Below are 144,179 nucleotides of genomic sequence, written 5' to 3'. Positions count from 1 at the left end.
CCAAGTGCAGAATAACGTTTCACACCCGGGCCATGTGTGCCACAGCAAGATCTCATCTTACACACACGGCCACAAAATCCCCCCTTTTGGGAAAAAAAGTTTTATGGGGCAACGCGGCACCTTGGAACGGCGGCTCGCGAATGAGAGTGCGTTAGCCGCGTGTCGTCTTTGCCCTGAACTTTTCCGCCGCCCCGATAATTTGCGAGCTCGTTGAACATTGCTAGCTGCCCCCACCTCACCTTGCCCGATCGCTACTAGACCCCACAGTGAGCTGTGGCGCGTATAACCAGGCGTACACATGCAAGCAGGCTCTGCTTTTGGGTTGGCTCGGTCCTGCATTATAAATGCAACTGTGCGCCGCTAATCTTGAGCATTGTCAAGAGGCACGGAGCAGTGCTGTTTGTATTGTGAGCGTTTTTCTGCGAATTTGATTTTTAAATGAGCCGATTGCTTGAACGGCATGCGGGCGGCGCAGACTATATTTGCAACAACGCGGAATGCAAAATCTTACCCTCGTGCCGTTAAGCCGGTTTCATTGGAGTGGGAATGGGTTTTTGTTAAATGTTCTTAAATATAGCGTGATGTTGAGATTAGGGGAATTGGCCTCGTGAATTCTCAGGGGTTAGCAGTGAATGCCAGAACGTGGAGGAGGGTTGTGTGTGCATTCATTGGCGATAATGTCGACAAGATCGCTGCCTTCATTGCGTTGAAGTGTACTTGCAAGACCAGAGACCCGATTTAATAAACAGAATGAGGCCAATGTAATATCCTCGGGCTAACTCTCCTTGAACTTGATAAATTAACTATCTTCTATAACACAAAAAACTCCTATTACAAATCCTTTTTTACAAATGGTTTCATGTTTTTGTACACCATAACATCGCCCTCACAATAACTTAACAATTACCATCTAAACCCTCACCCTCAACACTGCCATAATCCTCATCTGTTTTATATCATTACAATTACCACCCTTGTAACATTTTCAACTTTCTAATAACGAGTATCTTCCTAGTTTTGTGGTTTCATTATGCAGGGCCGTGATGTTTTTTTGTTAACGTGATTCAGTTGGCTACGTTTGTCTTATACACGTCTTTTCTTCTGGTGGCTTCTTGTGATGTCTGATGGTGAGAGACTGAATCCATGTAGGTTCAACAGGAGAAAGGATCCATGAGAAAATCTATAGCCATTGACAATCACAACATGTATGGCAATAAAACCGACAATGATGTAAAAAATATATGCAATTGTTGTGAAAAACTGAGGTACAGGGTGATGCGTGTGACTGCAATAACATTGTGCAGAAACAAAATTGTGTAGATTAAGATATGCATGACATCATTGTAAAAATATTCATCCTTTCAAAGGGAGGATGCATAGGCCCCTCTGGGTGAAATAAATTACGTTGATTCAGAAGTTTGGATAATGAGGGATGGTTACGTCATACAGCTGGGAGATATTGAATTTTATCATTAAAAATAATCTTTCACTTATACAACTTTTGTGGGAAGTGTGGAATGGTGTATTTTTTCCCCGTTTAGCAGTTTTTTTTCATTAAGTTCACAACATAGTTTTTTTTAATCAGCTTTCAAACCACATTTTCCGTTTTTAGGATGTCGTTATATTTTTCCACAGTGAGTTGTGTTCGTTATCTGTGTTCGTTATCTGATACCAGGCTTTGCATTTTGAAACACACCACTAAAATGCAGGTTATTACAATTTATGACCTGAATATTAAAGTATTGCAGCATCCTCAACAGACTAACAGACACTTAGAATCGTATTAAAAAATGTTACTGTACATCATACCACAAAACTCTGTACTGCATGCACAATTCACAAACAGAATATTTTCTTTGACGGAAATTATTTCCCTTATCGAGGATCAGAAAACAGATATCAATTAGAGACATTGTATCGAGTAAAGTGGACTTGGGCAGGACGCGTATACGACAAGGGTACGATGGCTGGGGGTCGAGACTAACGACAATGGCAACAACGCGAGGGAACTTGTCCGAGAGGACCTCCAACGTGAAGATGAAGGCAAGATGTCAGCTGTCGTGCCGGTACTGCTAGACTGATCGTTGCATCGTAGAATCGTGAGAGATGGCCACGACTTTGGGTGGCCTTCATCCAGTAGTACAATGACTAATACTGATGATGGTGATTCAGAAAAAGCTGGCAGTCATCCTGCAGGGAATTTTTGTCCAATACATGAGTGTATAATTCATTGTGGGGGTTGTAACTAGAGTGCGTAGAGAAAACCAATTTATAATAGCCCAAAAGTTTTACAAGTAAGTCAGCCAGCCTGCTTGGTGTGCTGCTGTATGTGACCGACAAGCCTCCTCGTGACCCCGTGTATAGATGCGTTGCGCATATGATGACCTCCACAATTCAGTTTTACCTCCCCAAAGTGCTGGATTAGACTTCTGACATCAGTGCATCACTACACCCACCACACGTGGCATATTTCACCAATGTTAGTTTGCCACCTTTAACTTAGGCAACATGTGTCAACGATGTTTTAAAATTAAAACGATAATAACCTTGGGCAATTTGCGGGTTTTTAATGTTGTAATGTACGAATGTTTCTTTTATATGCCCAGAGCCTTCATTGCCGTGCACTTTGTATTCCAGAAAACTTGCACCGATTCATAATTTTCACCTCCAACAAAATAAACCGTTTTATTTTGGGCTTTGGGCTAAGGTTGCAGTCACAAGGCTTTGGGGCTGGCCCCATGTATTGTGACAAATGTTTACGCCACGTAGTTTTGAGGGGGGGGGGGGAATTGCTTCCAAAACTGTTACACGAGTTGTTGTTGTTGGCCAATTTCACCTCCCATTTCACAGCGCATACCCAATGCGAAACCAGATTTGGATTGTAGTTGAGAAACCGCAGTGCCTTTTAATGTTTCATGTGGAATCGGGAAAAAAATATTGAGATTATACGTGTTGTACGAGGAGCTTGAAATTTATTTATTGTTTTCGCTACCAAATTTATACCAATCCTGCTATTGGCGTCTGGGTGCGAAATGTTTTACCACCTTTCCAGATTCACCTGTAGGCTTTAGATGTAATAATTTGAATTCATATATCGCCCAAATTAGGAGTAGAACAATTTACTGCGCCTCAGCAATTGGACAAATTGTCATGATTGAGGGTCACTCCTGATTCAAGAAATTATCCTGTTTTATTGCAGTGAATGGTAACTATTGCGGTGTCTGCAAAGATGATGAAACCTGCTACATACAATGCATACCAATTGAAAAGCAAGCGCGATTTGATGCTTTTATTGTGAGCTTAATTGATAACGATTGATAGATCAACCCGTCGTTCCACTCCTATTCCCTGAACGCTTTGGATAGCAAAACTGGAAAACATTAACAAATGCAAAAAAAGTTATAAGTTTATGGAATTATCCCAGAAGTGACATCAGGGGCCTTTGCCTGATATAAATCAATGATCTATCTGTCTTACACAATCATAGCACTTTCTCTCACAGGTCTGCTATTTAACATCCACTTAGCACCTGCACATGAGCTGATTTTATCGTTCCATCTCTGTGATGGGTGTTCTCTTGGGTGCATTGCCTTCCCGCCCAAGCCCACTCTTCATAATCGTTTATATGATGGATGTCTTTAACCTGTGTATTTTCTCCAAGTCGTGTGTTACCCAATGAAGATAAATATCCTGATAATTCTTTATGATTGTTTCTGAATACATGTTAACTCTTACGGGACTTGGAAATTATTCGTGGCATTTTTTTCAATTTAATTAAAAATATTTAAAGTTGTGTTATTATATTTGTCACGATCTGTAATGTCATACAGTCGCACATACAACATTTTCATCTATCTGAACAAGCACTCATTGATAAAATACCCTGATTATGAATGCTGCTCTCGTGTAATTGTTCGAAAACTGGACTTGCAATGTAGAGATCGCCGGTTATTTCTCTCAACGCGACAGTTGAAAAAGTTCTGCAACTCTCTTATAACCCCCCGCCCCCCTCTGTCCATCCAGCAATACAAATGGGTACACCACATCCAATCGATCAGGTGGTTGCTTAAGGTTTGGTAAGGTAAATAAAGCATGGGTACTGCCACTTCTTCCAAGACATCTGGCCAGCGTGGAAGAGTAGGCCAAATCTATTATTATATTGCTCCAAAGCGGAATTGTGGGCATTGTGGTTAAACCTCCTCACCCCTACCACCACTTCTGTTCTGGGACATTCTCCCTGCCTTCCATAACCCATACCGCTTCTCTAACTAGCCCAACCCCGTGTCTGGAGGAAGGGGCGGAACCTAAAGAGGAAAGGTGCAGAGCAGAGAGGAAGAGATGGGGGGGGGGGAGGGGCTTAATCAGGAAGGGGTGGGGCCTGATCAGGAAAGGGTGTGGCCTAATCAGGAAGGGTTGGGGCCTAATGAGTAATGGGGTGGGGCATTAATAGGAAAGAGGTGGGGCTTTAAAGAGGAAGGGTGTGGGGCCTACAGGTTGGCCTGCCCTGTCGATTTGAGGTAATAAAAACATATAATCAAATATATGCAGCAGGCAGCTAACTTTTAGCACTGCAGATGCAGCCACAGGCCAACTACTAACTTATAAAAGGGCTCTCTAGAGCTCCCTCTAGTGGAGGCCTTTCCAGCAGTGGCCTAAGCAATACATTTCAGGGCTGCACCTTTAGCTTCACCCTGATGCCATACATCAGTAAATAATCATGCCTGTAGGCTGGCCATTTGGATCAACCAAACTGGTGTTTGTGATGTGCAGAATCGTCCACAAAAGTCGTAATATATTTCGATGATTCCTGTGCTAACGTGCAAAGGTTTTAATGTTGGAATTCAGAACCCAAGGTTATGATGAAAAGGCTTCGAATGAATATTGGTGTTGGAGCGATTGCCTAAGCGCTGGTTGCTTGCATGAAGTAACCAGCTCGCACGGTGGAGGAACGTGAAGGGGACAAGTCACTTACGTAATGTCTATTCATAGTGCATTGGTGTGAGAAGCGTGGTGCAATTTTTGGCACTCTTTGTATAAACAGTTGGCACATGTACATTCTTTCGACTGCTGCACTCTGGAGGACAACCCTTAATTACACGCAGAAAGCAGCTTTTGATTTGTGACGTCAAAGGTTCTGTTTGGCTTTTTGCATGGATGAAAGATGAAGCACCGTTGTATAACATTGACCTTCAAAAGCTGTAACTTCCAGCCAATTGTGTCAGAACTCACAAAACTAAGCAGGGGTTTATACTGGATAGTGCTTGGATGGGTGACTACCAAGCACCGCACGCAGGTTGTTAGGGTCTGCAGTCCTACTCTTTGGTTTTTTTCGTTAAAGTCACGTAGGTAAAAAATTAAATAAATTAATTCACGACGTTTCGGAGGCAACACAATCTTCCGTCTTCAGGTGGAACAGTCACAGCAAAATTTCTGTATCAAGTGAAGAGAGCTCTAGGAGAAACGAGATTATATATAGGTTAAGAAGGGGGGCAGCAGAGCACAGTGTAGCAAAATCTGTTGTACTGTACTTCTATGCTTCTGAGTTTATGCTCCCTACTCTCAACCCACACTGAGCAAGCTTGGCTGATTTATGGTCAAAGAACCCCGATTGCATGCAAATCAAGGGCAGACTTCATACAGTAGCAAATTAACAAGGGGTTAAGGTCAAATCTAGTGTTTGGATCCAGATAGCTGGACCTCTTGTAGCCACTTGACCTTGAAGGTCGACGTTCAAGAAATCCACAGCTCCCGAGAGCAGGTGTTCACTTCAACAGAGGAAATGCGAGCTCGCACAAAGGGGGAAAATCTTCCTTTTGAAATGAATACCACACCCATTTGACAAGTAGCCCACACATAATTTCCGCAAACTAATTCCAAATAACAGCAGAGCTATAAAACACCGCAGAGCTGCAGTACATTAGGTGCCAGTTTATTAAATAGTGCAAATTAAAACTATTAATATATGAATAGCTGATACGACCCCTGACCAGGATTTTAATGCTCTGTTGTAATTACGTAACACATTTTTTTACTGCAATGATTTTTCTATATTTCTGACGATTCTTGATTTTCTTAAATGATCAACACTTATTCTTTTTACAATTTAATGACAGTGGAGTTTAGTGAATGTTTAATTATATTAACACGATTGTAGAAGCAAGACATGCGCATATGTACAGCCTTATGCATGCTGTACGAGACAAGTAAATAAGAAAATGGTATGGATAATATTTATTTGGTGTAATAAAACAATATCAATAGTAAACATTGCAGCTCTAGTTTTGATAATTAAAGGGCTGGAACATACTTTTATGCATTGTATCTGATACCCATGGTCCCAAGATTGGTTATATCTACAATAGGTATCACACTACCTCTGCAATGTGATAGGAAGTGTTATAAATACAGACAACTTGTTTGTTAAATAATTAATGCTTTGTTGGACCGATGCAATTTACTGCCACTGAGACCAGAGGGAGTTTCCAATGTTTTGACCGACTGAGCCGCCTTAAAGAAATAATGTGGTCATGTTAAAAATGTAGTTGTGATCAAATTGTTGATACAACACTAATTTGAGTAAAATAGAGGGTGGGGCACGTGGCTGAGGGTAGTCAGGTGTGTGCCTTTCATCTGATAAGATCACCCAAACTAACTACACCTGCTGACCCACCCGCACCATCATACCCCAAACAAATTACTCTTATCTTGTAGATATATGCCTAGGTTGTGTCATGTCCCGGCGGCTGTCTCACACAGATCGAAAGTTTGTAATACAAACTAGATTTAAAGTGACTTAGAGGTGCAATGCTGTGGTGCGCTTTGTGTGGCTACGGTACCTTTTAATAGATTGTCAAGGAAATTATGTCACGACCATTGCTTGCGGTGGTGCTTCTGAAAGTTACGTGTACCGTTAAAATTCTCGTAACGTATTTCCCATAAGTTTTAATATGTCAGTACAATCATGTCACGATTGTGTGCTTTTGTGGTGGGAGTGCTTGACTGACTTTCAAATATTGTTATTCACAAAGGAACCTCAATCTCATGTTGGACAGCTTGGGACACATAGCCTCGATATGTTTGTTTGTCAGTTCGTGTTTGCCCTGTAACTAAACTCGTATTCACTTTTCGAATACATTGATGACAGCTTCACTTTATATCAATGTGATGGTTTGCAGATCATAACACCTTGGGATGTCCTATGTTGCTCGAAGGTATTGCTCATGAAACACATTTGCAAAGAACAACAGTACATGTTTTGCCCTTTTAAAATAGGATGTATGCATCCCGGAGGATTATTTATATATTTCTCTCCATTTCAGTTGATGCCTTGGCATTTTAGTGATTGCTTGAATATTCTGTATTTGACTGTATTGCACATTCTCGGAAATGTATTGGTAGAGGAATTTCAATTTTAGTTTTCATCCAATTATAACTTGCATTAATCGTATTTCTGTGATTAATCAAATCTCACTATTACTTTTAAAACGATGCTGGTGCCAGTAGCGTTTTTTAAACCATACTAGGGATTGAGAAGACATCTGTAATACCTAAAAACCAAACAGGGTCTCATCACATTGTTCTAATTCTAACCCAAACATATCAGAAGAGCTACTCAAGTATCATAAAATCACACGATATTTGCTTACATGGCTATGTGAAGGAGGAAAATGAATATTTTGTGTAGTTCAGCAGTTTACTTCTGTGGATAAAAGTACCACTTTGCACAACCAGCATTTTTGCTGAGTATTCGACAATTCTTTATCTTGAGGTTGGTTGGGTTAAGGAGCTAATTCCTATGCCAGCATCCTTTGAAACATGGGTTTAAATCCTGATTGGCATTCAAGGTATAACAAAACCCACAGGTTTGCATATGTAACAAGTTCGTGGCCTCATTCCAGTAAATATGGACTGCACAAAAATAACTAAAGTATATGTGAAATTGTAATTGAGTTAGCCCGTGCCAGCTCTTGAGGCCTACATTTGAATATCTTTATTGTACTGTCAGCAACTTGGTACAGAAATAATAAATTGTATTCCAATTCAGATCTCCCGACTGATACTTGAGCCACATGACACAGAGTGGAATGACTTGAGTGACATCACCTGTTGTCCTTCAAGGGTATATATCTTTCATCCACTTTCCTACACATTATCTTCAGCTGTGTCACTTACTGAATATTGCTTATCAAGGGTGAGGGTATATAGGTAGGCACACCTACAGCCATGCAATTATCTACTTAGGCCAGTGCAGAATGAAGGATCTCTGCTTAAGCAAGCTCTAGAGGTCCTCTGTAGAGGGCATTTGACCTGCTTTTCCACACTGGCCATAGATCTTAATACCCACACTCACCACACATGCCGATCAAGTCACTGGTGCACCCATTTAGGCTGCTGGGTGGACAGAGACTTCGGGCGGCAGGGGGGGGGAAGATCTAAGAAACCTGCCTCTTGTTTAAGTTTATGTGTGGGGAGATTGAACCGGTGACCTCTTGGTTACAATTCCACTGTTATAAACATTATACCATGGTTGGGGGATAAAAACACAAATATAAATTCCTGATGACAAAAACTGAACTGCTTGCGTGTGAGAAAAGCAATCGATGTTATATATTTTTTGGTGGAATGTACCTGTGGGACTGATGCAGAAAGCATGTGGTGGTGTGGCTGATGTTTTATATTTTTTATCAAGACATCTTTACACGTGATACCAGCCCCCTGGGTTGAAATCCATTGGAGATCACTTTCAGCACCGACATGAGTCACATGTTGCAGGCAAACCCCTGCCTCAACCACTATTGTCTTGTGTTACTTGACACATGATGAAAAAAAATCGCAAGGTTTCTGCAATGGTCAACTTGAGACGTGTTTTACCACTTTCAGATTTCTCATTAGATTGTCTGAGTTCTGCTCTTTGATAATTGATCATTTCTAGCGATTGCTATGAATCTTAAATGTCTTTGTTTAGGCTGGGCACAGAGACAGCCTTTTCGTGATGTATTCTCAATTCTCGTCACAAATATGATGCCACTTGTGCACTTTCCCTTTGTCACATGCGGCGTCACATGGCATTGGGTGACGCCACTGTTGTTAGCTAAGTCAGTTTACATGAGGACAATGAAAATGATCAAAACAACATCTGAAGTTGTCTTTGACAATAGTCTTTTGTAAAATTCCAAAACATCCGTAATGACTCCAGAAAAAAATGTCAAGTTATAATAATAATAAATGACAGCTTATTTGTTAATCCACAACACGGAAGATTGTTTGTCCATATTTCACCATGCTGATCCCCAGTGTATGTTGGGGACTGGGTAACCAGTATCAGTTCACATACCACCCCAGTGGCTGGTTTACAGTGCTGTGTGTAAACCAAAGTGCCCTGTGCTCCATCCCATATACAATACATTCCATCGACGATTCTATTACTGCTCCAAGAGGGAATTTTGTCGTGGCCATGAAGCCTCCTCCTCCACTACCCCTACAGTGGCACAGGGTTTCCCTCGCTTTATGCGGTTGAAATTGCGTAGCATAGCCCGCACAATCGCCCAACCCACAATGCACCGCACGAGACAGCCGTTTGCCGAGTAGCGCATGCGGTACACAGAAACAATGTTGTCCCACGTCCGACCAGATCGCCACACGAGTGAATTCAAACCACACTTAGTAAATTTTGGGAAAGGTATAGGTTTGTCACATTCGCGAAATCGCGCAATCCGAATCCGCATAGAGCGAGGGAAAGCTGTATCTTGCCAAATGTTTTTGTGCAGTGTTTAGACATTACAACCGCCTGTCTTCTAAAGGAAAAAAAATAAGCCACGTGTTGTTTTTTGGTTCTTTCATGGTGCTAACTCTTGCAGATGGTGGATTGTAAATAGGGGTCTTTTTGAAGTCCGTGAATATTTATTTAATTCTCGCTCAGACTTAAGAACTAATCGCAAAAACATTGTGCCCACACAAATATTTTTAAAACAACAGAAAGGTCAACGAGACGATTGGGGTCAGGTAGTGCGAGGAATGTGAGCGTTTGCATAAAGATGAAACACCATCTTAGTCCCCTTTCAAGTTGGCTTGACTTAAATGAAGCAGTGTGTGGTTGTGTCCATGAGCTTTCTTTTGTGAGTCCATGTGCACCTCCCGCATGTGCCTAATCAATGTTTCAGCATCTGTACTAAGGATGTGAACTAGTCTTTTTTTAGCATTTATCAATAATCGCGTGCTGACATTTTTGAAGAGAAAAAACATGTTGTTGGTTTACCAACTTTTATTTTACTCACACTGACCAGGCGTGGCAAGATAGGCAGACGGAAGATAGAATGGCTTGATGAGATGAGACATTGGTGCCAGAAAATTGTGCACACTACTTGAGCATATTGGCACAAGACAGAGGAAAGTGGAAACAAATGACGACATGTGCAGTGGATACCTTAAGGGCTTTCTGCCCATGGATTGTGATGATGATGATCAGCGTGGTGAACTATGGTCAAGCAACCCGCGCAGCATGGCGAGTCCCTCATGCGTCACTGGACTGACATGGGCTATAGTTTTACATGGTACTGTGAGGCATGGTTATGTTTCACTAAATACGGATGCCTGCAATGAGCGATTATCCACACTGTTGATTCAAACGAATAGTTGGTTGTTTTCACTCTCATTGGATCGTCACAACAGTTTGTGTAGATTTCACGTTAATGTGGTGGGGTCCATTATTTTGTTCGCATAGTCACTGTAGAATTATCGTGAAGCCGTTCTCCTCAGGTGGTTACTCATTGTATCCAACCCGGGGGATTTATGGGCTGGGTTTTTTGACTTGGTATATATTTTGATTGTGAGCCCTGCTGTGCTATAAATACATATAGTTCGAGCATGACATTGAGGAAGAGAGTGACAAAGTGTGCACCCCTGTCAGACATTGGATGTTGGGTTTTAGGCCAAACAAGTATGACACTTTTCACTGCAGATAATCCTGAATCCTATCGTACAAGGTAATAAGCAGTTGGCTTATCTTATCTGGAATGCCATAACAAACTAGAAGTCCCCATACCCACCCTTTTGTTTCGAAGCAGATTCATGATTAAACCAATTCGAATGCTTTTTGTCAATTATGGGAAACTCATGAGACTAAAAGGTACATGCATTCTGGAAACAGTAATCATACACGCAAAAATAGATTTTTTTTAGACTGCAAAGGCAAGCTTGTGACCATAGATTCGGTCCTCCCAAAGTGCCTTGCAAGTCACTTGACTTCAATGTGCTTTCTGTAACATGCACACTGCCTTGTGAATCGTTGCCATTGTATATTACACAGCAGCAGGAGTTGGTGGTCTAAACTAGGTTTTGGGAATTATACAGGTGTCCTACTGCTGATATTTAATGCATAATATGACTGCCTATTGGCAGAATCATGGTTGATTAAAGATTATACAAAGTAAAAAAAAATCCTCCCAAAATACGGCCCTCTTATCTTTTAACTATCTAATATAGTAAAAATGTGATCACTTTAACTATTCCCTGCCCAAAACCCAGACTGGATTTATCTTAAACACTTACTGTCTGCTTGTTTATCCTATTCAGCCAAACTGGTGAAGAGCTTTTATGGAATGAGTCATACCGATAACTGCTCCTTTTTAACATGTAGGCTTTCGCGACAAATATCATCCATAATAGAGGTTTTTTGGATTAGATCGCATAAATATATAAATGTGTCATTAAAACCTGCCTCCACCCGACGCAGCTAACTAGTAAGGGTTGTCACGTAAACAGAACATGCCAATTCGTCGCTAGTACAACACACCGGTGTGTTGGAGAGCCAAGCCACAACATTTACAATCTGAGTACGACGTTTCGCCAGTAATTACAACTAGCTTCATCAGGCGAGAGCCAGATTTGTGGAGAAGTCCACCTGTTTCGTTCCTTATATAGAGGTGTAGATGTGGTGACCACACTTCTGCGCTCTTGCGCAAAGTGGGGGGGGGGGGGTGAATGAGTTAATGTACATTATGCGAGCCCTATGATCTTGTCCTTCCTGTCCATTGTGTGTATTAGAATAGTGTACCAATGGTCATCCATATTGAAGTATGGTGGCCTGTATAGGCATGCATTTAAACAATGTATTATTTGATAATTCGCTTCCACGCAGTACTAAGTCGGTAGCTATCCGAACGGTTAAAATTTTTATTTTTTCATAAAATTTCGATACATTCTCTAATTAGTCTTAGCCAGTAGTCGCTAGTTTTGCACAGAACTTCAAAATTATAAAAATCTATTGAGTGTCCTTGTTGGCACATGTGTTTCGCTACTGCTGACAGTTGTATTTGGGAGTATGTAATATTTCTCTGTTCTTTTAGTCTTGTGCTGATCATTCGTTTGCCCAACATAGCATTTGCCACAAGTGCAGTTAATCCTTGACATACCTTCTATTGATAGCTTCGGTAATACATCTTTTGTATTTTATGTACCATGATAAATCTAACTTGGATGTTTTGTTTTTCCAAACATCTGCCTAGTTTATCAGTTACTCCGGCAATGTACGGTATTTTGATCATTTTGATTACCTGGGCAGTTTCAGTACTCCTGTTATTTGATTTGGTTTTAGCATTGAATGCCCAGTTGATTTTTGCATCATTGTAACCATTCATTTGCAGCGCTTCTTTAACATGTTTAATTTCACTTCTCAGACTGTCACCATCTGACACTTTCTTAGCTCGATGAATGAGCACCTTGATAAGAGCAGATTTCTACGCGGGGTGATGGTGTGACTGCATTCAGATAGGCGTCGGTATGCGTTTTCTTTCGGTAAACACTGTGTGTTATTTTACCATTTCGACCCCGTCCGAGCAGAATATCCAGAAATGGTAGAGTTCTGTCAGCTTCCACTTCCATGGTGAACTGGATGGATGGGTTTTGCGAGTTGAGATGATTTAGAAATTCGTTAAGTGTATCTTTGCAATGTGGCCAGACCTCCAATGTGTCATCCACATATCTAAACCAAGAAGTAGGTTTTAGTGTGCTTGAAGCTATTGCTTTTGTTTAAAAATCTTCCATGTACAAATTCACTATCACTGGAGACCAAGGAGAGCCCATTGCTGCGCCTTCCTTTTGTTTATAGAAGGCACCTTTCCACAATAAATAGGTGTTTTTTAGACAGTGTTCAGCTAGTCTTGGGATATCTTTTTCTAAACCTTTGGTCATTACCAGTGTCGAATAATTGAATTGACTCATTGACTGGAACCCTCGTGAACAGAGAAGTCGCATCAAAACTTACGAGAATATCATTAGGGTTACGATTAATATCTTTAATTATGATTTGAAGCTTTCGTGACTGTAGCAATCCATACTCTTTTGTTCTTTCGGTAAAGTCACGTAGGTAGAAATAAATAAAACAAATCACGACGTTTCGATCGCAACACAAGCAATCTTTATCAGGTGGAACAACCACAGCAAGAAAATGCTGAAGTAGGCGAGAGAGCTGCCATGGCAAGAGGTTATATAGGTATATAGGTTATATAAATAACCTATATAATCACAACGTTGCGATCGAAACGTTGTGATTTGTTTTATTTTATTTAAATTCTACCTACGTGACTTTACCGAAAGAACCAAAGAGTATCTTGAATTATATTTACGGGATGTTCAGAGTTTTTGATGAACGAAGAGTTCCTACCGATGTAGGGCTGTGTTTGTTTTGTTACGTATTGTGCTAATTTGTATGTGGCAGAGCCTATTGTACTAACTATGGGTCTTAATGGGTTTGTGAATTTTTCGTCGCCTATGCTCCTTTTTGTCTGCCTCTGGTAGTGAGTTTTCCCGCAGCTTCTATGCTGTTCTTGCTCATACAGCAATGAATAATTGCCAGAAAATTAATTAATCAATCAAAATACAATGAATTCATGTGAAAAGAGTGTCGTCAATTGATTGAAAAATCTAATTTATAGCGGCTCTATAAATGAGCGGCTTTGTAAGGCATTATCTGCAGGTTTTATATTGTTGCATGGCAAGTTGTTATTGTAAGTTTACACGGAGTTTCATTGAAATAGATTTAAATTTACATTGCCACACCATGTGGAGGTTGCTTAAAAGTTGGGTTGTTTGGAAGAGCAGCATTGTGTGGGAGCTCAGGGCAAATTACTTTTGAGAAGAAAACATCAACTGCCATTACAAAACGTAATGCCTTTAAAAAAATATAACCAGAGTTGATTTTTAAGGCCAGACATGCTTGACATAGTAAGACCCGAGGTGGGAGAAGCCCGCTATTACGCCCTTCCAGAGGGCCTAAGGGAGGTTAATACGGCTCTCGTCTTGGTGGACGCAGCGCAGGTGTTAGACAGATCCTACCTTATAAGCCATCGACTAAGGATGATCTGGCATTGGTACTCTCAATGAGAGCTCATAAGGTAGCAAAGAAAGAGGCCAGAGACCTTCCCAGCCACATTCTTGTCGTTAAGGGCAGGGGCCCATGTGATATATGCCGGGAAATTCACTCGGAAAGCTCAAAGGCAGTTAAGGCTACAGCAAATAGTGCCGTGCTCAACAGGGAATATGGGGATTTGAGATTGCCCGTGGCTTTGTCACAGATGCGGGCGTTGACTTTATTAACTGGATTGGAGGAGCACTGGCTTCATCTGTGGTAACGAATAACCTTGTGGCAAAGAAAGCTAAGGGGTCGTGCAGTTGGTGGAGGAATCTTTGTCCCAGCTTCCGTTCATAAATAGGCTCCTATTCAGTAGAGCAGCAAAGGGGGCCCTGGAAGGACAGGGGAAGCATGAGAGAAAATCCTCCCAGGCCTCACCTTTCAAGCAATGAGAGGGCGAGCGTCGTGGTGGATTGTCTGTAGATGACACCAACTCCAGCACAACTCGGAGGACGCTTGGCCCTGTTTGCCCAAGAGCGGGAAAGACTCACTTGAGACAGATGGATCCTTGAGACGGTTCAACAGGGTTACAACCTGGAGCTTATTACAGGCCTCCCACCACAACCGTTACGGGAAGAATCCCGAGCCCAGCAAGGACCCAAGATTGAATTCGGCCTTGGTAACCGAAATGGCAAGGCTTTTGGAGATGGGGACTGCAGAGGTAGGACGATTGGAGGTGCTCAGGATTTTATTATGGTATCTTTACGGCGACAACGGCTTCAGGACGATTCTTGATTTCACATGAGACTGCATTTGAAGATGGAGTCCCTCGCCTTCATAAGCAGAAACGACTGGCTAGCATTCGTAGACTTGAAGGATGCTGATCTAACCCTACAGATAGTAGCAGAAGGTCACAGATTCCTCAGGTTAAAGGCCCGATCGGTGCATTGGCAGGTCTTGTGGCTCCGTTTCGTGTGTTTGGTGTCAGTGAGGGTACTGTATTTACCGAACTGGGAACAGCACGGCCTTTGGGTATTATTCACAGTCATAGACACACATTTACTTTTTTTCTTGTGATTACTAATTAAAATCCTGTCAAGAATGTACACGTTTTGGTATGTTGGTGATAATGTTCATGTCATTCCACATTAAATTCTCGTAGCGTACGTTTCCCGTAGCTTCAACTGCCACGACAGAGAAGAGTCCACTGAAATGGAAACATCCCTGCCGGAAGAGGTAGTCTATAGGGACGTGGTTACCCAGAAGCTTCTCTTTACTTCTCTCCAACAGCTGTGCATTAGCATAAAAGCATTGATCCGTGCAATATTTTTTTCTTTTTCATATATATGCCTTATTTATTTTATATATTCGATTTCAATACTTTTCGCTTGCCCAACTCATCAATATAGGCACTGCAAAATTGGAAGTATTATTTAAAATCCTCACTGAGCCCTGGTAAGAGTATTTCCATCCTGTTGTGGGTTATTCAGCCAAATTATTTTCAGGTATGTGTCGCCGCTGCCAAAAACTGACCCACACAAGGGGTTAAAACACAACTAGCACATTCAAAAACCCACTTGCTGTACTGTCTCCTTATCTTACGTACATGATGACCGCATCTCTTTGTGGTATACCAATGGCCAAAAATAACCACTCAATGTAATATTCAATTGTTTGATCTGAGAAATATTTATTGTGTAGCTTGCATTAGAGAGTGGAGTTTTTTCGTCCGGGAATCATTTTCAATTCCTATGATTCCTGTGTTTAAAAAGTCTCGATTCAATTGAAATGGGATTCAAACAGGGATTCTGCATTGGACGATTCAGGCCCTAATCTCATCGCACCTGTGCCCCCCCCTCCCCACGTTTATGCAATTCCACCAATTACAAGATCCTGTTGGGAATTGTGAAAATTTCTCAGCTCCAGCTGGCACATGTGAGCAGCACATTATGTGAAATATAATTCAAGTTGTTTACCAAGATAAATAAAAATAACATTCAAAAAAATGTTAGCAATCTTCATAACATAAGGTTGGCTGCTCAGGGAATGTGTGTTTAATTCTGGTTTTGTCCATAAAACAAGGCACAGTTGGCCCTATATAATGTGACTACTTGCCAGTCCACATGCCAAAGGCTGAAAGATGTCTGTGTTATAACATCGAGTGCATAGCAAATCCAGTGGGGGCAGAGGAGTAATCGTAAGTCGATTATAATTGGAGTTGTATTAATTGAAACTAAAAAATGCATGTTGGTTTGCAGACATGTATTGTCAACTGCATTGGTAATCTGTATAATAAGCGGTTAATCTACATGTGTACCTACAGGTAGTCCTCTATTTACGATGGAGATGCGTTACGACGACCCCATCGTAAGTCAAAAATATCGTAAGTCGAAGATGGCCTAGCCTACCCAGGAGTCTTAAAGAATGGTGATAATTTAGCAAAACAGAGCAATTTACAGTACCGTACTGTATAAACTATATACTGTATGTATTTATTAGTTACAATACTGTATAGCACAGTAAAATGTCAAGTAAAAAAAAACAAGGTATATTCTTAGCCTACCTATATGAACTGCAATTTAATAGAAAGTTTTTTCAGGAAACAATCCTATCTGCTGTAGAAACTTTGAACATGCATTGAACGTATCGTATCGTGGTAACCCTAAAATGAAATCGCTTGAGCTACGTATCATACATGCATTGAACGTATCGTAACGTATCATATTGTACTGTACTCACCAAGATTCTGTCCGTCGTATCGCTATCGCCATCGTAAGGTCGAAATATCTTAAGTCGGACCATCGTAACTCGGGGACTAATCTGTATTTGTCTGAAGAACACCTCTTGAACCACTACAACAATTAAAATTAATTGAGGTGTCAATATTAACAGCCTACGTACTGTGTGAAAGAGGTTCACATTTTGATCAAAAATATAATTTTGACTTGGCCAGTTATCCCCAAGTGCTACTTGTCCATTGTACCATTTATAACAGACCAGAGGATCAATGCCAGCCATGTTTGAAATCATACAACAGATAGGTGTGCACCTCTTGAGAGGTGTGTTTGTGTGGATGCATGCATATTACCCATGGGATTCCCACTCGTATAAACTGGTGAGTGATGAGGGTTACGTAAATGTGTGACTGGCGAGTGACAGGTGAGAGTGGCGAATGTCTGATGAGGTGTTGGTGTTTGTCATGCGAGTGCCACGTCATCCCGTTCACAGGGCAGTGTCCACCAGTTGTAGGTAGATTTTGGCGGAATCCTCGTGAAAATGAGCCATGAGGCTCTTCGAGTTCCTCCTGGGTTAAGAATTATAATTTCCCAAAATAAAGATAATATCTTAATTTTTAAATGAAAGTTATTGCAGTTTATATTTTCCAATGCATTGCATGTTCTTTAACCTGCCCTTTTGATATATATTATTTCCACGTGGATGATTTTGTACTCACCAAGCTTAATATCGTTTTTAAATACGTGGAAAAAAATCTAACCATCATGATGTGCTTTCATTGTGTGCCCTGCTTTGGTATGTAAATTTGGATATAGCTGGAGCCGGTATAATCACCCTATTAGAGTGAGGTTATATGCATTGTAATGTGAAAAATATTACAGCTGTGTGTTATACAAAAATAGTTTTTCAAAAGCGGCTTTTGGAAAAAATTAACGCAGCACAGAGAGAGGCTGTAAATTGTAATGCTTTGAATAGAATTTATCAGAATGCAGAAACATCCGACTACATTCAGCAATTACAATATGGCAATAATGTGGTTACAACTTGCCTTCCAGAAAGCATTAAGTGCAGAAATTGGTAACGGAATTGCATATTGTGGACGCATCTGTGTATATCTTATAAGTTCTTACTACAGCGCAGAATATGCAATATTTGCAGAGATGCTTTTTATACAGTGCCCATCAGGGTTGCCAAAATAAGCTCAGAAATGACATTCAGAGTGTTGTTATACACTGTACGGTAGTGGCGCATGCCTGTAATCTAGCACTGTGGAGGCCACGGTTGGCGGATCACACGGACGTTCTGAAACTCCCTTCCCTTGGGCGTCGAAGAGGGAGACATACCCAGGCTCTCTAGGAAAAAGCAGCACAGCAAGTGGAATGAATCGCCATCTGTTCCTGTGTGTAATGGGGATAGTTTCCCCCTTTGCGTGTGTGGGTTTTCTCCGGGCGCTCACACTCGTCAATCGGCTGAAAACATATTAAGAACCCAATGCAGGACCCTCCTGAAAAAGAGTCGTGTGATTCGGTGTGGCTTTCCTGGATAAATAAGTAAAGTAAATATAAATAGTTAAGTGTGCGCGCGCGCATTTCTGATGTACGTATGTTGTATGTATGTGGAACTTCTTTCGCATCGTACGTAGCCAACCGTGCTAATCTGAGGTGCTACAAGCCCTCCCTTTTGCTTCCAGTAAGAATAGCAAGGGCGCACTGAATGCTTGAATGCCTGCGGTTGTAACACGTGTTGAGACTCCAGGACTCCCATGTCCTGCTTCTTTTATGTATCCTTCCCTTGAGCCTCACTGGGTGGGTGACTGGAGATCTCCGGGTCACTGATGTACACACACATATTTCCAATTGTTGCGTTAGGCAGAAGGGACCATTATTTCCGTGGTCAATTTAATGTTTTTTCTGTCTTTTCTTCTCTCGGCCATTTGGACCGTTGCGTTGCCTTGCTTCAAAGGCACAAAAAGGACATCCAGTGGTAAAGCCCGTCGGGAAGGAATGCCCCAGCGCATAAACGCATGGCGATTGTTCAGAAAATTGTGCACGCTGCACATTTGTTCATGGCCTCTATGCAATTTTTAAGATGGTCCTTATGAGAGTATACGCATACAGCCGTATGTATCCACTGCTGGATTAGGGCCTTCCCGCGCTGTAGATATCATGGTTGTGGTTTCACAGTACCTAACCAGATGTTGGTCAGCGTCGTTTGGTGAAGGCAAGGGAGCATGTGCATCGGTGCACGGTACAGTACAAGTGTCCCTCGATTTACGAACGTTTGGTTTACGACATTTTGCGCAAATGCAATTGACAAATCACGAAATAGAATTTCTGCATAAGCGAAATTTCGCATGGGACGCACCATGAGATCATCAAACAAGAATCACCCGGGAGGCTGCATCATCCATTCGTCTCGGTATATCCCTACAGTGCAACAGTGGAGACCCTCCCCACATCACCTTGCCAGCCATTACTACAACATGTAGATCTTGAAATGAGTTCCCTGAAAAGGTTAATTATTTTAGTTTTAAATTAATTACTATTCAATCGTTTTAATATTCATGTATTTACTTATTTGTGTAAAGTGTTATAGATGTGTATTTTTAGATTAGGGAAAGAGTTGGAATGAGTTGAAAAACACATCCCTAATTTTTATATTAAATTAATGTGATAATCCATTTGGATTTACGAAATTCTGTTTAACGCGTGTTTTTGAAGAAAGCATCCCTTTTGTACATCGAGGGTTACCGGTAAAACAAATGGGTTTTGCTGTATTTGAAATGTAGCATATTGTTTTTTTCTCCAACTTCGTAATATATGAATTGAAGGCATCCATAGAATGTATTTATACCTATAACTTAACATATTCTAGATTCAATGCTTTAAGTTGTACTTTAAAACACTAAAGAAGTTAAGGATAAAGCTGCAGGATTGAAGCACGACAAGAAGTGTCACAGTGTCTTGGTGTTTAGATTAATATCAATTCTTAAGAGCATAGTGCATGCTTCCTATTGCTTGGGTAAAAAATCGTCTTTGATTTGTATATATGTTGCATGTAATTAGTTCTCTGCACCCCTGAAGCCACTAGTGGCCGCTACATATACCACAATGTAAGATAAAACATTTGATTGTTTAATCAAATTGTGACATTTCATCCTATCAGCCACTGCGGTGAATTGTTACACCACAACTAACCTTAACAAACAGACCCCCATATTGAATTATGATACCGATAACATCAACTTACCCAGGAAAGAGCTACACAGAGAATGAGTACCATTGTTTGGAAGTACACTCATGCAAGGAAGTTATTACTATACAAGTTCAATTGCCAGTGCATGCTTAAAGAATCGTGCAGCCCAGTTGGGGTGGCAAAGTGGGGCGAGTCATATAATTTCATGTCTTGAGGGAATGGTATACCCGAGCTCCAAATAAAGAATCTATTCACGATAGATGATATTCAATGGTGCAAACGAGCAGTCAAGGTCAGGATGTTATCACAGTCAATGCCATTGATGCCAAATGCTCTCACTATCGCTGCTTCTGCAAATTTTTGCAGCTGTTCCGCAGTTGACACCTGACCCACAGTCGACTCTTACACTGCACCATCAGTTGGCTTTCGGTCCTTGTCTTCCACACAGAGCCCACCCATCACAGTATTTTTTTTCTGTTTTGTTGTCACATTTTATTCCAAACTTCCTTACACCATCCTACCATATGATTGATTGTATTGTCATGCTGCTGAATCAAAATGCTAGAAGCACATTTTCTTGTCAGTTTATTTTAATCTACCTGCATTTTAGAGTAACAGACAAATTACCCTCAGTAATCAAATCCTATTTTGTTTTTTTATCATAACCACACGGCTATCTGTGGTGCTGAAGTCAAGCGATCTGTAGTCTTCTCATGTTTCCGCTGCCTCGGGCATGACGAACATTCTTTACCAATGCAGGCCTAGACCTGGTAATCTGGAACGCAAGGGTAATGGTGACATCAGAAGGGCTATGGCAAAAAGAGATTCCGGGTGCCACACACTGAATGTCTCACTCATGCCGCTGCCGTTTGAGGGCAGGATACTGTTCAGGAAGGAGACCCAAGCAGCCTTGAAACAGCATGACATAGCAGAAGTAGCAGCGAGAAACATATTTTGCCCGCAGCATTTGTGGCCAAGTTCATCATCGGATCATTGGAGACTCTCAAGCCCCAAGAGTCGAGGATCAGGAGTTCCACCAGGCTTACCTCACTTTTGGGATGCGGTTTTGTTTACCATCCACATGGGAAAAGGGGCATGCTGGATATCGCCTCTGCGGTGGCAGCTGCCACCATAGTGGGCCAGAGGGTGATCTAAATGAAAGAAAACAAGCTAAACGCCAATTCAAGGGTGGTCTAGTGGGCTCCGCCATTCGAAGGGGAGAGACTGTTTAATAAGCACCTACCAGAACGACTTAAGACGGTGGACTATGCCAAGAAGGTAGCCTCGTAAGCCCGAAGCTCACTCAGGCATTCATCCAGGAAGGCTCATCATGATGTCTGAGCATCCAAGCCATTCAATATGTGGCTACCAAACAACACGGGCTGTGCTTTTACTCCAGATTTTTCATGGTCAGCGCAATCTTCGACCTTAGGAAACTAAATATCTTCCGCATGAAGGAGCTCTTCAAGAAGGAGTCATTCCGTTCAATTTGGAACTCTCTGCAGTGGGGGAATTGGACACTGGACTTGCAGGATGTCAACCTGCACGTTCCAGTGCTCCCAGAGTTCTTCCAGTAACTGAGGTTCTATGCTCTCGGGCAACGCTCAAAGTACTGAGCGCTGTCATTTGGCCTGACCTTGGCTGCAAGAGTGTTCACCAAGAACCCCATGACCTTGGTGGTGGCGATAAGGGAAAGGAGTATTCATATCTATCCCTATCTGGATGACCTGATCAGTGTATCGTTACGTCTCATGCTTTGGCGTACACCGATGCAGTCCTTGGCTGCTCACGGACCACAGGTATGTGGTGTGTCGTCCAAGCAATTTGACCACCTTGGTGCCAACATCTGACAGTACCAGGGTAGGATGCACCTTCCGTACAAAATTCGTTGCTCGTCAGCCAGCAGACTGGAGAGCTGTAAGCTAGTCCGGTGACTTGGGCGAGGGACATTTTCGTCCTTCTAGGGAACATGGTCTCCACCATGGAGAATAGTGCCCTGGGCGAGACTACACATGAGGTCACTTATTTGGGCTTGGCTGCTTCAATGGAACCCGATTCACGGCAGTCTTGATCAGTGGGTCGAACTGACTGAAACAATCGTCTGAGAGTCTTGTATAGTAGAACCGGGGGAGTTTGTAGAAGGGTCTTCTGTTTGGCGACCCTCCGCCTGACTTTATTCTCAAGACTCGTGCGTGGAAGTGGGGAGCGCACCTTAAGGGCATACCTGCCCCCAAGTCAGGTTGGCCACAGCGCACGCAGGGGTATCAATCTCTCGGAGCTTAGGGCAGTGTACCTCGCGCTTCGTCATTTGCGGATCAGGGTCTGGTAGAAGCAGATTCTCTTTCGCTCCGACAATATAGCAACGGTGGTGATGGGGAATCGCCACGGCCTCCCCCAAGTTTTGCTCACTTATGACGGAGGCTTAGAATCTCCTGTGTTGGTTAGTCTCAACACCTATCCCCTAAAGGCTTGCCATCTGGCAGGGACAGATAATGTCGTTGTGGATGTACTAAGTCGAGGATTGCTTGATCTGGGGGAATGGGCTCTACACCCATATTCAGATGAAATTTAGGCGGTGTAATTTGACAACAGTTGAGGCCTATTTACCAGCTCAGGCTGCGGACAATGTACTTCCTTCCATGTTCTTTTGTAAAATCACAGACTCATAGGTATCACCAGATGCTACGACTGAGAGTGACAGAATACATTATAACTAGATAAGAGTGCAAGGCATATGTTTTGAAGACTGTTTTATACATGGCTGCATAGATAGGTTAAGATCATAACCTAGCCATTTGCAGAAATTGGAGTGGGAAGAATTTAAAAGAGCTGTTGTTGATACGGCAGCTGATGTGCTGGGTGAAAAAGAAGGGGAAATGGTTCAAACGGGAAAGAAATGGATTAAAGAGCATTGACAATGGCTGTGGCAGTAGCACAGCGAGAGTGATGAGATATTGCATTGATGGTATAGGAACTCCAGTGAGAAAGTGATTGTCTCATCACCAATTTATAAAGCACTTATGTGTGAAAGTACAAAAATATAAAAGTGTGGTCAGAGCTTTGTCCTCTGATACAGCTATCATGAGCTCCCACAGCCAGCTATATATGACATTGGATTTGTTTTACTGTATAATAAATTAAATGTGATTGTTTAAAATCCTCATTTGGTTGTTTTAAATGAAGTGAATGTAAATGAGCAATGGAGAAAAAATAACAATACCCTGGGGGTTTGCAAAATTCAAATTTTATTGGTGCACCATCATGAATACCTTACTTAAAATGCTTTTATTTCCCCGACTGCAAATCTAAAATCTTCATCATGTTCCATCTTAAATGGAGCGGACCTTTGTGTAATTTAAAAGTTGGAAGGGGGGTCACAGGAGTAGAGTATAAAAGATGAAAAGGACTTTTTTGTGAAATTGGCGAATGCTCCACAGCCCACTCGCTCGTTGCGGACAGACACGGCTGTGTGTTCTTATTGGTGCCGCTTAAAATTCAAGAGGCGTCGTGCTCTGTGTTGTTTTTGTGTTATGTTTAATTTAGCGGATCCCCCTACGGGGATGTCCATAATATGTATAATTATCCATCCAACTTGGCCGAGGCACTCCATTCCCTTCCAGGACCACCCAAAAGTTAGGTCATTTAAAGGTGGATTCACTCGGAGCAAGTGTCTACTTGTTGAAATGAAATATGTTATAGATGTGGCTAGGTTGTGCAGGGGAGAACATATGAATGCGTCTTAATAATGCGCTGGCACCACCTAGATCCTGATTATAAATGAATTCAGTCACCCTTGTTTACATCAAGCTTCTCGTGTAGGGAGGTGATGGTCTCAGCTGGGACACCACCAATAAGAGCACAAAAAAGTAATGGTAAATTTATATTGTCTTTGGTCTAGTGCTTTTCGCATAGCTCACGTTTTTTTAAATGTCTTTTTTTGGTCGACAATCCGTGAAACCACTCTTCACAGAAGAAAAAAGAGCACCTATCTCTTTTTTTCTGGTGAGAGTGGTGTCTTGAAGAGAACCCAGAAGTATTTCTTTGGTGTCATCTTGCCAGAGCCATTCTCTGTTGTTGTTTTTTTATTTGTCACTGACTGATGGGATTTCCAGAAGGACATGTTTTCATCTTGTGACACAGCTGCATGAGCGCAATAGAGATGCAGTTGGTAAACACATATTTTTTACATTTCATGTTGGCATGGTTTCATCCCCACCTCTGTTCCACTTTCGGCTTTCACCATATGGTTTGGCATTATGACGTTCCTGAAGAAGCGCCCACCACGTGGAGTGAAACGTTGGACGTCACGCCAAACAACGCGATACAATTTCAACAAATAAAACTGCCGCTATGCAGCACAACCAGGAAAACCTACGCGGTAGTATCATGATTCACCTGGATTTGGGACACCGCCAATCTCTCTCACTTTGACAGCAGCTGCCAAAGCGACACGGGGGCATCCCTCAATCTAATCCCACTCGTGTAACATTTCGTAAAGCTGTCTATTTGTGAAGCCCACGTGAGGCTTTCCCACTATCTATCCTTCCTGCGTGCATGGGGGGCAGGGAGGAGGGGGTGCGATGTTTTGGGTCTGGTTTTGAGTGATCGTTGGTTAATAATTCAACGCTGTACTTGGATCCCTGGTGGGGAGCGGGTGAGGGGGGAGTCGCAGTGCTATTCACGAGGAGGACCACATGCCGCGTTTCAGATACTCGCCATGGCCAGGTCTTGTCTTGTTATTGGGAGGCATCCCTTTCCAAGTGGTCTATGCACGTACCTTTGACCTATCCACTTGGCCACGTGGCCCATGAATCAAACCACCCATTGTTTCCTGAGATTTTTTTCGGGCCTCAGCTCTTTTTCAATAGTATTGAAAACAGCAGAACAGATTTGACCATGTTACGTAGAGAGTTGGATTGATCTCATCCCGGTCACCAATCCACATTCGCTCTGGCATTTTCAGTTTGTTTGCAAAAATGAATTCGGTTTAATGGCATGTGATGAACACTGTTTACATTGCTTAGACGAGCGCCACCTGGTGTTGATTGAGAGGCCTAGTTAAGTGATTTCATAACTATTTTTTTTATTCCAGAGCCAATCCTTGGTATGATGTAAAGGAAATTTCATTGGCATAACCACAGGAATAACAGAGAGATATAGTTGCTATAAAATGGTAACAAATGGCTCAATTCGTCAAGCAAGGTTATGAAATGCTTTCGAGATATCATCATCTAGTCTGGTCATGTTTGTACCATGTACATTTCAGATTAGAGGATGTACGTCATTTTATTATAGGTATAGTTATGCATGTATTCCAATGCAACTTTAACTAAATACATATTTATGGTTTTCAAATTTGACAAAAAAGTCACCAAGTTGAAAATGACATTCCATTTATTGCATGATTACATTCTATTTTCTCCCGTGTGTATTTGTTCCTAATTTAGTTCCGATTGCGCAATTGGAGCCATAAGATGAAGAATCCATTGCCGACTCGGGCAGGTCACATCCGATGCCTTCTTGTTTTAGTGAATAGCCACGGAAGCAGATCTCGCAGAATTACGGTTGAGGGGGGGTGCACGTTGCCATAACCTGTCTGGCAAGCAAAGCAATGCTTTATTTCAGTTTTGCCAAATCACATTCAAAAGAACGTTTAATGTAATAATTTTTTTTCGTGCAGTTACAAATGTTTCTGAGACCAACATCTCGCTGTACTGGGGAACCCTGGTTTTTATCATGCTTGGCTACCCAGATTTGAGCCCAGGATCTCGGCGGTAACGGCTCAGTTCTTTGACCCATTGGGCTCACTCACATTGTTCGATGATTTTTCAAATTCATGTGAGGTGTACAAATAATCTTGAGCAGGGACAAAACCAGGTGAGTGCGGATTATAAACATCTCTTCCAGCTGAGCTGGCCATTGGCAATTTACATAGGGTCTTCCAGTGTGACTAAACGTCCCCTACTGATTTAACCAAATATATCTCTCTCGATTACGCAACTCCGTTTTGGAAAGTGAATCACTCGGCAGTCTCGATGTGCCTTGAGAGCCTGCTGACCGACCGTACTGATGTACCACTGCTATTATATAAACGCTTTGTCCTGGCATTGTGATGGAATTGATCAGTTTACAGCTTCTAAGATGTGTGAGCATATGCCTTCGTGCATGCAAATGAGTTTTACAGCACTATAGAATAAACCTCATAATACTCGCAAAAGGGGGTAATCTTTCTGCATTTTACAAAAGCTACCCCACCCCACCTCCCTACATTAATACAAATAAACAACACATCGGGTTGTAATAACTTGCTTCCTCACCACCACACGATGATCTGTCACAATTTGATTCACACAGCAATACATTTATTTCCCTTGTGGATTATGCAAATATAATCAGTAATGGTATTAATTATCTATATACGCTAAACTGGTGTTATATAAATGTACTATATGTAATTAATAGATTCATTTTGAGGGTAATATTGCATGTTAATAATTGAATAAACATGTCCCTATGGGTTTTACTTTATTTAGTTGGCAAACCTTTAACACAATGGAAGATTAGGCCAAATGTGCTGTAGAGAGGGCTCCAGAACCTGCTCTAGTGGAGGCTCTTCTGACAGCTGTGGTCTGAGCAAGCAATTTCAGGGGATGCAGCTTTAGCTTTTACTCTTCTCCATCAGAAACAGGGACCATGCCTTGCAAGGTGCACCCTGCACAGGTAAATTGCCACTTCTCATGTGGAAGGGAAAGGATGGCTTTGGAGGGTGATGAGCAAACTCACCTTGCTGGTTCATCAGGATATTGGGAGTAATGCAGTGTGGGAATGAAGGGATGCAGTAACCATGCTTGGCTGGTGGTGGATATGAGACACGGTGTCGGGAAAATTGTGGTTCACAGAGTCGTGGGATTCCGAAGCCGCAGTCTCCAGCACATTCCAATTAGATCCCTTTGCGTGCGATGCATGAAAGATTAAAATGGGTAAAGCTTTAAAGTGCGTGCGTTTGGAAACGCCCCAGACTGGCGGCGCAATGCAACTCAGTCTGTCGTCTCCAGATGGCCACGAAGCACATTTTATACCGCAGACCAAAACATAAACTGTAAAGAAAATTATTGAGGAAGTGTATACGAGGCCTAAAAAATTATGAAAATGTGATCCTACTTTGTAATCATTGAAACATCGTCAGCCGTTGTCTACCCACTGCTTGGGTCAAGGCCTCCCCATGCCATCCTCTTGGATGACCGGCGTATTCTACTCTTTGCCTGCGATTCAGTCACCAGTCTCGTCCTTTTGCCATCATCCTATCTGACTATAGACCATCAATCCTTCTCCTGAGGTGTGCTGCCCAATCCCATTTACTTTTGTTTATTGTAAATATGAAGTCTGTGATTCGTCTTCTGAGCAATGTGTTCCTTGATTCTGTATCTCGGTGTAATTCACGGCGTGCGTTTTTATCATTTTTTTGCGCACTTTTATTGAAGCATGATGTTACATTTGTATGCAAGAGTATTGTATAAAACATTTACGTAAATGACTGCCAAGTATAGATTCCATTTGTAAAATGAAGTTAGTTAGCGGGGATGATACATAAATAATGTGATGGATATTCTTTTTGTTTCTGATACATTTGGAGTTACAGTTTAGTTGCCAAGAATATCCCTGTGGACTGAGCAATTAACTTAACAGAATCGGCAACGTTTTTTTTCATGTCTTATTAAAGAAACCAGTGTAGTGCACAATGTAGGCATGGCCAAAACAGAACCAGCGTGTGGTTTTTGGAGCAATTTCTGGACCTACCAGTGGTCCATGCTGGGTCCTTAATTTAAAAGCCTTTGCAGTTGTGTGTCATGCACAGTGCATGTATGACAAGCGGTGTGCTGTGTCTGACCTTACAAATAACTTGCGTATGTTACGTACGACGGTCATTTTTTTAAATCCTTTATATTAAGTTTGCTTGCTTGCTTGCTTGTGTGCTTGCGTGCTTGCTTTTGCTTGCTTACGACCGTGCAAATCTTTCGGTCGTTTTTTAACCCACTTCCCGTGATCCAATCGAGCTGACATTTTGCACACAGACTCGTTGTGCGTGACAATTAATTTTCGTGAAATTTTTTGTTCCTAAATTTTACACTGTTTAGGGAATTTTTTAAAAGTATTTAATTACCAATTGCTTAATGCTGGCAGACAATCATCTGACCCATAGGTGGCAGCCATCTCAAGCCAGAGGGCGAGAGGACTCTAGCCGCCACGCATATAAAGGATTTATAGTGAAAAACTTTGTTTTTACGGGTTCATTTTTTGGACGTTGTACAATTTTGGGCACGTTTAATGGTTTGGTGGGCCACACGCCTGTAACCCAGCGCTGCGGAGGCGAGGATTGGTGGATCGCACACATTTTTTGCGGAGATCCCTTCCTGTGGGTGTCGAGGTGCCATACCCTGTGGTCCAGCAAAGTGCGTAATAATATAATCTGTTTCTTCTGTATGGAATCGAGCGTTGCTCCCACACAGGTGTGGGTTTCATCCGCGTGCTTCGGTTTCCTCCCACGTGTATAAACTCTCATTATTTGGCTGACATCTTCATATCTAGAGGACTGCGGAGGTTGTGAAATTGTTGGCGCTGGCTTACCCACCTGGCTGCTCTCTTTCCGTTTGTGGTTCCTCGGTGATTGAGAGATGCAGTTTGCAACGGCCCTCGATTGTATATATTTTATTCAAGCGATCCTTGACAAATGTATTTTTGATTATGATTTACATTCATAACATTATGGTATGATAATTTGAGAGACATGAGCAATGTTATAGTGTAATTTGCCATCGCACTGACCAGCATTGTGAATTTTGGGCTAATAACCACCATAGCCCACAGTGCATTGACAAAACGGGTAAACATGTGCCAGGGGTTGAACATTGCATCGATTAACATTAATCCTTAACTTCAACAGTAATGGATAGCATCACAAATGGAGGAATACATTTTTTTTAATTGTTGCTATATATAAAAGGGAAATTAGTGAATATGTGTGTCTGTTCGAAATGTTTAGCATACTCCCCGACATGCAACTTCCTTGCCCTCGTCGAGGAGGCCGCTCTCCTGTCTTACAGTTACATGCTGATTTCTCACGTTAACATCACTAGCCCCGGCCACTTCTTTATGACCCTTGAGCTACACCCATTTCAAACCTTTTAAAACAGTCTGCGTTAGCAGCAGACCATGCTTTCCCACCTGATGACGGACGCTTGTGTTGTGCCCGAAACGTCGTGATTTATTTTATTTTATATACCAAAAGAACCAAAGAGTATGCAATAAACTTGAAATTTGGCATGTGGGTCGCTTCCAGACTGTACACAATGCAAAAAGTATAAAAATAGACTTTTGTATTTTGGGGGGGGGGGGGGCGCAATATATTTTGCACGCAAGTGAGCGGTGACGTCACATCTGTCACCCGCATGCGGCTGCATCACGCAGTGTGCCTTCTGACGTCACGCACCCCCCCCCCAACCCTCTGCGTAGGCCGTGTATTAATACAAGACAAGAATCCAAGTCCCGGGCGAAGCCGGGTAATTAAGCTAGTATTGTCTGTAATGTGTTCATGTCACCTGACCTGAGCAGCCACTAATGGCTGCTACTTTCCCCACAGTGTAAAAAAACTAAAATTGGATCTTGAATAGAATCATCACATTATTATACGGTAGTCACAGTTTCAACGATTGTACACATACAGCATTCATGGCAGCAATATATAAATCAACATTTGAATTCTTATGAATATAAATTTGCTCTCTTCTTCACGTTTACACATGCATTTAACCCTTAATATTCACGGGACTTTATATTCACTGTTTTGCGTATGTATGGCGAGTTTTTTGTCGTCTTTAAAAAATGTGCAGCGGTAGCGCGCTGCTACCTGACTAGAAGTGTTACCGTGCTGTAGCTTGGGAGCAGCGTGGATTGTATGCACGTATGTTGAACTTCTTTTCCACCGTGCGTAGCCAACTGTGCTAATCAGAGGTGCGGGAGGGAAGGACAACAAACTAAACGGCAAAAACAGTTTTAAAGAAATTAGTTTAAACAATCTAGATGAGTTAAAAGTGCATGGCTCCAGCGGCTTCCTTATATCGGGTAGGAAGAGCGTTCGTTCCAGACGGTCGCAGAAGGTTGTCGGAGCGTGAAAGTTGCCCCCACGCGACTCCGCTGCCCCGCTCAGTCGGCCTCCGTTTGCTGCAACGTTTACGCGCGAGTGCTCTCCTGTAACAATTGCTTGGGATTATGGACGTAACTGTGTTGCCGTTAACCATGGCCCCTTAGCGAAAAAAGGAAGTGACATCATTACAGGAACTTTAAATGCCGTGTAATAATGTATTTAGTCAGTCGCATTCACACTGCTAAATACGTTCGTGTTCAGCATTATTAAAGGCAAGTTACTTAAGGCAATAATACTACGCAATATTTGTATTCATTCATACATGCATACAGTTTATATGTTTATTTAAATGCAATGTATGTTTGTCCTCTAACCCTATTTTCCTTATAAGCTTTGAGTAATATTCGAAGATTTAATATTGGTGCCGATCTCCATGAACGTACCACTGCGTTATATACACGGGCGTTTTATTGTCATGTTTATATTGTTTTTACCCATTGCTGGATTCAACGCCGGTGTATTTATTCCCTTGTCTCCTCTGTGCACAATGTTCCCATGTGTTTTCTCCAAGGGATCACTCGGAAAACAGATTGGTTGTCTCAGTGGGAATCTCACCTGGTTATAAATAAAGTATAATGATGATGTTGATAAGGTGATTTATATATACATGTGTCTACGAAAACACTTGACACGCTTAATACCTTGGCAACACACCACATTTTATCAGACCAAGTGGAACGTGAATTGTCACGATTTGAGGTCTTAAATCTTTTCAAAATCCTTTTTTTTTTACAATGTGCTGTATTTTAGTGGTCTCTAGTGGTCTACAGGGGTTAGATGAACTGATGCAGCATCATCATCAGGCATGATCAATCCAATGCTAGATGAAGGCCTTCCCAATTTGTAATAATTTCTCATGGCTATGGGGTGTAATAATCCCCGTATGCATTGGCTGCCGCTCTGTCGTTATTTTTGGCCATTGGCCATCATCCCTTCCAACAATGTCTACTACCCAAGCCCACTTATTTGACTTAATTTTGAATGTTGCCTTTATCCTACGTGTGTTCCTGAATTCATGTGTTCCTCTTTTTAGCACTGTCAGTTTTTGTTTCGTTTTGTTAATGAACATGTTTTTCAACCAAATGCACCCCTAACAAAACATTTAATATTTGAGTGCACTACATTTTTTTTATTTCAGTGCACTACGTTCTTTAACTTTTGTTTATTAAGAATGACTCAATGAAGACATTAACGTTTTGGATTAATAGCATCTTAATATGAGAAGACTCTTTAGACTGTACACCACTTAATGCGGAAGAAACATCAAATATATAAAGTTGCCACAGTGACCGATTGCATAATTGAAACCAAAACACATCATCCGACTGGATGAATAAAATCCTACTCTACAAGGTGGAACCGATTTAACTTAAAGCCACCATCACACAACTACCTTAGTAGTCTAAAGCAAGGAGTTGAGAACACGGATATCAGGAAGAAGGGAATGCCACACTGCAAAACCTGGCTAAATTCCACAGGTTTTCATCTGCAAAGGTAAGAGACTAAAATAAATAGCTTGACTAAATTAACACCGGTTGACGTGTGTGCTTGCTTGCATGTTCGGACAGAGCGAGGAGCTGCAGGGCACGCAGGCGAGCCAGCGCGAGGGGGACCTCGCGGCTCGGAGGAACTGCAGGAGACCGTTACTGCACGGTCCCCTCGGGCCCCCGCGGAGCCCTGCGATGGGGGCCCCGGGCCCAGCGTGAACGACGTGGGGCCCCGGCGCCCGCGCCATGGGAGACGCGGCCAGCCCCAGGGGTAAAGGCGAGAGCGGGGAGGCGGCAACGTCGCTAGCGTCCTCGGGACCACCGTCGTCATCGTCACCCCTACGAGATGTCGAATGATAACTCTTGGCGGCGGACGTAATGGTTATAGAGTCTCGGGTAGGTGCTCAAAGTTAAAAGTTTCGTTGTGCATTCATTTTTTGTTATTGCCACGGCCGCAACCGCTTCCCGATGTACAGTTGTAAGAAACGTGGCCCAGGTGTGGTGGCGATTACCCGTGCCTGTAATGCAGTGCCTTCGAGGTGCGGGGTCGGTGTGTCACGTAAAGAGGGAGTGACTACGTGCATCAGACATGGGAAAGCAGCATGATAAGTCATTGACTTTAAGCGATAGTACAGCAAGTGTGGTTCGTACAGCCTATATAAATATGGGTTTTTGAGGCCTGTTGGTGATTGGGGCCCCAGGCCACTGTGGCTACCATGCATCGGCGTTGCCCTGGCCGTACCAGCTGCCACTGACGCTAGGCCCCAGTTTACTTTGTCCCACACCGTGATAAGGCGTTGCTTTGTTTTCCCTCTCATATTTCTTTTCCCATGACCCCCCACCTTCCGCCCTTCTATCCTAATGTCGTTTATTTTATTTCATTTTCACAAAGCATCTTGAGACGTGATTGCATTTAAATGCCTTGTAAATTGAAATTGTTGTTGAGGCAATATCCCGGAATGCATATATTCCCTCTGCCTTCTCAGGTTGCCTCTCACAAAAATTATGTAGAAATAAATTGTACACATCCAGTAATTCATGCCTGCTTCTCTCTATTCTATGAATTGCTGCAATTTCGGCCATGATCAGATCCAAGAAGCAATATTTGTTTTATTGTCATGAATTAGCGCCTCTAGTGGGTGCAGGATCCCGAGAACGAATGACTAGTTACATACAACATTTAATAATTGAAAATCAATAGAAATCCATTGTGTTGGGTTCTCGTATTTCAAATCCCAAACGTCCAAATGTTTCCACAGCTGCAAAAACATGAAGTTAACTGTCCCCCTATGTGACCAGTGTTACCTTGGTCTACCTTTAAAATAATGACGTTATCTCACCTGGTTAAATAAAGGACAATTATACATGTACACACGAGCAAATTACATGCGCTCATTCATACATACATTTTAAACATTAAGTACTCATATTTCCTTTTCAAGAGATAATTGTTATCTAAGTGCATTTGTGGAATAATAGTATAACACAGTCCCGGAAGGGGTGGGGGGGTTGTGGACACCACTGAGATTGTGGAATGACGCTGCCGATGATGCCCCCTAAGGCAATGGGTGTGTAAATGACTGCACAATTTCCAGGTGTGGTGGCCATGTGCTCTTGCAATTGGGCAATATTTAGGTGAGATTGGGTCGGATTGGCAGATTGCAGCGAGATTGTGTGAGTTCGAAGCAGCCACTTGGTGGTTCGTGAGGTGCCGGTAGGAATCGATAGACAATGTCTTTTGGTACATCGTAGTCTCATTTTCCTACATGAAATGTAATAATCTGTTATGTAATCATCTGTGAGCATTCTTTTCCCTTAATTTTTTGACAAGCTGTCTCTCTGTAAACTTCTTTGTTCTACCCCCCCCTACTCCCATGGATTTTCTCTGGGGTTCCTTCCACGCCAAACATAAATTCTCAATAATAACCACTCCTCAAACGTTAAAAATATGGGTCTGCTCAATTTGCGTTAATCGTCGGTGAAGATTTTTGGAATAAATGATTGTTAAATTGGAATTATTTTGAATATCCAAAACATCCATATTGTCTTACTAATATTTGGGAGCATTCCGCTCTGGATGTGCTGCGGGGGGAAATATTGTGGGAAGAAGTTGATCAACTTGTGTGGACTAGTCTCGGCTCATTTGTCTGCCAGTCGGGTGCAGTGGTTGCTATGCATAATCCAAACTGAGTAATTTGCAGGCAATTTTTCGAAATTTGGGAAATTTTTACCCTGACGCTGTCACACAATGGCCTATTTTCGTAAATTACGTCAGGATCTTTTAACATCCACAGTAATAATCGGGCAGTCGCTGAATTCGAACCATAAGCCTTTTCCGCAAGCAGTGAATGCACTATCCCCATGTAACCGCCCACATGAGAGGCAATCATTCCTTATTTATATTTCCTGGAGGGATCAGCATTCAGTTGTGAATTGAGTGCTCTGCCCTCGACTCTCCTGGCCACAGGGATGCGTGAGATTTATCAATAATTTCTTCGGTTTACTCCACGGATTGCACATTTTATTGCGTTCCCGCCTATGAATGTACGAACGAACTAACTTATGAATCCCGCCTGCTTACGTGTTGCAGAATGTCTTCAATGGAGAGTCCTCCGGAGGGCACCGAACCTCTTGAGCCAAGTGGCCCAGCGGACAGCACGGACGCACAGCTTGCCCCCGCGGTCTCCGTGGTGGAGGGGAGCGGCACGGCGCTGAGCCAGGGCGGCGAGGCAGGGGCGACCATCGACGAGCGCGTTGCGGCCACCCAGGAGACCGCTGTAGCCGGCGACGTTGGGACCGACTCGGCGACGGCCAAGGAGTCGGACGTTCTCACACAGCCAAAGGCGGCAGCGGTGCTTCCTGACGGTGCTCGGGACGTCGCTGACGAAGCGGAGTCGACCTGCGATACTACTGCACCGGCATCCTCCGCAGGTCAACTCGTTGCTGCTGCTACAGTTCTATCGGAGGACGCCAGTGCTAAGGAGGTGACGGAAGACACGCGCAGCGATGCGAGCGGAGGTGGCGAGCAGCAGTGCGACGGTACGTGGCCGCAGGGCCCTGCCAGGACTTCAGGAGGCCAAGACTCTTTGGCTGAGACGTCGAACTCCGCAGATGGAGTAGAGCGGCTACAGAGTGGTTGCATTGATTCCGAAGGCGGAAACAACGAACCGCCATCTGGAAACAATACGAGCTTGGGAGTCGGCGTTGAAGCTGGGGTCGGTGCAGTGGGGGAAGAAAGAGAGTGTGAAAGAACTAACACTGATCGCATTGAATCGGAGCAGCATGCAGGGGATGTTAACACACCAGCTGAGGTGGGAGAGATGCAAACAACTGAAGAGCTCTCTGTTGGGCAGAGGATTGTTACAGAATCCAAGGATGTTGCTGTGGAATCGATGGGCCCCACTCACGAGGATGCAACAGCGGGGAAGGCAGACAATGCGGCATGTGGTGATGGTCAAGGGGACGCTAACGATTTGGAGGTGGCTAGCGGAGCGATCGAAACTGCGCCTCACCAGTGTGGTGGCACATCCGAGTCGTCGTCTGTGCCCAGTGCGAGTGTGAGCCAGGCGAGGGGGGAGTCTGTCATCTCCTGCGCTGGGACGAGCGAGCCGGAGCAGCTGAACCCTGAGGCTGTCACCGACACATGTGAAGCCACTTCGGCAGAGGAGGTTGCCATGTCGTCATCACTTGTTACAGAAATGGTCAAAAAGGAGCAGATTGTAGCTGAAGAAGAAAACGCCAAGTCACTTGAAGCGGAGCCACGTGATGCGTCGGCTGCGTCGGAGATCGTGGCCGGATCAGTTGTTGTGACGGCTCCGTCCGTGGTTCCAGATTGTGGTGATGGATTGAAGGTTAACGGCACTGACTCTGCTGTGAAAGATACTTTGGGCGCAGATTTAAATCCACACGGGAGAACAGCGGATGCGGACGAGTCCAAAAGACCTCCACAGGATGATGATGCGCGCTGCGCTGGCGCCGGGCTCACGGCCAACGAAAACGTGCCAATCGTAGAGACCAGCCCAGCCACTGCCGTTGGAATGGAGGGCGAGGCTTCATCAGGGTTAACAGCACCTGAAAGCGCTGAAGCAACGGTTAAATCGAAGGAAGCTTGTGGCACGGCACCTGTGGGAAATGTTGCGGGAACAACGGATGCTGCTCCAGCCGCGCAGGTCGTTGCGGATGGAGAACAGGTTGGGAGCCTGACGGCGCCGGCTCCAGGCGCAAGCGAGTCGACGAACAACGTGCGTAATGAAGTGTCTGCCATTGCAAAAGCCGCGAAGGGGGGTGACGTTTTGGGGCAGAAGGTCACGTCAAGCGCGAGTGATGGCACGGGCGCGGACTCCGCCGAGGAGCACACGGAGTCTTTCCTGGAGGTGGCCTCGGAGGTGTGCATTGAAACGACGGATGAACATGGCGCGTCGGGAAGTAAAAGCGAGGTGGGCGCCTGCGATGCGTCTCTGACCGTGGGATTTTCCATTACGGGCGATGAGGCTGGGGAGTCCAGCTCTGCAAGGGAGAGTGCTTCGGAGCCACCCGTGCCCGCGATACCTGCGCACGTGGAAATGGACGCCGAGACGCCATCGCCCCGACCGCACGTGGAAGACGGATTACGGGTCGCGTCGAGCGTAGCAGAGGCCGCACTGCTCATCTCGGACACGCATGCCTACGCGATCAGGAGGGAGAACCCGCACGTGTCGAGCCAGCCACATGGCAATGCATCCACATCGCAAGAAAGATCAAAAACAGGGGAGCAGTGTTCCCGCGGTCATCGCAGCGACGAGGTGGAGAAAGCCTGCCAAAGCAACACATCCGCCAGTGAAGAACTTCATTCTGTGGAGACGATAGTCACTAGCGCAGTAATAGCATCAATAGCAGCAAGCACAGAAGGGGGGGATACTGTATTGGTGGAGGAGGGCGGCGTAGCTGTGTCTGGTGTTGATATTTCTCCAACAGCAGTAGTGCTGACGGAGGCTGCGGGTGAAGTGACACCTTTTGTGGAAGACCCGGCTGTTGGTGATGGTCCTGGTGCTAAGACGGAGACGGAAGTGGAGCACTGTACCATCAACGAATCGCCCGCTAGCCCAGAACTCGCAGGGAAGTCCAATGGCGGAGTACTCAGCAGTCCCGTGCAAGCTGTTCAAGTGAAAGTTACGGTTCCAACGGCTTCTGAGGACAATGTGCAGGCATCCTTGCAGGCGGATGTACAGGCGCAGGCTGACATGCACAAAGACACACAGACGAACGCAGAGACAAAAGCAGATGTATCGACGGACACACAGGCACAGGAAGATGCACCCGCAGACATAGAAACACAGGTGAAGTTGTCGCCGGTGAGCGTAAGCGCGCAGGTGGATTCACAGGCAAATATACAGGCAGACGCACAGGCAAATATGCAGGCAGCCACGCAAGCAAAGGTGGAAACGGCAGCACAGAACGAGCCCCAGGCAGACGTGCACACACAGCCACAGACAGAAGCGCAAGCAGACACGCAGGCAACATCACAGGAAGGAACGAAAGCGGACGCTCCAGCACCGGCAGACGTACAAGTGCAGGCAGACACGCATGTTGAAATGGTGGAGGAGAAGATGATCGCCGAGAAACACGCAAATTCACAGGCGAATGCGGAGGCACAGGCAGATGTGCAGGGGCAGACGGGCAAACAGGTGGAGAGACAGGTGCATGATGACATGCCAGTGTGCACCCAGGCACAGGTGGTTGTACAGGCCAACACGGTTGTAGAGGCAGATGAACAGGCACAGGGAGAGGGAGAGTTTGACGTACAGAAAGAGACAATGGTGCAGGATAAAACGCAAGCCGGAGTGCGTGTAGGGATAGAATCACAAGTAGACCCACAAATGGACACACAAGTTGACACGCAGGCAGACTTGCAGGCAGATAAACGGGTGGACACAAATGTGGACATACAGAACAACGAAGACATTAAGAAAGAAATACAGGTGAATACAGAGATAGACAAACAGGTTAATACACAGATAGACAAACAGACAGAATTAAAGGTTGACACACAGTCTGATGCACATCCGGTCATGATGGTGAAAACAGAGGGAGACAACACGCCCCTACCAGAGGAATCTGTTGTGGAAACGCATACACAGCCAGATAAGCAGATGCATGCAGTTGGCCAAGCCCTGGACGACACGCAGAGAGAGACCCGGTCACAAGAGAACACTCAAGTGGACAGGTTGACAAAGGAAGAGATGCATGGGCAAGCGGGTGTAGTGGAAGGTAGGGCATCGGACACACTGGTGGAAGCACAGGTGGACGTGCAAACAGAAGCACAGGCAGCCACACAGGTGAGAGCGATGGAAGACACTGCAGAGTTGAACACAAATGTGGATGAGGAAACACGCACGCAAACAGGCGCAGAGACAATTGTGCCAGTCGACCTGCAAATAGACGCGCTGGCAGATGCGTCGGCAGATGCGCCAACAGTTTCGCAGACACAAACACCGACTGACATGAAAATTGATGTGCCAACAAACACACAGGCAGACGCACCTGAAGACATGCCAACAAGTGCACAGACAGGTGCACAGGGAGCCATACCAGAGGGGGCCGTGTCAGCAGGTGGGCCTACAAACACACCAACGGATGTGCCAGCAGGTGCACAGGTAGGTGCACCAACCGTGACTAAAGCAGACATGCAAGAATGCATCCAGGCAGGCAGCCAGTCGCCTACACAAAAGGACACCCAGACGGGCACGCATGGAGAGACGCGAGTTGGCACGGAAGAGGGAGCACGGAAGAAGGCAGCGGTCGGGCAGCTCAATGTTCCGACGCTAAATGTGGCCACACGTGCCGAGTCGTCTCTGGCGGATGCCGCCCCGGCAGAGACCCGCATGAGCAGAGAGCCAAGGGTAGCCCTCTCGGACAAGCAGGTGCCGAAGCATTTGGGGGATCCGCGGATGGCCCTGCACACGGAAGTACGACTAGGAACGCAACGGATGGAAGCGCAGAGGAGCGTACGACCGGAAACGCGCAAAACGACGCGAGAAGACGCGGCGAAGTGTTTGCAGGCAAGCGCGCGGGATGACACCCAGCGAGAAACTCGCAAGAGCGCGAACCCCGGCGCGCCGCGTACCGACGCACAGCGGGCAGACACGAAGCGGACTGACGCCCAGGGTAGCTCGCAGAAGGTTACGCAGTCCGTCGTGTCAAAAGGGCAGGCTGGTACATCGAGAACGGAAAGAGCCACGCAGTCTGGAATGCATAAAACGCAGAGGGACGTGAGGGAAGGCGCGCAGAAGGTACCAAAGGACATGCAGAGAGAGGGGCAGGCAGCCAAGCAGACAGGTGCAGCAGCGTCGGCCGATCGGGACGCACAGATGGGCACCCGCGCTGGTACGCGCTCCAACATGCGGTCGGATGTAAGTGCGGACACAAAGGCAGGCATGCGGACTGGCACCCGGGCAGCTGCGCAGGCCGAGAGACGGGCTGATGAGAGACGGGCCGACTACTCGCCCGCTGGCTCTCAGGCATCAAGCGAGAAGGATGCACGTGCGGTAACGCGGGGGAGTGACGCGGCACGAACGAGTACGCGGCCCACCGCCCGGCCCGGGGCGCGGCCTGGCACTCGAGCCGGCGCTCGTGCAGACGGTCGAGCGGCTGTCCTCCAGACGGACCTGCCTGTGCCTGAGCGCAATCGTGAGAAAGCGGCGGCGGCGGCAGAAGGAGGCGCGACGACATCGGCGCCTCGGGTAGAGCGCATTGGCAGCTCGGGTGGACAGACGGAGACTCCGGCAACGGCTGGAATGGCGCTCGGCATGGAGGTGGTGGTTCTTGCCGAGCGCGCGAAGTCTGCCATGGAACGTACCAGCAAGTCGAGCGACAGAGCGTCGGAGCCGCCAGGAGCGGGCGCGACAGCCACACGCCAAGCCAAGCCCTCAGCGGAGCATGACGCTGCGAGGCTTGCGAGAGCATCCGCTTTGGGACCGGCGACGGATGGGAAGCCTGCTGCGGTGCGGCGCACCGACCCGGTGGTGGTTATTTCGGTGAAGGATTCGCAGAAGTCTGTCGCCGGAACAGCCACCGGGTCCACTGCGATGGCAAAAGCGCCTGCAAAACCGGGCGTGAGCAGAGCGGAGGTGCTGCTTCCGGGAGTCTTCGCACACAGGAAGCTGGCCGGGGCACTAGCGGGTCCAGCAAGGATGGGTGTGAAGCCGCAGGACGGTTCAGTGATTGGCCAGCGCGATGCATGCCCTCCTGGAGGAGAGGTGCTGGTGGAGGAGTCCGCTCAGAGGGACGGCATCTCGCCCGACTCGCCTGCCTCCCCCGTTCAGACAAGACAGTAAGTTGCCCATATCTACTGGCATTGTGCATGCTTTTGAACTGGGTTATTGAATGGGGTTCAGGGGGTTTGTAAAATGGTTTCTCCTAAATGTCAGCTCTTGTTTGTCTTCCATAATAATTGTATAATTTATTTGCATTCATCCATCGGCTGAGTGGTCAGACCACCTTCAGAGCAGTCGGCAGGGAAAACCAGAAATCAAAAATGAAACAAGATAAAAACGTGTTAATTGGCAGAGGCTTTGTGATCCACTTGGAAGGTGTTGGATTCAAAGTCCCAAATTAATAGTTTTAGAAGATGCATTAATTAGTAAGAGTTGTCCTCCTGCAGGTCTAGAAAGTTGCATTCAGTACAAGGTACCTGACCTGTATATGTACATGACAAAATCACCCATGATTTATCTGTTCCTGTTAGATCTTGGATGCTCATCAGGTTTTGGCCTGAAATAGGACTGAGACAGACGAACATAACGCACAAACAGGATGCAATGGGTCTCTGTGGTGTTACATGGTGGGACACTGGAGGCCAGCGCAGAAAAATCCAATGTGGTTCATACAGTGGTCAATGACACGCTCCGGCTCGATTACAAATGAACACCGTCTCTGTGGCAAGCACCCAGGTGCTTATAATAATTGTATTTAATTATTGTGTATTTATGGGGGGGCCTGCCCCCTCCCCTCTGCTGCGGAGAGGGGAGGGAACCCCCCCCGCACCCCACGGACCCCTCTGCCGCCATCTTAGTGGCGTTAAAACGTTTCCTGAGCCGATGCTTCTCAGAAAAACTAAAACATAATCCAGTCGTTTTAACTGCGATTAGTGTTCATCTAGGTAGGCCATATTTTAGCCTGGGATGTACAAAGCCACCGCGTAAGTGTCCACCATTGAATGTTCACAACCTAGCAAGGAGCAAATATATAATTTAAATGTATTTTTGAAAGAGTGAAAAAAAAAAAAATATCGCATTGAAGCTGTCGTGTATGCAAATAATTATTATTATTTGTTGTCCTTTCCCCGCACCTCCGATTAGTGCTGTTGTCTACGTACAGTTCGAAAGATGTTCAACATACATACGCACATATGTATAAATGTCACTCGGCAGACACACAGCCATTAGGCGCACCGGTGCTCAAGAAGAGTGCATGTGTGAGAGCGGTGCAGCGGGGTAAATGGCTGTGCGTGCACGCAGGTGCGAGGAGTGCGGATCGCTGATAAAACGGAGAGATTTGAATTTGTGTTTTCACTCCGTGGGGCACGGACCACAAACGCGAGGACTGCAATCGGTGCAAGTGCCCTTGCTGCACGAGATCGAAAGCAAAGATCTCACGGAGGCTCAAAATTTGGTGGCAAAAGATCATGGCCACGGCATGAGCAAGGGCCCCCCAGTGATGCCAAGGACCCAGGTATGCTACAATAAGCAAGGCGCTGGAGAAGCAGTAAGCATTCACGGAGGGCCAGTAAGAACCCGTCATGGTGCTGCCTCTGTTCGACGCGGCTCTGGTTAGGCGAATTATGCCACACAAGTCAGAGGACCTGGCCATCGTTCTCCCGGTGGCACGGGACAAGGCGGCATAGAAGAAGAGTAAGAAGCTCTATTGGGCGGTCGCGATGTCCTTGCAGGCCGGCACATGTAGCCTATTGTAGAAAACTTGCGCAGAAGCCTCTGTCCAAAGGAGAGCAGTCTGCCCCTAAAGAACACCGACTGGGGCTTGTGCCTGTACCTCTCCTTTTCCACTCGAGTGCCAGGTCCATGGCGTCCTCAGTGATGGCGAGGCCGTTCACGCTGTGGTTGAAAGGTTTTCGGGCTCTACAGTCCCTTATGGCATAACTGGGTCTGCTGCTGTTTGAGTGAAGGCTGTGTATTTTGACAAGGGGCCCCAAGCAGCTGTGGCACAATATGATAAGGAGTGAGAGAACTGTCCTTTTGTCTGCAGTTGTCTTAGCCCTTTTCATGGTGGCGGAAACGCAAAGTAAGGCAGCGACAGAGACCAGGGATCGAACCAGACACCGTTTTGAGGTTCCGGTTCATTCTGGAGGGGCAGGCAAGGGTGCGAGGGGCAGGGATTATGCCCCTTGGAGCTCCAGAGGCAACACCTCTGTTCGCTCTTCCTTCAAATAATGAAGCGCGATGGGGGGTTGGGTTTCATTTGGCCCCAACACCTCGATGGCTGGGCGGCTGCCTAACACAGTTTGCAGAACTCATAGGGGAGGATGACCCGTAACGTGTGGGTCGTTTGGGCCATTCGCCAGTGTTGCACCCTGGAATTCGTTGTACCCCTGCCCCTTAGCGGATGTATGGGTGGTCACGGCCCGTTTATGAAGAAAGCCTTAGAAACGGAGATGGAAACGTGGTAGATGCGTTTTTGGAAAGTGCCGCATGAAGCGAGGAATTACCGTTTTATGTTACGGGGAATAAATAAACGAAGCAAATTGGAATGACATTTGCAACTATAAGATAAGCCTGCAGTCATCCCATGAACAGGACATTTCATTCCGCACATATACTCAGAATTCCCACACCGCTCGGCCACGCAACTCAAGAAAGTAGATCGTCCTCGACCGCCCAGAAAGCGCGATTCAATGGGCGCGTTCGGCGTTGTGTGAAAGTGTTTGGGTTCATTTATATCCGAGCAGCAGCATCTCGATGACCGCTGTGAACAAACTGGGGTTTAGGATTCGCGTTTAACCTGCTCGTCATAGCTGGTCACCGACAGGGCGCAGCATCCGTCTTAACTCTCCCTTAAAAATGCTTTCCCTGATTGTGAAATATAAGTAAATAGTAAAAAAAAAAATTCCGTCAGGATTAGCGTCAAGTTATTTGTATTCCGTTGACCCTGTTGATCATGTTAGTCGAGTCATTGGACCCCCTTGTGTAACTCGAGGTTTGGTTTGTTTTGGTGCACTTGTTCATGATCCTCCGCCTGTGGCTTGGATGGAGTTATCGCTGCAAAATGTGTGGCGGAGGGGTAACGGGCTGCGGGACCCACACTCAGACATAATTATAAAATTATAAAATAATTATTCGTTTCTGGGTGGCCAGCACAGAGACGGGATTCATTTGTATCTGAGCCAGAGCGTGTCAGTGACCATCTATGAAAACCAGGTTTAACAGACAAACTAAAACCAAATCTAGCCTGTGCTTCTATTCGTCCATGACCAATGCCGTCAGCGTTTATCAGCGTGGTGAAGTATGGTCAAATAATCTGCATGATCTGCGCAGGTGTAGGGAGGCACTCACCCAGCAGTGGAGTGACAAAGCAGGGCTGTACGCATGTACGTGTGCATTTCTGAGCATTCGCCCCCTTGTATGTGTGGAGTTTCTCTTGAGAAATCTGGCTTCTACCCACATACCAAAATACTCAATCACTTGTGTTGCAGTCAAAACGTCGTGATAATTTTATTGTTTTCTATATATATATTTCCCTACTACGTGACTTTACTGAAAGAACCAAGAATATCTTAATATTCACTTCACACTTCATGGGTGAATATAGGATGATTTTAAAATTGTTGCATTTCATGGGGACACTTGTTGATGTGAACATCTCTGCATGTGTTTGCTGGCTGATCAGATTGACTTCAAGAGTTGGTATATAATTTAAGCACGCCTCTGTTTCAAAAGCCAGTATGTGTTCGCGCATTTCCTCCTTGTAGGAAACAGTCGTAAAACCAGTTCTTTAAAATTGCCACAGCAGCCAATATCCTTTTTTCTTGTTGGCGCTTTAAGTGCCGTTAATGACAAGTTGAATGCCAAGTAATATAAACATCCCACAAAGTATGTTTCATTGTGGACTTGGCAAATGTAATTGCATATGCCTCCTGTATTATTATTATAATTTTTTTCTGTCTGCTAGATGGCAGCTTTAAAAAAAAACGCTCATTTTGTTGGCTTTGGGGGGGTGGGGGGGATTTTTTTTTGCAGTGCCAATATCAACATCACTCCACAGCACAGCACTACGGCTGGGGTTTAGTTTCAAGGACTTTTCAGAAAGCATAGCAGTGTAGATTTACTCGAATTGCATGGTACCAGTCACCAGAGTTCAGGTGTGAATTGTCATTCAGCCAGTGTACATCTCACACGTGGGTGGGTGAAGGTGCAATGCTGCTGTTATTTTCTCACCCCCGCTTTTGGTGGAAGGTTCTTCACAACATCAAAAGTGGGTTCTTTAGCGAAGCCCCTCTATGGAGTGTTTGGCCTACTCGTCCACACTGGCCAGATGTTCTTGAAAAGAGGTCAGAGTAGCCACACTTAACTCCACCACTGGCAACCTGGCAAACCACTAACTGTGGTGCTGACAAAAACCACCACTTTTTTCAAATGTTCTTGCTGTGGTTTTCACACCTGATGATGATTGCTTGTGTTGCAATCGAAACGTCGTGAGAATTTATTATTTAATTTTTTCCCTTCTACGTGACTTTACCGAGAGAAAAAAGAATATGTGGTGTACCCATTTAGACTATTAGATAGAGGCAGGGGATTTAATCTACTTTCCTATTCTTTCAACTGCCGTGCCGGGTTGATTTAAGCGAATCGGCGACCTCTGCACGGCAAGTTCACTCTAATAACACGACTGCATCATCCTGGAATAAAATGCGAAATACTTATTTTTTATCAGCGAATATAATCACAAATATAATCATTCGGTCAGAATCCACTTGGGGTGAATAATTGTTCTTCCAGAAATTATGTAGTCAGCAGATTGTCATATGTCAGAAAATGTCCTTGGAAAAATAACAAAACTACTGCAGTCTGTAACTTTACTCCATGAGATTACGTTGAATTTGCATTTGCAAGGATCTTTTTGTATTTATATTCTTTAAACCCACTATGGAAATCAAACTTGTTGCTTTAAAGGTACAAAGGACCTTGTTGTACTCACTGAAGATTGTTATCTAAGTATATTATGCAAATATTGGCCCAAAGATTTTATGGTCAAACATTTAAGTCTAATGTCTTTATAATGGTCATCATAATGCTTACAATGATAACACAGTTGTCAATATTTCGTCACTTCTACAGGCACAGAAGCCTATATAAAAAAAACAACCGCCGTTCCTCACTACGTGGCGGAGACGTCACGGCGACGCTTGTGCCAGTTTGAGTGTACCTTAAGGCCACGTAAAGTGTCGAAGGCTCGCTGACAGGAGGTCACAGAACACTCAGGTGCCATGGGTTGCCTGACTGAGATGACTGGCAGATGTACCAACTGTGCTCCTCACTGTGCCAACTTGTTGCAATTTTAACCCCCAAGTCAACCGCTGCTCATTTGGAGGGTCACTCATTCTCTTTTGCCGTGTTCATAATCTGGAACTCGTCATCCCCTTTTAAAATCGAAGACCTTCGATTTTTCTCCTTCCTATGATCGACCGCCACTCTTGAAAAGAATATGCCCACTTTTTCTTTGTAGCGTCTCGAGGTGCAGCCCCATCTAGACGCGATATTAATTCAGGTTGTATTGTGTAGTGAGATGGTTGAATTACCTTGAGTCGCACTCGCTGCTTACTTATCAAGTGGACTTGAGTCAGACTAATGTAGAATTGCTTTCATCTTTCTCTGATCTCAGTGGAAGACTGAAGATAAAAATGAACTCCCACTTGTTACTCAGCACTTAATATTTCAATGCTATTGAACAACACAATTGACTGATCAACTTATGACTAGCAGCTGCAGAATGTCAATGAACTTCAGATTTTAAAATGTGTGTGGGTACAACAAAGAGAGTGAATGTATAATTTATTAACATGCACTTTGAGAGATCAGATCTGTTGCTAGATCTGGTGGTAACATGCTTTTATCACAAGGAAAGAGGACGTTCATTATGAAAATGCGCATTTATTTTCTTCCCAATTGAGATTATTTCACTTATAAATTTTAGTCGTTAGTCATAGCATTAGCTGCTGCTTTACTAAATAGTGATCTTAAATATCTCAGTTTACCGTTTTGACTAAACTGCTGCTGTTATGGATTGCATTTCAGTTGGTGGGTGGGGGGGACTGTGCCCCCCCCCCCACCTCTTGGGAGGTGTCGGTCTGGACTTGTGCCCAGAGTTCCTTTTGACTCCCACACGAGTTGAAATCAGCTCGTGGCGATATTGCCTGACAAGTCAGTGGGGACAATGTGGGTTGTCCCCAAGGAGTTAGTAGTGTTCCACTACTTTTTGAGCTGTGTTGGCCAAGCACGTAGGGCACTGTTTGAAGATTTTGCCGACGCTCACCATTTTAAAACATGGCCAGGTGCTCATCGTTGTGTGACGAGTGGCAGGGTTCGTCTCAGATTGAGCAACCCCATCCGTCGTCTTAATTTTGCCTCGGTTTCCACCTTAAGATGGAGTGCGTACAATGCACTGCCGTTACCTTCACGGGAAACGAGTTGACCCAGTGAAACCCCACAATCTGGGGTGATAAATCTGCGTTGGGGGGAGGGGGGTGCATCTGGCGGTACGGTAGAGCACTGGGAGTGTTGTGGTTGCCTCTTAGGGGCCACCCGGGGCATTGGCGGTTCGGCCAACTGCGCCGAGGCAGAGGTGCACCGGGGGCGGGGGGGCTCTGGATGCAGACCGAGGCGGACGTGTCGCCACGAGCATGGTAACGGTGTGCTGCCAGGGCTCGGCGAGGAACGGCGCCGCCGCGGACTGCAGCGGCGACCGCCGCTCCTCGCGGCTACTGGCAGAGGAGCTGTGCGTGGACGTTGCAGTTTGCGGGGTGTGTCGGGGGTGAGCGCCACCCACGGCGCTCGGGTGACGCTCGCCGGACGTCCGCGGAAGCTCAAAAATCCATGGAAGTTGTCGCCGACATGTGCCCCAGCAGTGCAGGGAACAGTTGGGCATTGGCCGTGCGCCTTTATCAACGTCGCCGATCGCAGCTGCAGTTGTGGAGGGACACACGCGCAGACACTACTTTGACCTCTCTTTTCCAGTAATTTGAGCGCCAGGCTTCTGGGGGAGCAGTAATTGTGGTCGAGCAGGCCCTGCAATGGGCTCAGCAAAGCATGCAGGTTGGGGTGGGGGGGGCTCCCCGATATCGCCAACAATCTCCGACACCATCCGAAGTCAGGTTCCAGGATCACCATATATGTGTGAGGGGGGTTCTAAGGCAAATGAGTGTCAATTCTCAGATAGCGTTCGCTTGGATAAGTTGGAAGAGTTAGAGACTTCCTCTATTCAACTTGTACAGACACAAATATATGCATGTTTACATTGTCGTCAGCAGTGCTCTCTCCGCAGCAGTAGCTCGTTGGGCGGTGTTGTGTTGTGTTCCGTCGATTGTTTTGTTGGGATGTTTTTCCCACCGGCAGTTGCGTTTTTATTGATGGTTTAGGTACTTGCCATTCGGAGGGTGGTGGATGCCAAAGAGAAGCGGGCCGAACGTACTCAAAGCCCTGTTTACACAATATATGAAGGATGCAAGTTCAAATCCCGGTCAGGGATTTTCTCGGCCTGACAAAAAAAAAATCTAACTTCTTTTATTTCTTCCAATCTATCCTGACTGTGCGATCGGCGCCATGTCCTGAAACAAAGTGATTCGCAGAGCAGTTCAAACCTTCACGTGAGAGGAAGGGTCCACAGAAGTAGACGCCACAGAGCTAAAATACCACATGGTGAGAAGTGAAGCGATTGTTCTATGGAGAGTCTGCCCAACAATAATTACCGGCGAAACGTCGTTATGGAATGGTAAATGATGTGCGTTTACTCTCCAACACACCGGTGTGCTGAACATGTAACGAATTGGCACATTTTGTTCACATGACAAACGTTTACCAATTGGCTGTGTCAGTTGGTGGTGGGTTTTTACGACACATATCTACTCTATGTAACCCAAAAACCTCTTGTGGATAACAATACAATTGTGCAGTTGCACTTTTACCCAAGGGCTGCCAACAGAGATGAGCACCATGAGAGGTTATTTTCATTTCAAGCATGTTGCCTTTTTTGTCAATCGATCATACCTCGGTTTACCGTTACAATATCCACGTACAAAATATACTTTCGTGGATTTTCTCACAAAATACTGCAACATTTGGGTGATGAGGTTGGATACAGTGGTGAGTGCAGGATGCGATTAAATACAGCGACCTAAGTTCGATTAGCAGCCATAACCTCAGTGGTGAGTGAAATCTGAACCAGTACTGGGGCAAGTACTTAACGAAACCGACACCAACCAACATTTTGAATGACCTTGGCCGTTGCAGAGGACTGACATTGATGATATCTTGCTATTATTTAACAATACACGTGAAAATATATCTTAATATCACGTGCTTTAATCAACGTACCAAAACACAATTTTGATTTATCCTGTAGAAATCCGATGAGTTCTGAACATTTTTTTCACAGATGTCTAGGAGGGGTGGGTCAGAAAGTTACAATTACAATAACAAATTAACTTTTAAAACCTTACATAAACTGCTTAACATAACTTAGTTATACGCTGTGCATAGTCATTAGTGTCAGTTAAATTGGCAACTGCCAATTTTCCTTTGGCAACTGTTGGAATATCTAAAATGTCTTGAATAGCATTCTATGCCTGGCACTCACAAATATATATAGAAATCTTAACCTTTGCCCAGAGCGCATTTTATCTTTATTCCTGGCACCACATTCAATCACATAACCATCTCAGCTGGTTGAGATGGGAAGAGAGATGCAGGTGAGACAGATGCAAACTATAGATTGGGTAAAGTGGTGGAGCTCTGGTTAGCGCACTATGCTGTAAGCATATAGACCTGAGTTTGATTCCTGGCCATGGCTAATCATCAGTGGCGAGCAGCAATATTTGAGCCATTCCTGAGTCCCTCTAACTGGCACTGACTAGAGCAGCGATTTATGGCCAAACAACCTCTATAACTGACACAGCTGGTAGACCTTCATCCAGCAATGGCAAAGGTTTGTACATTTTTTTAAATAATAACAATAATAACAATCCTTGGAGGTAGAATGGCCTTGTTGTTTTTGGATAGTTGAAATGTTATGTATCGCCTTGTTTTATTAACCTCCCACTCAAAAGAAGAATTAATGTCAAGTTGTTTTGAGCTTTCAACACTGTTAAGAGTTCTGATTTCCATAATGTGCTTTTCAAAAACCCAAAGTTTGTTTTCCTCGCTGTGGTTCTGTTAATGTTATGAGCGCATCAGTGCCCGTGCTGAAAGTATTTTGTTCTTTCACAGGCAACTTCCTGGTGTTTAGCTCCCTGTAGAATCATAACAATAATGATCCTATTTTTTACGTAGGAAAGCCTCAGTAAGTCTCAAGACTTATTCAGGAAGGTCTTGCACTAAAATGCTTAGCCAATACCTTGAATGATTATTTGGCATGTAGGAGGAAACTAGGTTTGCCTTAAAAACCCACCACACATACAAGAGGTTGATGCTCAACACTACCATCTCATGGCCAACTTTGCCCCCACACCTAAACACACCCTGAATAAGCAAACAATGAGGCAACACCAATCTCTGTTGGTTGCCCTGTGCCAGTGGTAGAAATGTTGAGCATCCCGACCTATCCTACAGGGATGTAACTGCTTGATGTTATGGGAGCTCCTCGTTTTCTGTCGTTATCCATCCACAGGAAACTTAAACACTCAGGTCGAGGTGGCAGATGGACCACGTGAGGCTGGAGGGCCATTAAGGCAGCTTAGAGGGAGAGGCCAGGTGCTCAGGAGACGAGGCCTCCCAGCCCTCCTTCAAACGGCGAGGGTGGACAGAGCGGCGGGGTCAGGCCACGGGTGGCATCAGTTACCGCTCGGCTGGGGGGAGGGGGCTTTGCCGAGCGCCCTTCGTAAATCTGGGAAAACCACTTGTCACAGGTGTGGTGATCCAAACGATAATTCTGGGCTATGAACTGGAGTTTGTAGGCAAGGCTTCTGGAGATGTGGGCTATACAGGAAGTCCTAAAGGGGTCAATGGGGATGAGGCTTTTTGCTCCAGGTATTTCGCGCTAACCAAGGATCTTTGAGGGGGCACGGCTTTTTTGGATCGCAGGAAGCTCGCCATCCACCTGCGGTGCAGGAGGTTCAAAATCCATGAATTGGCGTCCGTTGTAAAGGCAGTAAAGATGGGTAACTGGTTGGCCTCGGTCGACCTGAAAGGCCTTCACTTTCCAGTGAGCGAGGTCAATCGCAGCTGTCTGTGATTCGGTGTCATGGGAAGGCACCTTGAGTTTCAGGTTCTCCTATTTGGGCTCTCCACCTTGCCGAGAGATATTACCAAGATCATGGTGGTAGTGGTAGCCCACTTACGGAAAAGAGGAAATGTATATACCCTTACCTAGATGACCTCATAAGAGCAGATGTGGAGGAGACCCTGACATTGTCAGTGGCAGAAGTGGTATGGGCATTGCAAGAGCATGGGTTTGTGCAAAACAGTTGTATGCAAAATCCGTAAAGTACATACATTTTTTTCTGTAAAATATATACATTTTCATGATTGCGGAGGAAAATGAATGTCCATAATAGAGGTTTATGGATGATATTGGTCGTGAAAGCCTACGTGGCAAATGAATGTGTTTCTTGCTGTGAATGCTGAGGTTTTGCGTCGGGTGTCGAGGCCTGGTGGATGCACAATTCCCCATCTCCTTTCACCACTCGGCGTAATACCCCGGGCTGTCGGTCGTTGACAAAGAAGCGGCGAAAATAAATAAACATCACATCCCCTCAGCAATTTAGCGACGAGGAAGACAAAAATACAGGCGCGAACGCCGTTGTCACTCGGCGGGTCCTCCGCTCGCGGGGAAAACGTTCCCCCGTGATTATGGCGAAAAGTTGCCTGCCGACGAGGCTGCATGAAACACGATAACATTTTCAAAGAACGGGAGTGCGCACAGCCGCGGTCCGTTGTGCACGCTGCCCCCCCCCCCAATTCTCCCCCCACTCGCAGGCCACAACAACAGCGCCGTTGTCAAGCAAAATTGGCTTCGGAAACACACAAATACAAGCCGCCGCGCATCAAACGGGATTACTTTTTTTATCTTCTTGAAGTGTGTACTTTTCTGTTTTTCGTTGTTAAATCTGCGTCGGATGTTTTTTTTCCGGGCTGCGAGTATGCGAAAGGCTTTTGCGCGAGTGTAATTTTAGCGAAGCGTAATTGCTCACTTTGTTTTGTGTGTAATTTTATATTGCAGCATAAAATTTTCTTTTTTGCTTGTCTCAAATGCCAGGAGCCAATTTAAATCTATTAAAAAGCCAATGTAACTATTCAATTTAAGTCGTTGCTAAAACAAATGGATAAGTTTGCTAAATAATTTGCGTTGACTTGCATAAAAAAAAAGTTTTAAGTGACCTTTCTCTTTAAATTACATCCTATCCGTCCTCTGTAGTCACTGTGAAGAAGGGACATTGCCTGAAATGTCACCTCTTTTTATACTTTTCTGTTTTATAGCAGCATTCGTGATGAATGTGCTGTGTTTCATTGCATGTGCTTGTGCACCACACTACCGCCAAATAATATCCTTGAAAGAATGAGCGACTATCTTAACAGCATGACACACGCAGAGATCTGATTCAATTAATCGGTGCTCTCTACATCCATGTGGATATGCTCGGCAAAGTAGTTGGTACTCGTCATTTTCAAAACTGTAAAGGGCTCAAGAGAGACACCTGAGCAGGATTTGAACTTTCAAATTCACATCTCTGCGTGCTCTTTGCAAACTAGCCCACAAAAGCTCTGTTTCCGCTCTTGTTATTAAATTAAGGATTGGTAAATTACATCATAGTTCTCTGTTAGATGCAAAACAATACAGCGATCCGTCGATTAATAATTAATCAGTTCTTAAGCTCACGATACAAGCAGCAATTTTGTGTGCCTGTGAAAATTAATATCTGTTGATTCATGTGGGTTGCGAGTTAATGGCTTTGCGTGACCCCTGATGCCAACTAGAGGCACTGTCAACACTGTCCACCACACTACTATTTTAAATAATCTTTGCCTGGAATTTCCCCGCTGGATGCTGGCTGCGCGTCTCTCCACAACAATAATTTTGTTCGTGACTGTGGGCTATTGCGATCGAAACTAGTTGGCTAACTGTCTATTCTGTGTCACACATGAACATTGAATTGAAATGGCGGAATAAGTTCGGAAGACAATCGTTTGTGATACACAGAAGAGGTCCAAGTAGCGACTATATAAGACTGACATTGCATTTAAAATTGGTCTAACGTTTCAATTTGTTTTTCTAATAATGTAATTATTTTGCCAGAATGTTCTTTAAATCCTAGAGAATATATGGAAAAAAAACCTCAATACATATCTTATTTCTAGATTTGAAGCTTTCGTGACTGCAAGGATTCATACTCTTAGTTCTTTCGGTAAAGTCACGTAGGTAAAAAATGAAATTAAAATTAATAATTAATATTGTTTTAATTTTTTATTCATTTCAATTTCATTTTTTACCTACGTGACGTTACCGAAAGAACTAAGAGTATGAATACATATCTTCTCGGTATTGTTTAATTACTTAAAAAGTAGATTACTTTTAGTGCTCCTAGTACAGGAGGATTGTGAGAAGAGTGATAATGACAGCCGTCTCTTATTTTCTGTTGCAGAGCAACAGCAGGTTCTTTACTGGTAATGTTAAAAACAAAACAAAAAATGTTTGAATCGCATTTTAGTCCAGAATCGCAGCACCGAGGAGCGTGTGAACCATCGCATCTCTCGTGTGCGTAACAGATGTCGATTAGCATGGTTGGCTACGTACGGTGCAAAAGAAGTTCTCCATGCATTCGTGTCTCATGCTGCTACTGCTGCTGCAGGCAATACACTGGTTGTGACCGTTTACTGGCAACTGAAGGGCAGTAACAGATTTTTGTACAAAACCTATTTTTGTTTTCAAACTGCTGCTCGCCGCTTTGCCTCACAGGTGCGCCTGACCGACGCGAATGTATTTTTGGATGACATTTGGACGCAGGTCTCTTTCGCTTTAGTTTTAGTGTCAAAAGGTCGCCCGCGTAAGGCCAATGTCGTGTTTTTTGCTGGGCAGGTTTTTCTGGTCGTGAGCGACGAGGTGGTGAGATGTCTCTCGGGCATGTTGACGGCTCTGTGGAGGGGGGGGGGGGAGAAGAACGCTTTCAGGAATAATCCTCTCCTGCATTTCTACAGCTCGGATTGCTTTGTTAGGTGAAAGGTTGATTGTCAAAGTCAGGAGGCTACCGGGAGCTGTAGTGGTGGGCGGAGAGAAAGCGTTGCTTTTTTGGTTGTCCACCGAGGCTTTCTTTTTTTCACTACGGCTGCCGAGCACAGGCCAACAGGTCCCGAACCGGCAATGAGCCAGCAACCAAACGTTGCTTGTTAAAGTTGTAATGGATAAGAATTAACACGTTTCATGAATTGAGGATGGCTTGGGGGAAAGAGACGATGGGAGTGAATTGCAAAGTCGTCTAAAGCGGTGTTGTGAGAGAAAAAGCAGAAAGAGAAGTATGACCTCCAGTGTCCTCAAAATTCGGCACATGTCGCGTTTCACGCTGTGCTTGCACGCACACAAAAAAAAAATCACATCCCTACTATTGTGGAGGTGTGCGTGAATGTACCTTGTGTTATACAACCCAAAAAACACCATGGACATTTGTCAATGTGTCCGTCCTCGGACAAGTGTTGGACAATGCTTTGTTGTCTGCTTTGCCGATCCTATTAGCAAGTGGTGGAGCTTCCACATTCCCATGGTCGGGGCAAGTTCATCCATGATATGACCACTTTTGACAAACCATGATTAAATAAATAATTGGCCCTGAAAGGGATGATGTGTTGAGTCGAACAGTGCAGTATACAATTAATTATAGGACAGAGAAATATTCAAGAAAGAGAGTTGGAGGTGCAGCAAAGGAAAGGTCATAACCTCTTAGTACAAGGTACACGTTTAATGAGATGGTGCAATACTCCAGATGGATTAATAAGAAAAGAGACAAGATGTTCCTGATTCATATAAACACGAATACATGCATGTTTACATCGTTATTATCGCATCACTGATTATGTTGACACTGGCATAATGCGTCGTTTCATTGTTACTTTTATTCCTTCAATTTAACCCTGACTGCCACCCTCGGCAATAAATAACGTAATGAAACAAATCTTGCCAGAGTTAAAATCTGAAATATAGTCAAACAAACAGTCAAATTGTTGGGCAAGGCCCAGGGCTGGATTAATCTATATATTTTTAAAATAAGTTAATCTGTCTGCTAACTTGAAAATTCGAGCTGGCGAGAGCAAGTTTCCAAATGTGCGAGCCAGCTCGCTGGCGTTGGTTTAGCGGAAAGTTGTTGGTGACGTAAATTGAAATCAAATGAATCCTTTGTGTTGTGACTTCATATTGCCTAATTGACCAGCCAAAATTCGCATGAAATATTATGTAACGGAATCTATAGCAGGCATTTGCTTATGGTTGTGAACTCAGGAAAAAATGTCGTGTGCCTTCCGACATTATGGTTGTGAACTCAGGAAAAAATGTCGTGTGCCTTCCGACATTATGGTTATGAACTGAGGAAAAAATGTCGTGTGCCTTCCGACATTATGGTTATGAACTCAGGAAAAAATGTCGTGTGCCTTCCGACATTATGGTTATGAACTGAGGAAAAAATGTCGTGTGCCTTCCGACATTATGGTTATGAACTCAGGAAAAAATGTCGTGTGCCTTCCGACATTATGGTTGTGAACTCTGGAAAAAATGTCGTGTGCCTTCCGACATTATGGTTGTGAACTCTAGAAAAAATGTCGTGTGCCTTCCGACTTTTTCGGTCGAGTAGCGCGAGCAAGGTTACCGCAATTCTGCCTGACAACGGAATAACTCCACTGGTGTGAGTTGGTGCGTGTGGCTCAGATGACAGAGCGCTTGAGCCCCCAACGCTGAGATCCTCGGTTCGATTCCAGGCAGCCGCCCGTGATCAAACTGTCGGGACGTTGATGGTCTCAGTTCGGTCATCACATTCAATATGGTTCTTGCCCTTAATTTGGCTAAATTCATGCTCTGAGGATTCAAATATATATATTGGAATGACTACTTACTCTCGGTGGGCAAAACGGTTGGCAGAGTGCTGTCCACTACAACGTGAACTCATATGCCACTTGAAGTGATTTTAGAGGTAGCTCTGATATTTCATTCCATGTGCTGTTCTCTAACATGAATGGTTGTACTAATCTTTGAGAGACATTTGATATACCAATAGCACCTCTGATTAGCACGGTTGGGCTACGTATTGTGCGAAAGAAGTTCTACATTGCAATCCACCAAACCTGTCACCAAAATGCTTGAAACATCGAAGGTACATCATGTAGCAGGTTGCAAGGTGTCTTGGGAAAACCCCACGAGTACCACGTGTTCCATGATGCGTACGATAATGACTGAACATTAGTTCTTCCAGTTCCCCACAGGAGGTCGTTAATACATCTGTGTAATATCTATATCCTCATATCAGCCTAGCGCTGTGAATATGACATCAAATGGACAGCTAATGACATCTAATCATGCTTTCCGTTTAAAGGGAAATGACTGGCACAAAGGTAAATTTTACATTCTCCATGTAATGCGCCTTTCAAAATCTTGAAGAGTAAAAAAAACAGCTCGGCAGTTCAATAGACGTGATCACATGTCATGCGCTGCACATTCTGGAACGTGAGCACGTAAATCATATTATCTTCAGATTAAAACTAGGACGGAATTGTTTTGGGAAATTCTATGTGTTTCAGCTGTGGTATCGCCCATGGATCAAACTCTGGCAGGAGCCAATAAAGAGCACTCAATAATGTTTAAGTATTTTTCTCGATGTAGGCTTGACCTTATTCTGAACAAATCGGACTGGTATCACGCGTGTAGTGAAATACAAAATACGAATAATAAATCGGCCATTCATCCCAAGCGTGAACATTCTGAGAGCAGGCAACTCGTTCTGAGGCTTTGCTGGGTTTAATAAATGAAGTTTGAATGATCACCATCCACTCCCGCACTTTATCGTACCCACACCACCACACCCAGCCTGCCGATTAGCTGATCGTGGTCGTACCCAATTATACTGCACGCCACAGTGGGGGGTGAATTTGAGAAACCTTTGCATGGATTTTTTCATAAATAGTCAACAATCGATTCTACATGGTGGACAGAGATAATGGGATTGACCAAACCTGCCGCTTGCTTCAACTGTGGCTTCGGGGATCGAACCGGCGACCTCTGGATTGCAAATCTAGTGAGCAAACCCTGACACCACGGCATCGTTCCCTTGATGATTATTATCGGTTTAAACAAGACCGAGGAATTGCAGATTTGCGGTCGTGCTCAATTAGAGGGCCTTTACGGGAGGAGTAAAAAGGTCATGTATGGTGGGTATTTTTTTGCCATTTCTGTTTTACGATGAGGACTTTTGCATTTCGGAATAATGAGCAGCGGGCGTATGAATGAGATCCACGTTTCATTTATCTCGAGTGGCTTGCGGGGTGGCTGAAAAGCAGTGTGGAACACATCCCACATGTCACGTCCCTCCTTCCTCGCCTCATCCAAACCACCCTCGATCACGTCCCAGGGCTTAACGCAGAGGGCAGGTTGCTGCCGTAATCCTTTCGAGTGGTATTCAAATGCATGTTTCATACCCTTCTCTATATTCCATGTATTGAATTTCATACCGAAGAGGCATTACTTTTTTTCTCCATCTCCTGACAAGTGCTGCAGCACTAGACAGCCGCTAGGCCCGGCTGTCTAGCATCGTGTACAGCTGCAACACCGGTTTCATGTTTTTACGCCATGCTAGCATGCACCGTTCGGTGAAGACACTTGGCACCACATGGAGTATTTCTGTGCAACCAGAAATGTAATATCAGGTCATATATAATCTCATGTGTGCATTGCATACCATTGAAATGAAACTCCCATAATGCAGGCGTCCTGCATGCAAACAGTAATTTACTCCGTTTGGGAATACATTTGTGATAACTGTTTTCTTCATGCGACCGTACAACCCACGATAAGTCGATGCGATTTTGGTGGATGTCAAAAGCTAAGCAGGTATTTAGCCTGGTGTTTATGCTTGGATGACTGTACACCAGGCTTTGTAGATATGATGCTCCAAGCTGTCCAAGGAGATGGCGGGACTGAAGGTTTAACCCCCCCTCCCCCCTCGTTTGTTTGGCACAATTTCACGAAGTTCCCTGGTTTCCTCTTTTAAGTGCAACCAAACATGATTAGAATTGGTCATACATCACGATTTTAGCAGGGGCCCGTGTAACAAATGGCCTGGAGACCAAGTTAGGATCTCCCGGATAAATAATTAGCATTAAAATTAAATGACATGATCGTTATCCAGTTTTCAATACTGTATTTAAAATAGGAGCTGTTCAACCCCGTTTTCAACTTTTCATCCTTCCATTCACTTTCCTCCCACCTGACACCTAAGCTTGTGGCCATGCCTTGCCAGACTGGTATGAATGGATCTTGGGAATTTGCAGTGGCCCATTAAAACACACACAAAAAGTAATGCATTGTTCTTCTTGGTTCTTTCGGTAAAGCCTCGACAGACCTGGTTTCACCTGAGGACGGCTGCTTGCGTTGTGGCCGAAACGTCGTGAGAATTATTTTATTATGTTTTATTTTTATTATTTTATTACTTCCCTTCTACGTGACTTTACCGAAAGAACCAAGAAGGTGAATCCCTGCAGTCACGAAAGCTTTAAATCGAAAAGTAATGCATTGTTTTATACTGGGCATTTAATTATCTAATTAGCAAGCATTGATTGGGGGAGGTGGTAAGAGATGTGTGGGTATTGTGTGCGATTGTTGTCATCGCAGCTGGTTTTTGGTTGGCCACAATTGTGTGCCTTAAAATCTATTCGGCTTCATCATTTGTGTATACCAGTTGTATATATATATTTAAAAATCCATTGTCCCCATTTACCAACAAAGACTTGTATCAATTGTTACTGTTGTTGAATGGCTGAAAGCCACTGCCCAAAAATTAGCTTTCGTAGAGAGGTGTGCTGGGCTTGTATTGCTAAGATCCTGGGTTCAGATCCCTGTGACTGCCTATCATTAAATCACATTCTTGAAAGTGTAGTGGGTGGATGAACAGAGCCCAATCACCAATAACTGCACAAGAAAACCATTCACATTAAATTCAGCTCCACTTTTCATTTGGCTATAGTCCAGCTCTGAAAAGTGCATGTCTACAATATAAACATGATTTGGCTTTTAGGTTACGTTGCCCCTTAAGCAGAGTCATGTCTCTTCACTGGTAAAATGTTCTTCTGTAGAGATGATGGGAAATATAAAATATATTGATCAGAAAAAGAATGAATGTTTTTGTTGTTGTTGCTTTTTTCATTTGTATTTTATCAACGGTTGTATATAGCTGGTGCTCTCGGTATCTTATGATACAAATTATTGTCCGGAGGTCTGAAAGTTTGCAGGGCTTCCTGTTGTGTTAATAAGTTGGGACTGTACATAGCAATCATCGTATCCTATTAGCAAATTCATGCCCCAGGGTCAGTTTTGCAAATTATCCTGGTCCCTTGAGTTTTCACTAGGGCTGAGCGATTAATAGTTTTCAAATCGAAATTGCAATTTGAAACAATGCGATTGGCAAATCGCAAAGGCTGGGATTTTTTGCGATTTGGAAAGTCCTATTACTGGCTTATTGGATTTGTTTACTTTTTTATAATTGAAACTTTATTTATTTAACTTAACAATTGTTCTATGTTTGATTGTTTTATTAGAATTAAAACATTTTAATAAATATATGTTGGAAGCAATTAATATATTTTAAGTTCTCATCCTTGCATTAGAATATATAGAGAAGTTCATATTTTGATGGTATCACGTGGTAATGCTCCATCACATGTTTTAAATCTATTACACAGTGAATATTGAACTGAAGCTTGACTTTAACAAAAATGTAATCGCAAATCAAATGGCAATCGCAATATCTGGCAGAAAAATTGCAATTAGATATTTTCCCCAAATCGTTCAGCCCTAGTTTTCACCTGGTTAAGCACAACAAACTTGAAGCCTGGAATAGCAGGAGGATACATTACCATGTTCACTTCCACAGGGGTCAGACAGCACTGCTTTTAGCTTGTAGAGTGCGGCTAGCTGTCTGTCAATCATCCAGTTCGTTTTAAAACTTGTCCTCAAAGCTGCGATGGGTGAAGTACCATATTTATTAAGCCACAGCATTGAACGCATTCCCGTTAAAGTTGAAATTCTTCATGCATTAGCTCTTTGCATCCATCAGCTTGGGGGGGGGGTGGGTCTAGTTCATATTGCAAGTGTATTTGTTGAAGCAGGTGAGAAAGCAAGAGACCAGGATGAGTCTCATTTGCAAGAGAGACTGCGGCATTATTAGTCTGCTGTTTGGAGGGCGATGATCGCTATGTATAATCCCAATTCAGTCATTTGCGGTGGTATTTTTAGAATTTCACGATAACGCGAGTGAAAATGAGTCCTGAGCAAAGTTTCACGATAAAGTTGTGCTCTAACTCGGAAGTACACATAAAAAACTGACCAAACTGATCAAAGGGTTGCCCACAACTTTGCAAAAAACAAACAAAAGCCAAACTGTTCACCCTTAGCGGCCAAAGCGATGATTTCATTACTTGCAACGTCCTCCTCCTACGTCACACGTCATGCGCGCGCCTCGGAATACATCATCATCCCCAATCAAACACATCCGAGGACAAATGCATGTTTGAAGGCGGTGACGAATCCTAATTGCGGAATTTCTGCATGCCCTTGTGTAAGGAGATGCTCCGTCCTCATTTCGATTGCGCTTGCTGCGACCGGGCAGTCTAACTTGGCCCAACGGGACAATGCTGTCAGTAACGAGCCCTTGCGTGCACGTGCAGGTCGCGTCGGAAGGTGCGCCGCGTGTTCGTCATCGACGACGATGACGACGACGATAATGAGGAGGAGGACGACGAGGAGAACAGCGACGAGGAGGCGGAGCAGGAAGGTAACGCGCCGGCGACGATGATGGCGGCGACGGCGGTAGTTCCGTCACCGCCATGACCCACCGCAATGAACAGTCACCAGCCTGTCTACGAGCACCGCGTCGGCTTCCGCCACCTTAACCACTGACACCACCGCGATGGATATGACCACCGGTGCAATAATGATTAGCACGGTTGGCTACGTTCAGTGCAAATGAAGTTCAACATACATGGACGCATACGTTACACCACATTAACCGCCTTTACTATCGCCTCTAAAACCATCACCGCCGTAATTACCATAACCACCACCGTTGCGAACCGCCGCCGTCGCTCTTGACGGCACAGGCCGACCGCGTGCGCCAACAAACGCTGACTCCGCCGTTCTGTCGTTCGCGTTTGCCGCAGACGTGAAGCGGAAGCCAGCGGTGGACCGGGCGTCCGTCGTCTTTCTCGGTGCCAAAAATCCCTCGCAGCTGGAGTCCAGGGACGAAGCCGCCGCTCCAAAGAGGTGAGACGCCACCCCCAACGTGGCCGAGCGGCGTCAAGGCCATGCCCCAGCCAGCCCCAGCACAGCTCGGCTGCATGCAGGTTCATCTTCTTGGTTCTTTCGGTAAAGTCACGTAGAATGGAAATAAAATAATAAAAATAAAACGTAATAAAATAATTCTCACGACGTTTCTGAGGACGGCTGCTTGCGTTGTGGCCGAAACGTCGTGAGAATTATTTTATTGTTTTATTTTTATTATTTTATTATTTCCATTCTACGTGACTTTACCGAAAGAACCAAGAAGATGAATCCCTGCAGTCACGAAAGCTTTAAATCGAAATTTGGATGCAGGTTGTTGGGGTGCCACGGTGGCGAGATATTATCGTTTTCGCCTGATATGCAGGTTTTGAGTCGATCCCGACCCTGACGCCTATATGAATGAAGTTTGCATGTCTCTCTCCCCCACGGTCGTGTGGATTTTTCTACGGGTCCTCAGGTTTTTCCTTCCACATTTAGAATCGACTTGCGTTTATAGTATTTGGCTGCAATAAATTCCCAAATGATAAGCCACTTCGTTGAGTTTACCATTTGTGGCCAGGTTGCTTCTGAAAAAGAGCTCTGTAGCTCAGTGGGCCTTACCTGGTAAAAAAAAATAGTTTTTGCACTGCAGAACCCATGTATCGCTGACATCGCCACACAATGAGTCCGTTGACCTCGCGCCTGGCCCTGCTTGGCCCCGAGCCAGATTTAATTGTCTTTTGTGAGGCCAGAGTTTCACACTTTGGTTCTGGTTCGGCAAATAGCCAGTGAATTAATAACCAATACCAAGAGGGCCCCACGCTGGCAACGGCTCAGATGTGCCAGTGATGAAGGGATATAGGTGGCAGGATCTGTTAGTCTGAAATGTGCCGTTGTCACACAGTTAAGAATATAAAAAATGGGTTGTGGCGTTACTTGGGATACTTAATACTTGGTCTTTCTCACTCACGTCAGTGTGATGATGTGGTGTGCATGTGAACTTGTGCTATTTAGTGATCATTGTTTGGCTCTAATCGGTTACTTAGTCACTGGTGCATGTGTGTTTGTGTTGTTCGGATGTTAGAGATAATATCTAGAACAAAAACGATGTGCCCTACTAAAGAAATAGGGTGTATGTTTGTATGGATGTTGAACGTCTTTTGCACTGTACTTAGCCACCCGTGCTAATCAGAGATGCGGGGAAAGGCAATATATATTTTCGGCGAGTCATTGTCACAAAGCATTACCTTGAATTAGAAATTTTCTGGCTACTGCTCATGAAGCGGTTGTCTGGGTTGACCACCTAAATGTGACGTTGGTTCTAGATTTGAAGCTTTCGTGACTGCAAGGATTCATATTCTTAGGTTTTTTTCGGTAAAGTCACGTAAGTGTGCTGTGATGGTTCCACCTGAAGATGGAAGCTTTTGTTGCCTCCGAAACGTCGTGATTTTTATTTTATTTTACTTTTATTAATTTTCATTTTTTACCTACGTGACTTTACCGAAAAACCTAAGAATATGTGACGTTGGTGTTGCTCTGCATCTTCAGCCATACGAAAGAAGAGGAAGAAAAATCTTACATCCGTAATCATCATTATATTCACTGCCTTCTTCATCACATTGGAAGACTGACGTTCGGCTTATGCAATTGCCTTTCTTTAGAACTGGCTAAGTTGGATGTAAAAACAAAAAAGAAACAAAAAATTTAAAGTCACAAGGTGGTTCAAAAAAGCAAGTTATGTGAACAAACATTTTTTTTGGGAAAAATATTGAGAGTTTTTTTTAAAAGTTAGGCTTTAGCTTTTGAAGCAGTCATGGTCAATGGCTGTGAATATAATAAAATTAAGTCCTTCCAACGGTAACAGAAAATCTGGCTTTGAAATGTAAGTATTCAGTCTGGAGAGTGTGTCGGCTCTCAGCAGAGCTTGATATTCCGCAGCAGTTTTTAATAGCTGTAGTATTTCATTCGAATGAATAATATATTCAATTTTTTTTTTACTATTAATCAAGTCACGATGTGAAGGAACGTCCTTCTAGGACTCCTGCAGGCGCCACAGCGTAATGGAATGCCAGGGAACAGCCTTGAAAGATGACGATTGAATTGCAGTATTTAAGAATGTCTCAATACCTGGCCAGGTGGCACAGTGGTTTAGAGCGCATGGCTTATAATCAGAAGGTCACCTGCAGCGGCAATTTATTCAGCATTTTAAAAATATATATATAGTCCTGGTCTAGCCAACGACAGTCTGAGAATTTTAGTTTAGTCTTGGTTGATTTCATTTTGTGATTATCGTTGTCTGGTCGACTAAAGCGATCAAAATGTAGTCCATTCTTTGTTATTAAATGTTGGGTGCATCATTTAACCCCCCCCCCCCCCCAGCCCACCTTACTAAATATTGAGATCAGCCAATCTGTGAATTATTTTATATACACACATTACCATCTTCTGTGCACTGCATTTTCTAATAACGTTCCTACTTGATCTTAGTCTGTCGTGCGTCATCATTGGGGCTCTCGTTGCCTTTGTCTTGTCAGCGTTGTGCTCCGGTCTCTGCTGGGCAGCAGCCGTAGTCATCGTCACGCTCATTGATTTCCGACCACTTGCGGTCATCGTGTAACGAAAGTAAAACCAAAAAACTCGTTGACAAATCTTTTTGTCACTGACATCGTTCACAAATCTAACGCTGGTCGCACGTTCAAATGACTGGCTCTTTCATATCATCCCTACTGTGTTCAACCACCACACCGCAGGTCACAACACCGCTCTTCCTGCTTATTCTCCCACACTGCCCCACTTTGGGATCGAATCCCATTGTCTCTCTTTCCCCAAGCTCTTTTAATAACCTTTCTCAATTGAAGAAACCAGTTTTTTTTTATATCTCTTGCTACTTTGATTGTGCTTGTTTGTAGCTGGCCGCTTGATGTTTTAATACTCGAATGGTAAACGTTGTGCGTTTTACTCTCCAACACAATTAAAACAAAAACAAGTCGTTGACGAATATTTTTGGTCACTAATATCGTTAACAAATCTAACGCTGGTCGCACGTTCAAATGACACGTTTTGTTTGTGTGCCAAACCTTACTAATTGGCTGTGTCGTCTGGTGGCTATTTTAATGACACATTCATATGTACGTGATCTAACCAAAAAACCTCTATTGGTCGCGAAAGCCTACGAGTTCAATTGATGTTTTGAGCCTGTGCTCTGCAACTGTATTTCGGAATTAAAAAAATCCCTGCCCAGAGGTCGACTCGGCCGATCGTCACCACTCGGTAGTCCGTGCAACGAAAACTTCTTTGGTGGAATTCAACAGCCATTGTCCTCATGATAACTTGTCTCTGTCATGGGAATGCTGTTTTATTCCTGCTCTATGGTGGGGGGGGGGGGTACAGAGATGAGGTCGATGCAATGGCAATGAATGCTCCCCCATTCGTGAGTGTGCGAGTGGCGCGTGAGTGAGTGAGAAATTATTCGTCGCTAGGTGTTGTTCCTTCGAGTTTGGCAGGGAGTGGGTTTACTGCGTGCCAATCAGCCGAAACGTGTTTACAAATTCGCAGTCCTCAGACCTGTCCTAGGCTCTATTAAGTGACACACAAAGATGTATAGTAATGTTTTTTATTATTGTACAATCATTTGCATTGGTGCCATAGCCATTGAACTCGCAGCACTTTAGGCAAAGGATGTATGTAGGTATGTCAAACTTATTTCAGACCGTACGTAGCCAACAGTGCTAATACAAAAAGCAGTTCTTTAACACAAGTTGGGTTCGTCGTCCTCATTTGAACCCAGCATGTGCTCAGCATTCAAAGTTTCTCGTAATTTTTTTAAAACCATTATTAACTCCTTCTACCTGTGGGATTTAGAAAAAGAAAAGTTACGTTTTCAAGTGCTGTAAAATAATTCTGTTCACTCGTGTGACTTTATTCTTAACAACGGTGTAAACAATTCAAAATAAATTGCATTCATGAGAGAGCTACTGCTCAGTCTTGCGAATAACATATGGCGGGCATGGCTGTTGGCTGGTTTCGTGCTGCAGATGAACTTGGGTTGAAATGCTGGGAGCCAAAGCTGAATGCAACCCAAAGGTCATAAAGAGAAAAAAGAATGAACAATAGTCCGTTTCACTGGCAAAGAAACAAAATCACATGTCGGTTCATCTCGCCAAAGGGCCTTCTGGACTAATGTTTATTCCAAAAACATTTATCTTAAGCAGGCAATCCCTGGAGCGGTTTCAACTTTCCTAATCACTTCGGGTCAGTGTGTCGTCTTGAAGAAAAACATAAATGTAACCCCTGCGTTGCCTGTTGACACCATGAGTGTTATTGTGGGTAAGAGCCAACGGTCTGCGACCCCGATTCCATCTCCATTTAATGCTGTTCTTTATTTAACCAGGTGACATCTGGTTGATATTGGTTTTCATTGGCAAGCAATGACTGGTTGACTGCAATTGTTAAGCTTATTTATTAGCTTATGGATGAGAAAAATGGGACGAAATTTGAACAAGCACGATGACAAGATAGAGAAAAGCTCTTAAGAGAGCCGTTTATTTACATTGCTTTCAAATTAAACACACGCTGTACACGTAGCCTGATGGAACGGGCAAAAATGTATAAGCGGAACAGAATGAAGGAAAAAGGTGGTAGTAAAAACAGCACACAAAGTAATGAATTCCTGTTTTGAATTCCGGCGTACACTTGTCACAGTTGATCCAGTCATTGGGAGATTGAATTGTTACGTGCCCGTTGGTAACGGTGATGGCAACACGACCATGACAATGACAAAGATTGGCACCTGGCCATGTTTTTACGATTTAACCATCGGCATGCGTGTAATCCCTGATGTAAGTTTATTATCCTTGGCGCTTGCCCAGAGCATCCGGAGATTCCACGCGAGTGTTGTTTTGCGGGGCACTCTTCCGTAAGTGGTGACCACATATAACAATGATGGACTGCCCTGTAGGAAGACGACGACGGTGACGACGCCGACGGTCGTGGTGATGAGGAGCGGCGTGTGTGCCGTGCGCAGCCCGACGGATGAGCGCTGCGTCTTCTGCAACCGCGACGAGCAGAGCTCGCTGGGCCAGGGAGAGCTCAAGCGCTTCAACGCCACCCCCGGGGCTGCTGACGCCTGTGCACTACCCGACGCAGAAGGGCGCCGGTGCCACCACTGGTGGTGCCGCCACCGGTGTCGCTACCGGGGCCGCCGGCACCGCCACGGCCACCGCCACCGTCACCGCCACGACCACCGTAACGAGCACTGCCGGAGCAAGCGCCGTGGCCCCAGTCTCTGCTGCTGTCTCCTCCGCTGGTGGTGCCACCGACGCCGCCAGCACCGCCACCGCTAGTCTTGCCGTTGCGCCGCCTAGGAGGCCTTCGCAGCCAGCGCCGGCGCCTTCGGCGAGTGTGCCGCTCATCAGCAAACCAAGGGACAGGTGAGGGGACTGCCACTAGATTTGTAGCTAGTTTTGTCGTTGTGTTAAATTATATTATGATTGAACTTTCAGTGCGGTGTGGCAAGAAGCTAGTCTCAAAGTGAGCAGTGCATCACCTTGCATCCCATCCACACTGGAGGCACAGCTTTATTGGTTGTTCCGAAAATGGTCTCGTCTGGCAATAAGCAAGTTTAACTTTTTTTTACTCTGAGCAACAAACAAAATTTCATGTAATATTTTTGGTTTGTGCTGTCCGAGACCATCAATTTTCTCTTATTTTGAGGACTTGGTTTAATCGAGAGTTGCTGCTCATATTTGCATTTCCAGCTCGGCGCTTTGACGTGGTGGTAGCGTCTTGAACGGTGGCTTTGCTGGCTTGGAGGGCAAATTTATTGGCCGTGTCAAGAGACACTGAGCCGGCACTGCTGAGAATGCTGGGTGTTTAAGCCCTGGGGACCGTGGCTGTCGAAGGGCGCATCATTGTTGTTTCAAAAGCAAACCACTGACTATGTAAACTAGCTCTGTGGCAAGTGCGCTCACACACCGGCTATTCCCGGCCAAGCGTATAACGTCAATAATAATAAACGTCATAATTACTGGGCAGTTAATGGTCAGGTGCTTTACCTATAACAGCAGCGTGCGCTGAAGGTTTTGGGTGTAACTCGATGCCTGCAGTTGGCTCTCGGCTTAGGTTCGATGGGCTGTTTTGGTTGGAGAGAGGCCAAGCATGCCATGAGTGTTCGTCCACGTATATGCGTGCGTATACTTATGTGTGGAGGGTGTGTGCGTATGTGGCTGTGCCTGCGTGCTTGTACTTGTGTGTGTGGGGGGGGGGTATGCGTGTGTACATACTATTGTAGCAGTGCCTTTGCTCATTTTTCTTGGCACATGCGTGTGGGTGTACGTGTGAATGTGTGTGCGCGGACATACCTGGGGAGCGGTTAGCTTAGTCATGGTTAGCACACAGTGCTACAAACCCGACAACCCAAGTTCCAATTCCTGGCCGCAGCTGACATCAGTGGCATATGTATATGATTTGATCCTGGGCCTCTACCCTAGTACGACTCAGCTTTAAATGAGTAGCTGGTGGGGTGTGCTAACATCAGCACTCGGGATACAAAGGCAGGTAGTTGTGACGCTGCCCACCTCACCCCATCAAGCGCCGTGCCAGTCTTGATAGGCGCTCGCCAACAGCACTGGCACCAACCGTCAGTTCAGGATAAAGGGAGATCGTTGTCTTTGGGCATTCGTGTCGGGAGAGCTGTCACAGTGGATAATGTCAGCGCCCTTCGCTACGATCCCAAATAATCTGGGTACGATTTCTGGCCATGATGCACATCAGGCTTGGGGCTCCGCGAGGTTGACTTAACCTGAAATAAAAAGCTGGTATGTTGTGTGTGCCCACATCACATCAGCACTAAATTAGACAAAGGTGCGGCTACAAGTGTGTGACTGGCCACACCAACGACGCATGCATCTTGTAGCCGTTATACAGTAACTATTCATCGCTTAATGAGTTAAAATATATTCATACACTCGCAATACAATTGTCAATTCGTGCGTGTCATAATACTGTTAATTTAGTTTTGCACACCATGTATATATTGGCTTCACGTAACCTCTGCTGCCACGAGAGGCCACTACATTTATCACAATAGAAGAGAACACACAATTTAAACTAAAATTGAATTACAACCCTACATTCTTCCAGCTCATCAAATCACAAGGATGGAGGAATCATGACACCTCTACTAACCACCTTAACTAACAGCACGAGATTCACAAATGTTATTACGAAGAATTATACATCTCAAAGACTTGCACAGAAAATGAGTTATATTGTGTGTTGGAAGCACACAATACCATAAAAGATATGTGGTCATCGGTGTGGCTGTCCACTGGACTTCTTTCACATTAAAATTCAGCAATTCTCCTTGGTGCCACTGCAGCGAGCGTAGAGACAGTTTTGGGGCTGGTACGCGGGAGAGCACAATCAATAAATTAATCGACGTGCATTTGCGAGTCGTACTGCACGCATCTGAAGAGCCATGCAACATGGTTACGCAGCCGCTGAAGAAGCTCTGCACTCGCAGCGTTTGCCTGCTCCTCGTTTTAATAAGGCTTCACGTGTATTTGTGTTGCCCCCTTCTGCTCCTGCTGCTGCTGTTGCTGCTGTTTGCTGCTGCTGCTGCTGTTTGCTGCTCCTGCTGTTGCTGCTGTTTGCTGCTGCTGCTGTTTGCTGTTGCTGCTGTTTGCTGCTGTTTGCTGCTGCTGCTGTTTGCTGTTGCTGCTGTTTGCTGCTGTTTGCTGTTGCTGCTGTTTGCTGCTGCTGCTGCTGTTTGCTGCTGCTGCTGCTCGCTGCTGCTGCTCCTGCTGCTGCTGTTGCTGCTGTTTGCTGCTGTTTGCTGCTGCTGCTGTTTGCTGCTGCTGCTGTTTGCTGCTGCTGCTGTTTGCTGCTGCTGCTGTTTGCTGCTGCTGTTTGCTGCTGCTGCTGTTTGCTGCTGCTGCTGTTTGCTGCTGCTGCTGTTTGCTGCTGCTGCTGTTTGCTGCTGCTGCTGTTTGCTGCTGCTGCTGTTTGCTGCTGCTGCTGTTTGCTGCTGCTGTTTGCTGCTACTGTTGCTGCTGTTTGCTGCTGCTGTAGCCGAACGCCGGCACAGGCGCTCAGTGCCCTTGAGGAGCTGCAGCGCGTGGGACTTCCGGATGATGTCGCCATCCGGGACCTGCTCAAGCCCACGGGTAATGACACATCACCGTACGTTCGCGTGTGACTTGGAGAGGCCACAGCAGAAGAAAACGAATATCTCCTTCATGTTTGTAGATAGCTGCCCAGGCTGGGTGTGTGTGTGTGCGGTAGTGTAGCTGTTAGCACACTGCCTTACGAACCCGGCATCCCGAGTTTGATTCCCGCTCGCGGTCAAACCCATGACGATTATCTAATCCGCTCATGGGCCTCACCTCCGTCGACTTACCTGGTGTAGTGTGTAAACATCGCCACTGGGCAGACAAGGACGGCCGGGCATGGTGCTGGCCACCCACCCCCTCGTGTGCCATGCCGGCCTTCATCGGTGCTCCCTAACAGCCCTTGCCCCAACAGTGTGTTTTTGCTCTATGGGGGATTTTTGTTTGTCTCGCTGTCAATTTGATACCAATTTGATATTTCATTTGTGAGAAAAAGAATACAATTGAAAGGTAAACGAGTGGTGCGTAGGTTCTTGAGCGGTTTGTGCTGGACGGCCCCTCTGAAGTATTCTCGCATAGCACGGCGTGGTGTTGGGCACGATGGCCGGTATTTCACTCCATGTGCTGCGAGCTTCAGGAAATGAAAAGGAACTTTTTTTGAACCCCTGTGAAAAACAATCGGTGCACTCTTGAAACTCATGGTTGTGTGATTTAGCTAATTGTTTTTCTTTCCAACAAAAAACAGCTCTTAAATTGCAGCTGCATATCTAGGCTCTATTTTTCGATTTAAAGCTTTCGTGACTACAGGAATTCATCTTCTTGGTTTTTTCGGTAAAGTCACGTAGAAGGGAAGTAATAAAATAATAAAAATAAAACATAATAAAACAATTCTCACGACGTTTCAGCCACAACGCAAGCAGCCGTCTTCAGGTAAAGAATGAGATCCTGTCAAGCTGGGAGCTTATATAGACGCTGAGTTGGGGGGGGGGGTGTAAGAAGAGCACCTTAACAAAGGGATGTGCATATCAAGAGGCGTAGGAGGTGGGCGGGGGGGTTTTCAAGGGAGGGGGCAGGGGGGTAGCAATAACAAAGGGATGGAATGTTAAAGCAATGAAACATGTGAATGGGAGAGCGGTGACCGAACACTAACAGAGGAGCAAGTAATGCATTCCCTGTGGAGAACACAAGATACACAGTTAATGCCTGTGAGTGGATTGCGGACTGAAAGTCGCCGTAAACGTGAACAACAATCAGTTAAGATCCGAAATGGTTTATTACGTCCTTCCAATGATTGCTGAGCCAGAATCCATCTTCTCGGTTGAAATTGTCTCTGTGTTTGTATATGTGGATCGCCTCATGAACGAATCTCTCATGGTAGCCAGATGGCTTGCAGAGATCCTCTGTCTTGGAGAAGTCAATGTCATGTGAGCCCACTGAATTGTAACAGTGATCTGGACGGCTGAGGTGTTTGTCCTACCGTGTTTCAGGTCTGCCTTATGTTCGCGGATGCGGTCCGAGACATGTCGTTTGGTTTCGCCAATGTAACTGCTACCACAGAGGCAACTTAGTTTGTAGACGCCAGGGTACTGTATGTCTGGAACCACGTCTTTTACAGACGGGACCAGATCACGGATTTTATGTACTGTGTTGAATCGGACTTGAATCTTGTGTTTAATCAGGATTTTGGAGATCTTTTTTGTGACCCCAGCAATGTAGGGTAAGGTGATGGTTTTGAAAGGCTCCTCAACAGGATTCTTCTTGATGGTTGGAGTGATGGCTTTACGGATTGTGTAGTCGGAGTAACCATTAGCCTTAAGAGCTTGGCGTACGTGTTTGAGTTCACTGGCAATGTGTTCCTGGTCGGAGATGCATTGGGCTCTATGGTATAGAGCAGGGGTCGGCAACCTACGGCTCCGGAGCCGCATGCGGCTCTTTACGGGCTGCTTCTTGACAATATGTACGTATGTACAGTATGTACTCAGATGCATTGCGGCTCTTGAAATACTGAATTTTGTACCGAATTGGAAAGAAATGGCTCTTCTTGTTATTTTGGTTGCCGACCCCTGGTATAGAGTCTTGATGAGGGAGTTCTTCTGGGATGGATGGTGGTGGGAATCCGGTTTTAGGTAGGCATCCGTATGGGTGGCTTTCCTGTAGACAGAATGGCTCATTGAACCATCAGGTCTCCTTTTAATTAGGCTCTGTTTCCATGTTCTCTGAATTGAGTTTCAAGCCCTGTTAATGAATAAAGACAGCATAGGTTACCTATCAGCAAGACCAAAGTTAATATTATTCTGTTTAATATTCTTGTAATAGCCAGCTTATCCTTACATAATTGTTTTTAGAAAATCTAATTGCCTTGAATTAGTTGTCCTTTACTGTTGCTCTTAGACAGCATTTGTGTTTGTTTCACAAATTCCCATCAGCAAGCTTTCACCTGTCCATGAATTATCACCGGAGTCAGTATTGTCACCTCTCGTCAGCGAGCCATTACACTGCGGGTGTATCCAATGGCCTCCATTCACCGAGCCGCTCGCCACTTCATCTGTCACACCTGCGTTTATTCACCGCCGTGACTTCAACGGCAACTTTTCACTTTTACCATCGCTGACAACCGGATCTGTCCATTTGGGGTCCTCCCAATATGAGCGAGCTTACTCCAGTCCACATGGCCTGGCGACGCCTTACGGCATCACTGTCGCTTTGTAACGACTCGCGATCGTGTCGTGACGTCGCGCCGCGTGCCACACGGCGTCGCGGTTGCATGGCAACGCCTCGCGGTCGTGTCATGGGGACGCGCCGCGTGCCACACTTCGTCGCCGTCGCTCGGTAACGACTCGCGGTCGTGTCATCGCGCCGCGTGCCACACGACGTCGGGGTTGCATGGCAACGCCTCGCGGCCATGTCGTGGCGTCGCGACGCGTGCCACACTTCGTCGCCGTCGCTTGGTAACGCCTCGCGGTCATGTCGTGGCGTCGCGCAGCGTGCCACACTTCGTGGCTGTCGCTTGGTAGCGACTCGCGGTCGTGTTGTGGCGTCGCGACGGGTGCCACACGGCGTCGCTTAGTAACGGCTCGCGAACGTGTTGCGGCGTCGCGACGCGTGTCCTTGCGCAGGCCACTGCTGGGCGCACCACTGCTGCGCCGCCTGGTCGGAGGGCGTGTGCCTCTCCCCCGAGCTCGAGCTCATCAACGTGGACCGCGCCGTGCTGGCCGCCGTGAAGCAGGTGACAGATGCTCAAGACTCAACGCCGGTTCTGTGACCGGCATAACCACGCACCGTCACGCTGACGCCGGCACACCTGACGCCAGTGCCCTTGACACTGGCGGCTGAGCACAGGCACCGCTGAACCGCGTACATTGACCAAATATGCTGACACTGGAGCCCTATCGATGTGCATTATTGCTGGCAATGTAACCCTTACCCTGAAACCACACCAAGACATCGCAGACTCCAGACACTGCCGTATGACACACTTGACAGCGCACGCTGAGACCGGCGTGCACTTTTGTGTGGGACAAAGAGCACCGTTCTAATTTTGCACTTTTAAAACAATCACAGCACCCAAAGCTACGGTGCACTTCACCAGTGAGATCTTATACTCTCTACACCTGACTTGGTTTTCGTTGGCTCGGCTAAAGTAAAAGCCGCAGTGATGTGGCTGTCTTCAGAAAGGAATTGGCCTCACGTGAGTCGTGTTATGTGTTGTGTGTGGGGAGCGGTAGTGTAGCGGTTAGCACGCTGCGCTATGAACCCGGCGACCCGGCTAACACCGGTGACGATTATTTTATCCTGTTCTGGGCCTCCCCTAGGTCGACTCAGTCTCAAATGAGTACCTGGTGTGGTGTGTAAATATCGCCACTGGGGAGACAAAGGCGGTCAGGCATGGTGCTGGCCACCCACCCCCTCGTGTACTGTTCCAGACTTCATAGGTCCTCACTAACAGCACTTGCCCCTATAGTCTGTTAAGACTTTACGGGGATATTATTTGCGTGTGGAATTGGCCACAAATCCGCCATTATGTATTTATAGGTGCTCACAAAACAGCTTCGGATTGGATTGAGGCGTGTGTATATTTTCCCAGATCAGAGTTAAACAAAATCAAATCACTTTTGCATGTTTGTTTTTTCCCGAAAATTATCCAGGTGGCAACAATGGGTAGATACCCTATTGCATAATTTGGCTTATTTCAGCTCGGAGAAATAAAATATGGGGGTGATTGCCATGTCACAATCACTCCTATAGCTGCAGTTCACGCGAGTAAGGCATCGCTAGCACTCCTGGTGTGGATTAAAAGCAATTGAAGAAACTTCATAAGTAGTTCTCGCATATCTCCTTCCAGTGGCCATTTTCTAACTTTGTATGACAATACCCTGCATCTCTATGAGTGTTCCGAATTGGAAATATATTCTTTTCATGGCATCGCAAAGCACAGAGAGTACAGTTATAATCCAACTGTCTTTTTAATGCCAGGTTGCTTCTCTCATTGAGTGGTGGTGTGTGCTGGTGAAGGGAATGCACAAATGCTTTGAACCCTAACCCGGTCCCCGAGGCGAGGGTTTAACGATGAGTCGAGTGACACGGGTGTCATTACCAAACACCTGCAATTTTTGCAGCCTTTGCTTTCACCATCTTCAACGGTGCCTGAGTCAGGAGCACATCGTGCGAAAAAAGCTTCCTCGCAATACCAGAATAGGGGAGAGCTACATGGGAATACATCGTCTTGAGTGGTTACGATTATGCAACTGGCAAAAATCCGGGACATCACATATATATATAAACATACACCGTGCAATGCTATAATCTTCATACCTTTTGGGATTCTTGAGGTGAATTATTATTGCCCGAGGCTTATAGAGCAAAGACTAATTACTGAGATTCAAAATATATCAGCAGTGGCATAAGCCGTGGGAAACCATCTCTTGTATTTTTTTTCAATGATATCTTTGTACATTTTTTATGTAAAGTTACTGCCTTAACAGGACTTAAGCCAGCAGCCAGCGTTGCCCTAACACCCCCCTCCGCCCCCCCCCCATCGTCTCGAGTAGCGCTGCCAGCACTGCCGCCGTCTGGGTGCCACCGTCAAGTGCTGGGTGGAGAGCTGCTCGCACATGTACCACTACCCGTGCGCCGCCGTGGCCGGCACCTTCCAGGACATCCGCTCCCTCGCGCTTCTCTGCCCCGACCACGTTCACCAGGCCGTGACCATCGGTGAGCGGTCCGAAAGTGTTGCCCCGCTCAGACGTGCTTCTATGGAGTCCACTTCCACGGTCCTTTCTCTTGAACACAAAAGGGCAGCCCCGTAGCACGATCGGCTTTAAAATTGGGGAGCTTCGAATGGACAGAGGGAGTCATAATGAAGGTATTTCTTATAAAGGAAACTCATGCGATTTAACTGATTAATAATCTACAGTACTATTTTATTACAATGAACTTCTCCGCCTCTGATCTCTGTATCTGATGGGTTCAGGGTGACGTCATCTTGCTCTATTTAAGACCGGAAACAGGTGGATTGCTTCACTATTCTGGTAAATCGGCCGATGATGCTGGACGTTATTACCAGCGAAACGTCGTACTACTCAAACTGTAAATGTTGTGGATTTACTCTCTAGCACACCGGTGGGCTGAAGTAGTAACTAATTGGCGCGTGACAAACCTTACTGGCTGTGTCGGGTGGTGGAGGGTTACGACACATTTATACCCTACGCGATCTAACACAAAAAACCTCTTCAATAATATTGGTCGCGAAAGCCTAAGTGATAAACGGACAGAGGGAGCTCTGTCTCGTACATGAAGAGCAGTAATCTAATCTCGGTGGAACCTTGTGCGCGCGCGTGTGCGTTGCCGTGTTTGTGCCTGTGTGCAGCGGGCGAGGAGGCAAACTGCGTGGTGTGCGACCAGCCGGGCGAGCTGCACAATCAGCTGTTCTGCACCAGCTGCGGGCAGCACTACCACGGCCGCTGCCTCGAGATCGCGCCCAGCACCGCCATCCGCGCCGGATGGCAGTGCCCAGAGTGCAAGATCTGCCAGACCTGCAGGTCCGCACACTCACACGCACGTACACACGCACGCACACACGCACACTCACACGCACGCACACACGCACACATGTAGGAATGTGGGCGTGCGAGCACACGTGTGGGGGAGAGATAGCGCAGCGGTTAGCCCGCTGCATTATGAGCCCGGCATCCCGAGTTCCATCCCCGCTCACAGCTACCAACAGCAGTGATGATTATCTGAGCCGGTCCTGGGCCTCTCCTAGGTCGACTCAGCCTCAAGTGAGTACCTGGTACGATGTATCAAAATTTCCACTGTGGAGACAAAGGTGGCCTGGCGTGGTGTTGGCCACCCCACCCCTCCTCGTGTATCGTGCCTGTCTTCATAGGTGGTCGCTAACAGCACTTGCCCCAACAATATGAATAGACTACACGGGTATCTTTGGCTTTGTTACGGAGCTTTGTGCAATGGCGAGTGCATTTGCTATAATCGTCGCATCAACCTCCGACACCACAGCACTTCACTCCGTATTGGCGAATCGATGCTGTCGTTACGTGCGCGTCAGCTGAGTCAACTACGTTTTGATCCGTCGGTGATAGGCGGTCAATGTGTTATGTTACTTCCCCAATTTTTATTTTTAAACCACTATATCGAGATTTTTTATCTTTTTTTAGTTTGTGTATATATCCAAAGCCTTTAGTGCTAGTGATTTACTTTTAACCCAGAGAACAACTATGCGTCGGCAACTGTTAATCCGTGTCACATTCACAGCAAATAAGAAATGTATGTTAATGCAAATGACGGTCAAGGTCAAGACGTGAATGGGTTATCACGGCCAATGTTATTGATGCTAGCACACATCTCCCTTGTCTTCGAAGATCCAATCGCCTGCCCTCCTTGTGGACATCATTATTGTGAGGCGCCTGAGTGGTGGTTAGTGTTGTGCTGTCCCATTTTGTAATTCAGCCACGGTCGGCAGAGGATCCCCTCAGTCCAGTGGCATGTCCAGCCAGTATGTGAGTTCTCCTAGATAACAGCTTCGTAAAAAAAACTCGATCAATCCACTGCTGAATGAAGGCCTCCGCACATCGTCAACATCACTCACAGTATCGCGATGTCTACGGTCCATTTAGCTCCTGCAAACGAGCAAATGTCATTGTTTCCTTGCCAAGGTAGTCTCTCCTTTGGCTGCCATTTCATCGCCAGTCTCGTCCTTCGGCCGTCATCCGTTCCAGCAACACATTTTTCCCACTTTTATCACGATGCAATGTCTCTTCGTTGCATTTGGACAAATATCAAAAGGCAGGGAAAATAATGGGGAAGAAATACACGCCTGGGAATTAAACTGAGACACAGAAAGAGCAACGCACGCATCGTAGAACAAATCATATCATCGCTGAAGACACATGACTGTCTCAAGGGCTAGTTGCATCCCCAACAGACAACGGTGTAGTAGGAGGGATACAATGTAATCATAAAATTACCCAAGGCAGATTAGCCTCAAGGAAGCCACCAATGACATCGATAGATACGGGCAGAGCAGTGGCTCCTACTTTGCAATCTACCAGCCACCGCACCTACGATTCGCACGGTTGGCTACGTACGGTGCGAAAGAAGTTCAACAAGCATACATGCACCACACATCGTGCGGCATGAGTTTCGCGAAGTTAAGAGTGAGTGCAACGGTGCGGTTGTGAGTACAGGCAGCCGGGCGATGACAGCAAGATGCTGGTGTGCGACGCCTGCGACAAGGGCTTTCACACGTACTGCCTGCGACCCGCCATGCAGTCCATTCCCAAGAACACGTGGAAGTGCAAGGTGGGTAGCTGGGGCACGCACACGCTTGCACGCATGTGTGTGAACACGCACGACACCCACACGTGCGATCCCTTCCCCCCCCCCCCCCCCCCCCCACTTATTTACCCAGGAAAGTCTCACCGAGTCTCAAGACTCCTTGAGCAGGAGGCTCCTGCCAAGTTTTATCAGTAGGGGGGCAATGCTGCTGCCGTGTGTGATCCCAATTGAGTAATTTGCAGGTAATTTTTCAGCATTGGGATGTTTGGCCAATACCAGTTACATTGTGTGTTTATTAAATGTTACTTTCGGAGGAAACCGGAGAACACGGACGAAATCCATGCAGAACAGGGGAATAGAGAGAGAGAACTTGCAAACTCTGTAGAGAAAATCGCCCGATTCAGGAATCGAACCCAGGTACTTCTTGCTATCAGGCACGAGTGTTACCATTGTTCCACCCTGCCACCCAATTCCTAAGCATCCGAGCCCGTTAATTCTACCTGGGCCGAGTGCAGGGAACTGAGCCTGGATTGCAGAAATGTGCAAAGGCGCAGCCATATTGTTAGGTTTTCGGTAAAGTCGTGTAGGTAAAAAATTAAAATTAATAAAAGTAAAATAAAATAAAAATCACAACGTTTCGGGGGCAACACAAGCTTCAGTCTTCAGGTGGAACCGTCACAGCACGATTGCTGTATCAAGTAAATGAGAGATTACAAGAGATACTACCCCGTATATATACGGGGTAGTATCTCTTGTAAACGTCGTCATTTTTATTTATTTTACTTTTATTAATTTTAATTTTTTACCTACGTGACTTTACCGAAAACCTAAGAATATGAAAGGAGCAGCCCTCGCGTTTGCCAGCTCATTGGCAATGCTGATGAAAGGCCCTCAACTGGAGGCGGTTCTAGCAAGCACCTCTTCAGGGTATATATGAATCTTCTCGTGCACAGGGGCCAGTTGTCATGGAAGAGGTGGCAGTCCACCGATACTTTACCCCTACTTTCAATACGAGGCAATTGAAACCTCGCAGTGGAGCACGAGCACAAGAAACAAAAACTCAATGGGCATCCGTCAATAATGCTACCGTATAGAGGGGGGAATAATTATATGATGGGTGACATTTTGGGCTAATGGCCCTGTTGTCATTGTCAAGAGCCCCTCTGCATTGATTAATGTGAGTTTTTTTGCTATTTTTTCTCTTAACTCGCGGTGACAGCACTGCTTTCGATGAGAGTGGAATTTCTTTCTGCCATTGATTTACTGCGGTTGCACAGTTGGAAAATAATTGGCGAGTAAAAAAGTTTTTAAAAAGTTCAAGTATACACAAACCCGACGCTTTGGCAGGCGCAACGATTGTATACATCCAGCGACTCAGGCGCCCGATTGCGTGCTCGTTAACAAAGCTTTCGCACGTCACAGCCAAACACGGGTTCCTTCCGTGGGGTTTTTTGCCCCCCCCCCCCCGCTTTGATTTAAAATGTGATTATTGTACCGCTATGTAACGTTCCATTCTTATTGTGTACACAACGTTCGGGCTTGGCGCATGTGAATGGAACGCACATTGATGTCATGCACATGGCATCTGTTAATCAGTAATTTATTCACCGAATCAGTCATTGGCTTGGGTCTGAGCCAACACATGGCAAAGTGCGGCCTCCCACATGCAAGACTGTATTACTGCCATCCTTTATCGCCAGAAATTGTAACTCATTATGACCAAATCAGTTCATGTAAGATTAATTTAAAACACTGTTGGTAATTATGATTGTGGTACAATAAGACCAGACAAAACAAGCACACACCTGTGAGCTCATACACTAATGTATGACCTGCATGTCTTAATTTTTTGCAGGTCTTTACATGTACAGTATATGCATGTGTGTGTGTGTTTCTTCTTTATACTTGTATGTGACTGTGGGTGGGTGGAGAGTGGTGGTTAGCGTGCTGCGCTACGAACCCAGAATCCTGAGTTCGATGGCTATCGGCAGTGTCAAGTGATATCTGAACCGGCCCTGGCCACACTACTTTCTCTCGTGCCATGCCAGCGTCAGTAGGTGCTCACCGAGAGCACTTTCTTCCAACAGCCTATGTAGGTTACATGGGATGGCCTTTTAAGCATGTGCCGGAGGCCCTAAAGGGGCAGGCATTCATAATCCCGTTTGATAACTCCAGGGAATTAAAACCACCGCCTTGTGGGAGTGGGATGGTTGTCCATTAAGTGTGTCTAGCTTGGCATAAGCACCATACGAACATCGCTGCCATGGAATCGCAAAGGGCAGCTGTTCTTGTTGTGTGTGTGCATGCGTGAGAAGCGGTAGTGTAACGGTGAGCGCACTGCGCTACGAACTTGGCGACCCGCGTTCGATTCCCTCTCACGGCCAAGACCAATGACAGTTATCTGAATCGTTTCTGGGCCTCTCCTCGGTCGACTCAGCCTCAAATGATCACCTGGTACGGTATGTAAAACATCGCCACTCGGAAGACAAAGGCGGTAGGGCGTGGTATTGGCCACCCCCACCCCCTCGTGTGCCATACCGGCCTTCATAGGTGCTCGCTAACAGAACTTGCCCGAAGAGTCTGTTCAGGCTATGAAGGGGATCTTTATCTTCGTGTTTCTCTCTGGTGCTCGTATACACATGCCCGTGTGTGCCCGTGTGTGCCCGTTTGCCCCGTGCACGCTCGCAGCACTGCCGGTCGTGCAGCGACTGCGGCTCGCGCTCGGCAGGCGTGGAGCCCGGCTCGCGCTGGCACCGCGACTACTCCCTGTGCGAGCGCTGCCACCAGCAGCGCGCGAGCGGGCGCGCCTGTCCCGTGTGCGGAAGGGCGCACGGCCGCCGCCCCGCGTCCACGCTCCTTGCGTGCCAACGCTGCAGCAGGTGAGGTCCGAGTTGGGCATCGCGCCGGCGCTGCCGGTTCGCTCCGCGCCGCTGGATATCTGTCGGTGGCGCGGCAGTCTACTCCGCACCCTGCGACGTCGATGCGTTGTACCCACTGTTAATTTAGTCGGTGCTCTGGTCTCGGCTTAGTTGTCCTTCCTCCTCACCTTCTAATCTAGCACGGTTGGCTATGTATGGTGGGAAATAATTTCAACGTACGTACAAAGGAAAAGAAATGGCTCTATTGACATGAGATGGTGAGGTGCTTTGAAAATGCTGGGGCATTTGGGAGCAATAAATGGAAAAATTATCGTGATTTTTTTTTTCTGTCTGGCTAGTTAATGACAACCTGTGGAATTTTAGTCTGCAAATTGGCTTTGTTTATTAAAATAAATGCTGACTAATGTAGCCAAATTAGTTTGTTAATAACCAAACTCAATATACGCAAAAGTGACTAAAATTCCACAGGTTGTCATCGAGTAGACAGACTATGAAGGCCAAAACGACGACTAAATTAAAACCGGTTGCATCGTACCACAACACTCCATACCACAACACTCCATACCACGACACATCATACCACGACCTGCTACCGAACGCCGTTCCTCTGCACCACGTGACGGTCAATGTCACACCATGGCATGTTGCAGTACACCACGATGATGCAGTGACACTGAGATGATGCCACGGCACGTTGACACGTCGCACTTGGGAGGCGCTGCCCTCTACCGTGTAGACCGGTGGTCACTTGAAAGAGATCTCCGGAGGGGAAGCTCTGTGATATATTTTTCTTTGGACCATTCTCCAACATGGAGTTGCTCTCACTGCGAGAGAGATGATGGATATCTCGTCCTTTGACACCGATAGCACCATCAAGATTTAAATTTAAAGAAATACAAATTATACGGCAGCTGTTATTGTGTGTCCTTGCAGGTGCATTTATTCATTGGCTCGCATGGCTGTGTGCACGTGCGTGGTGTTTTCGCGTGCGTTTGCTCAGCACCGACGATTGTGCAGCCGACTACGGCTCATGCTCGCCGCTCCCCTGTGTGCCAAGAGCTGGTCGCCCGTCTGCGGTGTGAATTCTTAAACTCGAACTTGACGGACTGACGGATGGACGGACCTGCTTGTCGTTCTAGAATGGTGCACGCCGAGTGCGAGGAGTCCGGCGTGCGGACCGGGCTCGACTGCCGCGACTACCTGTGCCCGCTGTGCCGGCCCCGCTCGCTGGCGCAGAGGGAGCGGCCGAGGAGGCTACCGCCCCCGCCCGGCACGGCTCCCGGCGGCAGAGACGTCGTCCCCTTGAAGTCGCCACCAATGGCGGCTTTGGCCGCGACGACAGGTGTGGTGGCCCCCGCTGGGACACGCTCGCGGCCATTCACGCACACCCGCTGCCCCTCTCGTCTAAATGCATGCACCGCTCGACTGTCGGACGACAAAGCGGCTCGGGAATTTTCTCCCGTCTTCTAATTATATACTCCGATTAGCATGGTTGGCTGCGTACAGTGCAAAAGAAGTTCAGCATACATATAACCTTACTCAGTTCAAGAGACGAGTTAGCTCTGTACCTGTTGCTTCTTTGAGAGTACCGTTTGTTGCTGCCCGCTTTACATTGCTCCTCCTGTGCTCAGCAACAAGAAGCCGCCACGTACACCGTCGTCTTTCACAGCTGATAAGACTGGCAATACGCACACACACACACCCAGGGTCGCACAAATAGCCACACAGTCACTTCGACACGCAAAGACTGGATCCTCTGTTTAGCCTACATAGGCTGGTTGGGCAAGTTCTGTTAGTGAGCACCTATTAGGGATGACGCGCCTCTCAAGGGGATGGGTGTCTCCAGCACGAAGCTTTTATCTTCCTAGTGCCGATGTGTGTACTCTTTATCAATTTAAGGCTAAGTCAACCCTAGGGGATGCTGAAGGCTGGTTCACATATCTCTTATTGCTGATAGGCAGCAGTGGTAGGGAATCAAACTCAGGTCGCCAAATTTGTAACGCAGTGTCGAAGGCCTGCTTGGCAGAAGGTCACATGACAAACCCAGATGTAACGGGTTAATTGACCGAGGTGACTGGCAGATGCACCACCTGTGCTACCCACTGTGACAAGTTGGCACGTACATATCCCACGCACGTGTGTTCTCTTGCACAACAAAGTCATGCTCACGGCACCACACACGTTGATCCAAGGATCCGCTGTTCTTATTTGAACCTTTTTTTTTTATTGTCCCGAGTTCTTATTATTGTCCCGAGATCAAATTTAGCTAACTTGTACAGTCAACACACAGGTTATTTTTCAAGACAAGTTTGGTGATTTCAGTCTGGTTAATTTAGAAAAAAAAAATGTTATCCCAGAGAAATCTGATGAGCTATGGTCAATCCAGATATCGCTACCTTCTGCGCGCGCCAGCTTTAGATGTCTCTCCTGATCAACGAGTTTTGTTTTTTTTGCAGACCCAGGCTCCAGGATCGCGTCGGGCTCTGGCAGCAGGGAGACAGACGCTGCCCGGCCGCCCTCGTTACGCCTGCCGCCCCGGCACCGCGACCCCGAGCGCCCGGCGCTCCCTCATCCCCCTCACGGGCCGAGCCTCGCCGAGCGGCACCGCCATCCGCCCGTCGGCCCCTCCGCCGCGGGCAGCGACGCGGACCGTCAACGCGACCGCCACCCGGTGCGCCGGCCATTCGGGCCGCCGATGCCGGGCCTGCCTCACGGCGCCACCGCCGGCGCTGCCGCGCTCCACAAAGCCAGGCTGGACGGTCGGGAGGATCGCCCGCCGGGGCTGGGCCTCAACTTCACGGGGCCTCGGAGGCCGCGCGAACTTCCCCGCGACAAGATGAAGTCGTACGTGAAGCTGGAGCCCACGGGGCGACCGCCACCGCCGGTGGGGGGCATGGCGAGGCCGCACGGCACCCCCCACGGGCACGGTGAACTCGCGTCGCGACCGCCGCACTCCGGGCCCTTCGGTCCCGGCGCCGCGAGGCCGCCCAAGGTGGTTCCCCCGCACGGGCACGTACCGGGCGGGGCGAGGCACGAGCCCGCCGCGAGCGCCGGCGCCGCCCTCGCCTTCAAGTACCACCCCCGTGAGATGGGTCGGCCCATACGACCGCCGGGCCCGCTCCCGCCTAACGCGCCCTCCGTTTCCGGCGCCGAGCGGCACAGGCCCAGGGAGGCGCCGAGTGCCAGCGGCGTCGGCGCAGAGCAGCCGACGCAGAGGCACGGGGTGCCGCGTCCTGTCGACAGGGGTGTCGCCGGAACGCCGGGGCAGGCTGCCGGATCGAATCCCCAGGCACTGGGCAAGATCGCGGCGCCGGGCTCAACCGCCGGCACCGTGACGATGTCACGTCCCGCCGGTGCTGCTCCCGCGCAGTCCTTCCCGACGTCAGGCGAGCGGACAGCGCTGTCAGTTGTGCCGGTCAGGGAACGACTGGTGCCTGCCATTGGCGGCGGCGGCAGTGGTGGTGGCTGTGGCAGCAGCGGAGGGAGCGGCGGCAACATTGGTGGAGCCCATAAGTTTTCGGCGTACTCCATGGCGTGCTGCTCGGGGACCTCGCAGTCGGTAATGCCGCGAATCGGCATGGGGAAGCCGGCGATCTTCAGGCAACGCTTCTCCACTGGCCGCTCACGCATCCGGCACCTGCAGGTGACTGTGCCAGCCTAGCGGTGGGCGGAATGCTGCCACCGCAATTGCTTGGTTGATTGGTTTGTGGGGCGGTTGTGGTAATGCAGGTGACTTGTGTGGTCTTAATTGTGGATAGCGTTAGCGCTATGGATTCCCGCTCACGGCCAACACCACTGATGATTATCTAATCCTGTCCTGGGCCTCCCCTAGTTCGACTCAGCCTCAAATGAGTACCTGGTGCGGTGTGTAAACATCGCCACTGGGGAGACAAAGGTGGTCGGGCGTGGTGCCAGCCACCTGTCCCCTCGTGTGCCGTGCCTGCCTTCATAGGTGCTCAATAACAACACTTGCCCCCACAGTCTTTTAAGGCTATGCAGGCGATCTTTGTATTTGATATCTTAATTACAGCGATAGAGCCCAACACTGAAGCGTTCCCAGCTTGTTGCAGAGGTTCACGATTCAAATCCTGCGACACAGTGGAGGTCACCTGTGGTCAATTTGTCCAATTCAAAGAATTTCTCCAAAATGACTCAGTTGGGAGAGCACAGAGCAGTCATCACCGCTCGTTGTGACACAGCTGCAGGCTGTCGGTGAGACACGACGCCCTCGCGAGAGCCTTGCGCGACGGCCACGCATGCTCGCGATTTGACTTTGTGCCACGTTTCCTTGCACCCGCAGGGTCCCAGCGTCGGGTTCCGTGGGAGGAGGTTCCCGAGGGGGGGTCCCGGAGGACACCCCCAGAGTAGGGGCCGTGGGCGAGGGGGCAGCTACCGCTCCCCCACGGGCAGCATCACCACGTCCGGGGTGAGAACTCGGGTGTTTGTGAGCACTGGCTCCAGCTCTAGATTTTTGCTGCTTGCTTGCTTTGTCTGGGGGCGGGGGGTGAAGCAATGTTTTTGTAACTTGGGTAGATGAGGGAAGGTGGCCGGCAGCCTGGGGTGTTGTGGGGAGGGGTTCATAATAGCCGTGTCGCAGGCCGGCAAAAGCGCTGTGCGGGTAGGCACCTCAGAGATCTTGGCTTCTCGGGCCCAGACATTCACCTACCCGTAATTAAACTGGGTTCTCTCGTCTTTAGCAAGTGGCAATGGTTTCATCCTATAATCCTCATTGAAATTTACACAGAAAATCACTTCAAGTATTTGGTCCTTGGCTTTCTTTTGGCCAACCTCCGGCTCTGCGGTTTCACATTCATTAATTCATCGGGTGACTGACGCGTGGCGATCCGCCGGTGAGAGGAGGGCAAAGAGGCATCGCCACGAATTAGACCCAGTTTTGCTGGAGCCATAATGTAACGTCTTTATTAACTACGATGGCCTCATTCTTCAACGTCCATAACATCCGTCACCTTTTAACACGTAATTGCCCCATCAACTTTACGTGTCTTCCTCTGGTTCGCAATCGTGTGTGTTGCCGGCACTTTAAATCAAACGTGTTTTTGTTAGCTGGATTGTTTGGCCCAATGGCTTGTCTGTTCGGTTATTTATTTTATCGTGAAAGCGTCCTGGGATGCTCTGTGCTACGCGAACTCAAATTGCGTTACATTGGTAGGCATGGGCATTGATATGGTGAAACCCTGTGAGGTGGTGTTCCCATGTGAAAGCTGTTCAATTTTAAACCCGGCAGTCTTTTTTAAATGCTTTATATTAAGTTTGCTTGCTTGCTTAGGACCATGCAAATCTTTCGGTCGTTTTTTAACCCACTTCCCGTGATCCAATCGAGCTGATATTTTGCACACAGACTCGTTGTGCGTGACAATGCATTTTCGTCAAAAAAAATCTCAAAAATTTTACACTGTTTAGGGAAAAAAATGTAAATATTTAATTACCAATTTTTTAATGCTGCCAGACAATCATCTGACCCATAGGTGGCAGCCATCTCAAGCCAGAGGACGAGAGGACTCTAGCCGCCCCGATGCCACGCATATAAAGGATTTATAGTGAAAAACTTTGTTTTTACGGGTTTACTTGTTCCCCCTCCACGTTTTAATTGCGGTGCCATTCCATCAAATTTTTTTCGTGCCTTCTTACACGACTCACCGTTATGCTGTCTGCTGCCACCCGCGCGCGCGCTGCTGTTATTGTCTCTACGACCCAGGGCTTCACGCCCGAGGGCTCCATGAAGAAGGAGGAGCCGTCGGAGGACGCGATGCCTAACACGGTCGTTCTCTTCTCCACCAACGACAAGTACACGCTCAAGCAGGTACGGGGAACGCAGCCCCAGACTCGTAACAGCCGTGTCGGGAGGATCCGCGGGTCGCCTTGATCGGAGCCACCGAATTGTGATCCTGGGTTTATAATCTTCGAGTTTCAGAAACCTGGAATTAAACCAGGTTTTCTTCTGTTGAGATGGTCTCAGAGATGGTCACACGCACAACATTCAAGTGGCAGTGGTTCCACCTGCTGAAATGAGTGTGGGGGGGGGCGATGTGGTTATCTATGTCAGTGGCTCTGAGAGAGAGCCGGTTGGTGAAATACCATGTACTGGCAGGAGAAGCCAGTCTAGTCGCAGGATGGAAACGTTCCACAAAGTTGTCTACAAAAAACTGGGGCAGCACCTGAGCAGTTAAGGGCAACACCTGTCCCCCTGATCGGAATTTGGACTCAAAAACTTCTCATTGTAGTTCAAGCTCCTTTGAAAAAAGTGCGTCCTGGCTGGATTAAAAAACGCCCATCATGTTTCAAACAAAAAAGCCATGCTGATTGTCTTTTTAAATAATTTGGTTTGTCATTGTTCTCAAGATGAACACGTCGATTGATTGACAGCAACAAGCACTCTTCACAAAGCATGAAGGGAGTGCATTGTAGTGTTTGCTGAGAGGGCCAATTGAAAGCAATTGTAAAAGTGTGCTTATATGCTTGAAAACTTTGGAAAAGTGCCATTTTTTGCCCGTACATGTGTGCGATAGTGCAGTCGTTGGCGCACTACGCTACAAACCCTGCGATGCGAGTTCCATTTCCATCCACGGCTAACATCAGCGGCGAATATCTGAAGTAGTCCTGGGCCTCTTATGTCGACTCGGCCATCATTTATTACGGTCGTGGAGACAAAGGTGGCAGTGTGTGGTCCTTGCCACATTCCGCCACCCCCTTTGTGCACCATGACAGCCTTAATAATAGGTGCTACTCGCTGACATTACTTGCCCTAACAGCCTGTTAAAGGCTGTAGGCAAACGTGTGCATGCGTGCTCCTGCGTATATTTCTGTGTGGTGTTGACCACAACACCCCCCCCCTTTCGTGTCGTCGTGCAGGACTCAATATGTGCTCGCTAGCCTCTCTTGCCTCACCAAGTCTGTTAAGGCTATACGAGCAACCTTGGTCTTTTGCTTTGGCTCGTATGCTTGCAGGATATGTGCGTCGTATGCGGCAGCTTTGGGCTCGGTGCCGAGGGACAGCTGCTCGCGTGCTCGCAGTGTGGGCAGTGTTACCACCCATACTGCGTTGGAACCAAGGTGAGAGGGGTCCGGAAATCTCCTGGTCGCGCTAAACTCGGACGGCAACAAACAGTGCCGCCATATCAGCGTTATCATCTATAATTGTGACTCGTTTGTCTTATTGAACAAGGTGAATGGTGTGTAAGCGCTTGGGGAAAAGGCTGTGGGAGGGAATTCCAGTGTCGAGCTCTGTAGGGGACAGAGCAGAAAGAGAAGTATGGTGACCTGCATTACGGTGGTGGTGGTGGTTGACGCGAAACAGTGTGATAGACCAAATCTTCGTCACGGGTGGAGGAATCAATGAGTGAGGTTGACGAGAACAGCAACTGTGGTAGCGGTGATAGAAGAGTGACAAGGAAGCGACTGACCGACTGTGAGCGAGTTATTGGAGTACATTTTAGCGAGCGCTGGATCATTCCACCTCACTGCGTTACGTTGAATTCTGCCACGAACGTTTCTCCCCTGTGCTTGCGCGCGCGTCAGATCACGCGCGTGGTGCTGAGCAAAGGCTGGCGTTGCTTGGAGTGCACGGTGTGCGAGTCTTGCGGACTCACATCGGACCCCGGGCGCCTGCTCCTGTGTGACGACTGCGACATCAGCTACCACATCTACTGCCTCGAACCGCCCCTGCACACAGTGCCCAAGGGCGGCTGGAAGTGCAAGTGGTGAGTTGAGTGTTCGGCCGCTCGAAAGTGGCTTCGCTCCCGCCCCCCCCCCCGTTTGCCTCTGGCTTGTGACTTCCATTACCCCTCTATCTGTCTCTCTCGGCAAAGTAATTGTCCACTACTCTTTGGTTCTTTCGGTAACGTCACGTAGGTATAAAAATTTTTTTTTATAATTTTGTTTTATTTTATTTTATACCTACGTGACTTTACCGAAAGAACCAAAGAGTATGGATCCCTGCAGTCACGAAAACTTCAAATCTAGATTTAATTGTCCACTGGTTTCTCCCCATGCGTCTTGAGATGCGGTGGCATCTAGGACGCCGCATTAATCCTTAAAAGCCGATTTGATTGTTGGTATTTTTTAGTCTGAAAGCTCATGGTGGTTCGTTGTCCACCAACACTAGCAGTACGTAATAAGCCTGCCCAACTGGACGTCTGTGAAAAAGTCTAAATAAAAATTCTGATAGGCCGTACCAGAACTGTAATCACACACATGAGTGTTTCCACAACCTGCGTAGCACTGCCCACTGTAGCATTGCCCATGAAGTTTCGCTCAATCCTATCCTGGGCCATCTCCACGTCCACTTCAAAGTCCCTTCACATCCTGTTTCAGCACTTCCAGCCATCTTCTTCTAGGCCTGCCTCTCAGCCTCTGCCCAGGGGTCAATCTCGCAAATAAGACCATCCCAGTGCATGTACGTATCTATGTATGTTCAACTTTTTTCCGCACCAATCGGAGGTTCTAATGTTTATGTTCGGAGCGTGTCAGTGACTACTACGAAAACCAGATTTAACACAAGTATTAAAATCTCGTATTTCATTCACTCGCTCACCGTGCGTGCATGCTGTAGGTGCGTGTGCTGCCTGCAGTGCGGGGCGTCGGAGCCAGGCTTCCGCTGCGAGTGGCAGAACAACCACACGCAGTGCGCTCCGTGCACCAGCCTCTCCACGTGCCCCGTGTGCGCTCAGGCGTACCGCGAGCAGCAGCTCATCGTTCAGTGCCGCCAGTGCGACAGGTATGTGCGCACACCTCCTTCACGCACTCTTCACATTACCCCCGGCTCTCCCAGGGGCCCTGAGGTGCTGCCCCGACTGCCCCCCCGGCTTTCCCTGGGGCTCATCGTCATCATTGTCATCGTTGTTGTTGTTGTCAATCCATGCCGTGCTGCCGTGTTGCGCTCTCTCTCGCTCCCATGAATAACAAAATGTTGACACATTCCGCCGCTGTGGCGCTGCTCTACGAAGGGAAACATGAGGGCCATTTACTTGTGCACCACTCTCAAAGCAATATAACAACAAATATCTGCCACTACCCTGCTACCCTGATTTTTTTTTACTCTAATGTAGTTTTTTTGCATAATAAAATTGCTCTTGTACCACGTGCCAGTTTCATTTTTAAACCATAATTATCAGCACTGGAGGTCATGTGAGAATTGGTTGATTGTAATCGATCCTCGTACTCACGAACGTCGCGCATTCGCGTTGCGTGTGATAACTTTGTTTGTCTCGCTGCCGCTGATCGCTGCTGCGGTTGCTGTTGCGATGGTGCCCGTTTGCAGGTGGATGCACGGCTCGTGCGAGGGGCTGCACTCGGAGGAGGACGTAGAGAAAGCAGCCGATGACGGCTTCGACTGCTCCTTGTGCCGCCAGCATCCCACGGCGTCACTCGGTACGGCGACGGTGCTTAACCTCCATTCCGGCGGTCGTAGCTGGCATAATTCCAGGTTTCTCTTCATTCTGTACTGTCGGGCCATTGCGTCCAGTGGCCCAGCAGTACAGGACGAGAGAGAGGCAAGTTAAAAAAATTGAATCAAGGTACAAAACATGCCCTCCCGCATGGCCTTTTACTTCCGATTCAGTTCATAATCAATTCAATCCCATTCAGAATCGATTCCGTTCCGATGATTTAAACGTACGGAATCGGAAGAAAAACTGAACGGGAAAGGGTTAATGTTTGCTAGCGATCACGCGCACACCCCACCATTCGTATTGTCGGTGCTGACTCTCGCCCCATGCTTTAATTTTATTGCTCACACTCGCCAGTATTCGTCACTGTAGGATGCAACCGGTTACTGGTTATTGGATAAATCTGGAAAAATCTGAAAATCCAACCCAGATTGCTGTTTCAGGTCGATCGGAAATAATGCTGTCACAGGAATTGATGTCGATATTGTGATGTCGCTTCTGTGGTGAAAAAATCTGTAAATCTGAAATACGACAATTTAAAATCGTAAACTCTTCCCGACTTATGATGTGCTTTCAGCGGTTGTCCCGAAGACCCACGCAAGCATTAATTTAGATATTTTTTCCGCATGCCTGCCAGCATCAAGCGTCATTTCCACCCGACTTTGGGCTTGCATAAACGCGAATGTCGCGCAATGCAGGTCGCTCGGAATAAATGTTGACTCCACAACAGAAAAAAAAACCTGGTGTTCATGCGACCGATTTAAATATTGCAGCGCCTGCAGCCCTCCGATTGGCTGCCGGTCTGCTGTTCCCCCCCCCCCCCCACCCCGTGCTGGAGAATGTCCTTCCCGATTCTCTTCCATTCCATCCTCCTCTTAGTTTTCCCCATTACAGTCGTAGCCTCCAAACTCGTTTGCTTTGTCTCGCTGCTGCCACTGCCATGTCTTCCACCGTCTTCCTCCACTGCTGTTGCCTTCTCTCTCGGTATCCGCTGAATATTCGATGCCTCGTCATTGTTAACGTCCCATCCTTCCGGCTCATTGGCACCCAAAAGCAATTTTCTCCAACGCGAACACTTTGACACGGACACAATCCCGCTCGTGTGTTTGTCGCTGTAAAGAACGCGGCGTAAACCTGCCCATAATCCTTTAGCCCAATCAGATATTTTGGTGCTGCCTGTGATGTCTATTGTTTAATTGGTCCTTAAACATAGGCGACATTTGTACATTGCACACATTGAACCACGTGTACAGCCCTAAGTTATATCAACTGCTGGATGAGGGCTACCCCAATCCGTGCGAGCCCTGGCACTTCAGCACGCTGGGCAGTGCTTTGTTGGTCAAGGCGAGGAGAGTAGCCATTGCAAAAACGTACTACATTCGATTTTGCTTTCCTATATCTCAGCTGTCTCTTGTTTGGTGAAATTAAGGACATCAAACTGACTAGATCTTTACAAAGGCTGCTGTGTCGTTGTGTTACTACTGCAGGCAATGCTGTGAGCAAAGTTGAGGCGACTTCAGAGATTCTTCCCATTGCCACAGAACCAGGTACCCCGTGTGATAATAATGACAACGACAATCTCGATTATGTTGAAGAATAAAAATGCAGTGGCGGTGATCGTAATGATGTTGATCATGAAGATAAAAATGCAGTGGCGGTGATCGTAATGATGTTGGTCATGAAGAGAGGATAATGTGAATGATGGTGGCGGTAAAGGTCATAATAGTTAGTGTACATTTCCACACGTTGGTCAATCTAATTTCAGGATAAGGGCCTTCCGACATTTGCTGCATGTTTCTCTCTGTTCGCTCGTCCATTCATTCATCTTGACCACTCGTCCACTTTCACGTCTATCCATCCGCCTGTTCATGCAACCCCCTGCTCCGTCCGCCCGTATACGTACGTCAGTCCGTCTGACCCGCGCGTCAACTCCTGTGTCCGTCTGTCTCTCAGAGCCGGCGACGAGGCTGTACACGCAGGACGGCGTGTGCCTCACCGAATCTGGGCTGCACCAGCTGCAGCGGCTGGCGCTGGAGCCGTCTGCGCGTCGGCGGCGCGTGCGAGCCCGTCTGCGGCACGGGGCGGTGCCCGGGGGAGACTCGAGCGATCCCGGCAGCTCCGACATCACGAGCCCCCGCGATGCCGAGCGCAGCTCCGAGCAGCCCCGCCGTGGTCAGTGGCCTCGCTGGGTGGCATGGGGCGGGGAGGGCCCGGTGCAAGGGATGAATTAAATGGGGGGGTTCCGGGGTTCCCCCCCCCCCCCCACTGTTCGATCCTCTGTACCGTCTATTATTATGAATGGCATTTGACCGGTTGACGGCAGTATGAACTCGAGAAAGACTTTTCTTTTAACATAGTACAACGTCGTTGGTTTCGGCGTGCCTGTGGGTGCGTTTTGAACGCACGCGTTTCGCACACACGTGTCTCCAATTATGTCGGCGTCGTCTTGGCGTCATGCAGCTCAGTGCCTTGGTCCCGGTGGCCCGTGGGCTGCCACAGTCCAGTGACACCGCCTGCACACTCCATTAGCCGAGCCTCTGCGCCATATGAGACAATGCCTACGAGATAGTATGAGCGAGACGACGCGTAATCGATTCTTGAATTGAGCTGTGACCCACAGATGATGACAAAACATCATATCTGTGGGGGGGTGCTTGAATCGTTCAGTTTTGCTTTTAAGAGCAGGCGTACACGTTGAGGTGTTTGTGCATGCACGCGCAGTGGTGACGACGGACAGACCTGACAGCCGCTCGGACACGCTGACCAGCCCGGAGCGGGAGGGCGCGGACGGTGGGAGACCGCCAAAGGAGGAGACGTCACCCCGGAAGAGGAAGCTGTACAGGCCCGGTGAGAGGCACACGCCAGGCAGGGTGCGCACCACCTCGACATGACCCGGAGCTCTGTGATGATGGACAGGCCAAGCAGTTTCCTGCTGGGAAATAATAGCACGGTGGCGAAATGTTAATTACCTCGCCAGGTATCCAGGTCACGGGTTCAATCATGACCCTGAAGCCTTTGTATTTTGAGTTTTCGTGTCTCTCTCCCCGGGATCACGTGGATTTTTTTCCGGGTCCTCCAGTTGTTCTCCCACATTTAGAAAGATGCGTTTAGAGTATTTGGCTGCGATACATTCATTTACATTTGTGACCAGGTCGCTTCTGAAAAAATGGCTATATAGCTCGGTGAACCTTACCTGGTAAGCTAGTAAGATAAAAGTGGTAGTTTAGTAAAAAAAAATTGTTTAGTTTACCTAGAAGCTCACACACCGCCTCATATACCCACAATCTTCATACCACCACACAACTCCATGCCACCACAACCAAAGACAAAGGTCCTCCCATGTAGCCTCCACATGCTGTTGGGGCAAGTGTCGTTAGAGAGCACCTAATGAAGGCCGGCACGGCACACGATTGAGTGGGGTGGCCAGTACCACGCCTGTTGTCTGCCTTTGCTTGCTACTTTAACACTGCACCAGCTACTCTTTTTAAGGCTGGATCGATCTAAAGGAGGCTTAATACCAGTTTAGGTATTCATCAGAAATATTGGCTATGAGTGGGAAGTGAGCTCGGGTCACCGGTTTCGTTCCTGTCTGCACGAACCACCACCACCACACGCTCGCTCGCGCAATGCCGCACGCCGTGCCGCCCGCCACCATCCCTGACGTCTCCCTCCCGCTTGCTGCGCACGTGCCACCAGGTGTGGGGGGCTTCCTGGTGCGGCGCCGCTGCGGCTCCGGCTGGGCACGCGGGCGCGGGGGGCTCCTGCGCGGACGCTCCCTCTCGCTCACCGAGTGGGGGCCCTCGGCTGCGCGAACCAGCGAGGGCAGCGACGGTAACAGGGGGCGGGGCGGGGTGTGGTGGTGGGGGGAATGATTTAGAATGGACAGGAAGAAAATGTATACACATGTTGATAAGGATAATGAAATTTAAAATGATGGTGATTTTCTGGTAGTAACAGCTACAACATGAATGTTGGATGCCGTAATGATGTAAGAGATGACATTAATGATGGTAGCATTTGTGGAATTGATAATGGTGACATTAATGATGTTGCTGTCAGCTATAATTGTGGTGGCCATGATGACAGTGATTAATGTTGATAATGGCGATGATGATGGTGATTGGGTCGATGGTAACAATGGTGATGATGATTGCGGCGGTGGTGATGATGCAGGGTGCATAGAGCCCTCCACGGATGAGGGGCTGCTGAGCCCGGATTCGGGAAGGTTGAGAAAAAATCACCCGAGGAAGAGAGCCCGGCTTGAAGACACCTTCCCTCCGTACCTTCAGGTCTGCACGAACAACAAACCGCAGCGTTGCAGTCGTTAAAATTGGTGTTTAAGTTGTCGACTCATACGAGCATCATGCGCACTATGAAGTGCAACGTCGACTCCCCTCAAGCAGCTCCCAAGTCCACACCGAACCGTCACTGTAGCCTTCACCCGAGTGTTCGCCTGAGATTCAACAACCAGCCGTAATCCTGAGGTTGACTATCACAAGATCGGGGGAGCACCTTAACATATAGAGGACCACAGCACTCGGGCAATTTTTGGCACCCGCTTATCTGTGGTTCCTTACGCCTCCCTCTTCGAGTGTGAGAGAATATTGTGCCCATTAAAAATATAAAGAATAATTATTTTTATTATTTGGATTAGATGGATTGTGTTTATTTCAGGAGGAGCCCAGTGAGCTGCTCGCCTGTATTTCATTGGCGTCCTGCAACGGTGTAGATATATTTACACACATGTATGTTGAACTTAATTTGCACCGTACGTAGCCAACCATGCTAATTGGAGATGCGGGGGGAAGGATAACAAACTAAACACAAAAAAACTTTCATAGGCTATGCTTACATTTATATATGCTTACATTTATATGTATTTGTATAAGAATAATATGTAATAATTTGCATATCTTGTATTTTACGTACAGTGTGATGTTCTGTGCATGTAGCATTTTACATGTATAATACTCCACATATATTGTAATCGTTAGGGGACATAGTGGCTACATTTATGAGCATACTGCATTGCGAGCCCTGGGACCCGTTCAGATAATTGTCACTGATGTTGGTGGCCGTGAGCAGGAATTTTACTCTGGTCGTCGAGTATGCAACGCAGCGCCCACCGCTTCCCCACACACACTCTACATACACACACTCGATTATACACACACTACGTACACTAACACACACTCTACACACACTAACACACACATTTCTGGCCACAGGAGGCCTTCTTCGGCAAGAGCCTGCTGGACTCGGCGCGGGACCGGCCGCTCGACGCGACCCCAGCTCTGGACGACGCGGCCCCCCTCTCCTCGCCGTGCCCCCCGCTCGCCGCTCCGCCGGCCCCCCTGGGGCTCGTCAAAGAGCCGTTGGGGGACGGCGCAGACGACGCGACTGTTGCCGAGGCCCACGCGACCGTCGCCGTGGCGACCGACTCCGCCAGCCACGTGAAGGCCGCGATGCACGGTACGGCTTCCCGGCACAGCAGAGGACGCCCCCCGGGTGGCGGGTGGCGAAGGGGCCGGGGGCAGTTCTGAGATCTCGTGATGACCATGTCAGTCGAGCTGAGTTGATATTGTGGGTTCAAACCCTCTGCTTGGGTTCCCTTCCTTTATGTTGGAGGCACCGAGCCAGCACTTCTAACTTGTGTCCTTGAATTACACCACGTGGCATTCTGTGGCATTGTGAGAGATTCTCAACTGGCACAGCTGAGATCCTTGGTTGGCAACTGTTGTGTTTGGGTCTCTTCTCCCAAATGAGGACTCTGCGTATGGATATTTATTATGACGATGATGGTGATGACGATGATATTGATGACGCTGGTTTGGGTGGTGGTTTCCCACAGTTGATGCGACTGAGGATCCACTCACAGAGCTCTCCGATGACATCCTCGGGATTTTGACGCGGGACCTGGGGCGGCAACCGGCAGACACGGGTGAGCCACACTCGTCGCAGCATCACATTTACCTCCGTTTCATCGCCAACGTCTCCATCGTTACCAGTAAACTCATCGGCATCATTACATTGTCAACACAACGGGACCAACGACAATGTTGCAATCGTGTTTATAAATGGTAACATGGCCGTCATCATCGGCAGCAGTCGGGACCTAATATTATTTGCTGAAGCAATTGAAATGATGTCATATAGCCGTGATGCGTGAATTAATATGTGTGTGTGCAATAATTCATTCATTCATATGTCGTTTGCGTGTGTGCAAAATATGTGGGTCCATGAGCGATGGCAATAGCATGAGGAGGCCTTCGTCCACCAGTGAATAGAACACGATGATCGATGATGATGGTGATGGTGTGGAGAGACCCTTCAAGGATACGAGGCGCAATCCTGTGTTAAAACATGTGTGGGGTCTATTCCACAGCGTGTGTGTGTAGTAGGAGATCCCTGTGCAGCTTTTCTTAAAACCTCCCGCTTTGCTCTGCACCCTATATACTAACAACAACAGATCAGAAGTGATATGAGGATCAATACATTGTTTATATAAAGACATCGTCTCTGAAGCCACCCTCCCCTATTGTATGTTGAGCCTCTTTGGCACCGTACGTCACCAACCCTGCTAATCGGAGGAGCGATTTTCCACTCTTCCCGCGAACAGACAAGGCGTGCGAGCCATCGCAGCCTCCCCCCGCGTTCCACGCACGCTCGCTCGACAACGCCTTCCTGCCCAGCGACTTGGACCGCATGGTCCCCGATGGTAAGCGCCCCCCTCCGATGCCCGCGCCTTGTTTTTCCAGCCCCCCTCACACGGGGACGCTGGTTGCGTTACCTGTGCTCTGGGTGGTGTGTCTGTGCTGCGGGCAAAGCCGTCCCTAGGGTACACGGCAGATCGGGGCGACTGCCCCAGGCCGCGTGCTTTTGGGGGAGGCGGGGGGGGGGGGCTCGCTTTGACGTCACGGTGTCAGATGTAATTCTTCCGGTGACCTTGCATCCTGACCCCGCGCCGTGCGCGCTGTCAACAGAGCTCACGCACATCGAGGGCAAGGACGTGGAGGAGCTCTTCACGGCACTGAGCTCGCAGGGCGAGGGGGCGGCGCACGCCGGGCCGTTTGGCTACGGCGCCATGCACGCGATGGACGTGCCGGCTCACGGGCCTGCGGCCGGCGCCGGTGCCGGCACCGCTGGCGGCGGTGGTAGCGGCGGTGGTGTGGACGCGGTCACGCGGGCTCCGCATGCTGTACACGGACCGCAGCCGCAACCGCAGCCACTACCGCAGCAGCCGCCTACCAGTGGTGCCGTCGACATCTTGCCTGAACCCTTTCCTGGTTTGGCGCAGCCAGGGTTTTCAGCTTTGGGCAGCGGGTGAGTGTAACTGTGTGTAACAGTGTGTGTGTGTGAGAAAGAGAGCCTCCTGGGCTGTGCCGACCTAACTGTGTCTTAGCCAGCTGTGAAACAGACCACAACCCTCCATCTTCTCCATTTAGTTTGTATGTGTGTGTGTAGGCGTGACGCAGTGCTTGGCGCACTTCGCTACGAGACCCACCACCTGAGTTTGATTCCCGGCCATGGATTATATCAGTGGCGGGTTCATAACTGAACCCGTCTGGGGCCTTGTCTAGGTTGACTCAGCCTTGACTGAGTACGTGGTGAGGTGTGTGAAGATCAGTCCACTCGTGTGCCGTACCGGCCTTGGGAGACACTGGCTAACACCACTTGCCTCAGTCGTCTGCGTGACTCGGTGGTGAGATGTTAACTACCTCGCCTGGCACACAGGAGGTCGTGAGTTCCATTCTGACCGTGACACCTGCATATTTGGAGTTTACATGTTCCCTATTTTTCCTGGTCTTCTGGTTTTAGAGTATTTGGCTGCTATATATTTCCACGTGATTAGCCACTTCGTTATGCTCCGTGGGCCTTACCTGGTAAAATAGAAATGGATGATATCTGTGATTGTTGCCGTGTATACGTTCATGTGCGCGCCAACGCAGGTAACATCGCCGTTACTTACCGGCGAGCGGTGGGTTTTTTTTGTTGTTGACGACACCGCCTCCGCTGTTGATTTTAACAATGCCGCCATTGTTGTTGTTGTTGCCCGCGCAGTGAGAAACGCGCCACGTTCAGCCCCGCAGCGGGCTGCAGCGTGGCGTCGCCCGCGTCACCCTGGAGCGGTTCACAGCCACCCGGCGGGGACGAGCGCTGCGAGAGCGACGGCCTCTCCTACAACCAGCGCAGCGCGCTCAAGTGGGAGCGCGACGAGGAGCTCGGGGAGATGGCCACCATCTCCGCGGTGCTCTACGCCAACATCAACTTCCCCGGCTTGCGGCACGAGTTCCCCGGTATGCTCAAGTCGACTTTGTTGACCCGCCCCATGCTGCACATCAGTTAACGTGTAGTGACGCCTGCCCCATTGACGCCGTGTCCCACTTTGACTCGACTTCTGCCTCCGTTGTGCCGCTTGCTGCGTTGTTGATGGCCGCCCGTGTTGTTGCGCCCTCCCCGCAGACTGGCCGACCCGCTCCAAGCAGATTGCGAAGCTGTGGCGCAAGGCGTCGACAGAAGAGCGCGCCCCCTATCTGGTGAGACGCCTTCGTGTGTTGGTGTCATGCGGCGCTGACATGGCCTAGCGTGTAGTGCGTAGTGTCGCTTGTTGCAGAGGATGTACGTATGTATGTTCTTTCACACCGTATGTAGCCTAACCGTGCTAATTGGAGGTGCACAGCTTTGTGGTTCGAGCCCCACGGCTGCCCTGGTCAATTCTGTGGTCTATTGGCGCACCTTTTGCCTCGCAGTGGACATGAACGATGCCGTGACCTTATTCGATATAAGACTAGGCCAATTGTTCTGCCGTCACAGTCCACGTTTGTAAAAATTATCTCCACATTACTTAATCAGGTCAAATCAAAGCTCTCTCCTCTCAGACGATACCTGTATGTGAAACATAACGCCCTCGTGATTAGCCTATGCTACAAGAATTACGCAAATATGAATTGTATTATTGTTGTGAAACCCACATTGCAAAATGCTCCTCAAATTGTTTTGAGTTTGTTTGCTAGTCTTGCCCCCAAACCCCTTTAGGGGACTCACCTTGGACAGATTTTCTTTAAAAAAAATATGATATTTGTGAGAGTTATAGTTGCAGTCGGGGGAACAGCTCATCCCATGATCCCCTCAGAGTTGAATTAACAAGTGCCACCAAGTCAACCATGTTAAGATGCTGGCTTCTATCTACCGTGGCAATGTCGAAATTTCGTGTGGCATTTCCAATCACCGGTTCAGGATCGCCAGCAGACAATAAGTGTGGCCGTGATGCTGCTTTGGCCATGGCAGACGCTTCCACCATTGTCATCACCACCACACGTGACTAGGTAGCGACGGGGTAGATCGTGATGTGTCTTGGCGGCGGCACTGCGTCGCCGGTGCTGCATCGTCGCCGACGCCGGTAGACCGCTGAGCGTTGTGCTTGTTGTTTCGTTGTTACAGCAAAAGGCCCGAGACAACCGTGCGGCGCTGCGTATCACGCGGGCACAGAGCGGCATCAGGCCTCCCCGCAAGAAGCAGCTGCCCGAGACGGTCGACCAGTTTAGCCCAACGGAGCCCGAGATTCCGGTACGCGGTCTTGTCTGTGTTCTCCCTCACGAGCAAAGGGCTTGGGGGATGATGTCCGGTTGTGAGTGGATATCTTCTTGCTGTGCGTGTGTGTGTGTGCGCATTTGCCTGGTTGTACGCTTTCTGAAAATGTGGGGGTTTTAGCTTGTTTGCAGCATTGTTTCAAAAGGAGGTTGGGCCTAGAGGACGATGCTACTCAGTTATCTTAATCAGCTGTCTATTCATCAATCCATCTTCCTCACTACCAACGTATCCGTTGATTAAAATCCCGTCAGCCTGCCCTTACAACTACCCAGTTGTTGCGGAGGTTTGTGGTTCAAACCTTGCGGCCACCCCGGTTAATTCTTCTGTGTGTGTTAATGATAAAATATTTTACGTCTGCTTTAGATTGGACGTTAGAGGTCCCGTGACATTATTCGAAAAGAGTAGGCCATGTGTGAACCATATGATGCACGATTCGCGACAATCATAGAGTCCGTTTTGCAAAATGTCATCATGTAACTTACCCATTTATCCGTTCATCTGTCTGCCCATCCGTAGTATTATCCGTCGACTCAGTCTGATGATGTCCATGTGCGACAGGGGAAGGAACATCACAGGCTCAAGGAGGTCGAACAGGAGCATGAGTGGAAGCAGCGACAGGTCAGTGGTGTGGAAGGGGATGATGGCGCACAGAAGGGGGGGGGGCATCTCGTGATATGAAATCGTAACGGCCTGCATGATTCTCATTGTAATCGAGCGCACCGCCACCCACTCGCCTTGACACGCTCACACGCGGTACGTGCACAAACGTGCCCCAGGATTTTTCTGCCGATGCCATAATAAATCCGAGGAATCACGTGTCGGATGGTTGGCCCTAAAGGAAGATGCAGCCCAAAGTCCCAAAAAGGCAAATAGCTGTTACCTCGTAGATTCTTAACTCGGCTGTGAGTCCCGAGCAGCCAACAATTGAAGCCTTTGTCCATGACGATGAAGTCGATTTTAAAAGCTGTGTTTTATAAGTCAACGTGGCACACAAGTAGGGTTGCCGTGATATGGCGATTCCGCAATGTTCCGTGCGATATAAGGTCCACAACAGCCATATAGACTGGTTTGCTAAATATCATTATATCATGATTATCGTTTCTCATCTAATGTTTTAAAGCATTTTTGTTTCATGATGAAATACTTAAGAAATTACACAATAATTTAAGTTTTACATACATACCTTATTCGTATGTATTGGTGCTTTGCTAAATATTTTCCAGAGTAAGTGACGGCATGACGCCATCATTTTGTAGTCTTCTCATTTATGCAATTATTGCTTGTGTAATTGTAAAGTTGCAATGATTAGAAGACGTACGCCAGGTTATGTTAAATGAGAATTGCGGTTAAAGCACTCTGGATGTACTGCAAAGCGCAAAAACAATACAATAAAAACATGCTAAGTACTATTACATATCTATATAGGAAACTTGTTTCGTGATGATCAACATTTCATGAAAATTTTATATCGTATCGTGAAAATTGATATCGCGGCAACCCTGCACACTAGTGACGTCACTGTAACGTCGTGTGTCACTGTAACCCGTAGGTGTCAATACAGCGTCAATGCAGTGATGTCACTACAGCGCAATGGGTATGTATCGGAGCTATTTGTTTTTTGGTTGCATCTTCCTTTACAGAAATACTTTTAAAGTCTTGAGTATATTCTATAACGGATGGATGCTGTTGAAGTACTTTTTAAGCAGCAATAATTGTCTATGGAGAGGATAATAAGGTGCAAAATAATAATAAAGAATCACTCCAAACTTGTGTCGTAAGACCCTCCGCCACCCGACATGGCCAAACAAATTAAATTGTCATGTGTACAAGCGTCTAACGCACCAATTATCATTTGTTTCGGCTCACCCGGTAAGTTAAAGAATAATGCTCACTAACCAAATTTCTAAATGTTCTTCAACTTACCCGGGTCTTTCAACAACAATATGGCCAGACCATTATGCGGCCGACCCAATAACCAATTGCGAATTATAACATTGACTCCGATAACATACTACGTGTTAATTAAAGCAATGAAAGGGCACTTTAGTTTACCCAGGAAAACGTCGCTGAATCTCAAGACTTTTGAGGGCCCTTCATTAAGATGTTTTGGGGTCTGTTCTCTTTGATGAACATTTTGACGTGTGGGAGAAAATTTACCCAGGGAAAATCCACTCTTAAGAGGGGGAGGTAACACTAAGGTCCGCACAGATAGATTCAAGAATCCATCGCAGCACTGCCATCTCTTGCTGCTTCACGGCCCAAGTCAACAACAACTGGTATTCCCAGTTTTCCATCCAAGTACGAATCGGGCTCATCCGTGCTTAGCTAACAAGATCTGACAAGATCGGATGAATTCACAGGATGAGTCGGTCATAGAAAAATGGATTGATCGTGTTGGTTGTCCAGGTATAGCCAGTTGTGGGAATGTTGTCAGGTGATACAATTAGTTGATAGTTTTTAGCCACTACAAAGACACGGATCTATTTTGTCCTTTAAAGCAATTCATGTACAGTATGTGCACTAAGGTTGCCACTATGTGGCGATTCTATATTATAACGTACGATATAAGGTCCATGATAATGGTATCGTCCGTTTTGCAATATGTCGTGGTATTGTTATTAACTTTTGTTCATTTCATTTTTTCGTAAATATTTTGTTTCCCGAAATAACAAACACTGTGATGAAAGTTGTAAATAAATTTACGGCGTGGCAGTTATATGATGCCATTGTATTTCCAGCTCATGTAATTCTTTGATTACTTTGAGTGTAACAGACAATGTGGGCTTTATATGCATTATAGGTTGGCATTGATTACAAAGACTTTACTGTAGGCGCATATGTTGATTGAATTGCAGTTAATGAACTGAAAGCAATATTCATTCACACTAGGAAGTATAGCAAAGCACACACAAGGAATGCAATAGAAATGTGAAATACAATTACAACATCACAGGAAACCGATATTGCAAGAACTTTAATATCCCATTGCACCTTAGCGTGCGAAACGATTTCGCGGCAATCGCAGCACAGACGCTCACGCGGTGCGCAATTATCGTCTCCGCTGCAGCAACTGCGTCTGCAGAGCAAGCAGCAGGCGAAGCTGGAGGCCACGCAGAAGCTGGAGCTCGCCAAGCAGGAGCAGCAGAAGATGAGTCTCCACGGGGAGGGCACCGGCGACACGGAGGCGGATGGCGCAGCTACGGCGCCGGCCTCGGAATTCCCGGACGGCGAGAGCTTCCGGAGCCCCAGCGCCGCCAGCCAGGCCGAGCCGGCCCGCAGCCCCTTCGCTGGCGACGGTGGCGGCGGTGGCGACGGCGGCGTCGGCGGGGGGAAACTGGCGCCATTCTCCCCGCGGCCGCTGTCCAACCCCAAGGGGCTGAGCCTGGACGACGTGTTCGTGAAGCCGCGAGCGCCGTCGCAGCCGCGCGCGCCCCTGCAGCCGCCGCCAGCGCACGAGGGCTTCCCGCAGGCCGTCGGGCGCCCCCACAACGAGCTCCCGCCGGAGTCGGGCTCTGGCTCCCGCCCAGCGTCGCCGTGGGACCCCTACCCTGGCGCGGCCGAGGCGCCTGCGTCCGCTCCCGGTGCCGCGACCGCGCCGACGACGACGGCGACGTCGGCGCCGACGCCGCCTTCCGCCGTCAGGAGACACTCGGCGCCGCACCTGGACCCATACGGCAACCCTCCCGGCACGCCACGCCCCGTGGGGACGCTGCCGGCCGACTCCTACTTTGCGATGCCCAAGACGCCGCAGAGGAAGGAGGAACCCGCATTCCGGAGAGGGGCGGGCGAGCAGTCGCCCCGCGCCGCGGCACTGTGCGATCCGTACGCCAAGGCGCCCGGCACCCCGCGGCCGTCGCCGATCGCCGAACCCTACTTCAGGGCCGCCGGGCCGCCCCGGCCGTTTGAGACATTCGCCGAGCCACCTCTCCTGTCCTCGAGGCCGGACGAGCTGCCGCCACAGCAGCAGCAGCAGCAGCAGATGTTCAAGGCGCCCTTCCCGGCGCTGCAACAGATGCCTTTGCCCGTCATGTCGCCCAGCGGTGTTCAGCAACCTCCACTTGGGCAGCCGTGTCAGCCGCCTATGGGCGGAGGATACGCGCCGTCGCCGTCCACGATTCACGGGTCACCAGTCCGGCGACCGCCCAGCGCCACCGAGCACTACGCGCAGCAGCAGCAGCAGCAGCAGCAGACACTGCCCACGTCCCCCTACGGACAGGCGGCGGGCGCGCAGGGAACGCAGCCACCTGATCCATACGTGCAGGCACCCCACACGCCTCGGCCTCTTGTCACCTCCGACCCCTATGCTCAACCGCCGGGGACACCCCGGCCTCTCAGTTCCGACCCCTATGCACAGCCACCCCACACGCCAAGACCTTTGACATCCGACCCTTACGCGCAGCCGCCGGGAACGCCGCGGCCCATGACCTCCGACCCTTACGCACAGCCGCCGGGAACGCCTCGGCCCATGACCTCCGACCCCTACGCGCAACCTCCGGGGACGCCTCGGCCCATGACCTCCGACCCCTACGCGCAACCTCCGGGGACGCCTCGGCCCATGACCTCCGACCCCTACGCGCAACCTCCGGGGACGCCGCGACCATTTGCGGCCGACCCCTACGCCCGCCCGCCGCAATCGCAACCCGCGTTCGAAATGTACGGCGACGGGCAACCGGTGCCCGGCGCGCAGTTCGCACCGGCAGCTGGGGTGACGCGGCAAACGAACGTCGAGGGCAAGTACTCGCAAGCGGCCACCGCCCCTCCCCGAGAGATGTTCTCCCCGCCCACGACGCCGGGCGTCCAATCGCAGGCGCAAGCCGCTGCTGCTGCCGCCGTGGAAGCGTTGGAAGCCGGCTCGCGCGACATGTTCACGCCGCCGCTGGCGCTTTCAGGCGATTCTGTTCAAATTCCCGGCCTCGCTTCGCCGACGACAACGCCCGGAGGGAGTGGTGCGAGGAGCCTGACGGCGGCAGTCTCCGCGGCGTTGGGGTCCGTCTCCGGCGCGGGTCCCGGTGCGATGGAGATGGCACAGGCGAAGGCACGGGGCGGCTCGCCGTGCGTGCCGGGCGCGGTGCACATGGCGCAGCAGCAGGGGATGGCGCCCACACGGCCTGACGTGCTCCCGCTGCAGGGGATTCTGGGACAGCATGGCGTGGTGGGTGATGTGGTATCTCTTGTGTTGTTGGGCTGACGTAGGTTATGTAGTGGGTTACACTGGAATGATTGGTACGTGGTGATAATGCTTGCTGTGACGATAGTAACGATACTGGGGGCGCACCGAATAGTACTTTTATACTATTTGACCGACAACATTACTTAGGTATTCTATGAATTTTTATTTGAAGCCGAATATTATATTTATTTATTTCAAATAAGCTGGCATGTCTCTCTGTCTCCCTCTGTTACTTTCTCTTGTGTCTCTCAGTTGTCTCCCCTTTTCCATATGCTCGTGGTGGGGGTTACGCTCTGCACTGCTCTCCTCACATCCCGCCCCTCCTCCGCCATGGGCTGTTGTGGTCATGTAATTGCTTTGGCCCTTGGTGCTCACTTTTGTATTCCTCATTTTATTTAGCCGAATACAAATACTAAACACACCGCTCGTATTTTGCCACATTCTGAAGGGCAGAGCATATATTCTGTGATGCCCTAGATTTCACGAAGGTGAAATCGGTGATTATGGTCATGCTTCGTGTGTCATGCTTCTTGTGACGATCGTGGTAATAATGGCATTGAAAGTATGTATGTTAAACTTCTTTCACACCATACGTAGCCAACCGTGCTAATCAGAGTTGCGGGGGGATGGACAATGCAAAACAACTAAATACAAAAAGCAATTCTAAATATGTTTACAATCTAGATGAATCTAGATTGATAGATAAATCGAGATTCACGATGCTGACTTTGCAGTCTTAACGATTGACAGGCGGCACCGATAGCGCTAGCGGCGATTCATGAAACGTGCGCCGTTGTTTTGCAGCAGAGGCCGCAGCCTCAGGGCGCCGGTCCGCAGGAGACGGGGATGCCGGGAGGTGCCGGGGTGATGTTCTGGTCATCGGACACCACCTCCCCTCAAGGACAGCCCATGAACAAGCCTCCTCCACCTTACCCGGTACAGCAGGTGAGATTCCCGCATAGCCAGTGCCCAAGGTGCGGGATGGCCTTGCTCTATCGCACCTTGGCATGAGAACAAAGTTGAGAGCCCGAATCGACCCAAGAGGGCTTTTAAGCGAGACTAAAAGTGTTTTCCTTGATTTATCCTGGAAGAATCCGATGAGCTTATGGAGTTATTTTTTCACGGATGTCCTGTAGGGGCAGGTCAGAGAGAGTTACAGCAACAAAGGATACAAAAGCTGAGTGCAAGATAGAGAAAAGTCGCTAAAAATTAAGAAATAAATATACATAAAGTTTCTAAGTGCAAATTGCACAAGTACATACATTCCTGCCGTTTTGTCAACACCAAAAGCAAGCCTTGGGGCAAGCCAGCAAAACAACAACAACAAACACTATCCTGAACCACACCAAGACAACGCATGGTCCCCCAATTGCATTGCACATTCAAATTGGATATGTCAGTCATTTAAAACTGGTGTATATACGTACAGTTGGAGCAAAAACAAAACATGGAGTAAGGTGCATGATTGGAATTGCATTGAAAAAAAGAAAGGGGAACAGATGGAGTGAAGCATGTCAAAGCGGAGATGTCATTGTTGACCGTTTAGAAAAGCGGGGAGTGGGTTTCGAGGGAGCACGTGTCGTTATTAGAGAATTGATGACCGCAGTTAGAGACTTAACGATGGATTGGCAACCAGGGCAGGGAACACGCCCCTGAGAGTCGGTGTGCCGTGGAGATGGAACGATTTAATCATCTTGCGCAGGCGCTCAATGGATTTTTGCACCGCAAGGTGCGAGAAATGGCAGCGGCTTTGGGGAGGTCTGGCTATTGATCATTCAGTCATATACTAGCCTACAGCCCGTCCAAGGACGGGTGTATGGCAGTAAATCTGAAACATTCAAGCGAAAAGCCGACCGCGACGTGATATTCATTGCATCCATTCGTGTGCAATTTGTAAGGCCGCGGTGACACAGACCTATTTCATTTAAAGGTTATAATCCCTTGTTCATCATGACGGACACCGCGTGACATGAGGGTACTCCCTTTGTAGTGTGGGTTGTAAGGGGGAGGAGGCCCCACCCCATGTCGAGTGACATTACCTGCTCATGATTATTAATGACGGGGGCGGGGGGGCGTTAATTTGGAGGACGTCACCTGATGATTGTTAATGAGGGAAGCTGTTCGATGTGGAGTGCCATCAACTAAGCATGATTTTTAATCGGGGGTGGGGATCCATGTGGAGTGACGTCACCCCCTCATGGTTATTGGGGAGGCATGTGGAGTGACGTCACGCGCGTTACACACAAATAGACATTCTTGGCTCACTATATTAGTAATTGACCACGCTCTGATATTTTCGATTGATTTGGTGAATATCTTCAGTTCTGGGGTTTCTCAACTTGTGTAAAGATCATAGGTAGTACATAGTCCACCATGAACACCATACTTTGCTCCTGTGTTTGGTTTCTAATAAAAATGAACGCATGCTCGTTGAACCCATACCGTACAACAAAAAATTACTCCGAGCAAGTGCTGTGACCGACCTGACGGACGATTGAACTTCCCTGCATACTTAGAACGTCATCGTGCGTCGTATTTGCTGCCGTGGTGTCTGTGCCATGCAGGGCACAATGCCGGGCTTCCGCAACCAGCAGCTCATGTTCAGCCAGGTTCCTGGCCGGTTCATGCCGGGCGTCGCCGGGGGCAGCCCCCGCTCCCCGTTCCCCAGCCCGGAGGGACCGGGGGGACTCACCGCAGATGCCGCTCGTCTCAGACAGAGGTGACAGTTTGGCGACGACCCCGCGCCTGTCCGTGTGTCTGTGTGTCTGTGTGTCTGTGTGTCTGTGTGTCTGTGTGTCCGTGTGTCTGTGTCTGTGTGTCCATGTATCTGTGTGTCTGTGTGTCTTTGTGTCTGTGTGTCCGTGTGTCCGTGTGTCTGTGTGTCCGTGTGTCTGTGTCCGTGTGTCTGTGTGTGTCTGTGTGTCCGTGTGTCCGTGTGTCTGTGAGTTTTGGGAGCGGTGCCGCAGTGGTTGGCGGGCGGGGCTACGGACCCGGCGACACGAGTTGGGATTTCTGGCCGCGGCAGCCAACATGGCTGTGCGAGTGTTATCGTATTCGGCACTGGGCCTTTCTTCGGTCAACTCGTGTTCATAAGTTAATGATGTGGGGAGACCAAGGCGGCTTGGGCGTGGTCCTGGCCAGACCTTTTGTGCACCTTGGCACCCTTATAAGTGAATTTCTAAGAGCACCTGCCCAAAGTCTATAAAGAGTTGTTTTGTGTGGAAATGGGGAGTTTTGGTGGTTTGTGCACATACAAATGTTGCACTGAGCACAATGGGAGTGAACAAAACCACACAAATTAGATGTAACAACTGATGAGCAATACCAACGAGATGATAAAAACGCATCAACATCGATTCAATTCTTGAATAGAATCGTGACCCCTGGATGGTGACATCATGAAATTGCTGTGGGGGGGGGGGCGGGGTGGGAGTATTCGGGTCTGGGTGGGTGACGCCGTTTCAGGCCGATCTGTCGGCTAACGCCTTGTCGCGTGGCACTTGCAGGGTCGCCGGCTCGGCGGAAATGGCCTACTATACCACGCGCGTGGGCGGCTTCCCAAGCCCCCAGGCCGCTCAGCAGTCGCCCTCGAGCCTGGCACCGCGCTTCCCGGGGGAGGCCAGCGGCCTACGGCGCTCTATCTCGCTGGACATGAGCAGCCCCGCGTCCCACGCTGCCCCTCCGGCCCCACCCACGGGAATGCCGGGGGCAGCGGTGCCGCCCGCCAACGGGCAGATGGCCCGACCTCCCGTAGCCTTCCAGCCGCACGGCATCGCAGGCCAGATCATGCACCAGGGCCAGTACTACATCGAGCTGAGGCACAACCCGGCCATGCGGCCTCGCCTGCACTTTGGCGGCGGCGGCGTCGCTCCTGCCGAGATGCAGCAGAGGGCTGAGCAGCAGCAGCAGCAGCACCACCAGCAGCTTCAGCAACACCAACCGCAGCAGAACTGTCTCCCAGTCCCGGCACAAGAGCCCGTTGCGCAGACATGCGCCGACCAAAGCCTGGCGCCGTTCATTCCCAAGCCGTGCCTCACCACCATCGCTGGCACTGGTGGGGTTATTGGAGGTGTCCAGCAACAGCAGCCGCTGCCACCAATGCAGCAGCACCACCAGCAGCAACAGCAGCCGCCCCAGGCTTCTCCGCTTGCAACATCGACGGCGGCCGCCCTTTCGGCCGAGCCCTGCACGGACGACAAACTTCCGGAGATGGTTCCGGCGGGCGGCGCCGAGATGGACGAGGCGCTGGCCGCCCACAAGGCGCTGGAGGACGACGTGGACCTCGCCAACTTGAACCTCGACCCCGTGGACGGCAAGGGCGCTGGCGACCTGGACACGCTCGACCACCTGGAGACCAACGACCCGCACCTCGACGACCTCCTTAAGGCTGGCGAGTTCGACATCCTGGCCTACACGGACCCAGAGCTGGACCTGGCCGACAAGAAGGACATGTTCAATGACCTGGCCCTCGCAGACCCGCTAGAGGACAGGATGGACGAGCACAAAAAGCCGGTGGACAAGGAGGAGGAGGAGCAGGAGGGTGGATTGGTGGCGGGGTCTAGGACGGCAGCAAGCGAGCAAATGGCGCAAGCGGCGGTGGATCGCGAATCCGACGAGAAGACGTCGCCCGACCCCGCGCATACAGCAACCGGCGTGAAGGCGCCGACGCCGCAAGCGCAAGCGGCGGCGGCGAAAGAGTCGCAGGCGGCCAACATCGAGATGGTGGAAGCGCAGAACAAGAGCAGCGGCAGTGCCGTCACTCCCACCGAACCAGCAAGCGTGCCGGAGAGTGAGAAGGCTCGAACCCCTGATGCGGCTGCGAGTGGCGACCGTGCAGAAGATGCCAACCCCGTGAAGCAGGAGCCTGGCACGGCCACGGAGAAGTCGCAGGAGGCGGCGCCCGACGCTCTCCCACGAAGCTCCGAGGCTGTCGCGCCAGCTGAGAAGGCCGAGGGAGCGGAGGCGGCGCCGGCGTCCGCGGGAGATGCGGCCGGACAGGCAGAGACGGTTGCTCCCAAAGACGAGCCAGAATCCGGCAAGGGTGGTGAGCAGGTCGGGGCGCAGCCAGATTTGGCCTCTCAGCGACAGCAAGGATTCTTTGCGAATTTAGGTGAGTGCCGGGGATTTGTGTGTTTGAAACGTTGAGTGTGTGGGATGTGTGATCGATGCCAGGATTGTGTATGTGTGTGAGATAATCTGTGTGAGATGTTGGGTGTGCTCATGGTTGCTGTGTGTGTGTGTATTTGGTGTTGACCCTCTGTTTTGTCAGGATTGTTTGGGTATGTATGGGATTGATTGTGAAAAGGTAAATGTTTGTGTGAGTGAAGTTCTTGGTGTGCTTATGTCTGTGTGTAAAAAGCAGTGTTGTTTATGCTGAGTGGTGTGTCCATGAGATATCAGATGTGCCTTTTGGTACATGTGTGTATGTGAGATGTGCTGGATATATAAGTGACATTGAATACATTTTTCTGACAATACAGGAATTTTAATAGGTGAAGCTTCAGATGAATGTACATACAGAGTAAAATAATATTTCAAGCAGCTATGTTTACCATTTCTATAAATACAACATTGGAATACCATTCATCTAGAATGACAATTCAGATGAAATCCCAGTGATGAGAACATATCCTAGTTAAAAATGTGGCATTGTCTCCCATTGAAATCAGTTGGGGAAAACTTTCTCCGACAGAGGGGGAGAGTGATCCCAGTGAAACTACAGGGTGCTTTGTCTCCAGGCTGCCATAGGCGAGCGTAACCCTACCCGGGCTTTCTTTGCCCTGACCACGGAGAAACACGTCTCCTCCGATCACCCGTGCCAATATCATTGACCACACGCAATCCTGTTCAACTTCCGCACTTATATATAAACATGCTCCGTCTCTCTCTCCGCGCTTCCCCTCCCGAAGATTTTGACAAGTTCGCCACCGACGATATAACGGACCCCATAGCCAAGGCCAAGATGGTTGTGCTGAAGGGCATCAACAAAGTCATGTCGCAGGGCTCCATCGGCGGGCCGTCCATCAACGTCGCCAACAGGTGGGCGGCACCCTGTTGTGTCGAGATGTGTGTGTGTGTGTGGTCAAAGCAGCGCTGCGTAACGTGAGTCACGCACACGGGGAGAGCCGTCGCGTGTCACACTCGCCCGCCTGCAGGGCGTTGCTTTTTTTTTAATCCTTTATATTAAGTTCACTTGCTTGCTTGCGCGCTGACGACCGTGCAAATTTTTCGGTCGTTTTTTAACCCACTTCCCGTGATCCAATCGAGCTGACATTTTGCACACAGACTCGTTGTGCGTGACAATTTATTTTCGTGAAAAATTTTTCCAAAATTTTACACTTTTTAGGAAAAAATAAATTATATTTAATTACCAATTGCTTAATGGTGGCAGGCAATCATCTGACCCATAGGTGACAGCCATCTCAAGCCAGAGGACGAGAGGACTCTAGCCGCCACGCATATAAAGGATTTATAGTGAAAAACTTTGTTTTTACGGGTTAATTTTTTTTGGCTGCTTCCGGGTGTTGCTGCAAAGGCATGTGGCTAAGAAATTTGGCACGTGGTTGTCGCGCCGTCAGAAGAACGTTTCCGGATGAAAACTCCACAGAACCGCTTCAGTGCTTTGTTCTTAAATTTACCTCTCCCCGCCAACACCAGATGTTGCTCTTTAGCGGCTAGTTCACTGCATGTCAAATCATATTCGTCAATTTACTCTTAAGCAGAGTTGGCCCCGATTTAAGTGAGAATACGATTCTCGTAAGAGTCATTATTCAGTACAGCAATTAGCCGAGACCTTCAAACATGCGAGAGGTGATCAGATTCTAGCAGCGTATCGCCCTGTGTCGGAGCGAGGCAGATGACAGTCCTGAAGTGACTGCAAGAGAGAGACTCCTGTATCCAAAACAAGGGAAAGGGTCGTACTTAATGCCCTGCAAAGGTTCTTATTGAGCATACCAATTTGTATTTCAGTGACAACCCATACATGATGATAATTTTTTACGCAGAAACTGAGCTGAAACCACAAAATCACTATTTTTAGAACCTGATTTAAGCACACATGACTGGCTTGCATTGGATTTGACGACCCACCCGGCCACTTCTGTGCAACGAGTTGAAGCCGCGTGCGTCCTGTGCGTGTGTTTTTGTACAGATCCGTGTTCCCAGGGGAGGCTGCCTCTGGCTCTCCAGGCCCGCAGCAGGGCATGCACACCTACCAGGTAAAGCATGCAAAGAGTTCAGTGCCCTCCATCTGTCCGATCATTACAGATTTTGTTATGCGTTGCGGGGAAAATTATTTTGAGTGACGAATTGCCGATAATTTCCGCGACTTACCTGTCAGGAAAGCCTGCAGTGCTGGGAGTCATCAATTTCTGATTCTTGTCATCGATAGCACTTTGGACCAGATGACCTGGAATGCGCTAGATATCAGGAGATATGGAGGGGTTGAGCTTCAATGTTGCTTTGTTGGGCCACTGCGATGATGAACAGATGTTATAGATGACTGTCGGGTGAAAGAGTGGGCAGCAGAGTGCAATGCTCCCAAGTCTATGCTCCCCGCATTCACCAACATGCATCAACCGGCGTGGTCAGATCACCGCTGCGACCCACATAGCATGGGGAAGGCCCTCATCCAGCAGTGGATTGACAAAAGGGGCTGTCACATTGTAGTGAGGTGCCTGCCCGACGACTCGGTGGGGGAACAGTTCAGCTCGCGAGGGTTTTTCACAAACCATTCAATGAATGGCCAGACATCCTAAAGCAGGGAGGGAGCTATCCTGCATGGCACTCGGCAAGGCCTTGGTGGGTAAATGAATGACTCTGATTCACCACTGATGGGAGCATCCTCTGGTCCTGTGTGCGCCGCCGCAGCAGCAGGAGGAGAATGGGCCCGGAGTGCTGCCAGTGTCCAGACCGGCGCCTCCCGCTTCCGACCACGGCGTCATGAGTGAGTCTTGCCCTCCTCACCACCGCCGCTTCACCTGCACCCGCACGTTAACTCACCGCACGAGTGACAATATGCATTCAATACAGTTAATATGTGTGTGTGTATATATATAGGTGGGTGGCACTGTTGTTTGAGCAATTGGCTCACAATCAATAGGCCATGGATTCAAATTCAAGTCAAATCCAAGGCCAGCTCAGCCCGTCACCACTCAAGGTCTATAGGATAAGTACCGCTTTGTGGGAAGTCAACAATGGAGTCTTTTCAAGCTACACAGGGTTTGGCATGGTTACTAGTAAACATACACTCGTTAGCGACATCATATCGACTGTTAAGAACGGTAAGTGGACGTGGGCAGGACACATCGCTAAAAGGGTTGATGGCTCGTGGTCAAGATTGGCAGCCCAAAGGAGGGAACACGCCCGAGAAAATGTGAAGACGGAGCAATGACATTGTCAAATGTAGATAGGGAGGCCTTCAATGTGGCTTGTTACAACGGCGGTCATGGGTATTGCAACATGATATCAGGTCCTCCGCCTGTATCGTCAACGACCACTGCCACATCACCACCACCACGTCTCCTCCTCACCCCCCCCTCCCCTCTTTAGAGGATGACGAGCGGCAGGCATACGAGGAGTGGCTGCTGCACACCAAGACGCTGCTGGGGATGCAGCACCGCGCGCTCGAGGAGCAGGTGGGCGCGCACCGCAAGTCCAAAAAGGCGCTGTCGGCCAAGCAGCGCACGGCCAAGAAGGCGGGACGTGAGCTCGCCGACGCAGACGCCGAGCAGCTGAAGCACGTCACCGAGCGCCAGTGCCTCGTGCAAAAGCAACTGCAGCAGGTGGGTGCTGGTGCCAGCGGTCGGTAGGAGGGGGTGGGTGGACGATTGGGTGGGTTCATGGGGGCACGGGCTGATGATTGGGTGGATGGGGGGGCTGACGGGCGGACGATTGGGTAGGTGGGTGGGTGGGCAGGCGGACGATTGGGTGGGCGATTGGTGTGTTGCGTGCGTGGACTGAAGATCTTGTTTTTTTAAATGTCATCTTTTTTTTCCCCCTCCCAAGTTTATCCCAATCTGTGCTATTGGTGCATCTCCTGCAGAACAAGGTTGATTCTTCACGTGAGAAAACAGTTCCCGGAAGTAGATATCACAGAGCTACTACTAAGATCCCTTCTGATATAATTATATATTATTTAACGCATTGCCACTGCAGCGGTATCACTATGAAAGTATCTTCAAAGTTGATGTTTTTGCCAAGAACAAAGCTTATACAGTAAATAGTTTTGGAGAGCCCAGGACACATGGCCTTGCATACGTGTTCACAGGATAAAAGGTTGTTTTCGTTTTGGATTACGTCTTCGTTTTGGTTGGCGATTATTCAACCAGATTTGTGGGTGCAGGGTAAAGTTGCTCTGAGCGGGGGAGGCCAGCAACGTCGGTTGTTTTCGCTGCCGTTATCTCGAGTGACTTTTTACGTCTCCCTTCTGCCCTCTCGCAGGTCAAGAAGCAGCAGAAGGAGCATGAGGATCTCATCGAAGAGTATCGCACAAAGCAACAGCACTGCACAGGGACACAGGCGGCTGGGCTGAGCCACACGGCCGCGTCGCCCTTCAACGCTCAGCCTGCAGGCGCTGTTGGTGCACTGCCTGGAGGTCACGTGACCCACAATGTCGGCGTTATGTCGCAGCAGCAACAGCAGCAGCAACACCATCACCTTCAGCAGCAGCCCCAACAGGTCGTGGGCATGATGCATCAGGGGCAGCAGCAGCAAGGATCTCCCATGATGCATCAGGGTCAGCAGCAACAAGGATCACCCATGATGCATCAGGGTCAGCAGCAGCAAGGATCTCCCATGATTCATCAGGGTCAGCAGCAGCAAGGATCACCCATGATGCATCAGGGTCAGCAGCAGCAAGGATCTCCCATGATTCATCAGGGTCAGCAGCAGCAAGGATCACCCATGATGCATCAGGGTCAGCAGCAGCAGCAAGGATCACCCATGATGCAGCAGGGAAGTACCATGATGCATCAGAACCAGCAACAAGGATCTCCCATGATGCAGCAGGGAAGTACCATGATGCATCAGAGTCCGCAGCAGGGCTCTCCCATGATGCATCAGAGTCCGCAGCAGGGGTCTCCCATGGTGCATCAGAATCATCAACAAGGTATTCCCATAATGCACCAGAATCAGCAGATGCATCAAATTCGCCAGCAGCAGCCCGCCACTCCTGCAATGCATCAGGCTTTGCAGAAAGAAACTCCCATGATGCACCAAAATCGCACACAGGGAAATATGATGCTTCAGCCTCAGCAGCAAACAACTCCCATGATGCATCAGGCTCAACAACCATCAGCTCCCATGATGCATCAGGCTCAACAACCATCAGCTCCCATGATGCATCAGTCTCAACAGCAAGGAACTCCAATGATGCACCAGGCCCAACAGCAATCGACTACCATGATGCATCAGGCCCAACAGCAATCGACTCCCATGATGCATCAGGCTCAACAGCAGTCAACTCCCATGATGCATCAGGCTCAACAGCCAGGTACTTCCATAATGCAGCAGGGTCAACAACCAGCCACTCCCATGATGCATCAGGCTCAGAGCCAACAGCAGCAGCAGCATCAAGTGCCGCAGACAATCCCACCGCACAACCAAGGCGCCTCCACTATGCATCAGAATCAGACGCCGCAAGGCTCTCCCATGATGCATCAGGCACAACAGCAACACCAGAATTCCTCTGTTACTGCTCAACAGCAGAACTCTGTGCTACCCATGATGCAGCAGGCTCAACACAACCAGGGCCCTCCCATGATGCACCAAGCCCAGCGGCATCAGGACTTGCTGACGTTGCATCAGAATCAGCAGGTACAGAGGTCTCCCATGATGATTCAGCCTCAACAGCAGCAGCAGCAACAGCAGCAATCTGTGCCGGCGTTGCCGCAGCATAACCAAGTAGCTACCACAATGCAGCAGGGTCATCCGCAGCAAACGGCCAGTATGATGCATCAGAATCTGCAGCAAAGGGCTCCCGTTTTGCAGCAAGGAATTCATATGATGCCCCCCCAGGTCCAACGGCCAGGCATGTCAACAATGCACCAGGTTAAGCAGCTTGATACTCCCATGATGCATCAGGTGCAGCACCAGGGGATGCCCGCAATGCATCCTGGTCAGCAGCAAGGAGTTCCCGCGATGCATCAGGGACAGCCGCAAGGGGCGACCGTGATGCAGCAGGGTCAACATCAAGGAATGGCCGTAATGCAGCAGGGTCAACAGAGGTTTCCCATGATGCATCAGGCACAGCAGCAACAGGCAGCTTCCTTGATGCAGCAGCAGCAGCAACAAAGGTTTTCTATGATTCACCAGGTGCAGCAGCAACAACAGCAGCAGCAGCAGCAGCAAAGTCAGACACACCCTTCCATGATGATGCATCACCCGCAGCAACAAGGTGCTTCCGCCATGCAGCAGAGCCAGCAGCAGAGGTTCCCCATGATGCAGCAAGCACAGCAACAGCAGCAGCTGCAGCAGCAGCAAGGAGTTCCCATGATGCAGCAGGCACAGGCGGCAATGCCCCAGGGCCATCACGGATCGGCCATGATGCACCAGCAGCAAGCAGGTGTTGTCATGATGCACCAGACGCAGCAGCAGCAGCAGAGGCTGACCATGGCTTCTCCGTCACAGCAAAACCTTGCCATGCTCCCCCAACAGCAGCAGCAGCAGCAAATACGTATTGCCATGATGACACAGCCCAGGCAGCGGATGGGACTACCTATGATGCAGCAGCATCAACAGCAGCAGGGAGCGCCAGCAGTGCCGCAGCAGAGCAGCACGCACGTGCCGCTCACGTGGACCACGGCGCAAGGTGCTGGGCCAAACCGCCCCTTTGTCTTCCTGAGGATGAGGCTACCGAACAGCGGTGGTGGCGGTAACGTGCAGCAGCAACAACAGCTGGGCCAGCCGGCGCCGCTGGGAGTGAGCGGCGATGCGCCGGGCCAGCCCACGTCAGCCTCGCCACAGATGCCCGAGGGCTTCCAGGATTCCAACGCGCAGCTCATGCAGCAGAACTTTGGCAGGCAGAGAATGGTGGGACCAGCACCGGCGAACGCCTTGGTAATGCCTCACCAAACAATGCAGGTGCAGACGTTTTCTCTGCAGCAGCAGCAACAGCAACATCAGCAGCAGCAACAGCCTGGGCACCTTCGTAAATTGGACTTCATGATGTCGCCCTCGCACAATCCATCGTACGCTCAGGATCCGGCTCAGGCATCCGCAACCGCCGGTGACGCTTCTGGAAACCCCGGAGCCGGCAGCATGGGGCTGATGCCTGGACCGACACCGCCGCAAATGCGGCAGACGTCCCCTTCGGGAGCGGCGCCGCAGTCTGCCGCCGCGTTCACCCCCTTTGACGGCAAGCCAAGGATGCACCAGCTGTCGCCCGTGTACGCCGGGGCAGTCTCGCCGCTCATCCAGCTCTACTCGGACATGATCCCCGACGAGAAGGGCAAGAAGCGGAAGGTCCGCAAGAAGACGGCGGGCGGCGGCGACCCGGCGACGGAGCCCTCGACGCCGGTCTCCGAGCTGCCGGAGCTGCACTTCTCCAGCGTCCCGTCGACGCCGACGCGCCCAGACCTGCAGTCGCCATGGGAGGGCAGGAAGGAGTTCGACCGGACGGCGACACAGTACAGGGCGGGCGAGACGGCGTCGGCCGACGGCGTCCGTCGCCCGAGCCTGGATGGCGGCGGCGCGTACTCGCTCAAGGGTGGGACCGTCAAGACGGAGGTGCCGGCGGCGGGGGCGATGGTGGGCGGCGCCGCGCAGTGCTACGACGGTGCCGACGGAGGAGGGGTTGCGTTGATGGGCCCGGGCGGGCTGGCCAACTCGCACGGGTCTGGGCCGGACGGCGCTCTTACGCAGAACCCCCGGGTGGACCTGGGCCACCAGCTGCTCAAGAAGCTGCTGCAGACGAGGAATCCCGCGCTGGTGTCGGCTCAGGCCAGCCTGGGCACCGAAGACAAGGAGCACGTGATGTCGCAGGCTCAGCAGCAGATGTGCGCCATGCCCAGATACGTCGAGGTGAGATTCACGATTCGTGTCAGAATCCGCGGTGTGTGTAAATGCTGTCCTATAAATGGGGGGGGGGGGGGCGGGTGGGGCATGTTGGGAAGGGGTGAGAGTTGGTGCCTTCGTGCCACCTGAAAATGTCATGCATCGCATTCTCACGCATTAGAAATATTCACACGGTCACGCGCGCACACAAGAATACACGGCAAGTGCCCGCACACGTAATTAGTAACTACCCCTCCTTCCACATACAATGGTAATTATCCCATATGCGATGTGTTGCAATTACAATGTAAATAGTAACTTCGACTTACAATGCTTTTGTAATTTTCATATAATTGACCCCATGTCTGACATTTGCACTCCCCCAGTGGGGAGCGGTATTGTAACAGCACGCCGCGCCACCAACCCAGCGACCCGAGTTCAATTCCCGCTCACGGCCATCACCAGTGACGATTATATGAACCGGTCCTGGGCCTCCCCAGTTAAACTCAGCCTCAAATGAGGACCTGGTGTGTAACCATTGCCACCTGGGAGACAAAGGCGGCCGTGCATGGTGCTGGCTACCCACCCCCTCGTGTGCTGTGTCGGCCTTCATAGGCGCTCGCTAACAGCACTTGCCCCAACAGTCTGTTGCAGGCTATATGGGGGGGAATCTTTTGTCTTTGGTACGACCCGGTCCGCGTGCTCCGCAGGCGTCCGTCACCGGCGGGGTCCACCTCAACGTGAAGATGGGTGGCGCCGGGGACACCGACTGCGACGCCGCCAAGAGGCAGCTGGAGCTGAAGGGGAAGCGCATTGGGCACCGGGGCGCCGACTCGCCCATCCGCAAGCGCAAGAAGACCGAGGACGACCACAAGGACATCGGCATCGGCAAAGATGCCATCATCCGGCAGCTGCAGCAGGTGCCGGCCGCGCCACCACGCCGAACCCCGGACAGCCCCTTTCCATGACCCACCAACCCAGCGAATAGCGATGCTTGAATAATTGCTCGTTGCATTGAAGTATTTCTTGAATTGTGTCGCCAGTGTGGCTATAAAGCCGGCTCCACGCCTGTGTGTTTCAGTTTGCGTAGCTTGGCAGGACTCAGCTGAATCGCTTGTAGATGGACGTCACATATGTTTATCTACATTATCCGCTTCACTGACAGCTAGTTTTCGGCAGATCGTTCAATTGACGTTGGAGCTGGACTGCTAAAGCAACGCCCAGGCCAAAGTGACCGCCTCCCCACCCAAACCGTACCCCCCGTCCCCCACCCCGTAACGCGTATCCGTCATGGTTTTAGAGGTGACGAGGCGGGGCTGGCGCTGACACGGGACGTTTTGTTACTGCCTCTGGCCCACAGCTCCCGCTGCTGCCTCTCATGGAGCCGGTGATCAAGGTGAACTACGAGCTGTTCGCACCGTTCGGCAGCGGCCGCCTCAACGGGGGCTGCACTCAGCTGCGTGGCGCCTACGGTAGCGCCCTGCTGGAAGGCGCCACCGACTACTACACGCAGCTCCTGTGCGAGGTGCGGCACGCTCCCGTTGACAGCGAGCGGAAGCGCTCGACGATGATTTTATCTTCATCCTCCGAGCGTCCTCATGCAGCCGTCCATCGTGGTCCAACCATCTTTGTCCGACTCACCGTTACCCCTTGGTCCGCCCGTGCTGCCGTGATCGCCTTCCCGTCGTCATCATCCTCGTCGTCCTTTGCGTATCCTCCTCTCAACGTCATTTATTGATTGTATTAATTTGTCTGCGTCCAACTTTTTTAACCCTTTTGTCGTTTCTGTCCTGTCCTGGTCTCGGTATGTTAATTATTGTTGTCATTCTCCCATTCGCCACCTTTCGGCCATCTTTCCTGTCACTCTGTCAACGCCCTATTTCTCTTTTTCCTTTTCTCCCCTTGTTCTGCTTTTCCACCTCGTCTGTTCCACTTCTACCTCCCATGACCCTCTATCTACTCGCCTCCTGTCATGATCCATTTATTCGAATCAACTAGCACCACCTCTTCCTCCCATCATCATCTTCATGTTCCACCACCACCACCTAATGTCAATGTTTTTTTTGACATTGACTCCTCCTGCATCTCTCTTTGTTAATCCACCTCCTCATCCCCTATTGTTCTGCTTCTAACCCTGCCCGCACCTCCTTCGTGTGTCATGGACCACCTGAATATGCGTTCCACCGGTGAGAAAAGATTGGACTTTAGATCTCCCGTGTGTTTTTGTGTGTGTGTGCGTGAATGTGTGTGTGTGTGCGTACGTGTTCGCGTGCACGCACGCCTCCCCTCACCTCCCCGCACAGAAGAACGTCAGTGACCCTCCGACTCCGCCACTGTCACTGCCCCCGACTCCGCCGCCCGGAACCCGAGTCAAACTCCTCAACGGGTTCGCGTCCAGCGAGGAGGTTCCGTCCAAGCGCGGTGGCTTCCTGGGTCCCGAAGGTGAGGACCCCCACCCCTTGCGGACACTTGCAGTCATGCGTGTGCCCGCTGTGTTTGACGGGTGCACGTTCACTCGTATTTGCAATGGTCAGGAGCGACCAAATAAGGTTTAGGTTCGTTTTGACACAGGTTAAACCCATTGCACAATTAATATGCATCATGGACCTATCTACGATTCGTACAAATCTATGTATATATGTATGTTGAGCTTTTTGTTGCACCGGAGGTAGCCAACCGTGCTAATCAGAGGTGCGCGGGGGGAAGGACAAACAAGAACACAAAAAGAAGGCTGATCACTGTTGCCGGTCACCGCTGCGTTGTGCATGCGTCTCTCTCCGTGCATCAGCGGCTGCGCTGGAGCTGAGCCGTTTCCAGGGAGCGCCGGCGTCGCCGTCCCGCGCCGTGGCGCCGCTGCTCACGGGGCTGGACGCCCGCGCCGCCGTGGCGCCGCACTGCGTGGACGTGCCCGCCTCGCTCCCCACGCCGCCACACAGCCACCCCGAGGACGGCCGGTACGGCGGACCGCTCGCTCACTCACTCGCGCAATGACTCGCTCGCTCACTCGCTCGCTCACTCACTCGCTCAATGACTCGCTCACTCACTCAATGACTCGATCACTCACTCGCTCGCTCACTCGCTCAATGACTCGCTCACTCACTCACTCACTCACTCACTCGCTCGCTCGCTCACTCGCTCATTGACTCGCTCACTCACTCACTCGCTCGCTCACTCGCTCAATGACTCGCTCACTCACTCACTCGCTCGCTCACTCGCTCAATGACTCGCTCGCTCACTCACTCGCTCGCTCACTCGCTCCATGATTCTTGCCCCCACCTTATCTTGCTGTTCTCGTCCCTTCCTACCCCGTCCCATCCCGTCTTCTACGCTCCCAGTCGCCGCTGTCCCTCTCTGTGCCTCCGTCGTCACCCTGTGCCCAGTCTCGCGCTCTACAGAGCAATCTTTGCTAATCTGCTTCCGTTCCTCCTGCAAAATAACCCCCATCTCTTTCTACTGCTACCATATGTATGTATGTTGAACTTCTTTCTCACCGTACATAGCCAAACCTTGCTTATCGGAGGTATTGGTGCCATGCCAGCCTTCATTAGGTGCTACTCGCTGACAGCAGTTGCCCCCAACAGTCTGTTAAAGGCTCAACGGGGGAACTTTGTCTTTGTGCGTGTGTGCGCGTGCCTGCCCAGGCTGCTGCCGGAGCCTCGCGAGGGCCGTGACTCGCCCGACGGCGCGGTGCGGGCGTCGTCGCCCGACAGCGTGGTGCCGGCGTCGTCGCCCGACAGCGTGCTGGGACCCGACGAGCCGTCGCGCTTCCCGCACCTGTGGGACGGCGCGCCCAGCCCCGAGCGGGGCCTCTCGCCCGTCATCCCCATCCTGCCCAGCTCCACCAATCACGGTACCAGAATGTTTGTTTACACTGGAGGAGGAATCCGACGAGCTATGAAGCTCTTTTTTCACAGATGCCCAGTAGGGGGCGGGTAAAGAATATATAACAATAGGTTTTACCCTTTTTGAACCTATCTACGTGACTTTACCGAAAGACCCAAGAACGTGAATTCCTGCAGTCACGAAAGCACAGTCAAGATATACCCTTTCTGGCAATGAAACAGGTGTCAAGACAGAATCCTTATGCAAGGAATCCTGTCTGCATTAACCACACGTACTTGTGGTGAACATGCAAACAAAAAGCACGTTCTGATAATATATGCATCGTCTTTGAAACTGATTGGTCCACACCAGAGACAGCTTTCTTTTAAGCCAAAAGGCGAACGGCACAAAGACAAAGAGCGTTACAAACAAGAAACAAGGCAGAGACACCATAGCGGTGCAACGTGTACAGGAAAGGCGAACAAATCAGCCAAAAACATACGAATAAAACGAAATCGTCCTCATCCTACCCGGCAATGCCCACTAAGGTATTAACTTCTTTTTCAGAAGTGCCACCACCGCCGTGACAAGTATGCCGAGCGTTAAAATGCGTTTCGGTCAATACATCGTTATCCTACTTTTGTTTTTTTATGTAAAGTCACGTAGGAAATGTTTTTTAAATTAATACAAATAAATTAAATCACGACGTTTCTGGCGCAATACAAGCGTCCTTCTTTAGGTGGGGACAACTTAGCGAAAGCACACAAGTGTGTCTCAGAGGTGGCTGTGACGAGTAATTATATTGTCATGGGGGGAGGGGGAGGGGGCATGGTGAGTGGGGGCGGGGTGTGGGCTGTGAAGGTAGCATTGCGTACCCCGAGCAACGATTGCAGTTCAAACTGAGGCTTTGTAATGTAGATGGTGGAAGTAGATAAGCCGCCTTTTGTTATGTTGCCGGGTAAATTAATCAAGCACAATCGTGAACCACGCCGTTTGTCACGAGACCTCCGTCGGAGTGCTGCGCTGACTCGGCGCCTGCGACGCTCTGGCTTTGACCCCCTGCTCTGCCTGCTTGCGCCGTGTTCCCTGCACAGTGGTGGCGCTGCTCGCCAGCCAGCTCGGTATCCCCGCGCGAGACCCCCTCGCCTCGAAGGAGCCGGGCAGGGTCGCGCCCATGTCCGGGGCTCCTTGGGACGTCCGCAACGACAGCGCCGTGTCCATCACGCTCACGCTGTCCACCGCAGCCTCCGAGGTCAGCCCCGCCAACCCGCTCGCTCGCCGGTCTCGCTCACTCGCAAGTTCACTCGCTCGTAGGCTGTTCATACTGATCGGTAGACAGAGGCGGGGAGGGGAATTCGAGAAACTTGCCGATTGTTTTGACTGCAGCGTACGACGCATTAAATCGCCGTGCTGCGTCCCCCTGTGCCCTGTTGACGTTGTTGTTGTCGTCGCCGCCGCCCGTCGTCAGGACATCGCGGGAGTGGTGGCGGCCGTGGCGGGGCTCCTCCGCGTGAGGATGCCGAGCAGCTACGAGATCCGCGACTCGCCCGCTCTGCCGCCCTTCCCCCTGCTCGAGAGGCTGCACGCGGCGCCGGACGCGCGTGCCGGCCGCGGCGGCGGTGGGATCCCCGTTCACAGAGCGACGCGGGCACCAGCTCGCAGTGAGTAGCACGTGCAGCGTGCACCACCACACGCATGAGTGTAGTTGTCTGTGTGTGCGTGTGTTTGTGTCGGGGGAGCAGTGGCGCAGCAGGTTAGTGCGCTGCGCTACGAACATAGCGACCCGGGATCGATTCCCGCTCACGGCTAAGACCAGTGACATCTGAACCATTGCTGGGCATCCCCTAGATCAACTCGGCCATAAATTGCTACATGGTGCGGTGTGTAAACATCGCCACTTGATAGACAAAGGCAGCATGGCGTGGTGCTGACCACCCACCCCCTCGTGTGTCATGCCGGCCTTCATCCATACTCGCTAACAGCACTTACCCTAAAAGTCTGTTCCAGCTATACAGTGGTCTTGGTCAAGTGTATTGCAGTCTCAATCGGTTAACTCGCTGTCACACCTGCGTTGGTCCATAACTTCCTGCCAGCAAGTCTTCGACATGTTACATGGCCTCAAAGTGCATCTAGCCTGGCACAAGTGCTCTGGTGATGTCACCGTCACACGGTGTTGAATGGCGGCTGTTAATGTTATTGTATTGCACTTACTTTTGTGTGCGTGATGTACCGCATTTGTGTGTGACGCATGTGTGCAGTGTACCCCCACACACAATGCACCACAGACTACAGACACATTTCCAGCATATACTAGTGTACTCCACACCATCCCCTCTGCTTTTAGACATTAAATCAATCATATATTAAACATTTTTAGAGGGTGGTGCAGTGGTGCCATGCTGAATACACTGTCCTATGAACCCAGTGAACCGGGTTCGATACCCAGCCCAGCTAACATTGGTGGCGAGTGATATCAGCTGCAGTCCTAGGCCCACCGTTCACCAACCCATACTGACCAACACGACGAAGTATGGTTAAACAACCCCATCACCAACACTGCATGGGGACGCCTTCATCCAGCGGTGGATTTTACGGGGCTCTAAAAATATGTATTCAAGAAAAACCACGTGGACTCTTATCCTCTGCTCAGCTGCATCATTTGTCTCTGTGCAACACAGCCACACACGCACATACACCTCCCATTTACCAATGAACCGGCTGACCGTGTGTGTGCGCGCGTGCGCGCTTGCTTCGATGAGCAGCGTTGGTGAAGGAGGAAGCGGCGATTGCCGGTTCCACCAGCGGCGCCGCAGCGACGCCGGGGCACGCAGGGGCCAAGCCGCAGTGGTGCCGCCACTGCGACGTGTCGGTGATGGACGCCGGCGTGCGCAAGCCGGCCAAGGAGCTCGCCGGGACGCGGCAGGTGCGATGAGTCGACGGGAGATGGGCCGTTATCGTTACATCGGTCTTTTAGACCGTTTGCTCGCCGCCAAAGTGGCGGGCGCAAGGAGCTGCTGCGTGAGAGGTGGTTTACGCAGCGTTGATCTTAACCTAACAACTACCCGGGTAGAGCAGAAACATTCCCCCTTGTTTAATCGTAAGCTGAGCCCCGTCATTGACATCGTCCTACCATTAACCTTAACTTTAATCGTTGCCGTAGAGCGAGCAAACCTTATCTTTCCCTAACCTCAACAAGCCTAGCTTATTTCCCCGCATGACGATGATGAAACGTAATCTTAACCCTTAGTTTTAAGTCGTGGAAACTTTTCACTGGCTTCTAAGCTGAACAACATAACCCTGACGCTATCCCAAACAAGCTTTGCCATAGCCTTAACCATTCGAGAACTTGGCCTACTTATTCTTCGCAATCTAGCCCTGTTTCTTACCCAAACAATACGAATCCATTAACCAAAATAAATATATCAACCTATGCTTGACGCTCATAATTTATTCCGAAACTTAACTCTTACAATAATCTCAACACTTAACCTTACCCTATCCCAACCAACCCATGCCTTATCATATCGAGCTCTCACCATAATTCTAACAACTTGGTCATGACACTAATCGTAACAATTACATCATCATTACCCTAACCCCTGACAAACCCAGCCTTTTCCCTCATTGATCTTTGGAGGGAGCTGCCCCTCCGTGTAGTTGAGTTGGCAGTCAAGGCTGCTCAAGGTGAGTGCTGCTGGGCTGAGTTTGCGTTGTCTGCAGGGGCGGTAAGTTGACGGCGACGGTTTGCAGAGACGCAGGGACTGAAGCGGTGTCTGCGAGCGTGGGGCTTTGTCCGTGCGACGACAGCATCCCGGCACGTGGACAGAGTGTCTCAAATACGGCGCTCTCTCTCACTGTGTCTCTCACTGGCGGTGGGGCAGTCGCTCGCCGTGCCCCGACTCCATCGGCGTGCGTCCCCGTGTCCATTCGATTCCGCCCGCGTCATCGTAGCCCGCCCGCTATCGTCTCGCGTGTCCGCCGCCTTCCGTGTGCTTTTCGCCGCCACGTGCTTGCGTCCTGTGCGCGCTTTATTTGTTTGTCGTGCCGCCTCCTCCTCTACCCCCCCCACACCCCCCCAAGGTCAGGGTCAATGGTTTCGAGCTGCGCTTAAGAGACGCAGAGGATAGTTGGTGGAAGTCGTAGCCAGGAGCTGAGCGACAAGTGAGAAAGTTGTCTCTCACTGCCAGTCTACTACAGAACCCTCGCTCGTCTCGTTAGTTTACTTGAGCGTCGCTCGGAGAGCACTGGCGAATTTCACACTTCATCGGCTGTAGCTCCCACTGAAGGCGGGTAGGGCCCTTATACAGCCCAAAATACAGCCACGAACAAAGCTACCAAAACAATGCCCAAGTCGACGACTCTCAACACAGGCCACAAAATAGCCACTTAACACCCAGGTGCTGAAACTCATGTGTTGATAGGCAAGCTGTTTTCTTTATATTTTTGCATAAATCCAGCCAAAGTACAGTCATCAAAAATGGCTGAAACTGCCTTTCCACCAACACATAAATCGACCTCTAGGTCGATTTATTCAAGACGGCCACCACCACTTAATGTGCCGCTTCCTACCATCTCAGACCTGATCCGTATCTCGTGCTCCATCCTTCTTCTTAGTACCACTCTAATCTCAGTCCTGCTATGCAGTGCTGCCAATTATTAGTGCCGCTCCCCAGGGCTTCAGTGCTACTCTCAACCCAATATTGCCCACGAACATTCTCAGTACAACCCATTAACATCTCAAACAGCCCACCAGCTTCTCAATGCTGCCCATCAACATCACAGCACTACCCATCAACATCACAGCACTACCCATCACCATCTCTGTATTGCCGACAAATGTTTCCATCCAGCCATGGAACACATCAGTGCTGCCCATCGACGTCTTGGCGTTGTCCTACATCTCACTTCTCGGCACCACCATCATTTCAATGCTGCCCACCAGTGTATGCCCTTCGTGCTGCCCTCCCAACATTTCACTGCCGCCCGCCCCCCGCCAACAAACATTTCGCTGTCGCCTCCACTACCGCACCTCGGTAGTGCCGCAGCCAACCCCGACATTCCATCACCGCCTTCCACCTCCCAGTGCCCGCCGCCCCCCTCAACCCCCCCCACCCCCGGCGGCCGGACACGCGGGGCGTCCCGACACCGGGCGACACGTGCCCGTTGTGTGCCCCCCTTGTGTGCGCAGGACGGCGCCGCTGGCGATGGCTCAGAGAGCCAGGACTCGGACGAGGTGTTTTGCAGCAACGCTTGCCTCATGCAGTACACGGTGGCCTTGCAAGCCAAGGTAGGCCGGCAGCGCTTGGCCCCCCCCTCCCCCTGCCGAGACCCTGCCTGCCCGCCCGTCCACCCGCTTGCGCTCGTGGCTTATCGGCGATCGTAGGTGTTGCGGGGGGTTGTGGGGGGGGAAACGCCCGGTCATGCTCCGTGTCGCTTGTGCGCGCTTTTGTTGAACGCGACCGCGTGGCGCCGCGAGCCGCTGCGGCCGTCGTTGTTGTTTGTCATGCGTGAGGATACGGACGTGCGTTCGCTCGCAGTGCACGAGTACTCTTCGCAGCACGTGTGTGTGTGTTGTACGGCGTGTATCGTGTTTTGTTTTCTCTGTTCCTCGACAGGCTCCGCAACCAGAAGGCCTGTTGCTGTTATTTTGGTTTGAAATGAATGATAAGCGCTCTCATAGCTTTTGTAATTGACTTCATAATTTTAACTCTCATGCATGGATTATGAAAAGGAACGAAAATAGGTTGAATGTGATTTTAGGAGTCAAGGACCCCCCCCCTTCATCCTCCCCAACCCCCCCCCCCCCATGCGTTGAATGTTTCACATTGCGCCTCAGCATCTCGGCGCTCCATGTGTGACGTGTCATCTCAACCGTGCCATGGTCCTACGGCAGTGCAGCCGAGATGGGTGGCTGATAGAATAGAACCCCGTCGCTCGTATGCTGCTTCCTGTGGAGCGATATTGCCCCCCCCCCCCCCCCCCGAACGTGTCTCGCACCGCACACCCTTTGCGCGACCATTATCGGTGACACCCCCCCCCCCCCCACCGCGTGTCTGCGCCCGACAGCAGGGTGCCCTGCTGGGTGCGGAGCGCGCGCGGGGCCCGGGCGGCACCACGCACGCCACCCGCAACGTCCTCCTGCACCACTACAGCAGTGGCGCCACCTCCCTGTCGCCCAAAAAGCCGGTGCCCGGCATCGCCGGGGTCGGCCGCAACATGCCGGGCAGCGTCACCGACCGAGCCCCGTGCCAGCAGCGCCACCCGGCCCCTCCGCCGCCTCCTCCACCTCCTCCTCCGCCGTCGTCGTTGTCATCATCCGCATCCTGGGCCCCATCTACAGCTGCGGGGCCGACGGCGCCGGCTCAGGACAAGACAGCGCCGCCGCCGCCACGGACCGACCCGGAAAAGCCGCCGCTCCGGACGCGGATCCGCATGACGCGGCCGACGCCGGCGTCGGCCGAGACCCCCCGCTCCCACGGCAAGCGGTGCAAGGTGTTGCGCTGGCGCAAGTGGGAGGAGAGGCTGCTGACGCCGCGGCGCACCTTCAAGCCCGCCACGGACGAGGAGATGGACGAGCTGGTGCGCAAGCTGGGCACGTCGCTCAAGCCGGCGCCGGCGCCGCGGGATCGCCGCCGCTGCTGCCTGTGCCAGGAGACGGGTGACGGGCTGACGGACGGGCCGGCCCGGCTCCTGAACCTCGACCTGGACGTGTGGGTGCATCTGAACTGCGCGCTCTGGTCGTCGGAGGTATACGAGACGCAGGCCGGCGCCCTCATCAACGTCGAGTCGGCGGCGAGGCGCGGCAACGCCACGCGCTGCGTGATGTGCCAACGCAGCGGCGCCACGACCGGCTGCCACCGCATCCGCTGCGCCAACGTGTACCACTTCGCGTGCGCGCTGCGCGCCCGCTGCACATTCTTCCGCGACAAGACGGTGCTGTGCCCGGCTCACCGGCTGCGCGGCGCTGCCGCCGACGTGGAGCTGGCGTGCTTTGCCGTGTTCCGACGCGTGTTCGTGCAGCGCGACGAGGTGGCGCAGCTCGCGGGGCTGGTGCAGCGTGCCGAGCACGGACACACTTTCCGGTGAGCGCCGGCTTGAAGGGCCGGTGTGGGGGGGGGGGCGGTCGGGGGTGGGACAGGATAAGGAAGGCAGAGTGGGGGGGGGGGGCAAGGGACGTTATTTGTATTTCTGTGGCCGTGGCTAAACTATTAAAATATTTTCATTTTGCCAGGGAGATCCCACTGAGCTATGTAGCTCTTTTCCAGAAGCGACCTGGCCACAAATGATAGCTCAACGAAGTAGCCTATCACGTGGAAATGCATAGGACGTTCCGCCTAAATCCCAAGTCTTATCAACATCCCCTAAAATATTCTCCGAGAAATTAAGCCCGGCCTAATCCAGCCCCGGGAGGCACCAACATTCCATTCCCTGGGGATACGAGTCATTCCCTGGTTGGAGAGGGGGCAACATATGAACCTGATGGTGGGATCACGGGGTCCCGAATTAACGTCCAAATCGTAATTCATTTATATTTGGCGACTCTGTCCCACCATGCACATAAACGCCACGACCCACCTGGCACGGATCATTCTGTTGTCATGTCGTCCAAGCGCAGCGAGGATGAATGCACAGAAGAGCTGAACAAGCGAATGCACTCCATGCTTATCCAAAGCTGCTCAAACTGCCTACACGACTTAAGTCCTTTATTTGTCATAACGGAATGCATAATACAGTGAAACTGCTCTCATCTTATTATTTGTGACCTACCAATGTCTGCAGCCAGGATCAATCTATGACAATGCAATTACCTGCAGATAGTTAACAGATGAGATGCGTTGCACCGTTAATTCCTCCTGTTTGATAAGACTTCTCTTGTCCGTATGCAATTGTGCAGATAGTTTTTTTTTTTGCAGTTAAGCCATAGTCCCCACATACTGCTCGTATCAATGCGGATAAGAGGAGCAGCAACCCACTACTCTGTAGAGTAATATTGGTATAAACGTTTGTTACAATATGAACAGCGCATTAAAAACATGTACTATTTTATGTACTGTTTACAAAGTGTGTTCACAAATCCACACTGAGAAACGCGATGATTGACAGAGGGGTGTAAATTATTGTTTCAATAGTGTATTTAAACAGAGGTACTGCAGGTAAGTAGTTTACAGTTTTAAAGGCATAGTTTAACAAGACAACACTTGCCACCATCCTTCAAACCGATTGGTGAAAAAGAGCAAAGGTTTTGTTTACATTATAATATAATGTTTATGCGAGAGCCGGGGGCTTATGGGACCCCGGGGTCCCGCCATAAGGTTCATATGTTCACTCACAACCGGTCTCGTGCTCCGACCCATGAGCTACCTATCCACCTCGTGCCAACCCCTCGTCAAAACCTGTGCGTGCCACAACTAGATTTTATATTTTACAACACATTCCTGCGGAGGGAGCTGGTAGGAAACATTGGGTTGCTCGGTCAATTGCCAGGGTCAACGGCGGCGTGGTGTATTCCGCAAATATGGCCGACTGGGCGGGCACAAGCTGGCGTGAGTAGGTTAAACGTTGAGTTTTATAAGGGCACCACGGGGTGACCAGCCCCTCCCCACCCAGCCCCACCCCTCCTACGCCCTACCCTCCCCACCCAGCCCCACCCCTCCTACGCCCTACCCTCCCCACCCAGCCCCTCCCCACCCTCCCCTCCCCACCCAGCCCCTCCCCACCCTCCCCTCCCCACCCAGCCCCTCCCCACCCTCCCCTCTCCACCCAGCCCCACCCCTCCCATTTTTGGATGCATGACGGACGGCCACAATAATCCCCTGTGAGCTGGTGGAACCAGGTGGTTCCTACCAGTATTATGAACCACTGTAGATCGTATGTAACTGTATATATTTTTTCTCATTGTTTCGAAAAAATATATATTTTTTACTCTACTTGTGAGTTTTAGAATGTGATGTCTCTTTGAGTGGCAGATTTGTGCCAAAATGCGGCCACGTATGTAAACCAAAAATGTACTTGACATCCTGTGTGCGGTTGCGGGTGCAGGGTGGGCAGCCTGATCCTGCGCTCCGTGGGGCAGCTGCTGCCCCAGCACGCGGCAGCCTTCCACAGCGCGTCGGCTATCTTCCCGTGCGGCTACGAGGCGACACGCCTCTACTGGAGCACGCGCTACACCAACAAGCGCTGCTACTACCACTGCCGCATCGGGGAGGCTGGCGGACGGCCGCTCTTCTCGGTGCGCGTCGTCGAGCAGGGCCACGAGGAGATGCTGCTCTCCGACTCCTCGCCCAAAGGTGCGAGCAGCAAGAGAGCCGGCCAGCCCGTTACCCATAATGATAGTGGAATTTTACTGCGATTAACATTTCCTCGAGTGTGTATTTACATGTACAGGCGGTGCCTGCCCCCGTCACACCCCCCCCCCCTTCCCCACCGCTTATACGACGTCGTAAATCGGGGGACCTAGTTTCCCCATAGATGGTAGAAACAGTAGAAATATCACTTGCCGTCAACAATTCCTCGCACTAAAATTATTCGACTTCCCCAAGAATATGGGGTGTTTCTGCCATATTCAGGGTGTTGGGTGAAGCATGAAGAACGCTGTAGGTTAATCCAATCAACCGGGGCTCTTTTCGTGCAGATTAATCAGCCACCTGCACACACCCATTTAATCGTTTGTAAATTAATCGGCTCGTCACAGCTCAAAACAACTGGGATAAGCATCACATCCGAGTGCCATGCCCTCTAATGTTATGAGCATAAGCCCCGGCTGTTGGAAATTATTACTCATTCTATCACAGGACTCGCTCCATGCTAGCGCTACAGCACAAATTGCTTTGTTTCATCTCTCCTACCCAGGACAGTAATTCTAAACCCTGGGCCCCATTTTATCCACCAATTTTTTCCCGCCTCAGTACAATTGTGGGCTTTAAAAAAAATAAAAAAAATCCTCCAAATGATATTCCATGTGGGCCATCGATGTCACTTCACGAGATGAAGAAGCCGACTCGCCGATCCGTGCGTCTGAGAATGGTTTGACCATTTGGCACGTGACGGTCAAACCAATATCTTAATTCACAGTGCTCAAATTTATTGAAAGCAAAAGAATGTGTATGATATATGGGTTTTTCTTTTTTGCACGGCCAATGGTGACCAAGATGAGACCATCAAGATATGAACCCATTTTAATCACAAGCAGCTGAAGGCTCGATTTGAACCCAACTTCTCATCAGTGCCGGCTCGGCACTCTGACCTCCGAATCAATATTTGATGACGAATGACCATATGTGTCTTTGTGACCCCCGTGACCTCTAAACATCAAGCCATATGAACTCTCCCCGTCCCTCTTGACCCTGTTTCCCCATGTCTTCTGTGTAACCCCTAACCTGCATGGCACATTAACCCCCATGTCTTCTTGAGTCTATTCGTCTCCACCTTTGTTCCTCTGAGCCTCATGGCACTCTAGCGCACATCTGCCTTCCAACCCCAATGTGTCCTAAATGCTCGGGTATCTAACCCCAGTCTGCACCTTTAACTCTGTGTGCCCTCTGGCCCCGGTTCACCTCCCTAACGGAGTCTCGCGTCCCCCACCGCCCCACCCACCCTGTGCTGTGCAGGCGTGTGGCAGAAGATCCTGGAGCCGATCGCACGTCTGCGCAAGGATGCCGACATGCTGCAGCTCTTCCCCGACTACGTGCGCGGAGCCGACATGTTCGGGCTGTCGGTGCACGCAGTGCGGCGCATCCTCGAGTCGGTGCGTGTGTGTGTCTGTGCGTGCGAGTTTTCCAGCTCCTTGGGCGCGCGTATGTGGATGGCTGCGGTGGTGTGCATGTGGAAACGCTGGCCTGGGGGCGGCCGTCCAGTGGCCCAGCGGGAGCGCGTACGGCGCTCGCTGCAGAGGTTCACAGTTCGGTCCCATCGGCCGCCCTGGTTAATACTGCGTCGTGTTTATTGAACAGAAAAAATACTCGCTGTTTGATTTACAGTGAACGTTAAACATCCCGTGACATCATTCACAAGAGTAGGCCATTATGTGCCCGTCTCAGGGTCCAAATAAAAAAATTCGTAGCAATCATTGTCCACTCCTGCAAAAACTTGGCAGGACCCTCCCGAAAAGAGTCATGGCTCCTTGAAGCTTTCTTGGGTCAACAAGCATCATAATAAATATCATAATTCTGCAGAAAGAAGTGGAGACAGAGGAGAAGGCAGTGCTCATAATTCTAGCTGGGTTATCTGATTATTGAAGAATTGAGTGCTGATTACCAGTCAACTCGACTCATTGGATAACACAGAAAAAGCCTCTGTTTCCTCATGTGCCGCTGGACAGAAGGTGATGGGCAGGGCTTGGTCACGTTATCGGCGTCATCAGCCGCGTCGTCATGCGGGACTGTTGCCTGCCGGGAGTTTCCCAACTTCGGGAGGCAGGCTATCGGGGCGGCTGCCATATTCTAAATTGCCCGAGCAATGAACGACAAAAGAGAAGTCTGTGTCAAGGTTTACGTGTGTGTGTGTGTCTATAGGTTTACGTGTGTGTGTGTGTCTATAGGTTTACGTGTGTGTGTGTGTCTATAGGTTTACGTGTGTGTGTGTGTCTATAGGTTTACGTGTGTGTGTGTGTGTGTCTATAGGTTTACGTGTGTGTGTGTGTCTATAGGTTTACGTGTGTGTGTGTGTCTATAGGTTTACGTGTGTGTGTGTGTCTATAGGTTTACGTGTGTGTGTGTGTCTATAGGTTTACGTGTGTGTGTGTGTGTGTCTATAGGTTTACGTGTGTGTGTGTGTGTGTCTATAGGTTTACGTGTGTGTGTGTGTGTCTATAGGTTTACGTGTGTGTGTGTGTGTGTCTATAGGTTTACGTGTGTGTGTGTGTCTATAGGTTTACGTGTGTGTGTGTGTCTATAGGTTTACGTGTGTGTGTGTGTGTGTCTATAGGTTTACGTGTGTGTGTGTGTGTGTCTATAGGTTTACGTGTGTGTGTGTGTGTGTCTATAGGTTTACGTGTGTGTGTGTGTCTATAGGTTTACGTGTGTGTGTGTGTCTATAGGTTTACGTGTGTGTGTGTGTCTATAGGTTTACGTGTGTGTGTGTGTCTATAGGTTTACGTGTGTGTGTCTATAGGTTTACGTGTGTGTGTGTGTGTGTCTATAGGTTTGCGTGTGTGTGTGTGTCTATAGGTTTACGTGTGTGTGTGTGTCTATAGGGCCAGGCTAGTAGAGGTGATCTCATTCTCATGTGGTCCGCGCGCATCTGTGTACGATTAATAATGATAATAATGAGTTATCTCCGCTGTCCGTTGCCATGCATGATTCCCAGCTGCCCGGCTCTGAGTGCTGCCTGCGCTACGTGTTCCGCTACGGCCGCAACCCCGTGCTGGCGCTGCCAGTGGCCATCAACCTGTCGGGCTGCGCCCGCACGGAGCCTCGCCTGCGCGCCCACACCAAGAGGTACGGCAGACGCACGGCACGGCCGCATTACTCTCAAGCCACGCAAACCCCCTTCCCCAGGGGGACGCTTTAATTAATCAATTAATCGATCGTTATTTCACGTGCCGTTATTGCCCTCGATAAAAAAAATATTGATATTGGTGCACGTTTCAGTTCTGCTCTCCCGGGTTTGAGATTCATCTCCAGCAAGACCAAGTTTTGGACTCGCTATCTTGATGTTTGGTTTCAAGACTTAGGGACTGGAGACCCACGAGCCCATTGTTTTTTTAGTTCGTCTGGATTGATGAACTTTTAGCCACGGGGGGAGGGGGGGGGACCCTTTGCCCTAGTAAACAAAAGCACTCAAAAGGCCTCCCCAGGTATTCTCGATTAACCCAGCCACCAGATGGTGCCGTTTGCAGCGGATATTTTACGTGGAGTTGTGCCAAACGAGTAGCATTATTGCCCGGGCTGATACCGTTAACCCATTCCACCACTTGAGAACCTGATCGGTTTAGTTACGAGTGGCTGCCCATGTTGTACTCCTGGAACTAGGGCCTCTGTTGTTGCTGCTGCCTCAGCGTCTCTGCAACAGCCCTCATGAGCCTCTCTTGTCCACCCACTCACCGCCAGAGTGTGTGCATCGTATGTACTGTTCACTGTGGCGAGCGGTGGCAAAGCGATCATAGCACTGTGCTACAAACCATGTGACCCGAGTTAAACTCCCGGTCACGGCTGCTTGAACCGATCCTGAGCCTCCCCTAGCTCGACTCGGCATTAAATGAGTACCTGGTGCGATGTGTAAACATCAACGCTGTGAAGACAGAGACGGCCGGGCGTGGTGCTGATCCCACCTTTACTTAATGCGCCATGCCAATCTTGATAAATGCTCGCTTACAGCGCTTTGAAGCAAGAGTCGGATAAAGGATACACGGGAAGGATCTATGTTGTACTGTGTGGGGAGCGGTGTCATAATGGTAAGCGCACCGGGTTCTTTGCCGTGCAACCTGAGTTTCATTTGCGACCACTGCAGACACGGCAACAGCAGAGCTGCAGAGGGAACGTTCGTCTCTGGTGTTCACTGCAGGCCCCACACGCTCACCAGCAACAGCTCGTCCAAGTCGTTCCAGAGCACTGTGACGGGAGACCTGACAGCGCCCTACAGCAAGCAGTTCGTCCACTCGAAGAGCTCGCAGTACCGTCGCCTGCGCTCAGACTGGAAGACCAACGTGTACCTAGCGCGCTCCAACATCCAGGTACATGCTTCCCTGTCTATCTGCCTGTCTGTGTGTGTGTGTGTGGATATGCAATGTGGGAAGCGGTCGTGTTGCAGTTAGCACTCTGCGCTACGAACCCGGTGACCTGTGTTCGATTCCCGCTAGCGGCCAGCACCATTGACAATTTTCCAAACTGGCCCTGGGCCTTCCGTAGGCTGACTGCCTCACATGAGTACCTGGTGCGGTGAGTAAACATCACCACTGGCAAGACAAGGGCCCTGGCATGGTGCTGGCCATCCACCTCCTCGTGTGTCGTGCGGGCCTTCATAGGTGCTCGCTAACAGCACTTGCCCCGGCAGTATGTTAAGACCATATGGGGCATCTTTGTTTTTGCATGTGTAGTGTGACCATCACCCCCCCCCCCCTCGTATATCAGCGTGACCTTCATAATCTTGACAGCACTTAGTGTACGAGGCTAAATGGGGGTGTGTATGTGAGCGTGTGCGTGGGAACATTGGGTATATTTGTATATTGGGGGCAATGGGATAATGGTCAGCACACATCACTGTGAACTGAACGACCTGATTTCGATTCATGGCGAGTGTTATATTAACCAGTCCCTGGGCCCTTTGGTGAGTAACCTGGTGCGGTGTGTAAACATCAGCACCAGCGAGGTGAAAGTGACTGGTCATCATGCCGGCCTTCTTAATGGGTGCTTGCTAATAGCACACGCGCCACCAGTCTGTTTTTGGATACATATTTGTCTTTTGAGTACATTTGTGGCTGCTTTTGCATGTGTGTGTTCGTGCACAGAGTATCAACTTGTGTGTCTGTGTGACAGAATGATTTGCGCACTGGGCTACAATGCTGGCGACCCGAGTTCGGTTCCCGGGCGCAGTTAATATTTCGCGAAAAATGCTGTCTGTGTACAGCTTAAGCTAAAATGAGTAACCTGGTGTCACGTGTGGACATCAGCAATGGGGCGTATGTGGTGCTGGCCACACCATCCCATCATCGTGTGCCGTGCCAGCCTGAATGTGTGCCGTGGCAGCCTGAATGTGTGCCGTGTACTCGCTCGCCAACAGATCGGTCTCTAAAGACCGTACGGGACTCTCGGCCTGTTCCTACTGTACCATGAGGAGTCTAAAAATAATCCTCCCGAGCCAACTTGCGCCACAGGGATTTATTATTTAACATTGATTGATGTTGGTGCATTATTTTCGATTCTTCTTGTGACATAGCTCTTCTCTGATCTATATTTCCTTCATTGCTCGACTTCGTTTTTTGTTTTGTAATTTTTGGGTGACCCAGATCCACTCACTCATGCAAAAGAGAGACTATCCTGGTCTCGTGAGTTCTCACCCGGTTAGACAAATACATTTAACTTGCTTATAGGTGTCTAAGTGGCTTAGACAATGGATACATTTTCCTGCATATGCGTATGATTACTATATAATTCCTGTTTCTTTGTCACTACTGTGTGCACATTTAGTGCCAATGAAGATGCTCCTGGTTGAATGCTGATGATATTGATACGGAGCAGCAGTGTAGTGGTTAGCACACTGCTTTGAACCCGGAGACCCGAGTTCAATTTCCGGTCAGAATCAATATCGGTGACGAATATCTGAATCGGTCCTGAGCCTCCCCTAGGCCGACTTAGCCTTAAATGAGTATCTAGAGCGGTGTGTGTATAACCATCGGCACTGGGGAGACAAAAACACAGCTTTGGCATGATGCTTGGCCACATGTCCCCTCGTGTGCCGTTCCGCCCTTCATAGGTGCTTGCTCGCAGCACTTGTCCCAATGTAATGCAATGCAAATAGTCGTTTAAGAAACACAAAATCATGCAATACCATCTCTAATGCGCATTGCTGTTTGGTCCCATTGTTCAATAAATACATTTTGAAGGTCAACAATCTTGCCGAGACTTTACGGGGGACCTTTGTCTTTGTGCGGTGCGTCACTCAGGGCCTGGGCCTGTACGCGGCACGGGACATTGAGAAGCACACGATGGTGATCGAGTACATCGGCACCATCATCCGTAACGAGGTGGCCAACCGGAGGGAGGCACTCTACAAGGCACAGGTAACACCATCATCCCCATCATCCCCATCGTCACCATCATCCCCATCGTCACCATCATCCCCATCATCCCCATCATCCCCATCGTCACCATCATCCCCATTGTCCCCATCGTCCCCATCGTCACCATCATCCCCATCATCCCCATCATCCCCATCATCCCCATCGTCACCATCATCCCCATCGTCACCATCATCCCCATTATCCCCATCATCCCCATCATCACCATCATCACCATCGTCACCTGCATCTTCATTACCTTCATTACCGGCCGCCATCATCACTGTCATCCATGATGAGGTGGCCAACCGACGGAGAGATCCTGAACCTTCATCATCGTTCCCATAATTACCACCTCCGTCTTCTTTAACTCCACTCGGGTAATAACAATCATCATCAACTCCATCGATATCTCCATTATCATTACGCTTATTATTGCGTGTTAAACGTGCAAACAATTGTTAATTAAACACGATAGCCGCTCTCTATTACAATGTTAAGGTGGTGGGGCAGTGGGGCAGTGGGGCTGTGTCTCCTTGATTGATTTGAGCATCCGGAGGAGAACTGAGTTCGGTTGCTGGCCACGGTTAACATCGGTGGCGAGCGAGGAGTGATGTCTGAACCTGTCCTGACGCCAGTCGCCCACTGCCCTTCAGCAACCCCCCCCCCACACACCCGCATGACTGCCACAGCATAAGAAAGGCCTTTGCCCAACAGCGGACTGGCAAAGCCTGTATAGTAATGTAACATTGAGATGCGTCGATCTTTCTACAGAACCGAGGTGTTTATATGTTCCGGATCGATGGGGATCACGTCATTGACGCTACACTTACGGGTGGACCGGCCAGGTAAGAAGACGTTCATCACCGTACCATCAGATCGTGACCTTAGCCTGAAGGAATATGCAAGCCGAAACACAAACACTTCTCTTATTTCTATGCACCTGTGGGGAGGATCTCATGTGGTAGTGGATCGATAATACATACACAAGTCATATGGCTTTTTTGGATATGGTATCTCCAGCATCATCTGGTTATTAATAATGTGTGTACACATGCAGTCACATATCGCTGGGCCGTGAGATATGTTGACGGATTTGGGAGACTTTCATCCGGCATTGGATTGATCCTACCTGATTATGAAGTAGATGGCATGCTTTCAATGTCTCGAGGTGTACGTGTGTAACATTGTGTACATGTGCGTAAAAATGAACCAGAAGCGGTAATTCTAAAGAATCGAGGGAAACATCAACGGCAGCTGAAACCTGGATTCGAACCCAGGATCTCGGCGGGTGCCAGCTCAGTACTCTGACCTCTCTAACAAACATTGTACTATTTAATGCAGGCCTTCCGACGGCGGTCCACCTCATATGGAATACAGACCGACGAAGAGAGGTCTCGTCGTTAAATTGCATTAAACGTCGCCGTTACGTATTCGCCGATTTAATTCCAAACGATTCCTCGCGACTCGTCGATCACGAATGTCCGCCGTGTACGGTGATCGCGACGGGCAAACGATGGCGATGATGACGGCGAGCGTGTTGTTGCGTCCGGCGCGCGCAGGTACATCAACCACTCGTGCTCGCCCAACTGCGTTGCCGAGGTGGTGAACTTCGACAAGGAGCGCAGCAAGATCATTATTATCTCGAGCCGCCGACTGCAGAAGGGCGAGGAGGTAACGGGCCTCGCACCTCGTGCACGTCGCCTGCATTCACATCGCCAGATTCAAATCGCCGGATTCTAGATCCCCTCGGTGTCGATTACACGCCGATCTCCCGAAGAACAAAACCAACTTCGCGCATCTGACCAATCGCGGCCGTCGAGGATTCGAGCGATCGGCAATCTTGCTCCAACCCTACAGGCACCCTCCTCCCTCCATCCATCCCTGCACCACGTTACCACGGCGGTTTTTTTTTGTCATCGCGATTACAAAAGTTGGCAGAATCCGCGAGGCTATCCATAGCTTGGCGTGTCTATAACGGTGCGTCCCGAACTGTGGAGATAACCGCTGTGCGCTGGGTACGAGACTATTTGTTTTTGCCCGCCCGCGCGCGCGTGCAGTATTAACTGTTGTTACCTTGGGGTGGCGGGGGGTAGAGGGTTGCTGTGGTGAGACTGACCTCCGTTGGCAGGCATCCCCCATCTGTGATGTTCTGTCAATACTGGAGAACTCGTGAGATAAGAATCTGATATTGGGCCTTGAGTAATGTCATTCGACAATCAGCAGGCTGCACTGCATGCTGCTCTTCAGAGTCAATTCACTTGTGGGTGGCTATGAACAAAGATCAGGAAGTCTTCCACTCTGAGCCTCAGTGTTACAGGACCGTTGTGGTACTCTTTGGTTCTTTCGGTAAAGTCACGTAGGTAGAAAAATAATAATAGATCACGAAGTTTTGATCGTCGTGTGGCGATCGAAACATTGTGATCGATTAATTTGTTTCTACCTACGTGACTTTACCGAAAGAACCAAAGAGTATGGATTCCTGCAGTCACGAAAGCTTCAAATCAAGATTGACTGTTGTGGTTTTAGTGATGAAATCCAAGAGTCTTGTTAAATCTCTGGATTAATGTTCCGGAGGATCGTACTTAGGATGTTTTATCAATCCCTGTATGACAGTTTAGAGTGGCCAGAGAAACCCCTTGCATGCGAGTGGATAACACCTCAACTAAAAGCAGAATCGGCCAGCAACCTACTTTCTACACTGCGTCCTCTCGGCACCCTCACTGGCACCGCCAATGCCAGTGTCACACTTGATGTTTCACCAGCTCCGCCTCCAGGTCACTGGGCTACAGCTGTACTCCATCAAATCAAGTGAAGGGATAGTACCAAAGGGACTGACCAAATAATTTGGAACGCACCCGAACTGTCAGATCTTGCAAACTAAGCAGGGTTTAGCCTGGACAGCGCTTGAACTGCCGTGCATAACAGCTGTTGCGTGGTCATGTCAACAGGAGGCAGTGCAGCAAAACATCTATTGTTGAGCTATAACCTTTCTCCAATGTCTGTACACTCTGCCTTCGCCAACTTGTATTGACCAGCATGATGAAGCGTGGTCAAATAGCCACCACGACCCCGCCCGGCGCGTGGAGAGAGGCTCCCGTTAACCGTGGATTGACAAAAGCGTCGTACCGTGCGCACAACATGACAGCAAATGTATTCATTATTAATTTCTACAACTTACTTTCATCCTCTGCCACTCCTGCCCCTTGTCTTTTCCCGCATCCGTCTCTTCTGCCTTCCACTCCACCACGTTCAACCGCGCACCACGCTCACCCACAATTCCCGTCTCCCATCGCCCCCCCCCCCCACCCCTCTTTGACCCTCAGTTGACCTACGACTACAAGTTCGACTTCGAGGACGACCAGCACAAGATCCCGTGCCACTGCGGGGCACCCAACTGCCGCAAGTGGATGAACTGAACGGAGCGGGCAAAGGGGGGGGCGCGTTCAGCCCCCCGTCGGTAAATCACGACGCGAGTCTCGCAACGTCAAGAGAACCGCAGCGGCCTCGGTCCTCTCGCTGGGCCCAGGTGTACGGCGCCGTCCGGCGGGCCGCGAGGGGCGGGCAAGGAGCACGAGGAGGAGGAAGAGTCGGTGGGCCACGTCGCGCGAGATAAATCGTGAACGGAGCTCCATGTGTAAAATACAAACAAACGGAAACAATCGTTTCGACGGGATGCGGGCAGATGCAGTGGTGCGAGCGTCAAGCTAACGGTGGCATGAGAGGTGCAAGGAATCGGACTGGGCATGAGCGGGCACGCGGCACGCACGCCCGGAGAGCAGAGGGCACGGTGCCAACGCGCGACCCCATCCACTTGAACGCAACCCCCCCCCCCCCGCCTCCTGCCAACGAGCCCCTCCGCTCTCCGCTCCCGCGCGCCGGGGCCTGACTCGAACCCGCCTGGTTTACAAACCTCCTCCCCCTTATTCAAATCGTGTCGCTAAAAAGGGTTAGAAATAGCTTTGTACCGCTTGGTTTAAGTATTGTTTCATTTTTTGTTTTGTTCCTAACGTGTATCGCGTTGTGTTGTTATTTTTTTTTTTTCACACGTCGGTAACGTATTTGTTTTTTTTATACCGATTTTTAAAGCTCCTCCGCACGGTTAAACAAAAAAATATTTACAAAATAAAAAAAACCAACATTGAAATACGTTGTTTAGGGTACACTTTGTCTGTAATAATAACAATAATGATGTTGACGATGATCATGTTTGTCGCGTTTGTTGTGTCTCTACGCCGCCAAAACGCACCGGTAAATGTACATACGATGGACCAAACAGCTGTGCATTTTTTTGAGCAAAAAAAAAGGGGAGAAATGGGGCGCGCGTGAACAGTAACAAAAATCTTAGAAAAACGAAATCTGCCAGTCTGCACTTGTGGGTGTGCCCAGAGACTCGAGATCGAGGCGTCAACGCTGGGGGTGGACCCATCGAGCACCCTGGAGGGAATGATTTTAAAACAAACGAAACGGCCAATGCTGCTTTGCACTTCAGAGTAAACTCTTTTTTCCGTTTATTTTAGTATGTTTGTTGTTATCTTTTGCTACTGTTATAGTACGAAACGTTAAACACAATGACGATTGATGATGATGATGGTGGTTGATACTACCCGCTGAATTTTTTTATTATCCGTTTTCAAAGGTTAGATTAATCAAGGGGTAGAATGTCAAGTGCAGGATGATGTTTTTTCATAAAATCAAGATGTGTAAAAAAAAAAAAGGTTGTTTGTGACTTTGCAGTAGCGTCTTGAAGTCGACTCAGACCAAAATCTTCTTAATATTAATAACGATGCAGATAATAATAAATAAAAAATGGATACATAGTGCGTGGGCGTTATTTTTAGAGACTTAAAATATAAAAAAAGCAAAAAAAAATGAAAAATATTAAAAATGTTTGTTTAACAAAAAAATTATATTACAAAAAACAAATCCTCGGGAGTTGACAAACGAACGGACGCGATGATGACGATGGTGTATTGTGTGCCGGGCATATGGCACCACAGGTATTGTTATTGAGACTGTGAAGACAGTGGGCGCAAGATTCTACGTTTGCAGGACCAGTCGTGCAGATGTGTGAGCGGTCGCGGTCGAAACCGTCGTGTGCGTGGGTCTCCCTCTCCCCACGTTGCACCTCCTGTTCTAACTCATCCTGATATCGGAGGAGAGGGGGGGGGTGCGCGTAACTCATCAAAGCTTTATTTACCCACTTGTAATAACACGTTATCATCGTTTACAGCTGCCAAGTTACCACTTTTTTCGTCTTTATTTCGGTTCTCCTCCCCCCCGCTCTGTTTATTATTATTAATACCAAGTGTATAATTCGTTCGGCTTTATTGTTACGCGTAGTGGGCATAACTTTCTCTGACTTGCGTTAACATTTCAAACCCGTGGTGGGGGCTTGCATTCGTCAAGATGGGTGGGTGGGTGGTTTGCGTGGTGAGTTCATTGGGATGGGATGGGGGGGGGGGTGCGTAGGTTGATGCTGTATGTGGCAACGCAAGGGGCATTGCTGATGGGGATTTGCTCCTCGGTGGGATGTATAATGGCATGCATTCTGTTGTTTTTATTCTTATACCAGCTCTAAAACCACCCTCCCACCCGTGTAACCCGACTTGTCGCCGCCCGTGGTCTCCCTCTCGACCACCGGAAAGGTGTTGTACATAGTCACTAGCGTTTGTGAGCGAGTGTCAACCGCCGCCTCTTCCCTTCCTCGCTGGCCCCACTGCCACCATCGCCGTGTGTGTGTGTACCGATTGTACAGTGACGCGAGAAATCGCCATCGGCCCAGCACCACCACCACCACCCCCTTCCTCTTTATCGACATCCATCCACTTAACGGGGCGAGCGGTGGGTGGGATGGGGTGGGGGGCACAATAGCCAGCCAGAAAAAAAATAAAAACGATTATTTGAAGATGGTTTAAAATATATTTACAGATAATAAACATTTATGGATACAATAAACGCCCGGGCGTCGCGTGCTTCTTCAGTGTGTTTTTGTGTCAGACCGTGAACATTTCAAAGTGTCCTGGAGACGCGACGGATTGTGGGGGGCGGGGGAGATTCTTCAGCGCGTTTGCGTTGAATGCAGTGTGCAGAGAGCCGTGTTCGTTAAGGACAAATCGTACACATTGCCGACTTGGCCATTATTCTCGTTTAAAATTGTGAAAAAATCCCGTCTAATCGTGCCTCGTGCGTGAATTTGGCTGCACATGATTATAATTATTTTTATTCTTGGTTCTTTCGGTAAAGTCACGTAGAAGGGAAATAAAAGAATATTTTTATAATATTTTAATAAAGTCACGTAGAAGGGAAATAATAAAATAATATTTTTATCATCTTTTAATATTTCCCTTCTACGTGACTTTACCTAAAAAACCAAGAATATGAATCCCTGCAGTCACGAAAGCTTTAAATAAAAAATATAATTATTTTTTTTCTTTGGGTTGAACGCTTCTCCCGGGCGCTGCGTCGCTTCGAGGGGGTTCGACCATACTTCACCACATTGGTGAATGTGGTTCGGGGGGGGGGGGGTGTCCGTGACTGTTGTCAGCCATGGCGGGGCATCGATTGTCAGCCATGGCCAGGTTCATAGTTGCAGTGAGTGCACTTCACCACTCACTGTACCATATAAATTGCCGAAATTATAAATAATATATTCTACTAAGTCGGCACGTAGCGATTAATTGATTTATGCATTTGAAATCAATTCTTACAATACAGGCGTCACATCGTGCGTGCAAGAATTTATGCTTAACGGTGTACAAAAATTACACGCCCATTTAGAAATTAACCTCGCGGAAATTGCGTGCCAATGATTCACAATGCAATCAAGGCGGCAACGTGAGACGATCATCAATTCTTGAATGGATTCGTGTCGCCGTTTCGAGCGCAGCGCGTTAACCACTGCGCCACCAGTCAATGGGATTTCCTGCGCGTGTATGTACGTTGAACTTCTTTCGCACCGCACGTAGCCCACCGTGCTCATCGGAGGTGCGTGGGTATGAGCTTGTGCTGGTGATTCCACATTCCTATGGCGAGTATCAAGAGGACACGTGACATTGCAGTATGTGAGTGTCCGATGCTCCGATGTCAATGACTTCAATCAGAGATTCTCGGCACTGCCGAGATCCTGAATTCGATAGCCCTGGGGCTGCTTGTTTGTCTCCACAGTCGCTATCCCCGAAGTCCCTGGAACAGATGTCTTCTTATTCCCGTGGTGCTGCTGCTGCTGGGGCCATCACCTCTGGGGAAATAAAATGGGAACAGAAGCCGAGAAGTGCGCAAAAAAAACGTGGAGGAGATGCGTGCTCTCTGGATTATGCTTCGAGTTGATATTGGTGGCATTGAGGGGCTGAGAACCGAGACAAAATCTTGACAGCCATCTGTGGCTAAATCAGTAGGGAGCTTGGTGACATCACATTCAACCGCGACGTGACCAGGAGACGGCAGTGGAACAATTGATTGAATCCATCTGTGTGGAGCTGGTCAATGTTGCCCTCTGGTGTTGCGTGGGTTTTGGCAATTGCCTCCCACATGAAGCCAAACACTCGAGTAGAATTGGAATTGCACACAAACCCGATCTATAAACCAACATGAAATATTTGTCTTCTGTCTCGGTGAAGTTGTTCCTCGGTAAATGAAAACCACGCTTGCTATGGGACGGGAGCAGTGGCAGCAACAACATAAATCAGCTATGGCTGAAACATCAGCGGCACCTCTGATTCGCGCGGTTGGCTACGTATAGTGCGACAGAAATTTACCTTGATGCACTGACCAGTGTGGGGAAGTATGGTGAAGAAACCCCCATGACCACACATTGCGGGGAGGCCGACATCACGTGTCGTACTGTATTGACAAAGGGCTGCGCATTATCATATCCCAGTCATTGTACAAGGTCACTCGTGGCCGAGCCGTGAGAGATGATTTTTTTTATTTTTACACACACGGTGCTTCAAAACAATGTTAACACTTATATGGGACTATCGTTTTTAATGGAAGAAGAACGGGTAATACACTGTAACATGATAACAAATGTTATGTTTCTT

General features: G+C 48.9%; 1 protein-coding gene across 10 annotated transcripts; it reads left to right on the top strand.

Moving 5' to 3' along the window:
* The first annotated feature begins 60,567 nt into the window (after positions 1-60,567).
* Positions 60,568-139,602, top strand: LOC144943499 (histone-lysine N-methyltransferase 2C-like). 10 transcript variants are annotated; one of them, XM_078871009.1, is made up of 57 exons: positions 60,568-60,670; positions 65,691-66,096; positions 68,738-68,832; positions 71,892-72,001; positions 73,824-73,986; positions 74,642-74,813; positions 76,476-76,590; positions 79,255-79,445; positions 80,585-80,787; positions 81,902-83,088; positions 83,746-83,871; positions 85,162-85,266; positions 86,412-86,516; positions 86,982-87,163; positions 88,015-88,179; positions 88,723-88,832; positions 90,337-90,396; positions 90,803-91,021; positions 91,571-91,696; positions 92,546-92,680; positions 93,023-93,138; positions 94,078-94,321; positions 94,701-94,790; positions 95,469-95,567; positions 95,833-96,172; positions 96,911-97,146; positions 97,313-97,386; positions 98,291-98,416; positions 98,999-99,058; positions 99,990-100,034; positions 101,508-103,592; positions 104,418-104,555; positions 106,175-106,329; positions 107,117-108,720; positions 109,520-109,649; positions 110,761-110,827; positions 111,480-111,555; positions 112,161-112,393; positions 113,052-116,630; positions 117,314-117,523; positions 117,964-118,128; positions 118,907-119,045; positions 119,392-119,557; positions 120,245-120,453; positions 121,520-121,677; positions 121,894-122,086; positions 123,188-123,348; positions 125,614-125,712; positions 126,492-127,507; positions 129,465-129,712; positions 131,033-131,169; positions 132,729-132,859; positions 133,872-134,094; positions 136,024-136,140; positions 136,912-136,985; positions 137,700-137,811; positions 139,464-139,602. In XM_078871009.1, exons 2-57 carry the CDS (start codon positions 65,699-65,701, stop codon positions 139,554-139,556), a joined length of 17,115 nt encoding a protein of 5,704 aa, XP_078727135.1. In that variant the 5' UTR covers positions 60,568-60,670; positions 65,691-65,698; the 3' UTR covers positions 139,557-139,602. The 10 variants fall into 10 exon arrangements, with proteins under 10 accessions (XP_078727135.1, XP_078727137.1, XP_078727134.1 ...); XM_078871011.1 differs by having other exon boundaries at positions 104,415-104,546; XM_078871008.1 differs by having other exon boundaries at positions 104,415-104,555; positions 111,483-111,555.
* Positions 139,603-144,179: the final 4,577 nt, after the last annotated feature.

Source organism: Lampetra fluviatilis, chromosome 31 (genome assembly GCF_964198595.1).
Source record: "Lampetra fluviatilis chromosome 31, kcLamFluv1.1, whole genome shotgun sequence".
In the NCBI taxonomy this organism is placed as follows: Eukaryota; Metazoa; Chordata; class Hyperoartia; order Petromyzontiformes; family Petromyzontidae; genus Lampetra; species Lampetra fluviatilis.
This window is presented reverse-complemented; position numbering and strand designations above follow the sequence as displayed.

Excerpts from the sequence above, each read along its gene's own strand:
- LOC144943499 (XM_078871006.1), top strand. The coding sequence starts at position 65,699 with ATGAGCGCTGCGTCTTCTGCAACCGCGACGAGCAGAGCTCGCTGGGCC. Across the intron at positions 74,814-76,475 it reads AAGATCTGCCAGACCTGCAG|GCAGCCGGGCGATGACAGCA; the intron begins GTCCGCACACTC and ends TTGTGAGTACAG. Across the intron at positions 110,828-111,479 it reads AGGGCATGCACACCTACCAG|CAGCAGGAGGAGAATGGGCC; the intron begins GTAAAGCATGCA and ends GCGCCGCCGCAG.